Raw genomic sequence first — 144179 nt, forward strand, 5'->3', positions numbered from 1 at the left:
CTGGATCTGCGGGATCGAGGAGGGCTGGCCCACAGCCCAGGATGGCAGGGGAAAGAAGGCAGGCACCTCCAAAGTCTCCAGGCCCCGAGGCAACCCAGCCTGGGGACAGGGGGCCCGAGCCAGATGAGCCGGGAGGGAGACAGGATGAGGCACAGCACACACACCCCGAAAGCACAGTGATGAAACCACACGCGCTTCCTCTTCCATTTTGATTGCCAAAGCAAAAATGAGCCACCCAGGCTCTCTCAGGTGTGAAAAGAGGCTGTTCGAGTTAGAACATTTTGCTCTGAATGAGGAAGGAAAGGGGAACACAAGAAAGAAAGAGAAAAAAACACACCACATTTCCTTTGAAATAAATACATCAACGTCCATTTCTTGTGTCGCTACTCATAAATGTCAGGCAGCATAGCATGTTCAAGAGTATGTTCCCTGGAACCAGATGCCCTGGGTTCGAATCCCAGCGCTGCCGCTCATTAGTGTTGATCCCTGGGCAAATGGCTTAACCACCAGGTGCCTCAGTTTCTATAATACATCTGGGTCGTTATGGAGAGCAAATGAGTTAACATTTGTAGTGTTTAGATACCTGTCGAAAATGAAGTAGATGCTGTGTAAGTTTTTTTTTTTTTTTTTAATTTAAACATCAGATTATGGTTTTCAGAGTGAAAAGAAACGAAATTCCACCCAGCCCCAAACAAATCTGACTGGCACCGAGGGTTCCCAGGGTGAGCAATGAGGTAAAAGCTCAGATTTCATGGTATGTTTCCTCTTAAAACCCATACAACTCGACTCCCCGTTGGGCCTTCCTGAGTCATTATCACAGAGCCACAAATATTTGAGCACTACTGTGTTGGTTGCGGGGGGTGGGGGGAGAAGGGGGGCTAGAGGAGCCCAAGGCCTTGGGTCCCCCCAAGAGGATACAATGCCAGTAGAAGGGTGTCCTGAAAGGAGGGGGCTGAGCTGGAGTACGGGCTCCAGCTTTATCCCCGTTTCTTCTTCCCAAAGCCCGTCCTAGGCAGGTGCCCCTCCCAGAAGTGCCCTGGGAATAAGATGGCAGAGAATGAATACCGTCAGTCCTTAGAGGAGAAGGATGTCTGTGTGTGGTGGGGGAGGAGGGAGTCAGTGGAGGTGGGCTTTGAAATGGGCTTAAGAAGATGGAGTATGAACAGCCTAAGTGCCCCTCAGCAGATGAGTGGATTAAAAAACTGTGGTACATCTACACAATGGAATACTACACAGCTGTAAAAAAAAAAAAAAAATTAAGGAACTCTCACCATTTGCAACAGCATGGATGGGTTCGGAGAGCATTTTGCTAAGTGAAATAAGCCAGTCAGAGAAAGATAAGTATCCCATGATCTCACTCATATGTGGAATCCAATGAACAACATAAACTGATGAACAAAAATAGATCCAGAGACAGAGAAGCATAGAACATACTGTCCAACCTCAGAGGGAAGACAGGGGAGGGTAGGTTGGAAGAGATCAACCAAAAAGCTTGTATGTATATATGCATAACACATGGACGCAGGCAATACAGTGGCGAAGGCCTGGGGCAGAGGTGGGGGGGGGGGGGGCTGGGAGAGGTCAAGGGGGCAAGGGGAACTTATGTAATACCTTCAACAATAAAGATTAAAAAGAAGAAGAAGATGGAGTACAATTTGATTCCAACGGTGGGGGGCAAGAACATATAAGGTTGGGGCAGTAGGGTCATCAGGGCACTTTGGACGATGCTCATTCTTAGGGGGCCTCATTTTCTGCTGCATTTGACCCTGGCCAGGACCTGCCCCCAGTTAGACTACGATGTCTGCCCTGATTCCATTCCCTGATCCCTGGATTTCCTGGCGTTTCCTCAGAGGACCCCCCCACCTCCTCCTGGAGTGGGCACAGAGATGTCCATTGATTCTGCACCCTGCTGTCACCCTTTCCCGTCTTATGACTGACACATTTTGAAAATATTCCCATTGCCTGATTTCATGCATTCGGGTTTTTTCTTGTTTGTTTTTTTTCAGTACAATAAATAGCACTGATGTCAGAAAATGTGATTGCCTATGGGGAAAGAGTGTTCAAAAAAGGGCCTTCCACATCAGCGGTTTAAGTCCTCTTACTGTATCAACAATTTGCTCACATTTTTGCAGCTATCTAGTGGCATTGCTGAGTCTAGAAGCCACAGTTGACTATCCTCACAATCTTCTAGCACTGGTATAGAAACTTTTCCAAGAAGATGGAGACATCTGGCTCAGAACCGAAGAATCTAACCAGAAGCCTTTAGTCTACTCTTGCCATTTACTTACGCATTTCTATTACTGTTCCATGTTCATGGTCGGGTGACTGGATGACCCTAACCTTCAGTGGTGAGCCAGGGCACCCTCAGGGAACTGCACTGTTCGCTGTCCTCAGAGATACCCATTTTATAAGGTGCCAGGCTGCAGCTGGGGCCAGTTAGTTATGTTGGGGAAAGTGTGGGGCTGAGAGGCCAAAGTCATTGTCTGATCCTGGTTCAGGCCAGTTAATTTTACACAAAGATAAATTGCTCCAAGGCCACACATTGCCCCTCTAATGCCAGCTGGTCATTTCATTAATAGTTACTACTGGGAGCAAAACACCATCCATTTCCAGAAAGATTACTCAATCTACTATTGTTCTATTCAGTCCTATCCATTCAACAAACAATTACCTGAACCTTTTACTATGTTTCCTCCCATATAGCTTGCATTTACTTATTTGCCAAATACTTACTAAATGCTAATTGCTTTACATGTATCATCTCATTTAAGTCTTACAACCCTGGGAGCAAGTTATTCTTATTACTCCATTTTATGTGAGGTGACTGAGACAGAGACCAAGCCTAGATACAAACTTGCGCAGTCTGGTGCCAAAGCCTGCCTCTTAGCCACTAAGTTTATGAAGGATATAGAAAGGTACAAACCAAAACTCTTTCCCCTCCACATTTTTTTTTTTTTTAGTATTTATTATTTAGAATCTCTGTTCCATTTTACCCAGAAATCTCATGCCCAAGGATATGTCCTACAGAAAAGCATCCGAAGATAGATGTGGTACGTATAGTGTGTATGTGAATATTTGGAATGTGTACGTTATATGTATATGGACTATAAACACACATACTCACTGAAGCATTGTTTATAATGGTGAACATTGGAAATTACTTTCGTGATCGTTAACAAGGGATTTAACAGGTAAACATTGGTACATTCGTACAATCTTATACTATGCAGCTGTTTAAAAAAAAATAAGCTACATCTCTATATAAAAAAAATACTAAATATTTTAGGTGGAAAGAAAGTATAAAGCTGTCTGTATAGTATGACCCCATTTCTGTAAATAAAAAGTATGCATGCCTATGACATGAAAAGAAAAAAAATCTAGAAAACTGCATTCCAATCTGTTAATCCCAGTTTTCTTAGGACAGAGACAGAGGCGCAATAATGATGGATCTCACTTTCTAGGAGATGGATTTCTGTAATGTTTAATTTTTTTGCAATAAGTATGCATGCATTTGGTTCTGAGGAAAGAATGGATAATGATTTAAAATTTTAATAAAAAAATTAAAATGCTCTATGAGAAAACATACTGCAGCCCTCAAGGAGCGCATCATTTACTAGGGAGGGAATATAACATGTACAGAAATAACCATGGCAAAGCCCAAAACTGATACAGAGAGGAGGGAAGAGGTAAAATTCAATGGGGAATCAGAACCAGCTGGGGTAGAAAGGTGCAGGAGAAAATGTATGAAAGGCATGGTAGAAAGATCTTGAAGGAAAGATAAGATGTAGACACTGGAGAGGGGCTGGTGAGACTTAGATGGATTCCAGATCAAGAGGTTGTCAAAGGCAAAGCAGAGAGGCAGGAATGCATGGGACCCATTCAGGGAAGTGTGGCTGGTCCAATTCAGCTGGAGCACGAAAGGATTGATGAAGGATTTTCCTGGGAAACAAAACCAACAAGAAAGGTGCTGCAGGGTCTTTATTGCTAAGCTAATAAGTTGTGCTTATTACTTTAGGCATCAAGTGCCCCTGAAGGCCTTTGAGCATGGAAGTGACACCATTAGAGGTGAAGAAGCAATTTCAGAGTGATTGCACAGTAACTGGAGTCGAACACCAAGCCGCCAGGGTTTGACGCCTGACTCTGTCACTAATTAGCTGGGTAGCCACGGGCCAGTAACTTCACTTCTTTCTGTGTTCCTATAAAAGGGGAAAGGTGGTGATAACAGATAACCTCTCTCATACTATTGTGGTTGAGATTGAGTAGGTTAATGTTTTTAGGACATGTGGTAAATACTGAGAATCTCTGTTACGTTTTTAAAAAATCAGTCTACCATTGGACTAAAATCTTTGCATCTCATGTTGAAACTTATTACGGAAAGCTAGCATTATGTGATCAATTATTAACTATCCTTTCTTTCCACGTTCACAGGATTGTAGATTATTAATCTCATTTTACAGATGGCACCGTGTAGGTTTTCAGGAGAGGTATAATCTCAGAATCATACAGCCAGTGATGCGTTGAATCCATGAGTTCTGAATCCCAGTCAGTGATCTCTGTTCAACATCAGGGTTGTATCTCTTAGCGCCAATTCCCAGAGCCTTAAAGATGGGAAAAATGGGGAGTGGAAGAAACTTTGGCAATTTCCATCCATAGGATAAGGGAAACAGCAGTACAGGGCAGTAATAAAATAAAATAAACAATATAAAATTTTGGTGGAACACCTGGAAATTTGTGTAATTATTGCTAACTTATGCCCCTCACTTCCAAGATCATATGTTAAAGACTTAACTGGGTCAAAACTGGTTTGGCTTAGTGGATAGAGCGTCAGCCTGCGGACTGAAAGGTCCCAGGTTCAATTCTGGTCAAGGGCATGTACCTTGGTTATGGGCACATCCCCAGTAAGGGGTGTGCAGGAGGCAGCTGATCGGCGTTTCTCTCTCATCGATGTTTCTGACTATCTCTCTCTCTTCCTCTCTGTAAAAAAATCAATAAAAGATATATTTTTTTTAAAAAAAGACTTAACCGCAAATGAGATTGCTTTTGAAGAAGGGGCTTTTAGGAGGCCATTAAGGTTAAAGGAGGTTGAAGGGCGGGGTTCTAATCCAATAGAACTCGTGGCCGGATAAGAAGAACAAAAACCCCTCCTCTCTCTCCACAGGCACCAAGGAGAGGTCATGTGAACACACAGCAGAAAGAGAAGTCTCCCCAGAACCTAACTAGATCCTGGACTTCCAGCCTCCAGACCTGTGAGAACATACATTTCTGTTGTTTAAGCCACACATTCTATCGTATTTTTTTATGCCCCTACACACACAGACATCTATACACATTACATACACATGCCAACATTAGGTCCGAGTAACTACATTTAGAAAACGTTGCTATCCTGCTAAATCTGACACTAGCATAAACCTCAAAACGGAGTGTGCATCCTGTCCCCAGAAATAGCAGGCTGCCTGCTAAATGCACTGTCCCTATCGATCGTGCTGATGGCATTGTTTTTCCGTCAGCCTGAATAAGCGCAGTGCATTGCTCGGATCCCGCATCCCCAGCGATGCCCTGTGATTATGTGGGGAGAACTGGGCCTGCGGATTCCGAGAGAGAGGAGGAATAAATACCTTAGCTTTGAATCCATGACCACATTGTAGCAGTATATTTAACTTTTTATTTTTGCTTCAGCTAGTCACACGATTCCTTTCCTGAGTGCTGAGCCTACATGCGGGCTGCTATTAGCAAATATTTATGGGTGAATATAATCCAAGTTGTTCGCTAGAATAATACTCAGTCCAGTTTCTCAAGAGATTCCTGTGGCAGTCTGTGAAGTGGGTGGACTTTTACATCAGTGGTTCTCAATACGAGCTGATTATTACAAGACAAAGAGAAGCAAAAGGGATATTTGGACAGATAGATGTATGTCTTTCCACTATTTTGTTAACAGGAAGAACATGCACACTGTATGGAGTTCAAGTGGTACAAAGAGTAAGAATCCACTCATGTCTTCCAAACACTGTTTCCTTCCACAGAGGTAATTGATTTGTGTGTATGTGTGTGTTTAATAATAAAAATATTCAATTTGCAAGGATATAACTTAAAATGTAATTGTCTGATTATTAGATTTATAAGTGAGCTTTTTTTATTTCTGAATTTTCCAAGTATTCTTCAATAAACATGTATTATTTTTTTGAAATATTTTATTGATTTTTTACAGAGAGGAAGAGAGAGGGATAGAGAGTTAAAAACATTGATGAGAGAGAAACATCGATCAGCTGCCTCTTGCACACCCCCGCTGGGGATATGTCCGCAACCAAGGTACATGCCCTTGACCGGAATCAAACCTGGGACCTTTCAGTCCCCAGGCCGATGCTCTATCCACTGAGCCAAACCGGTTTTGGCAACATGTATTATTTTATGATCAGAGAGAAAAAATATTAGTTTTATAAGTAAATAGTTTTTAATTTAAAAGTACCTCAGAGATCTCATAGCTGCTTTGTGATTTAAAAAAAAAAATACTTGTCAGTCTGTGGCCACATTTTTTAAAAATTTCGCCAATTTTATAGCCATTCACATGAAAACTCCTGCCACTGGAAAAAAATATATAAAACCTGATTCACAGCTTAAACCCTGGGACCTAGTGAAATTCAGTGTGAGCCACTGGAGACAGGTAATTTACTCAGGAATCTCCTTTCAAATTTCATCATAACTTGTATAATGACTCCACATGTCTATCAAACTATATTAAAATTAAGTATAACACCAGGCTGGAGAATTAAGCCCAGTCCAGCTTACCTCCTTCATTTAGTAATTAAATAACAAGCTAAATGTATCCTTACACTTAATACTTAATGATGCTGTGAATGTCCTAATTGGGTAAGTAGCCAAATGCACCCTCCAGCGACTGATGTCAGATGTCACAGTCCTTGCTTGCTGAAGAGACATACACAGGAACACGACCCTGACCTAGAGGTTGCCCTCTGGCAATTTCAATTTCTGGAACAGAACTCTGAATTTAGAAGCTGAGCAGGAAAGGGCCTCTCAGTAGACCAAGTCCCTGCATTACTAATAAGAAGAGCTTTTCTTAGGCTTGCTGAGGAGTTCTGATTGAATATCTAATTTCCAAAGGTCCAATTATGTGGTTTCCTAGCCCTCCGCAGATTAGAAACATTAGAATGGAAAAGCTATTGGAGATGGGAGAAGGGAGGAGATAGAAGGGGAAATGACTTTCTTCAATTCATTCCTATGCTCCAAAATGGATCAGCGGACAACAACAAAGGAAGGGGAAGAAAAGTTGACTGTATTCTCAGGTCATTTGCGCTCAAGCCAACCTTCATCATTCCTGGTGATGGCACTGGGGTAGAAAACGGTGGCTGACCAGTGGAAAGTTTCATGTGGTTTTGCTGGTAGGAACAGTGATCTCTGAGGGAGTTCACCTCTGAGGTGGTAAAAGGAGACAGGTTTTATTCACACTCTCTTATGCTTTTAAAATGTGATACTGTGTGTGATGCATCTTATGCTTCATAATTTAAATTTTTTAAATTATTTTAAATGACTTTACAAATAAAATCTGTGAGAAGAAACTTGTTTGAATTAAAAATATTGAAGACCTGAAATTATTAAACTCGTAGAAGTAAATGTAGTGAGTAAGCTCCTTGACATTGGTCTTGGCAATTATTATTATTATTATTATTATTATTATTATTACTATTAATTTCTTTTGGATTTGACACCAAGAGCAAAAGCAACAAAAGCAAAAATAAACAAGTGGGACTACATCAAACAAAAAAAAGTTTTTGCACAGAGGAAACATAAAAATGAAAAGTCAGCCTACAGAATGGGAGAAAATAATTGCAAATAATATATCTGATGAGATATATTATATGGAATTCATATAACTCATAACAAAACAAAAAAAAATCTGATTTGAAGAAGACATTTGACTGGCCAACAGGTACATGAAAAGATGCTCAACATCCCTAATCATCAGAGAAGTACAAATGAAAACCACAGTGAAATATTACCTCACTCCTGTCAGAATGACTGTTATAAAAAAGACAAGGGATAACAAGTGTTGTCAAGGAGGCTGAGAAAAGGGAACCCTTGTCCACTGTTCGTGGGAATATAAATTGATGCATTTCCACTATAGAAAACAGTATGGAGGTTCTTCAAAAAACTAAAAATAGAACTAACACATGATCTAGCAATTCCACTTCAGGGTGTATTTCAAAAGGAAATAAATCACTATCTCAAAGAGAATATCTATATCCCTTTGTTCATCACAGCGTTATTCACAATCGCCAAGACATAGCAACAGCCTCTAAGTATCCACTGATGGATGAATACATGAGAAAATCTGATATACAATAACATTAAATATATAGTATTATTCAGGCATGAAAAATAACATAATCCTACCATTTGTGACAACATGGAAGGAATTTGGGAGTGGGTAAATGAGTGAAAGTAATCAAAAGGAACAAATATAAGTTCTGGGAATAAAATGAACAGTATGGTGACTATAGTTAACAATACTGAATTGTAAATTTGAAAATTACTAAGAGAATAGATCTTAAAAGTCCTCATTACAGAAAAGAAAACATTTGTAACTATATGAGGTGATGGACTTATTATTGTGATCATTTTGCAATTCATACATATATCAAATGATTATGTTGTACACCTTAAACCAGTGGTCAGCAAACCACAGCTCGCGAGCCACATGGGGCTCTTTGGCCCCTTGAGTGTGGCTCTTCCACAAAATACCACAGCTTGGGTGAGTCTATTTTGAAGAAATGGCCTTAGAAGAAGTTTAAGTTTAAAAAATTTGGCTCTCAAAAGAAATTTCAATCATTGTACTATTGATATTTGGCTCTGTTGACTAATGAGTTTGCCGACCACTGCCTTAAATGAATACAATATTATGTCAATTATATCACAATAAAAGTTAGAAAAATTCAAAAGACACCAAAAATATTGTACCACAATGAGATATCACTAAATACCTATCAGAATGGCTAAAATAAAAAATAGTGACAATATCATTTGCAGGTGAGGATGAAGAGAAATGGTTCATGGTTCATTGCTGGTGGCTTGGCAGTATCTAAAAACATTAAACATTCAACTATCTTAAGATCCAACAATTATACTTCTGGGCATTTAGCCTTAAATTCACACACACACACACACACACACACACACACACACACACACACTGTCCATGAATGCTTGTAATAGCTTTAATGATAACTAGAGGCCCGTTGCACAAAAGTCATGCACTAGCGGGGGAGGAAGGAAGGTTTCCCTCTGCCCAGCCTACATCATCTCCAATCTGGGATCCCTCTCACAATACAGGACTGCTGGCTCCCAACTGCTCGCCTGCCTGCCTGCCTACCTGCCTGATTTGCTCCTAACTGCTTCTGCCTGCCAGCTTGATCACCCCCTAACCACTCCAGCCTGATCAACGCCTAACTGCTCCCCTGCTGGCCCAATTGCCCCTAACAGCTCTCCCCTGCAGGTCACCCCCAACTGCCCTCCCCTTGCCAGCTTGGTCGCCTCTTACTACCCTTCTCTGCAGGCCTGGTCGCCCCTAACTGTCCTCTGCTTCAGGCCTGGTCACCCCTAACTACCCTTACCTGCAGGCCTGATCCCCAACTGCCCTCCCCTGTAGGCCTGGTTGCCCTCAACTGCCCTAACCTGCAGGCCTTGCCACTCCTAACTGCCATCCCCTGCAGGCCTGGTCATTCCTAACTGCCCTCCCCTGCAAGCCTGATTGCCCCCAACTGCCCTCCTTTGTAGGCTTGGTTCACCCCAACTGTTCTCCCCTGCAGGGCTGGTCCTCCCCAACTGCCCTCCCCTGCTGGCCTGATTGCCCACAATAGCCATCCCCTGCTGTCCATCTTGTGGTGGCCATCTTGTGTCCACATGGGAGCGACCATCTTTGACCACATGGGGGCAGCCATCTTGTATGTTGTCAATTTGCATATTACCCTTTTATTAGATAGGCTAGCCAAAATTGGATACAACCCAGATATCCTTCAACTGATGAACAGTTAAACAAACTGGTATATCCATATCATGGAATGCTACTCAGCAATAAAAAGGAAGAAACTAGAGATACAGGCAACAGCCAGAATGAAATATTTAGAGAATTATGCTAAGTGGAAACAGGACAGCCTCAAAAGGTTTCATACTGTATGATTGGTTCCATTCACATAACATTCTTAAAATGACAAAATTATAGCAACAGAGAGCAGATGAATGATTGCCAAGAGTTAAGAAGGGTGTGGGGTAAGAGGGACGTGTGTGTAGCTATACAAGGGTGGCACAGGGACCCTCCTGCTGATGGAAATGTCGTCTCTTGACTGCAAAAGACTCTCTTTCCTGATTGTGATGTTGTACTATGGTTTACAAGAGGCTACCCTTGGGGGATACTGGGTAAAGGGTACACAGACTCTCTCCAGATTATTTCTTACAACTGCATGGAAATCTACAATGATCTCAAAATAAAAGGTTTAATTAAATAAAAAGGTTAAAGCTAACAAACACTGGCAGAGCTCCGTGCTTATATAGATGTTATCTAGTTTCAGAAATCACCTGTGGTGAGACAGAACCCTCTCAACCCTAGATGAACCCAGGCATCGCCACTCACAAACTCCACACACTGGCAAAGCAGTTCCCACCCTGTGGCTGCATTGAAATTGTGCTTTTAGTTCTGATATGAAGAGCAGTGCTTTATTGCTCTCCTACCTCAACTGCTACAGCCCATATCACATACCGTGTTTCCCCGAAAATAAGACATCCTCCGAAAATAAGACCTACTTACAGGTTTCCTTCTGAGTAAAATATAAGGCATCCCCCGAAAATAAGGCCCCCCTAGGCTAAACATGAGAGATTTGGTCCACTGATTTTGAAAGAAATGGAGTAACAAGAAATTCAACAGGAAATTCAGGAATTGGATTGTTATGATGATGTTCCAGAAGATGATGACATGATCGTCATTGAATAAATGAGTAAATTCTTGATACTGTAGGATTCACAGTTTGTCTGGTTTGTGTTGACAACTACCGTACTACTGTACTGTATACAGGTAATAAATTTCCTTTATTTTAACAATAAATGTGTACCGTATTCTTCTTCATGGAAAAATAAGACATCCCCTGAAAATAAGATCTAGCGCATCTTTGGGAGCAAAAATTAATATAAGACACTGTCTTATTTTCGGGGAAACAGGGTAGTTGTCCCCTTGGCCATTTCCTCTGCCATTCAGGCATAGGGTTGCTTCCATCCATTTTCCTGCCTTCCTTAAAAAGGAAAGTGAGAAACGCCCCCTGAGCCTCAGCTGGTATGCAAGAAACTCGCTTTCCTATGACAGGGTGCACATCAGGCTTGGTTAGATCACTCGAATTAGTTACCATAAAACCCTGTGGTAGCTCCCGGCTAGTCAGAAGGTGACAAGCATTGCAGTAGAAGTCCGTTGGGATATGTCTCATAATTATATGTTACTGGCTACACCATGAGTCAAATCACGGCCACTGAAATGTAACTGCATATTCTTGAAATAGTTCGGCTGTGAGGTCTAGGGGCTGACTTATTTCTAGTTTCTCCAATTTAAGCCCTTGTACCGTGACTCTGTAGCTACCACCCAGTTTAGAGTAGAAGGGCAGCATGGTGAGGGACAAAGAACTTGGGAAGAGGAAGCCTCTGAAATGACGGTAGGATGATGCCTACAATTTTAGCTGTTCAAAGTTGCAAAGGACCTACAAATATAAGTACTGTGTTATGAGCAGAAATGTCAGTAAGAGGATGATATAAACCAGTGGTCTCCAATCTTTTCTTTACCCCACCCCTTAAGAAGTGCTGGGAAAGAAGCTAACCCTTTACACGTTTTTTAGGTTGACCTTTATAACTTTTAATCATAAGTGTGAGTGGTTGAAAAGAATGTATTCTGCAGATTGTTAGCAAGCAGTGTTTTAAAATAACATGGCTATATCACGCTTTTTAAAAGTATCCAATAGGATCTAAGTACCCAGTCATTTGACACCGTCATCCCTTTTTCAAAATAAACAAGCAGTTATTTGTCCGAATATTAAATCATTCCTTTCCCTGAACTATGTTTATATTCCACTTCCCCTAAAAATTGTATCCAAATGTCATATATTTTAATGACATCTTTATTATTTAACCCTTTGCACTCCGCTGTCCCCTCTCAGGGGACATCGGAATTCTACCATATCACTCAGATGTCCCCTCTCAGGGGGGACATTGCAGTTTATTAGTGATTACGGGGAATTGAGTTAATTCAACGCACGTGTCCGCCGCAAAGTAGCGTCAAGTAGCTGGTAGCCAATGTCCAGAATGGTTCGGAGTGCAAAGGGTTAATAATCTCTTGATACCCTATCAGATGTTCTGAAACAAAAATGCATATGTGAATCGATTTTACAATTTAAAAAAACATCTTGTGACCATAAGCCTCCCAGTGCTAAAACAGTCTTTGAAACTAATACATCATTACAATTATTAGTAACAAAATAAACATATATTTTATTGATCATTAAACATAAGTCAGTGAGCTATTGAAAATTATTCTTTTAATGAGATGGAAAAGGATGGATTTTTAAATATAATGTCTTTCTATATATTTACAAATAGATGCAATAGTTTAAATGTCCATCCAGCCGAAACCAGTTTGGCTCAGTGGATAGAGCATCAGCCTGCAGACTGAAAGGTCCCAGGTTCGATTCCAGTCAAGGGCATGTACCTCGGTTGCGGGCATATCCCCAGTAGGGGTTGTGCAAGAGGCAGCTGATCTATGTTTCTCTCTCTTGATGTTTCTGACTCTCTATCCCTCTCTTTTCCTCTCTGTAAAAAGTAAATAAAATATATTTTTAAAATAAATAAATAAATATCCATCCATTAATATTACTCTTTGCAAGAATGAGCACATTTACCATCAATATCATCCTTATTTCTCATTTTTGTGAGGGTAGATGCTAAGAAACCTTGTTCACATTGCTAAGTTGACGGGGCTGTGGGCGTTTTGTTATGACAATGTCCAGGGCTGATGAGAAAGGAGGAAAATTAGGACATATTTCTAGACGTATAGCTTCAGAGGGGAGCCTGGAATGACTTAACTGCCTATGAATTCAAACCCGATGTGAAGATTTCTAGCCAGCTCACCTTTGCCAGGAAACTTTAAGTTTGTTTTTCAGCGGGGCTGACTTTGGCAATGTCATCCTATTCTTTGAACTCCATCGAGCCATAGGTCAATGTCACATAGAGATGGCTCTTCCTTCAACAACTATCCTATGGGAAGGTTGTGCACGGAAGGGGGCAGGTCTCTTATGGGAACTCCCTGTGCTTTCTGCTCAGTTTTGCTGTGAACCCGAAACTAATTGCTCTAAAAGAAATAATGAAGTCTTTTAAAAAAAAACGATCGTACTGATCCATCAGTGGTAACTCACTTAGGCTTTTCTCCAAGTTTTATGGAAAGTCATGAATTGGAAACTACCTCACTGGTGAAATGATATGTATTTGTTTAAAAAGGGCTTTTGCTTTCTCAACGCAAACACAAATATTTCTAATTGTCCCTTGCCTTGGCCCTGGGTGTTTTTTTAAAAGCCAAGGGCAATGCCTTTTTTCCCTTCTTTTACAAGGAAGAGAGGACTCTGTGAAACGCCAGGTGGGAGCAGGAAAGAACTCTCACTCCATCTCAGGCAGGTCCCTACTCCGTAGGTTCCTGTCATTTAAACATCACTGCAGAGCCATAGCCATTTTGGCTCAGTGGATAGCGCATTGGCCTGTGGACCAAAGGGTCTCGGGTTTGATTCTGGTCAAGGGCACATACTTTGGTTGCAGGCTCCTCCCCAGCCTGGCCTGGGCCCTCCTCCTGGAGCAGGAGGCAACCAATCTATGTGTTTCTCTGACATCGATGTTTCTTTCTGTCTTTCTCTCTCTCTAAAAATCAATGGGAAAATATCCTTAGGTGAGAATTAACAAACAAACAAAGCCATATATATCACTGCAGTGAGGTGATTTATTTTTTTATTTTTTTATTTTAATATATTTTATTGATTTTACACAGAGAGGAATTGAGAGGGATAGAGAGTTAGAAACATCAATGAGAGAGAAAGATCGACCAGCTGCCTCCTGCACACCCCCCACTGGGGATGTGCCCGCAACCAAGGTATGTGCCCTTGACCGCAATAGAACCTGGGACCTTTCAGTCCACAGGCCTATGCTCTATCCACTGAGCCAAACCGGTTTCAGCTGTAGTGAGGTGATTTAAAAACAACCTAAATACACAGAATTGTATGTCAGAGTAAATTTATTTGCTGTTTACCTAAAATTCAACTTCACCGGGTGCCCAGTGCCACAGCCTTCATTTTAAGAGATGAGAGGAAAATGAGGCCTGAGAAGGCTGAGGTGCCTGAACAGGGAGCAGAGCCTTTTGCTTCTCCCTCTACCTCCTTCTCAGATGGACTTCCTGCTTTCCCATCTCTCATCCTGGTGTCGTCCGTCCTACCTTTCCCCCTACATTTTCCCCATCCTTCCTACCCAGAAAGCAAAAGTGTGTGCAGAAACAACCATCAGAACATGGGTGGCCAGCATTCATGGAGAAGGTCAGCTGTGGGAGGAAGGCAGGGCAGGTTAGGGTGTGAGAGGAACATGTGGGCACAGCGCTCTGTCCTGTCACCTCAGACTCAGAGGCGGATAGACCGAGAGAGGCAGCAGCTGCTTCTTTCAGGTCAGAACCAAACTGATGTAAAATTTGTGAATTTTCTCTTTCTCAGTCTACCCTGTGAACACATATAATAAATATTATTCAAGCTGAAACCGGTGTTTCTCTCTCATCGATGTTTCTCTCTCATCTATCTCCCTTCCTCTCTGTAAAAAATCAATAAAATAAAAAATATATATATATTATTCAAGGCCAGCTGCGTTCTGGATAATATTCAGTGCTCTCCGGAGCTGCTCCTCAAGAAAGATACTGGCCAAACCTTTTGTGTTTTCTTCCCTCTTCCGGTCGTATGTACTAGCACTGCCCTCACTCGCTCTCCTCCATCTCCCAAGCACCAAAAATAATTTGAATTTCAAGCCTTTTTTTGGCCTTCCTGTGGCCTCCTCTGGGGATTGTTCTGGATCTATCTGGCTCCATCTGTAATTTGGCAAAATCTCTGGCTGCGCCCAACCCCCACCTCCTTTTTTCACTACATGGGGTGTTCGGGCTTCCACCACCTTCCCAAGAACCTTCTCAGCCTAATCCGGAGTTAACAAAGGTGAAAAGCAGCCTCCACTTACCTCGCCCCGGCTGTGAAAGAACAGGCTTCCTGCTTCAAAGGACAAGATGACTGTGACGAGGGGGAAGGCAAGTTCAGTGCTTTCTGGTTCAGGACACCCAAAGCAAGTTCCTGTTTTAGAGACAAAGTTTTAAAAACTGATTATGTTCAGAAAGGGTGTGTGTCTGTGTGTTTCCCTCTCTCTGATTCACCCACGTGATCCCTTGACCTCTCTCTTTGGGGGACAGCTGGTCTACCTTAATAATAATAATAATAATAATAATAATAATAATATAATAATATAATAATATAATAATAATAATAAACCTCAATATCTTCTAAATAAAAGTGCAAAAAGAGAAAACAGAGCAACTAATTAAAGATAGAATCCTAGGACTTAACTACATCAGTTTCCAAATTAAAAGGGTCAATGAGTGCCCAGCACAATGAATGAAAAACAGATCTATATCAAGACACATCACTGTAAAATTTTAGAACTTCAGGGGTACAGAAGAGGTCCCAGAGAGACCTTTTTGTTTTCTTCCAGAGAGAAAAGCAGGTCATACTCAAGAGATGTCAAAGAATCAGAATATTAGCCTTCTGGACATCAATACTGGAATTAAAGGACAAAGAGGGCAAGGCCTTCAAAAAATCTCAAAAAAGAAAAATGTTTTATAACCTACCCTTCTATACCCAACCAAAGTATAAACCAATCACGAAGAAAGAGTAAAGGTGCTCTTCAGGCACAAATTTCTCAAAAAATTCACTTCTCAGATAGGGGAGAAGGCTAGGTGGAAGTGGGCAAAGTGGGGATGGGGTGGGAAATAGAGACAATAGTGTCAACAATAAAAATAAAGTTAAAAAATTCACTTCCCATTCACCCATTCTCAAGAAGCTACTAGAAGATGTGTTCCTCTAAAACAAGGGAGTAGACAAACTAAGAAGGTCCCTGGAAAATGTAGGCTTAATACAGGAGGGACGTGGAGGGGTTTCCCAGGATGAAGATGGAGTTTCAAAATAATAGTTGTATATCCAACCGAGGGAAAAGACAGTCACATCAGAGCTGGAGGACAGAGAACTTCAAGATTGCTGGAACTTGGAGCTCTCCAGAGAAAAAAATAAATGAACTGGGAGATCACTGGATGTGTGTGAATGTTGGGAGAATTTTAGAGTAATTCTTAATTCTTATTAATCAAATTGAGGCTTAATTTTAAAATTAAATGTTTTATACTTCTTAAACTATAATTTTTATAACTTATAAAGTTGGAAGATGAATTAATGACAGATACATAGAAACCAATTAAGCAATAATAAAAATAAAGAGGCAGTTATTATTTCCATGAAAAACAAAATTATGTAGGAAAGAAAAAGGGATCTCGACCTACTACATGACTCTCCTCGGAACAATGTTTACATAAATGCTGATGTAAACATTAAACATTGACTTTGTAAAAAGTGTTTATGCAACTGGAAGGTAGAGGAGGAAGACCGCTAAAATCTCATATTCCATAATAAGGTATGTCTGTGGAAGGGAAAATCAAAAGCTAGCAGCATAAAAAGCATAAAACATAGCTGAGTTTAAAGTGAGAGTCTCTGGGGTGAGGGCAGCAATTAAAGAAATGGGGCTATATTTTTTCTTACAAGCCTTATTGTAGTAACTGCCTTTTAAAACTGTGTGTGCATCCGTTGCTTATTTGAAAATAAACAAAACAGACATTCTGAGTTCTGGTCCTAGTTCGTTCCCTCCCGTGGGAAGGAGCTCCGTTCACTGCGTGTCACATGAGGGCCCAGTTTCCCCTTTCCGGAGACGGAGGCCAATCAGAGCTCAGTAGGTAGTCTTCTCCTGCTCTGAACTCCTGGCACTAGATGTATCTCCCTTTCCCACAATTACAATATTATAATATTTACTCAACAACTAGAATAAACTAGAGGAGACTTGGGGCATCTTTATGGAGCTTGGGGAAGATTTTGTGTGTGTGTGTGTGTGTGTGTGTGTGTGTTTACATTTTTTTTTATATAAGATGATGATAAGATACTAAGGGTGAGGAAGCTGGGTCTCTACCCACCCACCCCCTGTTTGCTTCCTAACATCATGCTCTGCTCTCTGACAGTCCTTGTACCCTAACCCTGGTCAAATATTCTTGGCCTTTCTCCCAAAACTGGCTGAAAACTCTTCTGAGGGTAGGGACCAGAACGAACGTGTGTTTTGGTTGGTTGTTTGGTTTGTTGGTTGGTTGGTTTTGTTTTGTTTTGTTTTGTTGCATTCCCCACCGAGGCTGGTCGTGGCTCGATAACTATCAGCTGAGCCAGCAGCGGAGGCCTGCCCCGCAGTGAGATCCTGCAGTGCATGTGTCCCTGAAGGGGGACATATTTATTTTAAAAGGATAATTAGAACAGGATGACAGTGGGTATTTTTGTCAGAAATAGGCCTGAGGAACTGCTTGAATGGTTCTCTGTACCATCTGTTTCTCTTTTTTGTTAGTTACTCTGTCCAGTTCCTGGAGCCATCCCTGGGCTGGGAATCAGAAAGCACCAAGACGTTAGCTGTACTCTGCCATTCACATACTGGGGCACCTAAACAAACTCAGGCAGGAGCGTTGAGCCTTATTTTCTCCCTTGCCCCCTCCCCCCAGTTCCCCTAAAACAAAAGGATTAGACCAGCTGATTGCTAGAGGCCCTGCTGGTGCTATGATTATAGGAGTCACAACTGTTCACAAACACGTGGACACACTGGCAGGGCTGCTGGGGGCCCCACGCTGCCCTGAGGGAAGAGAGTGGCCTCGATGGTAATGGGGTTGTTACTGTGGAGGAGAAGAGGGATAATAACGAGCAGCAGGTGCTAGAGGGCCAGGCCAGCAACAGATGTGAAAGGGGAAGTAAAATAATGGCCGGGTAAAGGGCAGGTGGAATAATTCATGAAGAAAAGAGCAACTCTGCCCGCCCGTTTCACTTCAGGTGACTCTGGTGAGAAGGTGCCATTCGCCTGCACAGTTTGACAAAGCTGAACAATTCCAGAAAACAGTAGCGATGTTACTTCCACCAGAGTCACTGCTTTTCACTGGGGAGAAGCCAGTGAGCATTTGGTGTGAGGGCTGGGAGGGGTTGAGGTGGGAGGCAGGGGAATCTGGAAAGCAGTTGTATAATTACGGGGTATGGAGGATTGGGTTTGGCATGTAGTCTGCCCAGTACACTGGTACACACCTTGTCTTTGGAGAAGGCTCCCTCCCCCCATCACTACCCTCCTGAGAAGTACTTTCTCTCCCTCCTCTACTCGAGTTCCAGAGGGAAGTAGCCATGTGTTCCCCAAAACTCTACCTTCCTGGTGCAGTCAGTCAGTCCCCAGGGGATACCTGCTCTAATCTGAACCCATCATGGTGTCCCACCCACCTGACTCCGTGGGTTGGTCCAGGGATGAGTCTGTGACCCACGTTTGGCCAATGAGTCACCTTATTTGGGGGATATTTCAAAGTAGAGCTGGGAAGATAAACCCAGATCCTCTTGTGGGTATCACAGTTGGGTGTGAGTCAATCTATGGCTGGTGGAGAAAGTTGCTCTGAGAGAACGAAGCCCTCAGGCAGGAAAAAACCAAAAGCCTATCGAGAAGAATAACCTAGAAGGAAAAAAAGCCAATTGCAGTATTCTTTAGAAAATTGTCATTTATAGTCTCCTTTCTTTGTTAATGATTTTAAACGATCTTATTTGAAATGTACCTGATTCAAACAAACAGGTGGGAGAGAATGATAGAAATAGGCCTGCCCACCCTGACAGAATGTACTCGCCCTGAGCAGAATGTAGACTGAGGCTGTGGTGCTTGGTCTCAAGTGCATGTGCTACAGCGATAAGACTCCTTCCTGCCCAAGTGTCCAAAGCAGCCGGTGGAAGGCCATGCTGAACTTCATCCCACGGTTGGCCTTCTGGGCGACTGAAACCCTTTGTTCTTTTCTCGGAGAGACCAGGCCAGGGCAGGGGTCTACCTGGTGGCCTCTGGCACCAAGGGCATCTGTGTGGGCAGCAATGGGGACACCCACCCCATGAAGCCTCGAGGAAAACCTGCACAGTACTGACTGATATCCCTTCTCTCCATGGGGAGACATGTCCTTAGACAGAACTGATGCTCAACTCTGGTTTCCCCATTCACACCTGTACCCTCTCCTTCCCCAAGTTAACTGATGTCTTTGCTTTGATTTCAACCACCACGTGTGTTGACAACGCCTAAATAGGTGTCTGTGGCTTGGGCCTCTCTCCTTAACTCTAGATTCCCATAGCTAATTGGTTCCTGGTCTCCCACCTCTCTATCACTGACCTCATTGATTGTGCCTCACAAATCTCTCTCCCGCTTTCTCTGTCTCTCTAAAGGATAACCATCCACTCGGTTGCCCAAGCCAGAAACCTAAATGTCACTTACTCCTCCCTCTCTCTCACCACCCACATCCATTTGCTCATCAAGCCAGATCGAGTCTCGCTGCTTCATATCTCTCTATTCCACTCCCTCCTCCTCATTCTCAGCTTTAGTTCAGGCCCTTATCATCTCTTGTTTGATGTATCATTCATTCATTCATTTAGAATCTAGGTACGTGTTGGAAAGAGACAAGGATGCCCTCTTCCCTCATGAAGGATAGTTGAGAGAGCAAAATGACAATAATGAAACAAACAAAAGAATCCCATGTTTACAAATACATTAAAGAGATAGGAGGGACATCGTGTCCCTTTGAAGGAGATGAGATTAAAACTGAGACTTCCTTGTTGAGAAGGGAGAGTCACAGGGAGAGCCAAGGACAAGCACTCTGAGCAAGAAAAACAACAGGTGCAAAGGTCCTGAGGTAGAAAGACTTGCCATGGTTGCAAAGCTGACAAAAGGCCCCATGGCTTTGTGTGTATTCCCCTGATAAGGCAGTGGCACAAGATGGCTTAGAGAAGCAGGAGGGGCCCTTCTGAGCAGGGAAGAGAAGCGTGGGTTCTATTTTAATCTCTCAGAAGATTTTAAGCAGCAGAGTGAAATGTCTTCTTGTGTCTGCCCCTCCAATCCTTCTTCAATATTGCTTCTAGGTTAATCTTTCTATAACAAAAATACGATATGTGCCTTTGTGGCTTTAAAAACTTTTCCATGGCTCCAGTTTGCCCCCAGAACAGCACCCAAACGTCTCAGGTTGGCCTACAAGGCCCTCTGTGACCTTGCCCCACGTTTCTCTTCATTGCTATTTCTCCCTGCGCCTCCTTACCCTCTTTGCTTTGGCCGAGCCAAGTGCCTTCCAGCTCCCCTGATGAATTCTGCTATTTCACTGCTGTGTCCTTGCTCAGGATTTGTCTCTTCTGAGGCCCATGTTCCCTACCCCATCGTCGTCAAAAAGAAATCAGCTCATCCTTAGAGTAAAAAAGATGAAATGTCACCTCATCTGTGTCACCTTGCCTAATGGCTGCTCCCAAGCAGAAGGAACCCCCTGCTTTGTGCCCCGGTGTGTAGGGGATGAACTTCTGCATAAGCCCTTTAACACCTCATGGCACTTCCCAGTTTACATGTGTCTTTCCCTATCCACGCATGACCCTTTCTGGCTCCCATGTATACCCTTTCACTTAGCATAGATCTTGGGATGCTTCGTTGTATAAAGTGAATGAGTTTGCCTCTGTTTTGCGTATTTGGATTGCACATGCTCATTCTGCCAAAGGAACAGGAGCCCGGATGCTTGAAGCTCAGTAAGAATTGTGATGAAAATGTCAGGTAAGCCGAAGCCGGTTTGGCTCAGTGGATAGTGCGTCAGCCTGCGGACTAAAGGTCCCAGGTTCGATTCCGGTCAAGGGCATGTATCTTGGTTGTGGGCACATCCCCAGTAGGAGATGTGCAAGAGGCAGCTGATCGATGATTCTTTCTCATCGATGTTTCTAACTCTCTATCCCTCTTTCTTCCTCTCTGTAAAAAATCAATAAAAATATATTTTAAGAAAATCCTCTTGTTAGGGCTTAAAAAAAAAAAGTCAGGTAAGACTTATAGCAGATCCACCTGTCTTTGAGTTATTAGTGTCCCCACCATTTGCTGCCTCAGCTCGTTGATCCCCGTAGATAAGGATGGAATTGGGGGTGAGTTTGAGCAGATGAAAGTATCCATGGGGCCCTAACTGGTTTGGCTCAGTGGATAGAGCGTGGGCCTTCGGACTCAAGGGTCCCAGGTTCAATTCCAGTCAAGGCCAGGTAACATGGCTGGGAGCACATCCCCAGTAGGGATGTGTAGGAGGCAGCTGATTGATGTTCTCGCTCATCAATGTTTCTAACTCTCTATCCCTCTCCCCTACTCTCTGTAAAAAATCAATAAAAAAAATATATTTTAAAAACGTATCCCTGGGGAGGTGGGGGGTGTTGTTTAGAAACCTATCGACTTGTCAAGCACCTCCCAGCATCTGCACTGTCGCCCCCATCCAGCATCTTGACGGGGAGTGCTCAGGAACAGGTGTAAGGAGATACACCAGCTGGTGGACACAGGACTACTGGAGATGGAACCGTCCCTTTATCATCTCCTGCGAAGTGCTCAGCACTGTGGAGTGGAGGCTGAGATGAATCCAGAAGTAAATAGCTCATTTTCTGTGTGGACTGGGGGCCATCACGGCTATGTCCACACAAGACACTCATGTTTGATGTTTGCCCATTGACACGATGATCTGCAGGACATACGAAGGAGCTAGCCTAGGACTATAAAATCAAGTGACTGGGGTGTTTCAGGCAGCAAATGCTGTAGATTTTCCCTAGTCTCTTCCCCTGGATGTTGAAGGTCAGTGTGTGGCTCCCACCAGCTCGCGTCTGCTTCCGTGGGCTGGGCCGCAGGTGAGGTGAACCTGGGAGAGAATCAGGCAGCGACTCTGCCACGTGCGTTGTTTCCCCGCTGCTGATGCAAAGGGCTTGCCATTGACTGAGAAATGCATGTGGAAGCTACACCCATCCTGCCTTCCCCCGGGCTGTACCTCAGAAAAAGAACAGACTAACGTGACCTGGACTAGCGAGAAGGTGGCAAAGAGGGTCAGGAGGACTGCAGCCACTGATTGCTTTCAGATGGGTTCTCCCGAGAAGAAGTGAGTGGGACACACATGTGCGCCTCGTGAAGAAGACGACAGCAGTGAGTGTTCCTGCTCCCCACACAGCTGGCAGCTGCAGCGGTCCATCCAGGGGCTCCGCCAGCAAGACCTCACGGCCTGGGCCCCTAGCCCGGAGCAGCACGGAGGGGAGGGCCGCTGGCTGCAGCTCCAGGGAGATGTCATGGTTACCAGCTTCCGAAGAAAGATTCGAAAACGTTAAATCCAACTGCAAAGGATGGTGGCGTGTCCTTCCGTAAATCCTAATTGCGGTGCTTCACTGGGCCTCAAGCAGTGAGCACACGGGGCTTCTCCGTGAAGTTCAAGGCTGTGTGTCCCCTCGCCTAATGTTACAAAATTGCAGTTGGCGCTCTTTTTGTTTGTGTGTCTTTCAGCATTCTGTGCATTTATTTCTTGGCTCACCAATCTAATTTGCTGTATAGGACATGACGTGCTCTAAGCAGGGGCCGTGCAGTTCACTGCACGTAATAAACTTGTACTCAACAAAATATATGGACTGACAGGTTGAGTTTTGGCTTTTTAGATCACAGTAAGGCATTTCATATTGATCAAATACCACCTAATACGGAGTCCATAGTCACATCGCTCCGATGGCACACTGCAAGTTTTTTGCAGCTTTTTAGCTAGGGTTTGACCTCTATACCTCTTTAGACAGAGAGTTTCTTATGGTTCCACTTGCTTGCTCAGAATCTTCTTCAGCCCTGCTTTCTGCAGAGGGTGAGCCTGTGTCCTCAAAGACGAAGGAGGAATTTAATCCCATAGCTCTTCTCTGTGGATAGGAACCGGTACAACTGTCAGATCTGTTGTGTGTCCAACGCAATGCCCCGCCTCCAGCACAGGCTCTGGGGGAGGTGCGGGAGGGGCAGGCAGGTGGTGCTGCAAAGCTCTCCTTGGAATATCAGCTGTAAACGCGAACTCACTCCGGAGCAAAGAACCCAACCCGTGGCTCTGAAAGTAAAACAAAGATGTTAACAGCACTGGGTTAGTTAATAACCTGTGTGACCATGTCCCAAGGAGCGAATTTCTGTTTCGATTGGCTGCTTTCCTTGGCCACGTCGCCTTCGGTAACTTAGGCCTTTGCCTCCTGACATCAGCTGGATAGCAGCCTTCAGGTAAATCACCCAAGGTTGCAATGAAAAGGAAGCAAAGATTCAGTCACTGAAGACAGAATTAATAAGCTCACCAGGTCCAAAAAGTATGCACCCCAAATTCAGCTTTTGTGAATTGGCATCTCCCCATCCCCCATCTTCCATATTTAAATATTTTTGTGCGTGTGTGCGAGTGTGCGTGTGCATGCAAGCACGCGCAAGATGACTCATCCAAGCTGCTCTGGAAGTCGTCTCTTCTGCTGCTGACAGTGAAGCTGGTCCGCCCTCTGCCCGCCGCTCTGTCTGGTGCAAACGCAGGGAATCGGCTGTGCAGCACTGCGGCTGCTTTATTGAGGGGCGATTCTCTGAGGCAGCTTGCTCCCACACGGAACTTTTCACCTCCTGATCACATCCCCCACGGCTTCCATGGCTTCCATCAGCAGCAGCGTGTGCGAGCCCTAAAAGAGGGTGAGGCCCCCAGGCTCCTCAGAACCCACGGAACAGGCCCCTCCATGAGTGACCTCCTTGCTCTGCGGTCTGCATGTCCAAGGAGACGAGACACTAACCTATTTCCCAGCCTTATCAGTGCAGGAGCCCTGCTCTCTCTGCCTGCCCCTCTGCCATTCTCCGCCACACAGGTGCCAACATGTTGCCTTTGAGCTTCCAGTAATTCTGATGCTGACGAGTGTGTCAGAAATTCTGAAACTTCTGGTGGCAACAGCTCCCGGATTTCTTTTTACAACATTTAGGGGCCAGATCTGTGTTCTGGGGTTCAGGCTAACCACCCTAAAAGCAACCGTGCTTTTGTGGAAATTGCCCTGGTCCCCATCCTTCTCTATCCTCTATAGATTTTCCACATTCTGAAGGAAGTCAGTCTTTTTTTTCCTTCTTCTTTTTGTCTTTTTTTTTTTTTTTTTAACTGTAGATCATCAAGCCAGCCCTAGCAGGCTCCCAGTGCTCTCTTCCCTCCTCCCTCTTCCTTCTTCCCGCCGCTGGCTCCTGTTCAGTGACTAAAGCTCTCCAGGAGTATTTATGGACCAGGGTATCTATTGTGACCTTGTGATTGCACTAATCCCTTGGCTGGAGGCTGCTCTGCTCGGAGAGTCACAAGGGTGCCTGGGCTGGGAGCGGGGAGGCGGGCGGTGCATCATCCTGGAGTGGAGCGGCTATTTATAGAGCAGGCCTCTTCCTTTCCTTCCTAGGGCTGTCTGCTAATGCAGCAGTGGTCACATCCTCAAACAGACGCAGGGGACGCAGGCCCAGGGCCCCAGAGGTATAAGCTGGGGGTTCTGGGAGTCAAGGCACCCAAGGACTGCTTCCCCCAGCTCATGGGACAAATCCTAAGAGGCCTGACTCCCTAAGGAGGGTTGTCCCCTGAACATTATAACTTCCTCAGAGTCCCAGAGCTGCAGCCAGAGGTTCCTGCCTGGGGACATTCGACTCAAGGGTCTGGATGGAGTGGGGATGGAGAGGAGTGGAGGGTACAAATCAAATTTTGGGGCAACTTTGATGTTTTCTGGCTGAATTTGGGGTCTGGTAGGACTGACCACCTTTGGGGGGAGGGCCTTTGAAAAGCATGCTGGGGAATTGCTGTTAGAGTTAGAGAGAACCAAGATGAAAGGAGACCTGACTTTGTCTTGTAAAGTGGGATTTTCATGACCTGGATTAAGAAAAAAGAGAGAGAGAAACAGGGCTTTGGGGAAGGAGTGAGAATGAAGGCCCTCTGAAGAAGGCTAGAGGCGGGCTCTTGAAGTGACAAGGCCTGCTTAGGAAGTGGCTTGTTTCTCTGATTCTCACAAAGACAACACTTGGGCCCCCAGTAGCCCTGGCCCGAGGCACAAAGGGGGTGGTTCTCAGTCCTGTCCTCTCTGTCCTGGGACCTGCACTCAGCTTCCAGATGCCCGACCACAGCCCAGTCTGTGTTTGGTTTTTCCCATCAAACAGCAACAATTCAAATGCATGTGGCATTTCACATGTGCTTAAATTCTCACTCCATCTTCCAAGCTCTCTGTAAGGTAGCAAAGGCAGGCATCCCCCACTCCTCCTTCAATGTGCATATAATAAAGTAAGTAGATTTTTTTTTCATTTTTCAAGGTATTATATGTGTACATATCTTACCATTGGCCCCCCTCCCATACATGCCCTCCCTCCCTAGAGTTTTGTGTCCATTGGTTATGCTTATATGCATGCATACAAGTCCTTCGGTTGATCTTTTATCTCCCCCAGATCTCCCTCCCCTCCCCAGTGAATAGATTTTTAAATGTTTGGTTGACTGCTTCAATAATCAGCCTCACCCACCTAAGCAACTCTGAAATCAAACACCCACCTCCCTTCCAGTTGGTGGCCTTCATTCCCTGGCCGCCACGATTCCCAGAAATGGTCTCTCTCATCCCATCCCTCTGCACAAGCTTTTCCCTTGGCCTAGTGTGTCCTTTCTGGTCTCCTGTCACCTGCCTCCTCCCCACAGGGTCAGATCACCAAGCAAAGCCTCTTACTGCCCCCCCCCCCCCCCGCTTCCCCCCTGCATAGGCTCTGCCCCCTGGGAACCCCCTCACCACCAGAGCTGTTGTCCTTGTGCTTGACTCTCTGACTCACCCACCAGGCTATGGAGGGACCAGGAACGGGCTTTTGAATTTCTAATACTTGGCAGACAGCCTGGATTGCGGAAGGAGGTTGATGAAGGTTCGTTGAACGAATGGAAATTGCTGAAGACATACTACTGTCTTTAGGTCACGTACTGTCAGCTGTCAGGAATTACTTTGGAGACTTTTTGACACAAAATAATGGATTAAAAAAAACACAAAAAAAACCCATGAGACCAAACAAGGAGGAGGTAGGATTTGCAGGGAAAGATGAGGGGAGGGAATGAAATGAGAAGTGGGTAGAATGACCAGTATTCCCTTCGAGTCACCTGCAGTAACATGAATCCCTCCTTTGCACTTTGCAAGCGACCGAGGTGTGTCCCGAAGCAAACAAGTGAAGCCGCAGAGGGAGGACTTCAGGCGCTGGCCCATGACGGGGGCAGGAAGTCAGAGGCTTTGCAAAAGGGGAAGTAGGAACCTCCTGCAATTACAGCACCTCCCAGCCAGGCCCTTGGCTCACACCCCCCATGTCCCCCCGACTCCCCTTCTCCCACCGGCGTGGCAGCACCTCTCTCGCTGCCCTCTGATCTGAAGGTGACAGGTTGCTTCCTGGTCTGGATTCTGTTGGCACCTGGGACACGAGGCTTCTCGTTCTGCACTTAGCACATAAATCAACTTCGTCTTTCAAGCTCTTATCCTTGCCAGGGTGACTTGCATTCCAAAGGAATGTTTGTAACAAAGGAACTAGCCTGGGGATCAGGAGCCTGGTTCCCCTCTCCCCTCCAGTGGCCAGCGAGCTGCTGCTTGCAGGCGGGCAGCTGTAGTTTCCACTTCCTTCCCTGCTCGGGCCGAGCTTCCCAAGGCTGCCCACTAAGCTTTAATTATGACCCCTTCCAACAAGCTGCAGAGCTGTTTTCCATTCCTAAGATTGCGCCTTCGAAAACTTGGACCGCCTCGCCGAGCCCTCTCGGTGATATGACTCCGTGAACTCCCGTGGCCGAGAACGTATGATAAACAAAAGCAACCCCAGAGGGAGTTGCTCGAGTTCCAAATGTTTGATCTCAAAATCTGGCTGCATTTATCGGCCGAAACCACCCCTGACCGAGCATTTCTGGCTGACCCCTCTGCCCTCCGCACCCACCGCTCCTGGGCCCTCCTACCAGCATCTGCACCAACGCCTCTCCCGGGAAAAGGGCCTGCGTTCTTCCTGGAACCAATTTAAGCCCCAGGAGCCTTCCACAAACCACGCTTCATTGCTGGAGAGGATCCCTCTCCTTTTAACTCATGAGCTCATTCCCTCTGGGAATCCAGTGACATTTCGATTCCGGTGTGTAAGTTGTTTTTTCTTTAGATTAGCTTTTGGGTAAACATTCCTCTGCAAATTATTTTCACTTTTTTTTTTTTTTTAAGGAAACTTCTTTCAAATGACCAGTCAGACTGATTCCTGCTGTGTTCCCTTCGCTACCCCCAGCTTGACTCGACTCTCGCTCACCAACTTCCCCATTTCTCAGCAACTCAGATTCAAACTGATTCTGTCTCGGGTTAAAATATTTCCCCAACTTTCTGGGATTTCCAGTTTGGGGAGGTGATCGTCCCCCGGGCTACAGCCAGTGGTTGGCCCACGAAGGTTAATGCAGCCAGCGGGGGTCACGAAGGGTGAGTGATCATTGCTCCACCCAGGCCCGGTCAGCGGGAGGCCAGAGTTGCCTCAGGCGGGGACTGAGGAGGGGACAAGACAGGCTCATTGTGAGGCGAGGACCAGCGAGGCCAGGCAGGCAAAGTGGGGGGTGGGGGGCAGTTTTCTAACTATGACACCCCCGGGAGCTCCGAGGTCACAAACAGGGAAGCAGGCAAATTACATCTTCTTCTTCTTCAACCAGGAACTCCGTAGCTCTTTGTAATCGGCCCACAAGAATAACTGCGCTAGTGCCTTTTCTTCTAACTTTGCCGGTGAACGCTTGGTCCAATCTGGTACAATCCTCCTTCTAAGCAGATGATCTCTCCGTTTCAAAACATGTCCCTTTATCAGTGTGCATGGGCTGGTCACGACTCTAGGGACGGCCATTCACACAGGCTACAGTATCATCATCCCAGTAACAAGCCACTTTAGAACTCAAGGGCATCTTTAATTTGCTTTTGCAGGTTAAGAAGGGTAAAATGGTTGAATGGAAAGAATACCCAAGTCGGACCTACCGCAGCCATAAAGTTACTATGTGGCTTGGACAGGTCACTATGCTGTCCCATCTCTCATCTGTAAAATAAAGGAGTGAGGACTCCACCATCTTTGTAAGCAGCACAAAGAGATGTTTCTTTGCTCAATAAGCTACCTTATTGGTGGGGAGTTTTTGATTAGCCATTTTCTTCCACCGTTCTTCCACTCCCACATTTTTAGTGGCTCAGCCTGGTTCTGACTTCAGCTCATGGCTACACCATGGATTTTGAAGTCCAGTGAATGCGGACTTACTGTGCCAATTCCCTTCCTTGCTTTTCTGAACTGGAGTCCTTTGTGCACCATTAAAAACAGAGGCACTCCTTTGGGGAATTAACTGTGTGGTCACTTGAGGTCACACAGCAGCTGTGCCCCTTCAGGGTCTCACTTTTGCAAAGAAACAATTTTAAAAAAAGGGGGTGGGGAGGGCAAGAAGGTTGACCAGATAACTTGGGAGGCGTAGGAAACAAAGCATTCCATTCTAAGTTTTGAGCTGTGGGGGTTGAATCACAGCTCCTCCTGGGTTTTGTTCCCTATCGAATCACAACTTGGCCAGCATTTTCTGGCAAAGGTCATCCCCTTTGCTGTGGAGGACAGTGGAGAAACACTTACTTGACCAATCTCAGAGCAGTCCTGCCATACCACATCCCAGGAAAGAGGTGGGAGCAGGGGGCGGGTGGAAATCTCTTTTTCATTGGCTACATCCAGCCAGCTTTTGTCAGGAGCTCCGGTGGTGAGGACACAAGTGTGGAAACACTACTCCTGAACCTTGAAATTGATTTGTAATCTAGCACATGCGCCAAATCAGAAAATGAGAGCAGTGCTTCTCAAACACTGGGGAGTATATTGCAAGCAACTTAGTACTACTGAGAGCACTAAAGTTTGAGAGAGAAGAGAGCACTAAAGTTTGACAGTGATTGTTTTTGAAAACATAATTTTAGTGAATTCAAGGTCATCTTTCAACATGGTGATTTTTTTTTCTCTTAAGTTCTTTACTGGAATCCCTCTGCAGAATGGGATTGATTTGTTTTGGGACATACAGTGAAGACACTTTTAGGTTTTAAAAGATGGGACAGAGCCTGAAAAGACAGATCTAGGGGAGGAATGATTGAATTATTCTGCATAATAGAGAGGATGGAATGCATGTTTTTTTGTTGGTTATTGTTGTTGTTGGGAATGGGCAAATCAAGAAATGGAATGATAGTGTGGTCTGGGCTCTGTGGCTGAAATGAGTTATCCAGGTTCATGTCTATGAAATCTGCCCCGATGCCCCTTGCGATAAAACAATTCGATGTAAGAGAAATGGTGCCTAGCTTCCATCCTCTCTCCAACGCCCAATCTCAGCCAGTGTTGGGCTGAGGTTCTTTAAAAAAAAAAAATAAAAAAAAAAAAATTGCGGTAAAATATACATAACATCAAATTTGTTATTTTACCCCCTTTTCAGTGTATACTTCTGTAGCACTAAGTACATGCACAGTGTCATGCTGGGCTGGAGTAGAAGAGAATGTGGAGGGAAAGGTCACACTAGCACCCCCAGTGTTCTTCCAGCCCATCTCCCTGGCGCCATCTACCTAGGAGGTTCCCGAAACGGCTGCTCCCATCCCGCCCATCCAACTAAGCCCAGGAAGGGAGACTGACCGTGACAATATTTAAGCCCAAGTGCCCATGGCATGGAATCAGCTAGCACAGGTGCACAAGCTCACCCAGCCACTCCATTAACCTCACAATATGAAATCCTGCATTTCGGGAGAATAAAGAATGGCCCCCATATATGTCTTCCAGACAAGTTTACTGTGTATATGAATAGACTAGAGGCCTGGAGCATGAAATTCATGCACAGGTAGAGTCCCTAGGCCTGGCCAGCGATCAGGGCCGATAGGTGGCCTGGGCTTCCCTTCCCTGGCTGCCAGCTGCCAGACGGGGACTTCCTTTGTTCTGCACCGCCCCCTGGTGGCCAGCGCACATCACAGTGAGCAATCGAACTCCTGGACTCCAGGTGGAACTCCTGAGGGGACTCTTTGCATATTAGCTTTTTATATAGATAGATAGGTAGTGCCTATCACATAAGCACTCACAAAGTACTAGCTATTACTAGGCATGTCTAATATTCAGGTGGGAGTTGTTGCATTGCTATGATGGTAACTTGTTCTGCAATAATTCTACACCCCCAGGATTTCTGTATTATTACTTTGGTGAAAATTAAAATGAAGTTCTTCTCGTGTAATATATGTTCAAATGATGTTTGTTGAATTAAGTAGCAAACAGATAAAGGCAAAAGGGAGAGATTTAGGGAGAGAAACGAGCTAAACTGTTTCAGAAAGACTGAATTGGTAGTGATGACAGGATGACAGCCGGCTTGGCCTCGCCCGTCATGTGGGTGGGGTGGCTGTGACTGGACCCAACTGCATCAGCCATGTCCTTGGTCATAATCACTCCTAACTGAAATCTGAAGTGACACTGATGGCCTTACACCCTGTTTGTAAATGGCCTTAAATCATTTTAGAGCAAATGGAATTATAAATAAGTCTGCTTATAAATAATATCTGCTGATCAAAAATGGTGACCAGATCACACTACAAGATACCCTCTCCAGAGAAGATAAACTGTCAGACTATGTGATATTGGTATTGGTCAATTCCATAGACCAAAATCGGGAATGCTGCAGAATTAGGAAAAAGGCAGATCAGCATCCAAAAGCACAGAGAGGCCCAGAATTGGATCCACCTACAGAGCTGAGCTGGGCCCAGCTGGAGTCGGCAGCTGCTGCCTGCCTCCCGGTGTCCACGCCTCCCTCCTCCTCATTCCAATTGTCTCCCAGGCAGAACAAAAGCCTCTGCCTTCCGCCAGAAGAACCCTCCCCTCCCTGAAGGGCACATATCCCAGCTGAACTGTCACAGAAGCTACACACACACACACACACACACACACACACACACACACACACAGGCATGTCTACATTTTTGCTTCGGGCTTCCTAATTTCTTTTCTGTGTGCCTGTGATCTTGATTTCATTTGGGGCTCAGGCCAAGGTGTTTTTGATGGCGGCCTTTCCAACAGGAATTCTGTAACTAGTGGCATTTCTCGGTGCAGGACTATGACCAAGTGAAGTAGGAGAACAGCTCTGGTCAGGGGCAACATATCTGGAATGAGAAGGAAGTCTGAACAGGAGCTGGAAAAGAGCTCACGTTTTCTACGTGAAATGTCCCCATGCCTGAACACATGTAGTTTTAGAAAGAACATGGGGTCTCAGAGTCCAAACTTCTGGTGTTTTGTGGGTAAGGGAAGAGGTTCCCGGTAACATAGTGACTCCCAGAGCTCCTGTGTAGGTGAGTTCTCAAAGACAGTTCTCTTCTAAACTTGACTCAGGCTCTTTGCATAGAAGACACAGGTGAATTATCACATATCAATGTGTAGTTTTTAAAAATATTAAGGCTGAGACAGGTTTGGCTCAGTGGATAGAGTGTCGGCCTGTGGACTGAAGGGTCCGGGTTTGATTCCGGTCAAGGTCGTGTACCTTGGTTGCGGGCACATCCCCAGTGAGGGAGCAGGGGGTGCGGGAGGCAGCTGATTGATGTTTCTCTCTCATTGGTGTTTCTAAATATCATTCCCCCTTCCTCTCTGTAAAAAAAAATAAAAATAAAAATAAAAAAAATAAAAATCAATAAAAATCAATAAAATATATTTTTAAAATAAAATAAATAAAAAAGATTAAGGTGATATCCTTCATTGGAAAAGACATTGCACATGATACTACCACTCAGCTGTACCCACAATAATGCTGGTCCTTAGGGTGGAGGTAAAGAGCTCACAGTCCCTCCCTGTCCCTGTGCACAGATCACACAAGTACCACGATGCTCGGAAGAATAGGGAGATGGCAGGGGAGAGAAGGGGTAAAGGCAGCTTTCTCCCATCAGCACTTTCTCCCATCAGCACCTACCCAGGCTCAATAAACACTCAAAGCCTCTTGGAGCACGGTCACTGTGGGGTAGGATACAGCAAAGGGAAGAAGTAGAGAGCTAGCCACTAAGGAAAAAAGTTGAGAGAATCTTTGCAACTTTCCTGTCAGTTTAAAATGATTCCAAAATCACTTTATTTATTTATTTGTTTGTTTATTTATTTATTTATTTATTTTTGCAGGTATTTAAACCAAGCTCTGGTCAATTTTATTAAGGAAAAATTTCCCATGGTTTACTTTTCACCAGTCTGTTCTGGCATGCTTCTAATGTTATCAGAATCACCTGGGGCAATGATAGCCAGTGTGCATACCCTGTAGTACGTTCCACACGCTGTGCCCAATTCAATATTATTGCCACTGTAGTGATGAACACCAGTCTTGGCCAACATGGCATAGTACGCTATTTCAGATTTCCTCAAGGCTGGGCAGTCGTTGGCCAGGATGACCAGCTTCGCTTTGCTTTGTCGGATCATCTTCAGCGTCTACTTGTACCCCAGCATATACTTGCCACTTTTCATCACCAGCTGGAGCCTAGAGTTGATGGACTCCAACGACTTTTTTGTCCTTTTTGCCGCCACCATCTTCCTGCCTTAAGTGTGGGACGGCCCCCAACCAGATGCAGCCGCCAAGATGGCCGGGAGTGATAAAGCCAAAATCACTTTAAAAAGTTGAGGAGAAGCTAGTGGTTATTTCAACTATTGAAATATTTCAAGTGATCAATTATTTGTCCAAGACCTCTGGAATTCTCTAGTTTCTATTTGTGTGCCATTGTGGGAACCTTCTGGTTTTCTCCTTTCATTTCTTTCCTTAATCCAACCCCTCGGATTCAAACTTCCAGTTTTATCACACTTCTCAAAATATGTGGGCGCCTCCTGACTTCGTCCCTTACTTATGTAACCCTCGTGTGTTAATTGCTCAGGGTTACTCAATGGAAGACCGGTATTGGGGGGTAACAGAAAATCCCCTAAAGCTACAGATAAGATTTAAATAAGAGATCTCGTTTACTGAATATCCAAATGTTTACAATTTAGAATTGAACTTGTGCAACTTGTGCAAGAGAGTTAAGTATAAGAACCTGCCATCAAGGAGAATTCTTGCTTCTAGCAGAGATTTCATTTTTTTCAAACATGAGTCAGGTTAGTTATTAGCTGTGATAGCAACACAGAAACAGGGCATCGAACCTAAGTAGCCCACTCTGCTGCCACAGGGAAAAAAAGGGTTTGGGGGAAGGAATGGAGAATTTTGCTTTCTTATTCTTTTTTTGTTTATCCTCACCCGAGGATATTCTTTCCCCATTGATTTTTAGAGAGAGTGGAAGGGAGAGAAGAGAGAGAAACATCGATTGGTTGCCTCCTACACCTACCCCAACCAGGGCTGGGCATCAAACCTACAACCCAGGTACATGCCTGAGGCCATTTGGTGCACAGGCCAGCGCTCTAACCACTGAGCCACAAGGGCCAGAGCTCTGCTTCCTTTTTTAAAAAAATAGGTTATTTCTTAGAGCAGTTTTAGCTTCACAGGCTTTTAGTCTTTCTATGCTCTCCTTCTGACTTCCTCTTCTCTCTCCCCTTTCAACTGAGCCTTAGGAAGGAATTTTTCCACCCTGCCTTCTGAACGCAGCTTTCTGATCCTGTCCTAAAGTTCTGATTTACTTCAAGTCCCTATGAACTTCGGTGGTTGGCGCTCTAACTCCGCAGCTTACTTTTAAAAGATGGGGGTTGCGATCATAAATTATTTTTTAACCCCATAAAACTCCCTATTGATTTAACAATTCCCCTTCCCCATAACTAAAGTGAGTGGCTTTCAAACTTTCAAAACCTTTTTTTTTCTTCTTCAAATTTCCAGGCTGCCGACATTTCAAACTGCAACCCAATATGTATATAAACATGCAAGTGAAATAGAAGTTTCTCAAAACAGTACTTACCTTCACTATTTATTCTTAAAACAAATCCTCTTCTTTCCTATATTCTTCTGATTCATAGTCTCTAAAATGGGTTTTGACCTGCAGGTTGAAAAACATGGCTCTCAAGACTGTAAGTCTTTGGGAGTGGAGTCCCCCAGTGGCCGTTCACACACATTGGCACTGGGAACTGATGCAGGAAATAAAATCATATTTTAGACATATTATTTTTGCCAAAAATTGGTGATGTTACAAAGATCAACGGAGAAAGAAAACAAATGTGTCTGGAAAAATCAGGACCTTATAAGAGACAAATTACAGTAAGGACCAGCCTTTGGGTGAAACAGAAGGCACATTTATTATTGCACAACGCCCTGAGGTCTGGACCAGTCTGTTTAGTGAAATATCATAATTATGCCTGAATGCACCAAATTAGCTAAGTGTGCTGTCTGTTATTTTTTATGTCTAGAACAAAAATGCCTTTCTGAGCCTACCGTTAAATCACTGTGATTACGAGTTTGCACATCTTAAGAACTCAACACATTTTGTCAATTTAATTTATTTTCAGAAATTCAGATGATACAGGGGGCCATCCTTGCTGGGCATGAACTGAATGAATCTGGGAGCACACTGGTGTGTGCCAGCTTGTATCACAGGAGCATGAACACACACACACACACACACACACACACACACACACACACACATACACACTGGCAAATAAACAAACACCAATACCATCTACTTGGAATTGCTAATTTCACATATTTGTAAAGGCACCTAGAACATAGGAAACTCAAATGTCAATTAGCCTTTGCTTTAAATTGGCTAGATAATTTCTGTTAACTGAGTTATGTCTTCAATCTGTTCTTGCATATGTATTCCCATGGGAACCAAACTTTGAAGGATGTACACATTTTGGCAAAGAAAAAATAGGTCACAGAAACCTTTTGTGGCTGGTACAGGTCTGGGGAATTCCGAAGTTGTCTGGAACACACGGACTTCCATTCCCTACTTAACTAGCTCAATCACCCCAATATGGGGATCCATCTTCAGCTAATCCTCCACTCCACCTCCTACACAATCTCAATTAAAAGAATAAAGTTAGCCCCAACTGGTTTGGCTCAGTGGATAGAACATAGGCCTGCCGACTCAAGGGTCCCAGGTTCGATTCTCGTCAAGGGCATGTACCTTGGTTGTGGGTACATCCCCAGTAGGGGGTGTGCAGGAGGCAGCAGATCAATGTTTCTCTCTCATTGATGTTTCAAACTCTCTATTCCTCTTCCTCTCTGTAAGAAAATCAATAAAATATAAATATTTTTTAAAAGAATAAATTTAGGTAACTCCTGTTTCCAAAGCTTTGTTATGTTTAGATGTCTAATAAAACTAACAAAATCATCCTATATAATAAAAAACTAATATGCTAATCAACCAAACAGTGGAATGACTGGTCACTATATGTGTACTGACCACCAAAGGGCAGATGCTCAACAATTTGAGAGGGTGCAGGCTGGGCTGAGGGACACCCCCAACCCCATGCATGAATTTTGTACACCAGGCCTATACTCCTAATAAAAGAGTAATATGCAAATTGACTGTCACTCCAACACACAAGATGGCTGCCCCTATGTGGTCAAAGATCTTGCCCCCATGTGGACACAAGATGGCCGCCACAAGATGGTCAGCAGGGGAGGGCAAATGGGAAAAACCAAGTCTGCAAGGGAGGACTGTTGGAGGTGATCAAGCTTGCAGGAAAGGGCAGTTGCGGAGGGGCGGGGGGGGGGGGGGGGGTACCCAGGATTGCAGGAGAGAGCAGTTGGGGGGAACCAAGCCTGCAGGGGAGGGCATTTAGGGTCAAAGAGGCTGGCAGGGGAGCAGTTAGGCATTAGTCAGACTGGCAGGGAGTGGTTAGGGGGTGATCAGGCTGGCAGGCAGAAGTGATTAGGGGCAATCAAGAAGTCGGGCAGGCGAACAGTTGGGAGCCAGCAGTCCTAGATTGTGAGGTATGTCCGACTGCCCGTTCAGGCCCTATCCTGCTGGGATGGGGCCTAAATGCGCAGTCGGACATCCCTCAAGGGTTCCCAGATTGGAGAGGGTGCAGGCTGGGCTGAGGGACACCCTCTCCCCCCATGCACGAATTGCGTGCACCAGGCCTCTAGTAATATAGATATAACATTATCTAAATCTGGAGAAATGGATTTAAAAAGCATGAAAAAGACTAAGTGGCTATTAGTTTTGTTGCTCATTTTGACTGAGGGTGATACTGTCCACTTATATACAAACTACAGATTCTTGGCTACATCACCTCTCTCTCTGACCCTTTTCCTCAATTATAGAATGACTAACATTAGTAGATCAAGTTTTGTTCATACTTTGGCCACTGGCCATAGCAGGAAATTACTGTTCATCATGACCTAGTACATACATATTTATATCTGAAACCAATTTTATGGAGCAGAAATTTATCCTTAACTTGTGCAATGCACTTTGATATCTGTCACATTTTCTCTTATTAAAATACTGACGGCCATGCACTAAGATGATCCCATGATTCCCTATTTGTAAAAATGTGAAAAACACTAAGTAGTCTCATATTATCTATATAATAAAAGTCTAAGCTACCATTATGGCGAATGACCAGAATGACCAGTCACTATAATGCACACTGACCACCAGGGGCCAGACGCTGAATGCAGGAGCTGCTTTCTGGTGGTCATTCCCACTGGGGTAGTGCCGCTTAGCCAGAAGCCAGGCTCACAGCTGACAAGTGCAGCAGCAGTAGCGGGAGCCTCTCTTGCCTCCATGACAGCACTAAGGAACAATGCGCCAAGCGGCAAGGAGCAGCAAGCAGGTGGGTGGTAAGGAGCAAGGGTTCCTGAACATCCCCTAAAGCACATGTGTCAAACACAAGGCCCTCGGGCCAAATCCGTCCCGCCAGGCCTTGCAATGTGGCCCGCACCACGCTGTCATCACTGCACTCCGCTGCGTTTCCATCACAATGACAGTTTATGACTGTTCAGTAAACCATTCGGCCCGCGATTCAGGCTGGATTTTAGATTTTGGCCCCTTCTCTGATTGAGTTTGACACCCCTACAAAGGGTCCCGGACTGTGAGAGGGCACAGGCTTGGCTGAGACACATACACACACACACACACACACACACACACACACACACACACACGTATCACACCATTGCGGGCCTCTAGTCTAACAATAAAATTCTGTAAGAGAGCAGAAAGGTAATCCTTCCCCTAACTTCTTAGAAAATGATGCAATTTCTACTGTCTTTAGGATTCAGTAAATGGCAGCGCCACCTCCTCCAGTCACGTTAAGGAGTCCCCTCCTGACGGTTCAAGGAGCACACTAGTGAAAAATGTTTTTTGGAACTTTATAGGCTGTAAGGTCTTACAGTGCAGCCAATGGTCAGCAAGTGACAGTGGATCCCCACCTGGGCTGTAAAATGGAGCCTCTTATCTTTTCCTACAATATAACATATACAATGCCCTGCCCAGTCTCTCAGCCCTTTAAGCAGAGTTGGCCTAGCTCCGTGGTTGGTAAACTGTGGCTCGTGAGCCACATGCAGCTCTTTGGCCCGAGTGTGGCTCTTGCACAAAATATCTGTGCCATTGAAACTTCGTGGCCCATGTGCAAAAGTTGATTTTCGGCTCTCAAAAGAAATTTCAATCATTGCACTGTTGATATTTGGCTCTGTTGACTGAGTTTGCTGACCACTGGCCTAGCTGGTACTGAAAAAGATTTTCCTGGTATTAACCTAGAAGAGACATAACATATCAACTATTTTCTGTGGGCCATTCTGCAATGTTTACACAGCGCTGGCTTCTTGGGATGACTTAGGTTCTTACGACTTGAGAAATGCCAAGGCAGACAAGAAGTCTGGAGGCAAAACCAACAAGCGTCCAATTACTTTGTTTGCACAGATGCAAAAGCGTGGAAATTTATATGGTAAGGCCTGAATTCCAAAGTTTGTTCGTTTTGTTTTTAATTACACACCCAACCGAATGCATAAAAGCCCACAAAATGAGTGCAGTGAAAAAATGTCATCTTTTCTATTTTTAAACTGTAAAATGGAGCTCATAAAAGTGAAGTTGTCATAAATTTTCACTTTGGGACAAAAACCACTATAACCAGGAAAAAAAATGCATATACACACCCAAATATAACAGTGGTAAACAGTTTTTATTCAGGCAATGAAACATGGAAAAAATATATTAGTAATCATTATAATAATTTCATTTGTGTGAGTATAACTTTTACAAATATTTACCTGACATATAAAAGGGAAATTATTGTGCATATAAAATTTATGTAGATGATTACTCCACACAGCACAATCCTGATAGCAGTAGTCAATGCAGCGTCCATTCCTCGAGACGAGGCTCTCACACACTAAATGGCACCCGTGGGGACAGAGTGGAAGCAGATGTGCAATTAACTTTTACTTGTTGGCACATTAGTACACATGGGTATCTACTGGCAAACACACTTGCTAACAGCAACACTGGAAAGTTTACTGCCACCTCTGAGATTTAAAGAAATGCCTGGGTCCTGTCTCATCGGGTAGGAAGGACAGGAGTGAGGCTGTAGGTATGGTGACACCTGCCCTGTATCTGGAAGGGGGAAGGGTGGGTCCGAGTTCAGATTTTCATAGGTCCACTTGGAAATTTTTAATATAGAATATTGGTTAACCATATGACTTGGAAATGTGTTTTGGAGTATATTTCAGACACCACTGAAAGGCAGAGGGGGAGAAAGTGGCATCTTTATAGTTCTAAAGAATCGATACAGGGAAGGTTCAAACCACACCTCAGCTCCACATCTGGCCTCCTCCAAATGAGTTAAGACTGTCGGCATCGCACACAACTTTATATTATAACTATAATCTGTATATATATATATATATATGTATATATACATCTGTATACATATATGTAATAGCTGTAACCATATTATAGTTAATAAAGTCATTCCTTAGGAATCTTGTTTGTCCAAATCTAACTGCATGCTAAGAGGCACAGAAATGGGACTGCATTTGGACAAAGAACTACGAAAAGTGCAATCTTTAATCTCCAGAATGCTAACTAGGCACCAGGGAGAGTCTTCCCTAGAAATGCTGCTGTTTATGTTATCTTCCAGAGGAGATCCTTAGAGAGAAGTCTGATTTCTTTAGCTTTACTATGGGAGACTCTAGGTTTGAGTGATAAATTGCTTTCTAAAAATCACTGGGATCTGGAGGCCAGTCAAACCTTTTTGGACAGAAGTCTCCTCAAAATATTTCTATTAACATCTCTGAAGAAAATGACTTCTTAGACCTTTGGCCTGACATTCTGGGATTCCCAGATAATATTTGTATTTTAATAAGCAAGTAATAATCTGCTATCTTTAAAATTCTTCAGAATATATACATCTTTACTTTAAAATCCTTTGCCTGAATCATTTCATCTTTTAACACCTAGTTTCTCTATTTCTAATAAGAGGATAAAGTGAGAAACCAAGTCCAAGAGCAAGCTCACATGGTCACAAAACCACAATGAAAAGACAGTTTAGAGAGACGACTGCTAATTGTAGTGAAAAACCAAAAGGAAATTCAGAGGGAGCTTTGGGGCTTTTACAGCACTAGAAAGGATGTGCTGGATCACTTCCAAGGAGGGCGCACAAGTTTACTGGTGCCTGCTCGTTAAAAATTCCATGGTGAGCTCCAAACCCCAGCAAGCCCTTGTTTACTTTTATTCAAAGTGAGCGCTTCCCTCTGGCTGCTTCAGACAGACAGCCCGGGAACACTGAGGGCAGTTTACTCCCCCTGTTCACAAATAGTACTAACTCAGGGCCGTCCAACCAAGGTCTAGGTATTAGTGTGCGAGTTGCACAAAACGTGGGACAGGTGGAAAGGGTAACCGGCTGGAAAGAAGATTCAACTTGAACCATCCCTCAAAACCAAACATAAATCTTTCCTTAGATTCCATATCATACTGGAAGGCAGCCAGACCCTCAGATGTGTTTCTACACTTCCTAATTTGGGCTGGGTCTGAAGAGGCTGGAAACCACAAGAGAAAACCGGGCTTCTCAATTTTTCCAGGACAAAAGGTGTGGGCAGGCCTTCAGGAGCTTCTCCCAACATAGTTCCTCTCAGGAGGTCTGACTGTAACAGACCATCTGGCCAACCTAGCAACACACTGCTCAGTCTCCAACTAAAATACTTTAAGATGAACTATCTACACTCTGGCAAAGTAAAAAACTTAAGCAATGTCTCTGGATCCAGAGTCTCAACAAGATCACCGAATACTTCCCAACTACAATCTGGGCCAGCAGCTTGCATTCATGTCTTTCCACTTTTGTAACAGGGTTACTATGGCCTAACAAGGAATCTGGCTCTCTAGGGGCCAACTCTAGGCTGTCTTCTTACTCCAGAGTTCTAAAAGTTTGGAGTTGGTTTGTTTGTTTTGTGTTGTTTATTTTTTAAGAAAAATAAACAAACATACTTTATTCTGTCCAGTATAGTCTCTTGATTTGCCAGCTACATTTTTATTCTCGTTGGAGAATATCCACCTATTACATTAGAAGGAAGAACATGTTTTTCTAACGGTCATGGCTGAGAGGACAGAGGCAAATATTACTTAAACCGAGTCCTCTCGTATTCCTTGTGCAGCAACTTCACTCCAGGGCAGCGGTTCTCAACCTGTGGGTCACAACCCCTTCACAGGGGTCACCTAAGACATCCTGCATATCAGATATTTACATTATGATTCGTAACAGTAGCAAAATTACAGTTATGAAGTAGCAACGAAAATAATTTTATGGTTGGGGGTCACCACAACGTGAAACTGTATTAAATGGTCTTGGCATTAGGAAGGTTGAGAACCACTGCTCTAAGGTCTAGTTTTTAAGGAATCTCTTTTACCAGTGTGCTGGGGAAGGATTGTCGTCACCTGTTTAACACGTAGCTATCTTTTTTTATATACACAAGAAAACTAAAAAGAGGACTAGGATTTACGATGAACACCATCTATAAGCCTTCCATGCTTAAAACAGATCAACAAACATGGACATGTCATCAAAATACAGCAGCAAAAAGGTTTAGCAATGTTTCTGCAAATGCAGTGGCTTTTCTTGGTAGGAGACGGCTAAAGGAGGAAATCAGCGACGCCACCTGGAGACACTGAGCTAAGCTACAGCACAGCAATCACATTTACCCAGGGACTGTTTTCAAAGCCCAAATGATTGTCCCGTCACCTCTCCAACCACACACCACTTCTGTTGTTCTTTTTTGTACAAAGTGGTAAGACCATAGGCTTTAAAATACAGCCTAAGCACCAATTGTGTAAATGCATATTGATAAAATGTGACTCTGGCTTTAAAAGGCATTATTGACCTCCTTGGGGCTAAAGATTGCACGCCTGTGAGCAGTACACTTCTAAAGGGGAATTCGAGTTTTAGGATCTACAGAGGCTCTCCACCTGGCACAATTCATTGTGAAGGTGGATCATGCAATAGTTTTCCAGGAAAAGCACGAAAACTTACAGGTACTGAACACAGTGCATGTGACCATGAAGACCTTCAGGTGGTAAGGTTAAGACGAGTGCTTTAAAACACCTGCAGGGTCTGGTTTTGCCTATCAAATGCTGGGAATTTCCTTTTGGGGATTAACAGCTTCTCAGCTCCTGAGCAAGCCCAGGAAGAGCTTGAGGAAGTGGGTTCTGTGTGCGGGCCTGTTCCCTGCACTCCGCTCCTCCGCTAGTCAAATGGCTTCTGTTTAAAACGCTCCAAATGCGCTGATTTTCAGAGTGGTTCACATGACTTTTACTGCCCGTCTTGTTAAAAATTCTGTCTTACGTTTGAAAGAACTTTTTTTTTTTTTTTTCTCAAAAGAAAATATCTGAAGAACAAGACATTCCCATTTGTGAAAAAACAACTGTTTCTTCCCCTTTACTTGCTGATGGGGTTACAGTCACCTTTTAATTATAAGATCATCTAAACCTTTTACAAGATTTTCTCAGTGGATTTCAAATGATCAAGAGGAAATATTGGTTTTGTAGCAACAAGTGAAGCAGAAAAGAAGTGGCTCTAGGACAGCCTAGCCACACCCAGTTCCTAGACCCAGTTCCGAGGAAACCCCACTCAGCTGTCCCCGCAGGAAGCAGCCACAGTCAGCTTGCAGACTCACCCAGAGGGCTGAGGAGTATCCAACACCCAGCAACAAATGTTATGGTGAAGTCTTCCCTGGACGTGAAACCTGAACTGGGGTCATGAGTCACATGTTCAATCCCCCCAAATCCTGAGGCTGGCATTCTGAGCTAAGACTCTATTCCAAAATAAGTTTTTACATGTATGGAAATAGGCTCTTCTGTAGGTTCTTATTTGACTATACTTAGGGGATAACAGCAGCATAGGTAAATATATGTGAGTGTTTGTATATGTATGTAAATGGGTACTCAGAGCTCCTTCTTGTTTACAAATTAGAAGTAACAAAAGCCAAATTACCTCCTCAAATAAAACCACCAATACTGAAAATTAAATTTAAAAGATGAAATAAATATGTCACACACAAAAAATCAGAGACATGGTGAACAGGAGATGATCCCAAATAAAATCACAAATTTAGCGCACTTGGAAAAGCAAAGTGGACTTCAAAATGAATGAAGACAGGCTGTGGTGGCACCATGTTAGGACGAAGGGGAAGGAGGTGGGGCATTTAAAAGGGGTATGGGGAGTGGGGTTGGACCCAGGGCTGCAGCAGGCCTCTCCCTCCCTCCCGCCAGAATGGTTGTGGGGGATGGGTGGGGGAGATGATGCCGGTAAATCTCAGTGGAAATAATTTGAGAGAATTATTTGAGGGTTCATTTGAAGGCCTGCTTTCCCTACAATATTTAGATTTATCCTTCAATAAAACAGAATTTCTTGAAAGGAATGTGTTTCAAGCACTCCTTTTTTGCAATATATAAATCTTGGTTGCAATTTAATAACAAAAGTGAGCTTTGGAACATTTCAGGCTGGCATGGGATGCAGCTTTTACACAGTGATAAGGAAACAAAGGTACAAAGAGGCCAAGGGACTTCTCTAGCTCATTTATAGCATGCTCTGCTTTCTCCAGAACTGACCTTTGGCATGTGCAATAAAGGCACCAAGCACACATTCATTGTCACGGGAATCCCAGTGGTGCTTCTGCCCTAATATATGAACGGCCCTAAAAATTCCATTTCTGCATCTGACTTGGATTCCTGCTCGCGTGCAAAGTTCCTAACTGCTTATCTGTATGAGACATAGAACTGAAAGAATTAAGTTTAGCTCAGAGTTCTCCAGGGAGCAAAAGGTGGGGGTGCTTCCTCAGCCATAAGTATCTTTCACATGTGTCAAACACAAGGCCCGCGGGCCAAATCCGTCCCACCAGGCCTTGCAATGTGGCCCGCACCGCGCTGTCATCACTGCACTCCGCTGCGTTTCCATCACAATGACAGTTTATGACTGTTCAGTAAACCATTCGGCCCTTGATTTAGGCTGGATTTTAGATTTTGGCCCCTTCTCTGATTGAGTTCGACACCCCTATTAAATGGTAAAGCAGGAAGAGTTCCTAAAAAGCTGCTCTTCGTAATTACTGAGAACATTAGTTTTCAGAACCTATGTGCCTCTGAAGTGAATTACATGTGGCAATGGGAATCGTTGAAGTGTGGGAGAATATGCTGTTCATGGTATGGTTGAAAAGGTATTAATAAGGAAAGTACACAGCTGTAAAAAAAAAATGAATTCATACAGAGAAATCACAAACCCAGCTCAGCAGCCGTCTACTGGACCACAGGCGGCGCTGGGCGGACCCCCGGCCACTTCTTCGGCGTCGGTGCACCGCTCCAAGGCTCTTCCAGGCTGTGCGCCGGCAGCAAAGCAGGACAGGCAGCAGTGGGCATGTGCTTTTTCCAAGTTTTTTTCTCTGCAAAGGGGCAATAATTCCTGGGTAAGGCAAGATACTGTGGTCACGACAGAAGCAGCCAAATGCAGATCCACTGAGCGAACGGGGGAAACTCAGTCAGTCTTTCCCAGCTTGGCAATCAGCTCGTCGCAGATTTTCGTCAGTTCTTCGATTTCTTGGTTCTGAAAGACAAATGATACGACTGTGCAGGTCATCGGTGTACTGAGATACAGGAAATGATAACCAATAGTCCCCAGGCTGGCTCTACTCTAACTCCGTGGCTCTTTCTACATCTTTTCTCCTTGGAAGAAAGGAGAGCACTATACCTTCGCCTCTGGAAAATGCTCATGTGTGAAAGGTTATACTTAAATGGAGTAGGGAGTGAGGTCAGTCACTGGTCCTCTGCAGCTTGTCCATGAAGCCCTTACTTCTCAAATTTTCTTGTTATCCTAGGAATTACCCAGGATACCTGTTAAAAACACAAGCATCTGGGCCTCACTCAATCCATTAGCATCTCCAGGGACCTGGGATTCTTGAGTCCTCATATCCCAGGAACTCTGTCTGATTTTTTTTGTCAGAAGCCGAGGTAAAAACGCTGTCCTAACTTAATGGAGGCCACAGGCACGAATACACAACTGGAGACATAGGAAGGAAAACACTGGAGGCAGACAAAAACCGAAGTCTGAGGATGGCCGAGCAGTGAGCAGTGAGCAGCGAGCAAGAGGGACCATTGTTACCACTATTCACCTACAGCAGCTGCTCCACCACCCACCACGGGCTGGGCCAGTCTTCCTTGTGGGGCTGTTCCCTGCACTGTAGGATGTTTGGCTGCATTTCTGGCCCCTCCCCACTAGATGCCAGTAGCATCTCCTAGTCCTAACAACCAAACATATCTCTAGGTGTTGCCAAACGTGCCCTGCAAGGTAAAATTATAATCAAGGGAAAGACGGCTTTTATATTACATTAAAACAACACCACCACCACACATACACACACACACACACACACACACACAGACACACACACACACAGACACACACACACACAGAGAACTTTTTAAGGGAGCCTAAGACCCAACTAAATAGTGTTTGGTGCCTGAAGTTCAGTTAATGCCACTTCCTCTCTGAGCCCTGCCTGTGGACAGTTCCCACCAATGTGCCTGGGAATTTCCTGGTTTGCCTGTGTGTTTCCCCCATGAACTGGCTCAAGGAACTGGACTGAAGTGTCTGGGCAAAAAGGCGAGGCCTCTTTCCTCCAGATCCACCGTAAGCTGGCCGCTGCGGAGGACAGAAACCTAGGTCCCTGTGGTCACACCCCTCTCCGTACCTTCTGCTGCAGGGCCCTTTCCAGGGACTCCACCTTCATCTGCTCTTTCCGGAGTCCTGCGTGGAGCGCTGCACTCTCAGCCTTCGCTTTTGCTCGAACCTGCGCAATCTCTTCATTGGCTCTGTTGAGGTTTTGTTTGTCGAATAAAGGGACAAAAAAGCACATGGTTAGTCATCAGTCACTGTAAGAGAGTCAGGACAGTAACCACTGACATCTCTGAAACAACCTAAATGAACTGACTTCATGACAAGAGAAAAACAAAAGGAATCGATGACCTAAATAATTCAATTTTAACTGGTAAACAATTTACACACAACTGCTAAGCAAATATGCATGGTGCAAACCAATGGTAGAGTTAATCTCAAAGGCCATGGTGTCCTTCAAAATTCATGTCACTGGAAAATGAATCCACATGAGTTTCTACAACAATCAAATTAGTTTTGTGGGGTTTTTAACCCTGTACAATAGCAGGTAGGATCATCCTTGAGATCATCACAGCTGAAGAGGCAGGATACTAACCATCTCATTTACGACACAGTCCTAAAAGTGACTTTATTATTGTGGGGCAAAAGAAACTTTAAAAAAAAACATAAATGTCAGTTGATAAATAGCCACTTAACTGACAAAAAGATGGTAAAAACTCACTAGTAATCAGAGACATGCAAATTAAGGTGATAAGTCTTAAAATCCGTCAGACCGGGAAAAATTAACAAGAATGATCTTGTCCCGTACTGGCTGAGATGCAAGGAAACAGGCTCACTGTGGGGGTGAAAATTGGCCATCTCTGTGGAGGGCAATGTGATAGTAACCACTACAGGTTAACATGTATACACCGTCTGGGTCAGCAGTGCCCTCCCTGTTAGTAATCTATTCACAGCAACATTCCCACTTGGCACAATGGTGAATTAGATTACACTGTAAGTTCTGACATGAAAAATGGCCATGCTATATTATCAAATGAAAAAGGAAACTTTGTAATATGCTGCCTCCATTATAGTTTTTAATTTAGAAAGTCAAAGCCATTATGGGCAGTATTTGTAAAGGCACAAAGACTATGAGGGTACACAATAAATTTTGACAGCAGAACCTCTGGGAGTGGCAATGGGACAGGGGGAACTTAAAAGGTTTTACAAGTAGGAAGACAGAGAGCAAAATCTATGTATTACTTTTTAGTTAAAAAATAAAGTTGGACAAAACCGGTTTGGCTCAGTGGATAGTGCGTCGGCCTGTGAACTGAAAGGTCCTGGGTTCGATTCCGGTCAAGGGCATGTACCTTGGTTGCGGGCACATCCTCAGTGGGGGGCGTGCAAGAGGCAGTTGATTGATGATTCTCTCTCATCAATGTTTCTAACTCTCTATCCCTCTCTCTTCCTCTCTGTAAAAAAATCAATAAAATATATTAAAAAAAAAAAAAGAACATAGAAAAAAAATATAATAAATAAATAAATAAATAAATAAATAAATAAAGTTGGTGCATCCTTCATACCACTCCTCAGGATAAATCCCAAATGTGTTGGATTTAAGAATTAAAAAATTAAGCCATAAAAGTACTAAAGGGAAAACATAGGAGAAGTTTTTATATTCAGCCCGAGGGAAATCTTTCTTCCTATGACAGGAAATCCTGACGCTGTAAGAAAAATGACTGCTAATTTCACTACCAAAAATACATGTCTGCACATCAAAACCACTACAAGCAGAGCCAAAAGGTAACTGACAAAGCAGGAAAAATTATTTACCACTCATATCACAAAGGGCTGTCATCCTTAACAAATAAGTACTAGAAGCCTGGTGCACAAATTCATGCACAGGGAGGGGTAGGATAGGTCTCCTCAGCCAAGCCTGTACCTTCTCCTATCCAGGACCCCTCAGGGATCGGGCCTAAACCGACAGTTGGACATCCCTCTCATAATCCGGAACTGCTGGCTCCTAACTGCTCACCTGCCTGCCTGCTGGATCGCCCCTACTGTGCCCCTGTCAGCCTGATCACCCTTAACTACCCCACCGCTGGCCTGGTTGCCCCTTACTGCCCCCTACTGCCAGCCTGGTTGCCCCCACTACCCCCCTCCTCCAACCTGGAGGAGTCTCACTGCCCCTTTCCCCCACTGCTGGCCTGGTCGCCCCATACAGCCTGCTGTTCAGTCGTTTGGTTGTCCCTCACTAGCCCCCCTGCCAGCCTGGTCACCCCATGCAGCCTGCTGTTTAGTTGTTACCGTGAGGATGTTCTGACCATTTTGCATATTACCCTTTTATTAGTAAAGATAATGCCTATAGTAACATATATATAAACTGATAATAGAAAAATGGGCAAAGAACAGTCATTCATAGTAAAGTAAATATCTGTATGGACAGCTGCTAAAATATGTTCAATTTCACTCATAAAATAAACATAAATCAAAACTACAATGAATAAAATAAATGTTCTGTTGCTTGCCAAAAAAAACCCACAATAAACAAACCCAGAACAACAAAAAAAACTCAACCAACTTCACTGAAATACCATTTTTCATCTATTGTATTTGCAGAAAACTGAAAATCTGACCTGTTGGCAAAGCTGTAGGGAAAAAGAGACACTCATACATTGTGTAGGAATATAAATTAATAGAAGTCTAAGGAGGGCAAATGGACAGTATCATAAGTTCCTATATTCTTTGGCCCAGCATCCCTTTCCTATCATACAGATAACTCCCATGCTTGCCTAATGATAATCATAAAAGGTTGCTTATTGCAGCCCTGTTGGTAGCAGATTTTAAATAACCTGAAGGTCCAATAGGGAGGGACATTCCAACAGTGGAACATGCCACACGGCTGTCTTAAAAGTAAGGAAGCTCTTCGTGGATTGATACAGGAAGATTTCCAAAATACATTGCTAAAAGAGAAAAGCAAGATATGCTATCATTTGTATAAAAAAGGAGATTCTCACAACATTAAAAAATGGTAATTACTGAGATGGAGGTATTGGCTAACACTATCATGGTGCAATACGTAAGTATATCAAATTGACACACTGTATACCTTAAACTTACACATATATGTCAATTATGTCTCAATAAAGCTGGGGGAGAAAAAAGATGGGGGTAAAAGAGCATCTGGGAGTATAAAATAGTGATGATCCCAGGAAAGGAAAGAGGAGGAAATCCAAGGGAATGGGCATGGAGTATAGGGAGATACTGTATATCTTATTCTTTTTAATATTAGAACATGGGAAGATTCTACCTATTCAAAAAAAGTAAACACACACACACACACACACACACAAACACACACACACATCTAGAGTTGCAAAACAGTGATTTCTTCCTTGCCTCCATCAATCTTCACATCATGAAAAACAAAATTCTTATGTGCAAGCTCTTACTTGTCCAGTTTTTCTTCTGCGTGGATCTTCAAAGCCTGATACCGCTGTTCCTCCTGCTTAACTCTGGCTAAGTAATCCTGAGCACATTTTTTCAAGGCTTCTTCATTCTGTTCTCAAATGACAAGTGAAAAATAAAAGAAACAGATTATTTTCTTTTTTTCTTCTGCTGATACACACCATGTATCAGAGTCCTCATTTTTTTAAAACCAAGAAAACCCGATTAATTCAGATGCCTTTAAATTATACTATATGGTAATCTGAAACAGGCACAAATAAATCTACCGAAAAAAATCTAGATAATTTCTTCATGTATAGGTAAGGGGTATATATTAATTTTCATACAGCAAGGTTCAGTTACACTAGTACTCCTGCTTTAGGAAAGCAGTTATTCAACTCTGAACGTCAATCTGATTGTCATAGATAAATTAGCCAGTCTCATTTTTATTTTAATATGGACAAAAAGAATGTTCACTGCTATAAATGTTATCTCATTGATGGTAAATCAAATCAATACACCTAAATTTGAAACATTACTTTTCTCTAGAATATGCAACCTAAACTTCTCAGGGCTATCTCTAGAATCCTTTTTACTTTTACTAATATTGAATTGGTGCATTATCAAAATGAACATTTCTAGAATTCTCCTAAAGTCCAAGGGTTCCGCAGTTCTTATACTCCATGCCATACTCTAAATGTGTCTGGGGTTTACGGCCTGACCCAGGAGATGAATGACCAAGACATGCCACCCACACAGAAAAGGAGGAAGGGGATCCTCCAGCTTCCCTGGAACAGAAGATCCAGGTCCACAGGGGCCCCAAAACCCAATTTATTGTAAAAGGCTACCCATACTCTGGCATACACATCTGACAATCCACCACCACAGCAAAGAGATTCCAGAAGAAAGGACAAGCTACCTTCTTGAACCCTTCCAGAACACCTTTCAGGTTTTCATATCTCCTGAAGAGATCAGAAAGGGACCTTTCCACAGAGTTAAGGTCAGCCAGGGCCTGCTCCTTCTCCATGGTCAGTTGCTGGAAGCTTTTCTGAGAGGTCATACTTGTCCTTTGCTCATCTTCTGTGAATCACAATCAAAAGCAAAGGCACATTCAATCAACAAGCAGTTAGCAGCTGCCCTCCTGAGCTAATAAGCAGTGTTCTCGCTGGTGGGACCTAGAGTGGACATTACAAAGTCCTCACTTTCAAGCACTTACATTCTGTTGGGGGGAGATGTGGTGACAAGTGATGGGGAATCAGGGCAGGGCAGCGGGGGGGGGGGGGGTCCCTTTTTATAGAGAGTGACCTCACTCAGGAGAGATCTGAACAGATTCCAAGCAGATGAGGTGAACAGCTGTGGCAAAGGCCACGTGCTGGGACGGTGTTAGGTGATGAGGATGGTAGAAAAATACCACCTCAGTGCTTAATTGTAGAAGACCTGACTCCGATTTCAGGATCAGTCCTTACAACACTGTCCAGAAGTTCTAAATCCAGTGCAGGAAGGTCAGCCACTGCCATTCTGGAAAGGCACCATGGGTCTGTACACCTGGCAGTGAGCTCACGGCACCACCTGGGGGTACAAGCAATGTGCCTAGGCTGCCCGTGTTCTAGGTACTGGGGGGGGAGAGGGGCTTTTCACAGAATCCAAGTGTTTGCCAGCCCCCAGCTACAGCTGATGCCCATCACTCATGGATTCCCTATCTGTGAATTTGCCTACTTACTAAAATTTATTTGTAAACCCCAAATCAGAACTTCTGGTGCATTCCTGGTCATTCACAGACATGTGCGGAACAGCTGAGGTTGAGAAAGGTGACGTCTTCTCGCTTTCTACTGTAAACAAGTGCCCTTTCCACAATTACTTAGTGCTTTTGTGTATGTGTGTCTGTGCTTTCTGTTGGTGATTTTGCTATTTTAAAAAAAGCTCCCAAGTGTAGTGCTACAGAGCTGTCTAGAGTTCCTAAGTGCAGGAAGGCTGTGATGTGCCTTCCAGGGAAAATACATGCTCAATGAGCGTTGTTCACACATGAGCTATTAGCACTGTTGGCCTCGAGGTCAATGTTAATGAATCAACACTATATATCAAATAAGATGTCTTTAAACAGAAGCACACATAGGACAAGATTATGTAATTTCAAAACAGTTGTGACCAGAGCTTGCAGGAACCTAACCCTGTACTTCCCTAGAAGCAACAGTTCAGTGTTTGTTAACTCAGTGTTGATGGCAACTTCATAAAACATAACTACTGCGAATAATGAAAATCAACTGTATCTAAGGTATGGACAAAGTGAAGTTTGTAAACTGATTTGAAATTTATCTATGGATCCTATGGCTCATTCCCTAGGGAAAAAAATCTCCTTACCAATCATTTGGGCAATGGTCTTTTCATATTCAGCCACAATTTTCCTTAAAAATAAAAATAAAATTATTATCAGAGGAGAATTTGTAGACAATAAAAGTTGGAGAAATACTTTCCCAATTAAACACATTAACATATAAGGTAGGACAAAAATAGATTTACAACTGTTCATTTGGAAAATAGTACAATTAATATAATCCTATCTAATAAAATAGTATGCAAATTGACCATCACTCCAACACATAAGATGGTCACCACAAGATGGCCTGCAGGGGAGGGTAGTTGGGAGGGACCAGGCCTTCAGGGGAAGGCAATTAGGGGAAACCAGGCTGGCAGGGGAGTGGTTAGGGGGTGATCAGGCTGGTAGGCAGAAGCAGTTAGGGGCAATCAGGCAGGCAGGCAGGTGAGCGGTTGGGAGCCAGCAGTCCTGGATTGTGAGAGGGATCACAGATTGGAGAGGGGTGCAGGCTGGGCTGAGGGCCAACTCCTCCCCATCCCCCCCCCCCCGCAGGCCATCTTGTAGCTGCCATCTTGTGTCCACATGGGGGCAGCCATCTTATATGTTGGAGTGACGGTCAATTTGCATATTACTCTTTTATTAGATAGGATTATATTAATCTATATTTATAAAAAGCTAAGTGACTAACCAACTGTTACATATGACTCGCACTGGCAATTTAAAAATAAACGTTGACTCGGGCATGCCCAATACATAGAAAGCTTTTGCTGCTGCCAATCACATGTATGTTTTGATCTGTCATTGTCAATCATGAATTTGGTTGACACTTCTATTATGGAGAAAGGGCAAATGGTGATATTAAAATATTTCTTCTAATTAATTTTAATATGCACAAATCTGTGCACCAGGCCACTAGAAGCCCGATGCATGAAGATTCGTGCTAGTATGGGCCTTCCTTTCCCTGGCTGCCGGCACTGCCTTTCCACTACGGCCCAGCCCCGGAGCCGCCTCTTTCCGCTCCTGCCCGACCTTCCCACACTGCCCAAAGGCCCTGAGAGACTGGGTGTGGGGCTGAATGCTTGCATCCTGCCCGGGCCCTGTGTATGCAAATTAACCGCCATCTTTGTTGGGTTAATTTACATATCACTCCTGACTGGCTGATGGGCACAATGGAGACATGGTCAATTTACATGTTTGTCAATTATTAGGTAAGATTATTTTCCAATACTGACAGATTTACGTAACCCATTCATCCACTTTGGATCTCTTTTTTTTTACGTTAATACAAGATCTGTTAATGTTCAGAAAGGTTTTTCTTAAGATTTTATGTTTAACAAGCCTTCGTTCTATTTGTAGAAACAACTACCTTCACTTTTTCCTTGCCTCCAGGCAAAGAAATGACGTCCAGGCAATAGATTTAGGTTTGCTTAGACAAATCAGTATTTTACAAATTAAGTTACAGTAGCCCTCCATTACCCATAGCTTCACTTTCCAGTTTCGGTTACCTTCAGTCAACCACAGTCCAAAAATATTAAATGAAAGATTCCAGAAGTAAATAACTCATATGTTTTAAATTTTGCACCGTTCTAGGGTGATGAAGTCACACACCACCTCATTCAGGCCTGTCTGGTATATAAATCATCCTTGTCCAGCATCTCCAAGCTGCATATGCTACTTGCCTGTTAGTCACTTAGCCATTTGAATTATCAGATCAACTATCTCAGTGTCATAGGGCTTGTGTTCAAGTCACCCTTATTTTACTTAGAGAAGCCATAAAGTGTTCCCTTTACCTGAAAAGATGAATAAAGTACAAGATAATGTTTTGAGAGAGACAAACCACATTCAAATAACTTTTATTATATTATACTAGAGGCCCAGTGCATGAAAATTCGTGGGGGGGGAGGGGGGAGAAGGGTCCCTCAGCCCAGCCTGCACCCTCTCACAGTCCTGGAGCCCTCGGGGGATGTCAGACTGACAGCTTAGGTCTGCTCCCCACGGACATTCCTGACCCCCATTCCTCTGCCGCCAGTGGCCTCCCTCTGCAGGAGGTTGGGGACGGCTGGCCCCATACCCTGACTGCCCCTCCATCACTGCCCCTCTCATTGCTGTCCCCTCCCTCTGCCCAATGGCACCTGCCTTAGCTGGCCAGGCACCGACCACGCACAGGCCCCACTGACCTGTCATTCTGCTGTTCAGTCGATTTGCAAATTAGGCGTTTATTATATAGGACTATTAAAACTGTTCTATTTTATTATAGGGTATTACTGTTAATCTCTTGTGTCTAATTTATAGATTAAACTTTACCATAGATATGTATGTACTGGAAAAAGTACATGTAGGTTTCGACACTATCTGCAGCTTCAGGCATCTACTGGGGATCTTGAAACATATCGTTGGTAGGTAAGGGGGGAACTACTATAAGGACATTATGGGGGCGTCTTCCTAAAAGATCTGATCTGTGTTCAGGCTTTCCTGGCCCCGATCCACCATTTTTGATATCTGTCCCCTCTGATTTACTTACAAGTTTTATTTTACTTTCCTAATCCCCAAAGCAGCTCAGTTATTCAAAGATCACCTGTCATGTTAATCTTCCTTTAAGCGAAATGCAACAATGTTGGCCTAAGTGACGGTGCTCTTCCCTGTGATCCCTCAGTAAGAAACGATGGCTCCCCCTCTCCTCACTGGTCGTGCCCATCACTTTGACCCTGCACCCAAGCTTTTAACACATAATAGCTCCTATAAGCTCTCCAAGGACAGGGGCTGTTCCTTCTCCATCATTCCCAGAATGGTGCCTTACACTCAGTAAAAAAAAATGCTCAAAAAAACAGATAGCCCTGGTCAGTGTGGCTCAGTTGGTAGAGCTTTGCTCCATGCACTGAAAGGTTGCTGGTTCAATTCCCAGTCAGGTTGCAGGTTTGTATGGGAGGCAACTGATTGATGTTTCCCTCTCTCCCTCACCCTTCCTCTTTCTCTAAAAAAATTTTCAATAAAAACATCTTTTAAAAATTAAAAAAATAACAATAACACAAGAGACACAAATTAGCATGGACTTATTTAAAATATTTCCTCATCATTCAAGTGCTGACTGTATAAATTATTTATGCTTTTTCCCTCTTCTTTGATGCCATCTCTAGTTAATCCAGAGCTCCTAAATCTTTAGAGAGAGTGAGCAGCAAAAATAAAAAGCTTTCAATTTTAAAATGTCAATCAGTTCTGTTTCCTGTTAACATGCTTTTTATAATCTATTGATTGGTTATGAGATTTGACACTACCATGAATAGATTTTTTAAAGTATTATGTAAAGGGGACATCTGTAATACTTTCAACAATAAAGATAAATTTTTAAAACATATTATGAATTATATTGTCTCCATAACTAAATGTCAGGACATCTTATTACTCTGTATTTCAAAGGGATATTTTTATAAATCTGTTATTTCGAAAGATAAAAATTATGTGAGTTCTCCTTATTTGTAATGTTCTGAACACCCCAAAATAAACTACAGTATTTGACTATAGTATTTGCCTGGTGAGCAATGCTCATGAAATGATATTATTAATCACAAATTAAGATATAAATAGCATAGCCCCAAGTTCTCAATAGCTGATTCTTTGATAAGCAAATATTTTCATCATTTCATTTGTACTAAATCTAACAATGCATAAAGGCATGCAATCCCTCGCCCAAACCTCCAATCTTACCTCATCTCCAAGACTTCTTGTCGGGTTTCTTCGTATTTTTTCTTCCATTCATTTGCTTCAATCTCTTTAGTGATTATCTAGATTACAATAGAAAAAAAGCTTGGTTTTACCGATTCAATCTATTACAGCTTGAATTTAAGACTGAAGACAAACAACAGTTCTACCCAAGACATTCACTATACATTAAGAATGTACACTTCATCATCTATCTAATGCTCATAAGCATTTAGAAAAATAAACTCTTAGCCACATGCTATGCTGGAAACTTAGCCACCAAGGTAAAGGTGAGTAGAACATCTCCTAGGAAAATTCCAATTGGTAACTAAGATCCCTGTAAATTCAACCTACAGCCTCTCGCCTGTAGGCCCAGAACACAGATTGGGACAAGACACCCAGAGCAGAGTGTCATCTGACAGAAAGTCACTTTAACCCAAGGAGACACCAGTGCACCAATCTTAGTTAGGATGAGAAACAAAACTGCCACAGTCAGAGCATTAGAAGTTGGCATGACCAGCATATTCTCTTTCTGCAGAGATTTCTGATTGCCTAATAAAACAGAGTCAGAAAGAGAAAGTCGGAAGTTCAGTGCTTCCAGCCAGTGCATCCATCTTACTACAGGCTGTGCAGAACCCATGGGGATGCCCATGCTACATGGAAAGGAAATTACCTAAATTCACTGCCTGAAACACCATTTGCCTTGCACAGGGCTTGGATGGGCACACCTAGTTCTCCTTTTATTTACTTCTCTGTGCTTCTAATTGGTACGTTTTACTTTGGAGCCTTTAATCAGGATCCTAAAAGCTAGCTCATCTGCTGCAGTGACTAAACACATCTTTCCTTTGATCCATGAGGGGGACACCTCATAGTTTAATTCTAAGGAGGAAGGTGAGTCATTTTTCTTTTACGAGATTCGGGTGGGAGAGAGGGGCTCCTCAATACTGCACCCAAGCTGACAACAGGGTTACTTGACATCTCTCATTACCAACTTAATGCTATTTTTTTAAAATATATATTTTTATTGATTTCAGAGAGAAAGGGAGAGATAGAAACATCAATGATGAGAAAGAATCATTGATTGGCAGCTCCTACACGACCCCTACTGGGAATCAAGCACACAACCTGGGTGTGTGCCCTTGGCTAGAATTGAACCTGAGAACCTTCAGTCCGCAGGCCAATGCTCTATCCACTGAGCCAAAACAGCTAGGGCCTTAATGCCATTTTTTAAAACTTTAAGAGAGATGTATCAGAGGTACTTAACTACTTTCATCACATTATAAAAATAAAATTGCTCCACCTGCTTTAAAATAGGGTGGAGTCACCAAGTAATACACAAGCCAAGTATATAAATATGGCACAGAAATATAACAGGAGAGAGTGGTAACTGATTTCTAATATACTGTATAACAGTGCCATTCATACTTTTCAGATCACCCAAGGCCTAGCAGTGACCTACTTTTGGACAGAGGCTGCTCAAGAAACACGATAAAGGCATTTGAGAGTTGAATTAAAAAATAAATGAATGTATTGATAGAAAACAATAGTATATTAGTGCAAGTCCAGAATTTAAGCAATTTTTATGTAGGAGCATAAGTGCTCTGTAAAATAAAGGCACTGATTTACAAACTCATGTGCAAAAAATTAGCAATTTTTTATATTTAAAATTTCAAGGCTAAAAGATAAAGAGGACACCACAGTGTTAGACCCCAGCATCAGCGGGGAGCTTTACAGGGAGCCCTTTATCTGAGCTGAACAAGAGGCAGGAAACACGAACTTCCAGCAGGGATGACTAAGGCCAGCAGAGATGGAATCGGCCTGCTGCACACGACTTTACAAAGAAATGGAGCGATAAGTGGGTGGAACAAGGAAGCATTTACCTCTTCTCTTATCAGGGTGAGCACGGCTGTCTTATCTGACTCACTGAGGCAGATGCCATCCAGGGGGCTCTCTCCTCCACAGGCCACGGACACGGGGGCCTTCTCCACAGGGGACTCCAACGGTCCCTGGGGACAGGAAGGAGAGAGGTTACATTTAATACGTTTAATCTACAGCTTCTTAATCCTAAGTATCCTTCAGTAATTTCCTCATTACTACATTGATCACAATCTTTAAAAACATGTTTCGAGCAAAAAAAACAAACAAAACAAAACAAAACACACACACACACACACACACACACACACACACACACACACATACACACACACACACAAAGAAACCCAGCAGGGTTTTTGAGAAATCAAGTCTAGTTACAGTGCTATCTGAAGGAAAAAGTTATTCTAATGATTATCAGGGTATCTTGCTTGTCTAACAGAGAACCTAGAGAAGTTTTCTTCTTATCCCCCAAAAGAAAGTGTAATTACCATAGTGGTCAGTCACCAAAGAATTACATGAAAAAACAGAACACTAGCCCTAGCTAGTTTGGCTCAGTGGATAGAGCATTGGCCATCAGACTGAAGGGTCCCAGATTTGATTCCGGCCAAGGGCACATGCCCGGGTTGTGGGCTCGATCCCCAGTGGGGGACATGCAGGAGACAGCCCATCAATGATCCTCTCTCATCATTGATGTTTCTATCTCTTGGTAACTAAGATAGAAACTTGCCAGGATCATTATAGAATCATCCTTTCTCTAAAAAGTACTAAAAAATATACAATTTTGCAGACAGCCTCCCAGACCTCATCCAATACAGAAACTCTGGGCTTAGGCCACAGAAAAGGGAAATGCAAAGCCATAGGCTGGCAGTGCCCATCTTCAGCAGCATTTGGGGGAGGGTGGCCCACTATGCTGACAGAAGTGCAAAACTCCTAAGAAATAGTATCTTGGGACAGACCTATTACTAGAGCCAAGAGTCACTTGTGGCGGGAAGCCTCTAAAATGGCTCCCGTGACCCCACCTCCTGGTACTAATGCTCTCGGCACTCTCTTCCTTGGGGCAGGCTAGACCTAGGACTCACGCCTGTAGGGCACAATATGGTAAAAGTCATGGTAGGTCACTTTGTTTACAAAAAGACTCCAACTTCCATGCAGTGAGAAGCTCCATGGGGAGGTCCATGTGGCAAGGAACTGATGGCTCTGTCAACAGCCAGAGAGCATCTGAGATGTGCCAATGGCCACCTGACGGAGCCTGGAGGTGACCGCGGCACTGGTCTATCCCTTGCCTGCAGCCCCAGGGTTCCTGATCCACAAGTGATGGCATAATAAATGCTCGCTGTGGATAACCCCTGGACACTGATCATTCTGTTAACTTCCTGTGCCATGTCTATCATCAAGAGGCTTTCCCACAGTCTTGCTTCCCATATAATTGTCCACAGGAAGATAATGTATAATACTACGTTAGGCAAACATATTTGGTTCACCTTGTTGTTATATTTCCGATTCTAAATTAATACTTTTTAAAGTGTGTCTTTTGTGAATGTTTATTATTCTAAGCCAGAATCCCCATCTCTAGGAACTAACTTTCTTGTGCCTCCCATGGCCTTTGTGTTATCAAGAATTTGACCATTCTGTTAACTTGATTTTCTTAGTAAGGAAAATATCTATCTATTCTAGAGTTCTTTAAGTTTTTTGTTTTTCATCAGCACAGCTTCAGCTTTCCTGCCACCTGCCATGCAACCAGTCAGCTCCCACAGCCCCTAGGAACACACTCTAGTACAACCTTCACCACAGGTGTGGTTTGTGTCCATTCTGTACCCGTTGCCAGTGCTGTTCAAAATAAATATAATGCAAGCCATATACAACTTAAAAAATCCTCAGCAACCACATTGAAAAAAAAAGAAACAGGTGACATTCAGTTTAATAATATAGTTTAGTTAACCCAAAACATTATCATCTCAACATGTAATCCATATAAAGTTAGAGACATTTTGCCTCCCTTCTTTTTATGCAAGTCATCAAACACTGGTTGTATTTTACACTCACAGGACATCTCCTTCAGACTAGCTACATCAAGTGTCAGTTGCACATGCGCTAGTGTGAGCCCCTTAAGCGAAGAAGCTGTGTTTTATTTATATTTCATCCCCATCACCAAACAATGGCCACAATTTATTTAAAGATTTAACATGAGCCTCAAAACAAATGCTGAAAAAAACCTGAGCTCTCCACTTAACGCCCCCCTCACCCGCAAAGCTTAGGAACTTACAGGCACGGCAGATCCATCTTTCTCCATCTTCTGGCACATCTCTTTGTCTATGCCTAAAACACAGAGTCATTTTTGTAGTTAGCCCAAGAAGCTGGTTCCTTCCCTTCCTAGCGAAAGGCACTGGGAAACCCCCAGCGTAGGCCCAGAATGACATCGACTACACAGGAACGCACTCCAAGTTTCACAGGGGCGAAGGCTTCCTATTGATCACGGTGTTGTCCATGTTAAAAGTCCAACAAATTTACAAGAAAGAGTGTGGAGTTAGTCAGTCATAAATGAAGCCACAAACTTCAGGTGCAAAGAACAGCAAGTCTGCCCCCTTGTGCCCATGCACTAACCACGGGATTATTTCAGGAAGAGGAAACACTGAATGCTGTTGTATTACCAAGTCTTAAACTCCAGCCTACCAGGGTACCCTCAGTCTAATTAGTGTAAACAGTAGCAGATAAAACAGTAAGCTTCAAATTGCAATACCCACAAAACTAAATTCATTTTGTACCTCCTACTCTACTACCAGAGACAACATTTTAAAAAACCTAACACTACACGTTTTCTAATGAAAGGAATATGCTCTCACTGAAGACAATTTTTTTTATTGATATTTAGAGAGAGGAAGGGAGAGAGAGAGGGGGAGGAAGAAAGGAATAAATGGAAGGAAGAAGAGAGAGACCAATTGAGAGTGAAACATCCTATACACCTTGCACTAGAGCCTGCAACCTGGACGTGTGTCCTGACTGGGAATCAAACTGGCAACTCTTCAATGCACGGGATGATGGCCAACCAATTGAGACACACTGGCCAGGACTGAAGACAATTTCAAAATATTTTAAAATTCTATACTACTACAATCTCCCACAAAGCAATAACAAATTATTATTTTAGCATAGTGTCCATCTATAATGAATTATTTTAAAAACACAAATGTGACTATCACTACTCTGCTTAAAAACCTTCAATAGCCCTAGCTGATTTGGCTACTGGATAGAGTGTCAGCCTGCGGACTGAAGGATCTTGGGTTCGATTCCAGTCAAGGGCACATGCCCAGGTTTCAAGCTCAATCCCTAGTAGGGGGAGTGAGGGAGGCAGTTGATCAATGATTTTCTCTCATCATTGATGTTTCTATCTCTCTCTCCTTCATCCTTTCTCTCTGCTATCAATAAAAATGTATTTTAAAAAAATAATGAAAAAACCTTCAATGGCTTCCCTCCACCAAATCCTCATTCCCACTTCATTTTCCCACTTACCCTGTACTCACAGGCTACAGGGCATTTTACCCACATGGCAGGTTCCTTCCCAACCCTGAGAGAGATCCTCATTCTCTGGTGCACATCTATGTCTGTATCTATCAACACCAAGCTCCAAGGTGACTTTTCCCAATAAATGTTCTCTGATTCACCTGACAGCTGTCCACCTTACACTCCTACTGCATGAGCACAGCTTCTGCTTCTCCCTTGATATGGATGATCATTACACACAGTGACATACTACCTACCACTATGAGGACAGCACTGTATCTAACAGAACTCCAGCTCTACAAATTTCTGTTGCAGGAATTTCCTCCAAGTGAGGAAGAATATAATTCAACAAATATCTACTATGCACCTGCCGTCGAGGAATTCGAAGATGAATCACTCATAGTCCTTAGCCTTGAGGAGCTTATCAAAGATACCCTTCTATAATGAATACACAAAACAGGAACAGTAAGAAGAAACGCATTGGGAGCATAAAGGATGGTGGGAGCCAAGTGACATTTTTTTAAATAGGCCCAAAAGGATGGGCAGAATTTCTATAAGAGATGGCAAAGAAAGATATTTCACATAAAAGAAATAAGTGTAGCCTGCCTGAGTAAGGTGGTAAAATGGGAAATGGCAAATGAAGTCTTGGGAAAGAAGTCAGAGCAGAAAGAGGCCTGGGAGGAAATCTGTACTAGTGCCTGCCACGTTTATTTTATAGATGAAAAACTGAGATCTGGGGGCAGGGAGGAGGCTGGAAGAGTAACTCTCACAAAATCCTGACTCCCATCCCATTTCCCTCGTTTGATGAAATCATGATTTCTTAAATTCTAGGTCTAAAAATGCCAAATTAAACTATGTTGCTTTTTAAATAATGTTTAATGTAGTCAGGAACATGGTTCTAAACATTTCACAAGTCAAGTTTAGGATCACAGATACAACCTGGGACCTAGGAGGGTCTCAGCTCTAGAATGTTCTGAGAGTCCAACAGCAAGAAGGTTAGCAAGAAAGTTAGTCTATCTAGGTTCTTGTTTGGACATTAAAAAGGGTTTTATAGGACATTGGTCAATTTCAGTCTACCACATCTGTGAGCAGGACAATTTATAATGGTCAAGTGCAGTGGTCAGCAAACTCATTAGTCAAGAGAGCCGCAGTTTGCCAACCACTGGTCCAGTGTAATGAAAACAAACTTTTGATTAAAAGACCATGGAACCTATTGCTAAAGTCTAAATCCTAGTTCTACCATTTACTAGCCATTTAGTAACCTTGGCCAAGTTACTTAACTTCTATGTCTCACTTTCCTTCTCTGAAAAATGGGGGGGAAATGACACATAACAAAGAGCAGTGAGTTAATACACATAAAGCACTTAGAACAATGCCTGCACATGGTAAGGAATTACACGTTAGTTATTATTATTTCTGTAAGTTGAAAAGGAACACAATAATCACATCATGGTTACAGGCCACTATACTTTGAGATGTGGCCACATTAAAATAAATTATAAAAAACGTCAAGCAGTCCCACGCATTAGTGCCCCCAGCACATCCTGCCACACTAATCCATATGTACCTGGTATTTGATAAGACACCCTTTTTGTGTCTCTTTTCTAGATGAAGAAGCAAAGCTTAGATCAGAATCCAAATTCTCTAATCTCTCTAAGGCATCTCGACTCTAGGCTTTCAGGCATTTCCATGCTATATACATTAGAAAGATGAATATGTACTTCCATACCTGCTTCTGAGGATGAAAGCGCATGATTTATGGTAGACACGGGAACATTGGAACATTCAAAGTACTCCAGGTCTTCCTCTGGCTCACCTTTCACCTCGGCCCCGGCTGATTTCTGACCAGATGAAGTGGATGCCAGTTTCTCCTCATCGGTAGCATGGCCGTCCCTATTAGAAATGTCTGGATTCTGGGAGATCACTGCTCCTTCATCCTGGGAGATGCAACAGAGAAGATGCTACCATTAAGTGGGGAAAAGGACATCTCAGAGCAGCCAGCCACTATTTGATCTGAGTTAACCACAGATCTGAGTACAGATCAAGCAAGAAGCTGGAGTCCTTCAATCATAGAATGTTGCCTTTTTCTAGCACCTAGCAGCTGTTCTGTTTCCAATCTGAGGTTTGACAAATTAACCTTCTCTAGCCAAAATTTATTAGAAAGATGTTTAAGTGTCCCAAGGCAGTGGTTTTCAAATATTTTGCTCATAAACCTCCTAAATTAAACCAAAAAATATCTGCGTACCCCATTGTATTTTCAAGTGCCACCTAAAAACTGTTCAGCATAGTTTTAAATAATTTTGAAGGATATAATATCTAATATAGTTTAAATACTACCTTGCTTAATTCAATGTAGTTATTCTAATGATTTGATATCCTACAATGTATTTAAAATTGGACACAACCTCTTTAAGGAGTCAAAAATGTACATTATTCCTTTTCCTCTCTGAACCTGTACTTCTAAGTCTACTTCACTTCCATCAACTCAGGTCTTCTTATTTGGTTGAAAGTGATGAGCTGGAAAATCATCTGAATTTAAAAAAATAGTATCCGCTCACTGGAGTCAATCACCTCCTTAAAACCTTCATCAATATTTAAATCTCCCCTTTGCTTGGTGCCCCAGAGATTTCACACCCAGTGGTAAGATTTGAAATGGGTGAGAGAGAACCTTAAAATAATGGGAAAAGGGGAATTGTGAAAGGGTTGCCTTGTCCTGAGAGGCCTTTTCAGATCAGTTTAGGACTTTGGTTCTCTTAAAGCCAAATATTCCAGTACCCAGTGGGAAGTCTCAGTTAACTACCATTCCCCCTCCCCCCCCCCCCCCCCCCCCCCCGGGGGAGAGGGGATGCATTCGTAGTTTGGGGACAAATGGTCTAAAAGATGTTCTGGTGATAGACAGACTTACTTGTGAACACCCATCCAAAGCAAGAGATTGCGTTTCATGATTCTTCACCTTGCAGCCACTCCTGAAAGAAAAAACAAATTAACCAGGCTGGTTGGGAATCTCACTGACAACTTCTGAGCTATGAGATGGAGCAGAGAGAGCAGTATGTGCAGATAGAAGCCAAGGCATACAGCACCACATAAGTCATACATCTACAGGTCAGAGATGGGAGCAGCTTTTACATCTCTGAATCTTCTCTTGAGATGCGGGGCAAGCAAAGAACTACAGTCAATCCATTCTCCGAAAAGACCTCCGCATGAGCTTCTACACTTTTTCATTACATACCACAGCCTTTGAGAGAGCAGCCTAAGCAGAGACATTCGGTTCATCTGATCCTCACTCACTGGGGCTTTGGCATTCGTTAGAAAAATTACCACGCTGGACTAGATTCTTTAAAAATTCTTTATTGCACTAAAAACCATAAGAAGTCTAATAAAACAACTCTGGGCATGTGTACTAACAGAGTAGAACTGGGGTTAACAGAAAGTATAAAAAGGAAAATATCTGTGTAAACTATTACCATTCCTATTAAGTAGTAAGATGGAAAAAACGTTATGGCTGGAACCAGGAAAAACTCAAATCAAGTTATTTAAACTAGCGCATAATTTACTATCCAAAGACTAGTTCAAATTCTTTTGTTTGAATGAACTTAAAATTTCCAGTAATGCCACTATGAAAAAAAAAAAAAAGCAACTTTTTTTCCTTGTGTGGGGAAACAAACAAAAAAAGGCAAGCATATATGTTACTAAAATGTGTACAACCACTGCCTGACTCGTAATTTTCTTTCCTACTGCTTGAGTGCCACCCCTTGCCACCCAACTCAAGTCAGTCCACAAGAATCCCAATCATAGTATGATGTCTCCATTTCATCCCCTGCTCCAACCCAGTAGCCTTATCCTATCAAGAAAGTCAATTATTTTCAACATTAAATAGCAGAGCAGTGTCTGAAACCCCTGCCAGATGATCTTCGGGGCCAAGCCAGCATTCAGTATCAAAGCGCCACACAAGGCGTGCCAAGGCAGAGAGCGCAAGCTCACGCACCTAAGGTTGGAAGGCCGACCGCCACTCCTTCAGGTACAGACAATCACAAGGCTAAGCTCACTCATGAAGTGGCAAATGAAATGCAAAAAATAAACAGAAGGTCAAACTCAGAACTGGAAGCCAACATGCTATGGAGAGATGGTCTGGGGAGGAGGGAAGAGGAACTGCCAACAGTCTCAGGGACAGAAAGAAACCACCGTAGGAGTACTTACAACAGAAAACAGAGAAATTTCACTTGTTCAGTAGTCCTGATGCACCAACAAAATTAGAAACAGGAAAGAGACACACAGATGGAGAAAAGAATCATGTAAAGCCTGAGATATTTATCTCTAGTCGGGCTGCAAAGTTCTTTCTATGAGGTGAGATACAAATTTAAAATATTTTTATGAATGTTATCAATGGCGAGTGAATGATTGTCAGGAACCTCATCTCTAATGAGAAAGGGTGATAGAAACATTCAGAAATGCCACATACTCAAGCTTACAGATGAAAAAGTAAACATTTCCCTGCTGAACACATTTACTCTTAAATGTCTAGTCATCTAAGGCAATGTGTGAATAAAAATATAGTTGAAGATGTATCTGCTTATATCTGCTGTAGGTGTTTGTCACTAAGGCACCTGATTTTCCATACTTTATTTGGTCCACAAAAATCCTAACCATAGGATGGTGTCTCCATTTCACAGAAGAATCTGAGACACCAATTACATACATCTTTTAAAAAATAACACAAGTACCCTGCTAACAGAACTTCTAATTCTCCACTAGATTCTACCTCCACATGTATATTTTCAGTCTTCCTTACCAATGAAGGGTTTTGCTAAACAAAATCCCAGTTACACAGAGGTCAAGCAACCTTCTTGGAGGCAAGAGTTTTGATTGCATAGCATTTTTTAAAAATCTGTAAGGTATATTATTAGATCAAGAAGTCCATTCACCAAAAACAGATTAGGAGGACAATGCTACCAGGTGAGGGTGGTAAGACTCAAGGGAGGGTGCTTCTTGCTATGGAAAATAAGGTGTAGATCGATTTCCCTCCCTTTGATCTAGATTTAACCTCATCTAATGTGAATGTAAAGGCTACATGACTTCAACATGTGTCGGAAGGAAGGCTCCCAAATGAAATGACTTATCAACCTTGCTAAGTAGAGACACCCCATATATAGGATACCCCATATCAAGAAGCACCAAGGTAATGACCTGGCCAATGCATACCCCAAGCACTGTAACTAACCTCAGCCACAGAAGAGCATTTTGGGGACACCTGATCAATCATCTTTTTCAGCAACCATTTAACGGCCCCTATACACTGAGTGGCCAGATTATTATGATCTCTGAATGCATACTGAACACATAATAATCTGACCACTCAGTGTATATCCTATATAATAAAAGGCTAATATGTAAATTGTCCCCTCGACCAGGAGTTCGACCAGCAGGCAGGCTGGCCAACTGCCCATGTCCCCTCCCCCTGGGCAGACTGGCCGGACCCCACCCATGCACAAATTCATGCACTGGGCTTCTAAAATAATACACACACACACACACACACACACACACACACACTGAGTGGCAAGATTACTATGCGTTCAGAGGTCATAATAATCTGGCCAGTCAGTGTATAATCAGAGAATAAATCAACAATAATTACTGGCATCTTATTTCCCTAGATATTCTGAAGTTGCTGAAGAACTGATTCCTACATTGCTTGAGCTTCTTGGTCCGGATTGATACTTTCTGCTCTTTAAACCTTTTCCTTTAGTATAATATATCACACCATCCAGCATTTTTTTTTTTTAAAGTAATAGTAATACTAAAAATTGCTTCCCTAATGATCTATGGTGACAATTAAAAACATATTTCTTTTCAACTTCCCTTTTCATACTTCATCCTCTATGTCATTGGTCTCTCTTATATTCAATGTTCAGCAAAATGCCTTTGGGTCACAAAGGGGTGTACTATCACCACTTCGTTTTGTGATAAGGGAACCTTGTAACAAATTTAACCTGAAACTTGACATGTACTGTGGTCTGAGGTAATCACTCTGAAAACTCCAAGGATCTTGCAAAAGTGGCTCCAGACTTCCCAGGGCAAGGGGTAGGGCAGGGGTGGTGTCACAACACACAACAAAAGACTAGTCAGATTTCTGTCATCCTTTAAAATATTCTTGATTCTTATTGGAAATTCACCTCCTTGTTGATGGAACAACCATAAAGACATAAGAATTTTCTCCAACTTTCAATGGTTGGTTTCCAACAAAAACCACAGTTTTCTGTTTTAAGTGAAAAACTTCCATAAGACCCTTTTGGACCATTTTCTACAATACTATTAGGTCTAGTAATAATTAATGTCGTTTTCTAATACTTTTTAAATCGAATTTATTTAAACAATACAACAAAATTTAATCAACAATATAGTTGCCGTTGTTTTCTACTACTTGTGCCCAACGCTCAGGAAGCTTTAATCCCTCTGTTGTAAAATTCTTGTGATTTTGATGCAAAAAATTCGGTCAATGCATTTTTGAGGCATTCTTCATTATTAAATTTTTTTCCAAGAAGAAAGTTTTGCAAAGAACGAAACAAATGGTAATCGGAAGGGGCAATATCAGGAGAATATGCAGGTTGAGGGAGAACTTCCCATTCCAACTGGCGCAGTTTTTCAGCAGTGATTCTTGCAGTATGCGGTCGTGCGTTATCGTGGTGAAGAATTACACCCTTCCGATTAATCAGCGCGGGTTCTTTTTCTCTTAAAGCTTGGGATAACCTTTCCAATTGGGCACTATACACTGCACTTGTAATGGTTTGGTTAGATGGTAAAAGTTCATAATGAAGAATTCCTTTAAAATTCCACCAAACACACAACATCACTTTTTTCGCATGCAAGTCAGGTTTTGGCGTGGGCTGCGGAGCCTCATTTTTGTCCAACCATTGAGGCCGCCTTTTCATATTAACATACAGCACCCATTCTTTATCTCCGGGAACAATTTGCTCTAAAAACGGCAAACGGTTTTGACGAGAGAGGAGCGAACTGCAAATTGTGACTCTTTGATTTCGGTTGTTGTCGGTCAACTCATGAGGAACCCATTTTCCAAACTTTTGGACTTTGCCAAGTGCACGCAATTGATTGGAAATTGTTTTTTGTGAACAATTTAACATTGTCGCAAGCTCTTGTTGGGTAATTTGAGGATTTTGCACCAAAAGAGCTTGAAGAGCTTCTTGATCAAAATTGGACACACGGCCTCGACCACTCTTGTCATCTAACGAAAAATTTCCCTCGCGAAATTTCTCAAACCAACGCTGGCATTTTCTGGCGCTAACTGCATCTTGACCAAGAGCACTACAGATGTTTTTTGAAGCCTCACTTGCTTTTCTTCCTAATTGGAACTCGTAAAGCATGCAGTGCCGAATATGCTCTTCATCCGCCATCTTCTTAGCCCTAGTTTTGCAACAAAAACCAAACCAAACACGAACTTTTTCAAGCAAAACCTGTTAATTGCACTTCACACGTTCTGTAGATACCACGTGTTTAAAGGTTATGTCAATACAAGTCTACGCCAAGCAAGATTTTAAACTAATGTTTAAAAACGACATTAATTATTACTAGACCCGATAGTTCTTGACATTAAACAGGTAATCTGTAGGCTTCGAGTTTTTGTTTTATCCACAGAGAATCTGAACATGAATTCTGTAAGTAAAGCGATTCCTGACAGCCCAGATAAGATTTCTGAAAACCATCAAATCTCTACCTGCCTATCTTGTTAAACAGGACAAAAGTACCAAAAGTAAGGAGGGGGGGGGTTGTCGGGGAAGAGTTCAGCTGAATAAGCTGAGGATTCATAAACCAGGCAGATATCGAGAAAGGAAACCTCTGGTATTTGATTCCACACAAAAGTTTGCTTTAAAACAAACGTACTTTCCTGGCTTAAGTGAAGACTGCAATATGAAGTCGTAAACTTTGTGTCTGCCTACCTGCACCTCAAAGAGAACTCCAGATCCCCAAAACCCACAGCAGCCGGCTGCCAAACTTTCAGAGTGTACACAGAACACAACACCCACACCCCTCATCACTCACGTTATTAAACGGGACTTTGCCTTCTTGGGTGAGTCTAAGGTTTCATTAACATGATTACCAGCAGGAGAACAGTCACCATTTGTTAAAGCTGTAGTTGGTTTAAAGGGATCCGTGGACTCATCAAAGTGGTAGGATCCCTTAGAGGAGAGGGGAGGGGAGTCCTGCGGTGTGGACTGGCCACCCAGGGGACCAAAACTGGGATTCTGCTTAGAAGACGCTTGGCAGAGAGAAGCATCATCTGTGGCTTGGTCCGGGGGTGGTTCTGAACCTTTGGTGCCTCCGGGCTTACTGATGCCATCTTTCTGTGCCTTTGGAGGCAGTTTGTTACCCAGTTTCCTGCCAAGTTTTCTTGGAAGGCCTTTCCTGGACTCTACATTTTCCACATCTTCTGTGAAGTTAAACTCGAGCTTCAGAGGTGAGCTCCTTGGATCCTCCAGCAGCTCCACCCCGGAATCATTGGTGTCACTGCTGGGAGTGCTGCTTGTTTCCCTAGTGTCAGGGGAAGATTTCTGAGTCCTGGCATCTCCTAGCAAAGGACTTGTGTTCCCATCCATTTCATCAGGATGGGTTGCCTGGGGGAGAGGCATGCCCTCCATGGAAGTTTCTGAGAACTCGCCAGCTGTCTTCTTCCTCAGAGAGATTGGTTTGGGCTTTCTGAGCTTGCTTCTGCTGGGCACTGGCTCCGGACAGGAGTTGCCACTCTTCAGGTCAGCTTCTGTGGAAGCCTCCAGTGTAACCCCCATGGTGCTTTCTGTCATCACCTTGTCCTGGGTGGCTTCTGGCGGGCTGGAGGGCAGAGCCTCGCCGGAGATGGCCGTTACACAGCCATATGCTGCTTCTGTTCCAAGAGCTGCCTCCGAGTTATCCGTGGACTTCTTGGTTGCTATTGAAAATGGCCTCACCACTGAAATTTTGCTAATATCATGTTCAGGTCCTTCTTTGAAATCCCTAACTGAGTAAGAATCAATAGCCTGCTGTGAAACCTCGTTTTCTGTGGGTCTAGAATGAGTCTCAGACGAACATTTTGCAACCACTTCTGCTATCAGCTGTACATCAACTTCTTGTGAGTCTGAAACAAAACACAAAAGCCACCTATTAAAGAATGATCTTTTTGGCATTGATAAGTATTCTCTACTTGCTGAATCCACATAGGCAAATAGGCTCTTTCCTCTTTGCTTTTGTTAAGCATCTCTATGGCAGCACAACCACAAAAGGAAGAGCCAGTACTGCACCCAAAAGTGAATTTTCCCATCCCAAGTTGTGTATTATCCAAGTTATACAAATAATAATTATACCAAGCAGAGCTCTGTAGGAAAAGGCTAGTAGATCTTGGTGCACTGAAAAGCATATTGATTGATGTTAAAATTCTATAGGTTAAAATGACTGATCTGGAAGAAACTTTAGATGCTGACAGCTCAGGTGCAGGGGATCTGGCACTGACAGTTCCCAGGCACTGCCTAACAGTTTCAGGTTCTGAATTTCACAAAGCAAGCAGATTTTAATTTTTGCATGTTAAAGATGAGTACTCCCTCTTCCCCAAAATGGAATTTAAATAATTCAACTTCTTCAAAATTAATTCAGCCAGCTCAGAATAACTTCTCTTTAGAGTGAAAACCTAAAAGAACCAAGTAAAAAAAAATGAATTTGAAAGAGCAGACACAGAAATGGCTTTAAAAACAAATAGCCCTTATTTCGCTTAGACTAGTCATAAAAATAATATTGTCAGTTTTTCTTTGGAAGCGCTCTCTGAGATGGATCAGAAATTCTCTCAAAGCACCTGTCAAAAATAAAGATTATTTTTAATTGGGGTCTTAGTAGGAGAATTGCTTTAATTAGGAAGTTGTAATGAAGGTATTTCTTTAAAGCATAAACTAAAATCATACTTTCCTGACTTAAATATCTGAAAAAAAAATGATACAGTAGCAGCAAAAACTGAATAAACTGATTATTATCACTGTATCACATGACTTTAAAGGAACCTCAGATCCAAATCCGAATCCTAATCCTGGATCAAACCTGAGCATCACTGAAAAAGTTTTGGAAAGTACTCACACACCTTTTTACATGACTCTTTTATGACTGAGATTGGCAGTGGCTTCCTCCTGTAGCGTTGGAGGGTAGCATGGGGAAGGAGAACCAACACCCTCATCTGAATTCAGCCCCCCACACTGAGCAGGAGGGAATGGAGCTCCACCAAGAAGACACCACCTCGCCTAGCATGTCTTGGCTAGCTCAAACCAGGAGCCAGATAAGTAAACCTGCCAGTCAGTCCTTTACTCAGCACTGCAGACCCCACCTTGGTCTATATCTTCAGTCACCAGCAAGAAGTACTGATGGGGCAGGAGAAGACTGCTCATTGACTTAAACCTGTTTTGGGAATCACGAGAACACCAACCAAGAAAACTAATCAATCACATAACTCACATAAGATTTTTTTTTATTTATGCTCTTAAACAGTTCATGTCCAACACCAGTTGAACCCACATTCCTAAATGCTGCCATTGAACCTAAACTTCAAGCATCACACCACAGGTAACTTTAAGAAGTAAACACCCTTTCTCAGTAGGCTCCAGTTCCCGAACTTCATCAGTGGAGAGGTCTAGCCATAGCTCTCAGTCTCTGTCTCTAATCTGAAAGCACTGTTGTGTAACTAACCGACTTCTCTTCATCCTTCCATTTTTAATAGATCCTGGATTCCTTAAAACCTTCCTCCAGAGAACTGAAGAGCTCCCTCCTAGAAATGAGTTTGATGAGTCTGACAAGTACCTCTCTGCCTGGTGGCTTAGTGAACACAGAGAAGGATTAGATCAGTAGACCAATTCAAAGCAAACACAGAGGAAATTTAAAAATAGACCACCATTTCCACTTCTGCCACATTTGCTGCTGTTAATGAAACTTCCTTCCCATAGTCAGACTCCCATAAATCTACAAGGTTGTATGAATCATCCAAGGATGCTCTCAAACAGCAGATGTTCATTCAGGATGTAGACTATTCTGTAAAAAGAAATGTTCCCCAAGCCCTTCATAATATTTTTAAGAGAAAAGGCATGAAATGCCAAAAATTTAAAGATTAAAGTAACAGCTATACATTCAGGTTTGCACTCCTGTATAATGAAAATATACTGCGTTAAAATACAAGCTTATGAAAAACCTTAAAAGCCTTAGATTAGAAGAGGGGAAATGCCATTATCACAAAATGTATTTGAAACTCTGAAATGTATTTAGCTGACATATACTGAGAACCAACTAACTAGTTGCTTTCACATGTATATCTCATTTTAGAAGAAAGAAAACAATGTGTGTTACTTCAAATTTGGCATTATTTTCAAGTATGCTTGACTTTTCCCCCTCAGGTTTTAACTTTTTCGTGAAGCATTGTCTGCAAGCTCCTTTTAGATCTATCACTTCCTGTCCTTTAGCTACAGATGGTCCCCTTTATGGGTTTCTAATACTTGGTATGCAAAGTGAGGAAGCTGCCAAAATTTAAACAGGCTTCCTGTATGGCACAGATACACACCCTTGCCTTTTTCTAACTTCAAAATCCACAAATAGTATCTCGCATCCAAGTCTAAGATACAGGTCTGACTCTAAGGCAAAAGTCTTAAAACAAAATCTCAGAACCAATGCATGAAAATGAATGTCTTTTACAATAATTCAAAAAGGTTTTTAGATAAATTTTCAGAGGATCCATGAAGTCTCTGAAACTCAGTGATAAATCATGTGAGAGCATTGTCTGGTGGGGAAAACCCACAGCTTACCATTTAGGAGCCACTGTGTTTAGGGTCCTCAAAAGGACCCCTCTCATTACTGTATAGTTATAACTTCAATCCCTGCCCCCAATCACTGCACTGGGATGTAGAAACCCTTAAACTACTGGAGGAGGGGGAGGGGAGAAATCTCAACATCAAAGTATGAAACTTGTCACCTCTGAGAACACTCAAAAGCAATGTGTTACAAGTGCTGTTTTAGGCAATTTCAATCCTTGAGAGAGAACACTCACTAAAACACAAGTTCAAATAGATTTGTTTAAACAAAATTCAGTCACCTTACTTCATACATGTTGACATTAAGACTGCACTAAAGGGTGGACTAAAGGGACACTAAATATCAAGTGAAAGTTGCAGGGGGATATGGTCTGGTCAGCACACTGGGTGTGGTAGGAAGTGAGTTGGGCAGTCTACCCTGGAAAAGAATCAACCTCCAGAAATAAGCTTCAGAAAATAACTTCCTTTTCTGAAGGGTGGTTCAGGTTTGCTGTGCAGAGTGAAGTCATAAGGTCAGAAGGCAGCCAAAATTTGGCCTAAGTCTGCAGAATGCTATCCACTCTTTATTTCCACAAAGCTCTTCTCCTCTAATAACTACTGGATATTTAAAATACATTGATTTAAAGGGGGAACCAAATTGCTAGCCTGCCCAGTGACCCTGGCCATGGATGGCCCCATTCAAAGGTCAGGCACAGTGAAGCCCTGTTAGACAGGCTCACATACCAGATGTGCAGGAAACACCGGAGTCATCATCACTAGACAATAAGTTCCCTCCCACAAAATCTGGCATAAAGTGAAAAAACAATGTGAAGGAAGAAAAGAGAGGAAGTTGAGCACTGACTACTGTGTAGGCATGGTGACTGAGCATTTTACAAACAAAAACTCATACAGTCAGAATTAGAGAACACACAGGAAGAATTTCAGTTCTTTTCTCTCCCCCTTTCCCCCAAATATATTTTTATTGATTTCAGAGAGGAAGGGAGAGGGAGAGAAAGATAGAAACATCAATGATGAGAGAAAATCATTGATTGGCTGCCTCCTATACACTCCCCACTGGGGATCGAGCCTGCAACCCGTGCATATGCCCTCACTGGGAATTGAACCGGTGACCTCTTGGTTCCTGGGCCAATGCTCAATGGCTGAGATACACCATTGCTGGGCAGAATTTCAGTTCTTAAGGACTTTACAAATTGGAGGGAGTGAGCAACCAGAGCAATCCTCCTCACCACTTCCCATGTAAAGAAATACTCCTGGTGCCTTCCATTAAAGTAAAATTAATAAATTCCATACGACAAAGGGTATACAAATAAGCAATTTTTTTTTAAATGGCCAAAACAAATTTTTTAAATATATTCACTTTAAATTCATACACAATTAATAAACAGGATACCATTTTTAACCTATCAGATTTGTAAAGTTAAAATATCAATGATACTCAGTAACAGCTGCTAAGCAAGAGGGCCAATAGGCACTCTCATACATTCCATGGTAAAGAGCATCATAGGAATCTTTCAGGCAGTACTGTTATGAAATTTATTTTAAATGTGCACATAAAGAGGTCTAAACACATACATGTACAAGGATGAAGATGTTCGCCTAAGTGTGATATTGAAAAATATTCACTTTTTTGTGCTATTATAACATAGGAGACTGATAGATGATTTAAGATGCAACATTACACTGGATAGTATATGGGAGTTAACAATGAAGTAACATACTAATACATAATAGCCCCAAAGTGGAAATAACCCAAATGTTCATCAACTGAACATTTTGGGTGAACAAAATGTGGTATAGCCATAGAGTGGAGAATTAATTGACAATGATCTCAAAGACATGGTGTAGGGAAAAAGCAAAGGAAAGAACAGTATGTTCAAGTATGAATCATTATTCATTTTAAACAAATAAAGACACATAAAACTGATATTCAGAGGCTCAGAATCTTTCATAGTAGGAGAAAAATCTTTTCTACTCAAAACTTAATCCCATTCTACCCATTTCTCTTACCTCAATTTCACCTTAGTGTACCTATTTCCAATCCCAACGTGCTCCACCTCTACTTCTTCCAAGACCATTGGTTAGGCAAAGTCTTCTTAGATATGACAGCAATATTTGAACTTTATCAAAATTAAAAATGTAAAATACTTCAAATGATAATCTCAAAAACGTGAAGATAACTCACAGACTATAAAACATTGACAATTATATATCTAATAAAAGATTTGTATCTAGAATACATAAAGTACTTATAATTCAATATAAAGAGATAAACAACCCAACTAAAAAGTAGGCAAAGAATCTGAATGAACATTTTGCTAAAAAGATATACGAACAGCCAACAAGTACATGAAAAGATGCTCAACATCGTTAGCCATTAGGAAAATTCCAAATCAAAACCACAAAATACCATTCCACACCTAATAATAAGGCTACAATCAGACAGATAGCAACAGATGTTATCAAAGACATGGAGAAATTGAAATCCTTATACACTATTGGTAGGAATGTAAAATGGTACAGTAACTTTATAAGAAGTTTGACAGTTCCTCAAAATATTAGAAATAGTTACCTTACAACCCAGTAATTCCACTACAACTGGTAGGTATAAGCCCAAGAGAAATGAAAACATTTATCCACACAAAAACCTGAACACAAATATTCACAGCAATCCTATCTAATAAAAGGATAATATGTAGATTGACCATAACTCCTACACACAAGATGGCTGCCCCCATGTGGACACAAGATGGTCACTACAAGATGGCCAGCAGGGGAGGGCAATTGGGAGGGACCAGGCCTGCAAGGGAGGACAGTTGGGGGCAAACAGGCTGGCAGGGAGCAGTTAGGCATCAATAAGGCTGGCAGGGGAGTGGTTAGGGGGTGATCAAGCTGTCAGGGAGAAGTGGTTAGGGCCGATCAGACAGGCAGGCAGCGAGCAGTAGGGAGACAGCAGTCCTGGATTATGAGAGGGCAGTCGGGACATCCCTCGAGGGGTCCCAGATTGGAGAGGGTGCAGGCTGGGCTGAGACACACAAACCATGCACCGGGCCTCTAGTACTAAGTATTATTTCAAAGTGGAAATAATCCAAATGTTCATCAACTGAACATTTTGGGTAAACAAAATGTGGTATAGCCATATAGTGGAGAATTAATTGACAATAAAAAGGAATAAAGTACTAATACATACTAAAACATGAATGAGCCTTGAGAGCATTATGATGAGTAAAGAGTTAGTCACAAAAGAGTACATGCTTATATGAAATTCCAGAACAAGCAAATCTATTGAGACACAAAGCAGACTGTCAGTTGCCTAGTACTGGAGGGTAGAATGAGGTGGGGGTGGGGTGATAAATATTTTAAACATTATATTGAGGCAACATTTGCACAATTCTGTTCATTTACTAAAAACCATTTAAATGGGTAAACTATATGGCATGTAAGTAATCTGCATATATAAAAGGCTAATATGCAAAGTGTCCCCTCGGAAGTTCAAACGGGAGACCGGGAGTTTGATCGCTCGCTATGACGTGTGCTGACTATCAGGAGGCAGCAAGGAATGACCGAAGGCTCCAGCTGGCAGCCGGCAGCCAGGGAAGGAAGGCCCTAGCTGGCAGCCATAAGTCTCCCGATCTGCCCTGATCGACAGCCAGGCCTAGGGACCCTGCTTGTGCATGAATTCCGTGCACCGGACCTCTGGTATCTCAATAAAGCTGTTGTGTTGTGTGTGTGTGTGTGTGTGTGTGTGTTTGTTTGTTTGTTTTTTAATAACATGGAGGCTCAGAAGGTAACAGAGCAGGAGAAGTCTTAAAATATCTAGTAAAATGTTCTACCACACCACAGACTTACATTTCAGAAAATGCTTTAAATAGCCTCTTATGTGTGTCACGTGTAGGGATACATACTCGAGAGAGGTGGTAGGTCTCACTTCTATATCAATTTGGGATTTTACATTTTTCTTGAGGAAGCCTACAATGTGTTAGATAAAATCTATTTACAGAAGGAGGTGAAATAAATGACATCACTCCTCTCTCATATAAGAGACATAGGCAAATATATGAACCATCCTAAAGATATGACAATTGTTAAGCTCAAAAAAGGCTTTGTGTTTTTGTTGTTGTTGTTTAGGGGGGTAGGTTTTGTAAATTCTAATTTTTAATATTTGACTTTACACCTTCCTCCCTCACATCTTCCCTTGCTAAACCAACTATTTTCTGTGATAATTATTTATTTGCTGCTAAAACATCTTGGGAAGCCAACAAGCCTGGGAAATAGAAGGCAGCTAGCTCCCTCCAGTCTCTGAGGACGGCGAGGGTCTCACACTGTCTTGTCACTCCAGAGCAAAAACCAAGTGCCCAAAACACAGTTGATGCTCAATCAGTGCCTACTGCCCAGGGAATGCCTAATATATAAAGGACGCCCTTCTCCTATGATTATCTTTTTTAATACACAGAAAAAGTAAATACAAATAGTTATAAAGCCATTCTGCCCTACACCAGCTGTAAAGTACTTAGCGACTCCTTCCCTTTGAAGACAGCTCCTCCTTAAACAGATGCTTGCCCTTGCCCTCCTGACCCCTACTCCCAGGTTTGAATAAAGGGCTTCTGAAGGGAAACAAGTGTGATTCTGACACTATGCCACCCTTTCTGCTCATGGTCTGACCTGAGGAGACTTAATAGGATACACATTAGCTTTTAGGCAGGTTTGAGGTTTTTTTAGTTTCGTGTCTCTGAGTTCCAGTTGAAATATATTGTATATATGTATGTTCTCAGCCACTTAGTTAAAGGCATCAGCCTTAAAATGGAGTTGAAGTGAACACTATATATTTACTAGAGGCCCGGTGCACAAAAATTCGTGCACTTGAGGGGGTCCCTCAGTCTGGCCTGTGCTCTCTTTGCAGTCCAGGAACCTTCTGGGGATGTCCATCTGCTGGCTAAGGCCCACTCCCTGGGGGATCAGGCCTAAGTTGGCAGTCAGACATCCCTCTGCCATCCCAGGAGCCCCCAGGGGATGTCCAACTGCTGAGGAGGTGGGAGAGGCTCCCGCCACACTGCTGCACTCATAGCCATCAGCCAGACTTGTGGCTGAGCAGAGCTCCCCTGTGAGGGTGCACTGACCAACAGGTGGTAGCTCCTGCATTGAGCGTCTGCCCCCTGGAGGTCAGTGCACATCATAGCAACTAGTCGTTCTGTGGTTGGGGTCAATTTACATATTACTTTTTTATTATATAGATTGTCCAGTGACAAGCCAATGGGACAAGAAGGTCTTTTCCAGAAAGGCTGGGTAGAACCTAAGGGTGGGGACTGCAGAGCTCACATTCACCTGACAATCACTGGGGCCTCAAGTTAGGGTGCCAAGTGCGTGAGTCAAGGCAGAAAAAGGCAGAACATCCTCTTAGGTGTGCCAGAATTTTAAGATGTTACCACTTAAAGCAGAAAGACAAAATCAACACAAACACACCCCTGACCCAACCCAGATAATGAGCTAACTGTCCAAACCTCCTCCCCCCCCTCCAAAACAGAATCAGCAGCGTTGGTGGTATAGTGGTGAGCATAGCTGCCTTCCAAAACAGAATCAAATAAAAACATTGCCCAAGAACTAAGGATTGGGGGTGGGGGAGTAACTGCTTTCTGTAAGAGACAGGGAGCCAGGTGCCAAGCTGTTTTCTCAAGACAAGAGATAACCTTCTAACACTAGAGAGAGGCTGGCTCTAAAATACAAGACTCTGGTAAAGAATCATTTGGAAAGCCACTTGGTAAACTGAAAACCCTTGTACTAAGGATGAAGCAAGTACTTCAAATTTCCAAACCAGTACCTCATGCTATTTCATTTAAAAAGAGAACCAACCCCTATCCTCTGAAGGCCAAGATTACAATAAGGTAAGAGGGCAGGGCCTATTATTCAGGAAGTGTCTGCCTATCAGGAAGGCAAAGCCTTCTCCAGAGGAGCCATGTAACAATGTCTTTCCTTCCCACTCAGGAGCTGCCCCTGAGTTTTGCAACCGTCTGGATTTGTTTGAGGTTACGTTTCAAACAGAGTAGAAACCCCAGACCACAGACAGAATCAGAGAGGGCCGTCCCCTTCCCCGTCACAGGACTTCTACAGCAGGAAGAGCAAGGGGGAAAGGGGCACGTGCTACCAGATGGGACTCCTGTGCGGAGATATGAAATTATGTAACTTCCCTCTGTTGCTGCCAAACAACCATAATGTGGATCTCCTCAGAAATAATTACTGGAGAATTCAAAATACCAACTGCCTCTCTCACAAAGTAGCTACCGCCTACACAGAGCTGGGAAGCTGATGCAGGATAAAGAAAGAGGCAGCGAGAGAGGAGCCTCCAGACAGCAACAGCAGCCAGTACACGGGGCACTTGAGACACCTTCTACAACTGGACAGGGACCCTGGCTGAAGGCTAAGTCACTTCCCTGCCTCCTGCTCCTTCACTCTAAAAAAGGGGGCAGCGGGAAAGGGGGGCGGGGGCAGGGGAAGAGAGGGGACAATAAAGAGGCCCCAAACGAGGACAGTAATAAGTTATTATACTAAAATTTGATATAAAAAATTTTTAATAGAAAAGGGCCTTGTGGTAGCCAGCCTCCAAGATGACCCCCAATGAGCCTCATCTCCTGTCATTCACATCCCCTGGACGGACGTAGTAACAAAAGGATATTGTGTAAATAACAGTGTGACATCTGAGGCTGTGTCATAAAAGACATTATAACTTCTATCTTGCTCTAGGGTCACTCATTCTGCGGGCAGTTAGTAGCCAGATTGAAAAATGCGTCCATTTTCTCTTTCTCTCTCACTGATGAGCTAAAGCTAAGCATTAAGGAAGCAAAATGTTTTCAATCCAACAGTGCTGCTTATCCAGTGATACTTTTTTATTTGCTTCTGACTCTAAATTGTGCTGTAAGCTTCTTAATGTCTCATGTCCAAAACTCTTAAAATACATTTTATACTTTTTATTATATATGCCAAGTTAACACATTTGGAAGATGTACCTTCTGCTGATTAAAAAAGAAAAAAACAACAACTATCATTTAAAAGCACACTTAAGAAGATACTTTCTCCCATTCACACTGTCCTGGCAACATTTTAAGAATCTTTATTTTCTGTGATAAGTCCTCTCTTCAGTCAGTAAAGAGAGAGAATTCACACATTCCCTGGAGAGAGAAGCTAAATAATATGTTCCAAGAGCTCTGGATCTATGATCTTAGGAGCTGAATTTAAGACCCCACTCTACCACCAGCAGTAAAGGCGCTGGCCTCAATTGCCTAATCTCCGAAATGGAAAACACATATGTCCTATTTTATAGCATCATTGTTACAAAAATAAAATTAGACACTATTAAAAAAAAAAAAAACTACCTTCTTCCAATACATCCATATATACGGCTGAAACAGAAAGTTAGTGGTCTGCTAGGTGGGAACCTTGCAGTGGGAAAGCTGGAGATCAATCATCGGTTGTTATATTTCTAGCGAAGACAGGTAAGAGGATACCTGGAGAGTGTCTGTATCTGCCAAAGAGAACTGTCAAATTACATTTCTGAATTAATGAACTGCTCCAACTGGTTTCTATTCCCTTGGGTTAAGCCATCATCAATCTAACTCCTGGGGATCCAACTGAGTTTGTGTGAACTCAAAATTAGGCTGACGTACACGCAAAAGTGAAGGTAAGATCTTAAACTTATAAGCAGCAATCCCTTTCTAGGCCCACCTTGAACAATTATTGGACACTTTAGCAACCATCAGTTATCAAATCCTCTTGGTGATGGATGTTTGGGGTGGACAAACCATGATCACTAACTTGAGTTTAGGAGGCTGTGACAAATGCTTACCTCTAGGGTTTCCTATGAACAGTTTTACTAGTCACTTGAGACACTATTCACTATTCTTTAACTGAAATGTTTAAATGGCTTTAGACCACATCTGTTTTTTAGGTGGAGCATTGTAGGGAGCGGCTATAGGGCTAAGCCTCAGATTGACCAGTGGCAGGGTCACAAACAAGTCCCAGCTTGGAGGGCAGAGTGCTCTTAGCATAATTAAGCTTTACCTTATAGCCCCTTCCTAGTTCCTTCCTAGGTAGCTAATGGGCTGTGGGAGGTTCAGCAAGTGCTTCCAAAACAAGGCAAAACTCACAAGAACATTGTAAACATGTTGACCACTACTCTTGTTTTAATCTGACTATAAAATAAAGCCTCAACTTGCAGGCTGGATCTTTTCTGTGTCCTCATCCAGGCACGGGAGATCCCCTGAGCCCCAGCTGTATTCTCTTTGTATATCTTCTTTAATCCTTCATGGCCCCTCCTCCAGCTGTGCTGGCATGCCACAGAGCATTAAGTGGTAGCAGCACTATTTTAGATTTTTTTTCTGTATGCGCTACCACCACCACCACTAGACGCATACAGAAAAGGCCTCCGCCATCAGAAACTATTAGAGTAAGCTATATTGCTTTATTTGATGCTAAGGAAAGCCCAAAACTGTGGCATGCAAGTCTGAAATGAGTTTAATCATTATAATATTTCTAGATGAATTTAATATTCAACTTACTATAAAAGAAAATTACTGCTTTAATAATTACTAAAATCTTTACTTTTGACTTTGCCCTGGCCCCTGAGTTCTTTTATTCAAACACTGTGATTCTGCATTCTCTGAGGTCTTTGCTGAAAGAGTGTTACATTAAAAACACTCAATGGGCAAAAGTTAAAAGTCTATGTTTGTACTTGTTGAAAACACTACCACTTTTCCCCCAAGGCATTCTCCTTTAGGTACAGCACATACAGAAGAAGAGGTGTTCCCCTCATGGCTCATTTATACTGGGATAAATAGAACAACAAATAAATACAGCTCTGATCTCATTTACTAACTAGTGGGAATCTGTAAGTTAAAAGCTAAAAACATTTTATGGGGTGTGGGAGGGGGAAATGGAATCGTGTCATGCTGCTGAGGTTCTCAAGCCTTAAACATCTTACAATAATATAAAACAATAAAACATAAAATTTAAGCTGTGAGTCAATCAAATATAAAATCTATATATATAAAAGGCTAAGCAACCGTCCAACCATCTGCGCCCTTGGGGGATGTCAGTCAGTTTCAGCCCAATTTCCATAGGCCTGGCCAAGGGACTCCACCTGCCAGAGGGACCCCATGCTCACTCTGCAGTTGCCCTTTGAGCTGTGGCGCCACCCCAGGTGCAGTCTGTGGGGAAGGATCATTTAAAGTTGGCTCCAGGGTGTGTCCAGCCTATCTAGCCCAGTCCTGCCCCACCCGACCCTGCTAATTAATTTCCTTCAGTGTGCACGAATTTGTGCACTGGGGCACTAGTAAGAAAAGAAAATAAAAGCATTAGCCTGGGATGTTGTAGAAGGAGCCACGTGGGTTGAACCTTTGAATCAGGTAATGTTAAAAGTCATTATTAGTACCATTATAGTTCTAGAATATTCTAATAAAGCAATCACTGTGGTAGGGGCAGGGAGAGGATGTTATACTAAATCCCTAGGAGAACCATACTTGTATATTCAACTGGAACACTTCAATGTATACCTAATGGGTTATACATCTAACACAACGCCTTAGAATAGAAAAATCTAAGGCTTAGATTTTAACAAGATCTCCTTCTACATCTCACATCTGTAGTCTAACACATTCCAATAAATACATGTAACAAATATACAATACACACTAACAATATACCATATCAACAGTCAAATTACAAATCTCAAACACCCAAAGTTACATTAAAAACACTCAATGGGCAAAAGTTAAAAGTCTATGTTTGTACTTATAGTAAGCGATTCCACAATTCTCTCATTCTTCCCTAATTTCCTTTTGTCATAACTCCTCAGATCTTTTAGTCAACAAAGAATCAAGTAACATTAACAGACCAGTCACATCATTTCCATTTTGCAAAAGAACAAATAGCCAGCCCATAGCAGTCTATCCCTAAAGTCTTACCTGGAGGCTACACTAATGGCACCCAGCACACACAATTCGTTTGTTAATCAATCAGATAGAGCCTTGCTGCTTTTTTTAAAGTCATCTTGCTAAATTAATTAAACTTTGTATTTTTTACCAAAATTGCTGAAAGTGTGGATCCAAGTTGGCAAACTTTTCTGTTAGTAGGTTTTTCTGGCCATTGGATCTCTATTCCAAGTACTCAATCTTGCTATTGTAGTATGAAAGCAGCCACAGACAACATCTAAATGAGTAAATGTGGCTGCATTCCAACAAAACTTTATTTAGAGGCCCTAAAATTTGAATTTCATATCGTTTACACACATCCCAAAATATTTTTTTCAAAATATTTAATGTAAAAACACTTCTTAGCTCTTGAGTAGAATTTAATAGGCAATAGCAAGTGGCAGGCCAGATTTGGTCTTTGATCTATAGTTCGATGATTCCAGATCTAGACTACAAAACTGTGTCAACAAACAACTCCCCATTCCTTATAAGGCCTCCAGCAGTAAATATCTGAGACTGATCCTGTCCTCTTTTCTTCTATTCTGGAGGCCACTGTATATCTTTGAAAAATCTAGCCTCTAAGTAACATATCAAACAGAAGACTTAACTACTGGTACTTGTTTCAAGGCACAGTGTCGGCATGGATTAAGATGCTCTTTCTCAAAGCAGAGTAACTATCTGTAAATAAAGGTGGATGTGGCCCTGGCTGGTTTGGCTCAGTGCATAGAGTGTCGGCCCGCAGACTGAAGGGTTCTGGGTCCAGTTCCAGTCAAGAGCACATACCTTGGTTGCAGGCTCAATCCCTGGCCCTAGTCATGGCACAGGGTGGGAGCAGCCAATCGATGTGTGTCTCTCTCATTGATGTTTCTCTCTCTCTCTGTCTCTCCTCCTCCCTTCCACTATCTCTAAAAATCAATGGAAAAATATCTTCAAGTGAGGATTAACAACAACAACAAAGTAGATGTATCGAGGGGGAGGTCTCAGTAGCAGAGCACAACCAATACAGCTTTGACTGTCTAAAAAAACACTGGACAAAACCAGGCCATAAGCAACACCCCCTCTCATCCCCATCCACCCTTCCCCAAAAAAAGGAGGAACTTAGATTGTATCTTTCAAAAGTCCTTTCCTAGGTGATGTCTCCTCACTGATACATCTCCCAGCAGAGAAAGTGCAGGAAGAGCAGCAGCTTACACACTCTTCATGGGGGAAAGCAAACAAACAGAAAACACAGAACTATCAGCGCAAACATTATAGCCACCACTCTGGTATTTTCAAGAAACCTCTTTGGCTATAGTTTAAGCCAAACCTAGAAAATTAGTCTGAAACCGATTTCTATTTGTGGCTTAAAAAAAAATCAACACAGCCTCATCCACTGTTAATTTCTAAGATGGCATGCAACTCTGTCTTAAGAAGAGTTACTATACAATTTCGATACCATAAGTCTCTAAAAACCTTCTAATAAAGATAATATTAACTTCAAAATAGATATAGATGTTTCCCTGAGTTCAAAGAATTAAATGGAGGTTGGGGTGGGGGCCACAGATATGGTATAGGATATAGCCCACACGTCTGAAGACCATTATATACCAAGAAGCCAGAATCTTTTACATGTTAGTGCCAGCTCCTGACTAATTCATAAATCATTCCTCCAAAAAAATGCAGGCTTATATAATCTATGCCTGGTGTCCCACCATGTCCTAGAACCACAGAAATATTAAACACTAGCTTTGTCAGGAGCCAAATAATCAACAATTTGGGGAGAAGAAATCATTCAGGCCCAGAAATTGACTTCAATTTGAAATGACTCTGCAGGAATTTTGCCCGCTGTTATCTTCCCTGGTCAGACCTGTGCTTTGGTTGTATTGTTACATTTACTGTGTGTGTGAGAAAGTTGTATGCATTTCTAGAATGGCATACAACTCTGTATTGAAGGGTTACTATAGAGTTCCGATACCATAAGTCTCTAAAAACCTTCTAATAAAGATAATATTAACTTCAAAATACATATAGATGTTTCCCTGAGTTCAAAGAATTAAATGGAGGTTAGGGTGGGGGCCATGGGTACACTTACTGTGTGAGACATACAAAAATACTAAATGTAAATTGTTACATTTACTGTGTGTGTGACAGGGCTCTGGATGTTGGGTAGGAGCCCTAGAAGGCAGGATACTACCAAGCCAAAGAGCAATCATCTTATTATGTAAAGACTTTAAATTGAGAGATTTCATAATATGCAGTGGTTGTTTCCCAGACTCTAACCCTCTCCCAAACCCTCATTGCCATCACCAATCATGAACTATTCCACAGAGCTTTCCTGGTCCATGAAGGAAAACTTTTTAGAGATTGTAAGTCACCAAAACTTGTAATAATGAGTTAGTGGCACAAAAAGGACCAAATAATTGTGTCTCTATGGCTCTGAGTGCCATACAGGCCACTATTCAATTAGCAAAGAATCTGTCAGGATGAATCAGACTACCAGCTAATAGAATGGCAGGAAGGGGCTGACCAAGCTGAGGGCAATTCAAAGAGGCTTTCAAAAACCAACTTAACAAGTCTTGTGAGCTTTATTTAAATGTGATGGAAAAGCTACAAAATAGTTCTTTCAAGCTTTCAAATCTCCCTTCTGATCTGCCAATCTTGAGAGAAGAAAAGGGAGTTTCTGAGAACAAGAGGCATCTTCAGGCACTGAGAGTGCTACAAATACAAAGCAAAGCTCGCACATAAATTCTCCAATGCAGGTTTGCCTGCTCCCATGCAGGCTCTGTCTAAAGCCATGGTAAAAGCAGCTGGGGGTGCCCTAGCCAGTTTGGCTCAGTGGAGGGAGTGGCAACCTGTGGACTGAAGGGTCCTGGGTTGGATTCCAGTTAAGGGCACTTGCCTGGGTTGCAGGCTTGATCCCCAGTAGGGGGCATGCAGGAGGCAGCCAATCATTGATTCCCTGTCATCATTGATGTTTCTCTCCCTCTCTCTCTAGCTCTCCCCCTTCCTCTCTGAAATCAATAAAAATATATATTTTTTAAAAAGCAGCTGGGTTCAGTGGAGGGTATTTTCAGTTCTCAGAAAGGGAAATACATAATGAAGCTCACAATTTAAAGCAAAAGCAAATCACAAAAAGCTGTTATTTCACTGATTATCCAGCTCTACCATGTCTACCACAGAGAACTTGACTTCCCTAGGTAATCTGTGAGGAAGTTACCAAACAATAAAATACAATAATGATTGAGATGCAAAAAATCATAATCAGATAAAAAATTAGATAACTGGCTAACTAAAAGCTGGCTCTATCTGCCACTCACTGTTGGGTGACAGTGGCAGACACTGGAATAGAGAAAGATGATAAAAAGGACATCATCCTAGAGTCCCTTCTCCAGATAGCAGCCAGTTAACTTTTTTTTTTTTTTTATGTTTTTATTAACTTCAGAGAGGGAGTGGGAAAGAGATAGAATCATCAATGATGAGAGAGAATCATTGATCAGCTGCCACCTGCACACCCTACACTGGGACTGGGTCTGCAACCTGGGCATGTGTCCTGACCGGGAACTGAATTGTGACCTCCTGGTTCATAGGTTGATGATCAACCACTGAGCCATGCTGGCCAGGCCAGCTAATCTTTTTAAAGGAAGTTAAGCACAGTCCCTCTGTGCTCAAAGCCCTCTGTTGTGAGTTGACCTGGATTCCCTCAAAAAGATGTGTTAAAGCCCTAACTCCCAGTGTTTGCTAACAGTAACTTTGCAGATGTAACCAAGTTAAGATGAGGTCATACTGGATTAGGATGGTCCCTAAACCCAATGACTGGTATCCCTGTAAGTATGCCATGTGAAGACACAGATAAGTAGAGAGAAGAAGGCCATGTAGTGAAGGAGGCAGAGACTATCATAAGCCGAAGAACACTAAGAACTGCTGGCAACCACCAGAAGTGAGAAGAAACAAGGAAGAATTCTTCCCTAGGACTTTTGGAGGGAGCGTGGCACTGCTGACACCTTGATTTCGGACTTCTAGCCTCCAGAACTGTGAGAATACATTCCTGTTAAGCCACCCAGTTTGTGGCCCTTTCTCAAGGCAGCCGTAGGCAGCTAACACAACCTCCACTGGCTTCCTATCTCACTCAAAAAGAAAATCGCAGCACCATTACAATATGATCCGTACCGCCCCTTACCTGGGTGACTTCAGCAACTACTGCTCTCTGCCTCATCACTCCACTCCGGCCACAATGACTCCCCTTCACTGGGCCTCAAACATGAGGCCACACGGCCCTGTCTCAGACCTTTGCAGATGCCATTCCCTCTGCTGGAAGGTTCTCTCCCCAGGAATCTGCAAGGCTGTTCCCTCAATCTTTTTTCAAGGCTCTGCTAAGACTCCTTATCATTAAACCCCCATCTAATTACCCTTCAGCATCTCGTACCCCCTCCCCATATACAGTATATCTCTTTCCCCGAGTCACTTTGTTCTCCATAATACTTAAGACAAGCTAGTGAAATTCACTTAGCTTTTAAAAGGTCCATGGCCCTCTGCAGTGAGAGCAGAACTTTTTCCCTGCTGAATCTCAGTGCACTCTACTGAGCAAATAAATTCTATCAAGGCAGGTGAAATTTTACTCCAAACTGGCTGAGTGACAAAAAAGATTTCTGCTAATTAAGTGGAACAGCAGAAGCCTTTGTAGATGAAGGGCAGGCTCACCACCATTCCTGTGTGAGGAAGAGCAATTTTGAAACAGCCTCTTAAGATTCCTCCTTATCTACAAAATGTCGACTCTCACCTATAATTTTTGTCTCCAGCCACACCCTGTAGAAAGCTACTTAGCCTGGGAAATTGGTGAAGTCAAATCTAAACCTGCGTCCAGCACTGCATTCCTACACACGTTTTTGTTTTGTTAGGGGCCGAGGGGAAGGGCCCAGCAGGTAGGTTTTGATGATGACAATCTCATACTATAAATGCACAAACTACTTGGGAAAGGAAGCCTCTCAGACTACCAGGATCCTAAAAAACAAACATTTCAAATAAACCGGGAGCTTTAAAACTGCTCTTACACAATGATGAGACAATCCAAACCTTTTTTTTTTTTTTTTTTTTTTTTGGCCCTACATCAATACTTTTCCCTCCCTCCTTTACATTTTCAAAACTTTAAAGCAAAAGAGACAGACAGTGAGAGTCTTTCCTCACCTTGGGTTTTGGCCACAGGTCCTGCTGATCCGAGTGCCGAATCACAGCAGTCTTTGAGAGGTGTCTTGACGGGTGTTTCAACTTCAGGCGTCTCAAAATTACCTTCAGAATCCGAGCTGCCAAGGGGGAAAAATGAGGGATTACCACTTTCAACGGTATTTCCGACAGCCTTGACAATCTATCAAAACGGCTATGAAGTCGGGGATTTTTGCCTAACGACACAACCCCCTGGTCCTCGGCACCAATGATTGGCCACGGCCAGATGCTGCGGATTTTTGTCTGGCATCCCGTCTCCCTGAATTCGCCACCATCCTTCAAAGCGTTTCAATCCAGCACCATGTATGTGGATGTCCTCGTTCCCTGACACCCAGGAATAAAAGCTCTTTTCAACGGGCTCCTTTTCTCACAAGAGCCCTTTTCCAGACCCTTCAAAATTAAGATTGCCCCCCTCTCCCCTCCACCCCCTAAAAAAAATTAAGCCAATTCTCGCAGGATGCCTTTTTCTCCGGCAGGCCTCTACCTGTTTTTAACTCCCCCGGTCCGAGGCGGAGGATGCTGTCACCTGCCTTCTGCAATCACACGGGTGACAGCACAGCGGAGACCACCCTTTCTCGCCAGCTGCCAGGGGCATGTCATCACGCGACCTTCTTTCCCAAGAACGTATTTTTTGGGGACACAGGGGGATCCCCGGGTGTGATCAATGACACTGTGAGAGTGTGTGTGCGCGCGCGGGCACGCGCAGGGCCGGGGAGCCGGGAGATGGAAGCTTTTAGAGAAGGTGACTGAGGCAGACCGGGGTGCGGAGAGACCGCAGATTCTGGGTTAGAGGTTCAGAAAGCTCCTATTTGAAAAGGGGGAACGAAAAATACACGGGGAGGATGGCACATCTTGAACTTCCGAACGCACAGCGGGGGGGACCTGGTTGCAGGCAGGGACGCGGCATTGCCACGAAGATGGTCACGCGGGCGGGTGGGCGACCACACACACACACACACACACACACACACACACACACGCACTCAGAGCGAGCAGCGGATGGATGGGCGGATGAATGGATGGGCGGCCGGGTGGACTGATGGCAGCACGTCTGCATCCCAGCGGGGATGCGTGTACTTGCCTGAAACTCAAGGATTTGGTCTCGGCTTGCGAGTCCTCCTCCTCCTCGGGGTCGCCCTCGGGCCCTCCGGCCTCGGCCTCGTCGCCGTCGTCGCCGGCGCCCCCGCCGCGCACCGCGGACCACGTCCACTTCGCCCACTGCACGGGGGACAGGATCTGCCACGGGCTGAACGCCATGAGCGCGGGTCCTCCGGCTCCAACTCCTACGAGGTGGGGAACGGGAGAGCTCCTTTTTCCCCCCCCTTTCAAAATGGAGGTAAAAAACGGTGACAGGCGCCGTTGCCAGCGGAGGAGGCGCGGATGTGGTTAAACGAGCGCCGTCGGGGCCGCGGTTGGAAGCGCTTCCTCTTGACCCGCAGGCAGCGCCGCTTCCTCCCAGTGAGTCCTCCTCCTCCGTCCCCAATGGGGCGGCCGCGGCGCCCCCCTGCGCCCGGCGACTCCCTCCGGGAAGATGCTTGTCCTGGGGCCTCCCCAGGGCCCCGGCCCGCGACGCCCGGCGGCAGCTCGGGGACTCGGGGCGCTCGGAAGCCCAGGTCCCGCTTCCCCGCCGGCGCGCTGCGCATCAGCTGCCGCGGGAGCCGCGCCCCGGGAGCCGCCCCCTCGGACCGTACTACTTGCGCGCGCGCGAGAGGGGTGGCGGCCGCGGCGGCCGCGCTTTGATGTCTGCGGCGCTGCCCCCGAAACCCCCCGCCGCGGCGCCACGATGGTCGCGTCCGCACTGCGGGCAAAGGGGCTTCCCGTCCGAGGCTGGGGGCTGCGGGGCGGAGGACCCAGGCACCCAAAGGGCTCCGTCAGCGTCCCGAACTGGGAAGATCCATTTTTTTTTCTGGGTCCGCGCACGCCGGACCTTCCCCTTTTTTCCTTTTTATTTTTATATTTTCTTTAGGACGTTGCCGATGATGGATCGCACAGAATTTAAGCCCCCTTATAAAAAAAAAAAATATTTTTTTTTTTTGAGGCCGCCTTAGGCTGGCGTTTTCCCTCCCCGATCCTGACAGCGTGGAAGATTTCAGCCCGGTCACCTTCAACCTTAGCACCCCTAGGATTTGGATAATCCGTCAGCAATGCTGCAAGCGTTAGCCAAGGACTGGAAACTTAGATGCTTGGTCCCTCCCCAAACCGCACTCGTGGGCGCTTTGGCGGCCAGGTCTTGGGTGAAGGGTGCTGGATTACCCTGTGAAATGATAGCCTGATTGGTTTCCCATCCTCCTTTTGTGATGCGTCCTTTTCATAACTTCCAAGTCTTTGCTTTCTGACTTCGCTTGCTGCTCCACTGTATGCCAATGGGCTGCCGGGCGAAGGCAGCCTTCAAATTAAAAACCCTCTTCATGTTGGAAGGCAGAACTCTCGGAGGGCTTCTTCAGTGTCCAGTTAGGGATGGCTCCTCTACAGAACACCGAGCTCTTGTACTGTTATAATTTCCCAGGGGTATGGTGCATCCGTGAGGGGGTTGCAGGTCCCCACAGAGAGAGCAGCTCCAGAACTTAGGGACAAATCTTTGTTGATGAATCAGGACTGTTTAAGCAAAAATAATGGGAGGGCTGAGGAGGAGCGCATGGCAGGTTGCCTTACCATAACAGAAGGGCAGGGGTTTGCCGAAGTCTAGATGAAAGGGTTGGGGGTGTCAGGATGGGTATAGAATTTATCCAGCATCTTCTCAGAAGTAAACACAACTGTCATGAGTGTTCTGGAGACTATGAAGAGGTGAAGTAAGCAGGAGTCTTTTTTTTTGTTTTGTTTTGTTTTTTTTTTTTTTTAGGTTTACATGACTATACCACCACACTATCCAACTGTATTTTTAGGTTTATGGTACACCACATAAACCTTTCGATTATAAGGTTCCCCAGGTTCCGGTATTTAACACAAGTGTTTTTGCTGCCTGGAAATAACAGTATCCCATGTAAAAGAGTAACTGGCACGGCCTAGGTCCTGTCCATTCTTCCTCCTGAATAGTTCTCAAATTTTTTCATTACTCAGCAATGTCTCCCAACTGGTTCTACCAGGGGTTTTTCTTACCCCGGGTCACTGCCTGGCTGATCTGTGACTTGTACTCTAGTCTTGCTGCTTCTGCCACTCCACATTCCCAGCATTTTGTTTTCCTAGCCATCATTGGCAGAGAATTGGTTCTGATCCTTTACTATGTCCAAGAATCATCTGGGGCACAAATTCAAAATACCATTAGGACCTGGAAATCTGTATCTTTACCAAGTGTCCTGGGGAATGTCACAGGATACATTTTGGGGAAAATGACTAGTTTGAACCAACTAATTGCTTCCTCCGGAACAATATCCCTTTTGCCTGCAGTTATGCATAGTCCTCCCCCCTTCCTCCACCTTCAGCTCTCTGAGCTTGACTGCCTGAACTTCCGCACCAATTCTGGGAAAGCATGCTGGTTTCTCCATCCTTTTTACCATCTCTCTACCCCAAACATCCAGAAAGACTTACTGTGGCCCTAAGGTCATTTTGAAAGGAGGCACTATAAATACTAGTTATACCAAGACAACAGACATAAACAAGGGCATCTCTGGATGTAAGGTCACCCTACACTTAGCATACTATATATAATATATTTGTTTACTTCTCTGCCCCACTCTGCACCGTAAGCTTTAAGTGGCAGGGACCAACCACATTGGATTTATGATTCATTTTTGTTTCCCCAGGAATTAGGATGGCCACACATTCCGTAAGTGTTTAAGAAATGTGCAGAAAAGGAATATTCTAGTTTACTAATGGACACATGAGTTAGCTAGTGTGAAAAATTCCTAAAATGTGACTCCTCCTGAAGAAATCAGGGTCTTGAACCAGCACAGGGACAACTGATGGCCCCAAGAAGATAAAGCCTGGCCTGTACAGCAGTTTCTTGAAACTTGAGAAGCAAATGCTCAGTGTCTGAAAAAGCACTCCTCTGCAAGCTCCTGCACTCAATGTGGACAGCAATAGAGCAACTGCTCCATAGTTCAAAGTGATTGTACTGCCTAGAAGCACAACTAAGGAGACTAACTGATATGTGGATTTTCTTGTAATGCTGGGCAAGTGGGCAATGTTTGACAACAGGCATTCCAACCAAAGTAAACAATCATTTTGCTGCTTCGTCCTCAACTTCATGGAACGAAATGTCTGCAAATACATGACCATAAGCACAGAAAGGATCCCATCTGTTCTCTTCCTTCCTCTGCCTCCTGCCCTTCACAGAAGCTCTGGATCAACACACCATGAAAATCTAAAAGATAACTCCCTTGAAACACACGACAATGGTAGCCAGGCCAGGCACAGACTTTGAAGCTAATGGATGCTCCGGAAAGATCTGGGAAATGGGTCTTTGAGGTTAAAAATAATAATAATAATAATAATAATAATAATAATAATTATATATATATATATATAATTATTATTATTATTATTATATATATATATATATATATATGTAAGCCAGGTCAAACAAGCACACAACAATCCATTCAGTAGCATAACTACTGTGAGAATGCCCATGGGAACATGGCAGGAGGTGAGGGGCAGAGGTGGGATGGGGCCTAGTTGGGAAGGATCCTGTACACCTACCTGTTAAGGAGTCTGAACTTGATCCTGTAGTGGGGGGAGCAAGCACAAGTACCTACCTTTATAATATAAGGGAGTGACAAGGCCTGGGTGGTAGCTGTGCCACCTGGAAAACACTGCCTTGGCTAAGGGGCAACCCTACCCAGTTCCTGGTACCCAGTGTTGCCACTGAACAATTTTCCAAGAGAAACCAAAATCCTGGGTTTCATAAAAAGTCTCCAATCTTTAAAGTTCTCACTAATTTAAGTCGTCTAAAACTTTGTGGATGCCAACACAGTGCATGACAAACAAAAGCCATCTACCTGTGCACCTGAGTGGCCCTCAGAGCCTGGAAAGACAGAGCGAAGTCATTGGGTTTTGAGCAAGTAACATTTCATTTAGAAACTCATTCTGGCCATCCTCTGGTTTTGTCAGAGGATAGAGCATCAGCCTGAGGACTAAAGGGTCCCAGGTCCAATTCCAGTCAAAGGCATATACCTTGGTTGCGGCCACATCCCCAGTGGGGGATGTGCAGGAGGCAGCTGATGGATGTTTCTCTCTCATCAATGTTTCTGACTCTCTATCCCTCTCCTTTCCTCTCTGTAAAAAATCAATGAAATACTTTTTTTTTTTTTTTTTTTTTTTTAAGAAACTCATTCTGGCAGAAACCTGAGGGCTGTGAAATTACTACTTTCCCTGCTCCCAAACTGCCTCAAGCAGGGGACAGCTTCTCCCCAGAGGGCAAAGGAAGCAAAACTGGAATAAGTGTCCTTATCTTTCTTTCATTCCATTTGTACACTAAGTGTCAGTGCTGTAAGCAAGACAAGCACCACAGGAACACTTTAAAATGGGAGGAAAGGTCTCCTGCTAAGAAAATGGCGTCCCCGACAGCCAGCCTGTGAAATGGGAAGACATCTGTGAGATGATGTGGAGGGAGTGAAGGAGGCAAGGAGGGAGGACAAGGTCAGGATGACACTAAGGAATCACAGAGATAAAAGGGCCACTGAGCTACCAGAAAGGTCAGGCCCACAGACAAACAGGTCAACTTATCTGTATTTTCTAACAACTTAAGAATTTGATGAGCAAAAGACACATTTACTTCGACTGAGATTAAACGTCAGATTGATGAGGTAACCAAAGTCACTGGGCAGCTTTGAAGGTAAGAGAATAATTGAAAAGCACAGATGAGGACATGTACTGGGGGGTAGGGGAGGCATATGTACCACTATTTGAAATACTTCAAACAATAAAAAATGTTTAAAAAGTTAAAAAAATAAAATAGTGCTTTATATCAATAAAGTTTCATTTGACCCCTATAGTCATTCTCTCATGTAGCATCATGTTTTCTCATTCTCAGTTTGCTGACTGAACCAGAAAGGGCGACCACCTGCCAGGAGTCACACAGCTATTTAACACCACAGCTGAATCTAGAACCTTGCCTCCTGCCTTGCAGTACTCTCTGCACTATATCAAACTGCAGGAAAGCAGAATGCCCTGGGGCTAGTGATTCCATTGGTTAGACATTCCTTGAAAATTGTTGTTGCTACTACAGCCTGCTTCCTGCTTATGTGGTACCAGCTGCAAAATCACAGCTAGGATATCCCCCTTCCTCCCTCAGTGGAAAACAGGCATTGTCAATAGGAAGCCTGCTTTCCTTACCGACCTCAGTCTAACTAGGCAAGAGCATGCTGATGTCTGTGCAAGACAACATTGTCAATAACAGCATCTGACCATATTCCTCCCTGTTAACATTACAGTCTTAACCTTGCAAGATCTGATGTTATCCCCTATAGAATATATATTCCACTACCTAAACACACCCAAATCAGGGACATATATTTTATGATGTTTACACTTAACTGGCGTTGTTTTAGAGCCACTTTATGAGGTTCTCTCTATTCCCATCAAATATCATGACAATATGTGTACTGACTTGATAAGAAAATTCATGATAGTTCTCTACCCTGGAGTGTAAGAGTATTAGAGAAATAGTTGTTGAGGACAAACGATATAAATAGAATTAGGTCGGTCTGCCCATTCTACGTGAGGAAAATGACCCTAACATTATTCCTCATTCTCCCCACCAACTACCGCAAATCTGAAGTTGGAAATAAGCAAACCAAAAACTGACACAAAAGATTCACCCTGAGCAGTGAACCATCTTTAAATTTAGAAATACCTTCTATTCCAGTTTGGTTTTTCCTGCCAAACAACATTGCAGTTACAGAGCCAGTCAAACAGGTAAAAATAACTGTTAAGGATTTAGCACATTTTGTTTTCTCTGTTGAGCTTACATTCCTTTTCAGCCCACTAGGCTATGAGAGAAGTAACCCTCCTAGATATGGAAAGTCTCAGATGAGAACCCTCTCTAACTTGCTTATGAATTTCAGTTTCTAACGATGAATATCATTCCAAATTGGAGAGGTCTACTTTACTTCATTTTTCCTGGCTTCTGGGGTGTGGAATCTGAAGCTTGAATTAAAGAGGTTGAAGGAATCCCGGAATTCGAAACAGAATAATATTCCTTATCCTGCAGCCATTTTATTCCCTCTCCTCTACCCTGCCTCCAAAATAAAATAAATCTCCCGAACAGTGTCTCTGGGAGACTAGAGGAACATTGATCACATGGCCCAGATTTTCTGAGATCACCCTGACAGCCAATATTCTACCCACTATCCTAGTAAGAGCATGTCCCATAGTCAATGTGGGAAACACTATCACTAAGATGTTAGAAGGTTACGGATTGGGAGGACACTTGGAAAGGGCAGCAGGGATTCACTGATAGGAAGATGTGAAGAGAAGTGTCCACCAGGAAAAGAATAGAACCACAGAAAGATTCCCAAAATAATTGAGACACCCCCTCTGCCTCAGTCCTCTCTCTGGGGAGTTGGGGGCATTTCATTACTGTAACTGGTGTATTTGTGATGAATAATCTGCCTGTGTTTCTAGGAGATAAAAAAGATGGGAAAGTAGGAAGCAAATTCCATGGCATGATACGCAGCCTTCTGTGACTCCCAGCTTTCATCTGTTTTAGAGTGAAAGGTTAACTGCCATTTTTTGGTTCTGAAACTACATGTGAGGGGAAATGGAAGGAAAATATGTCCTTTTAGTACAAAGTGGGGAGAGGGGAACCTGTTTCCTTTGTGTCTGTTTTAATACTCCAAATATCAAAACATTAGTCATTTACTCACCAATAAGTATCAGCTAAACCAACTAGCTGAATAAATGCACCACACATCACACTGTTCCTAGTTAGTAAAACTAAATATTGTAAAGATGGAGGCAGTACTGCATCATTAATTTGTAGGTCTAATGCAGGTTTCATTCAAAATTCTTAGGGGATTTTTCTTAGGATTTGTCAATATTTAAAAGAGTTAAGAATGGGATTAGGTCTACAAGATATTGGCACATTTATGCAAAAATAGGCATATCCTTGTTTTGTAAAACAGGACAGAAAGCCCAGAAAAAGACCTTGTAAGATATAGGAATTTATCATATGATTTCTTAAAATGTTACAATGTATTTGGGAAGGAAAGATCCTTTCTAATAAAAGAGTAATATGCTAATTGACATCACTCCAACACATAAGATGGCTTTCCCCCTGTGGATACAAGATGGCTGCCACAAGATGGTCTTTAGGAGAGGGCAGTTGTGTGCCATCAGGCCAGCAGGGGAGGGCAGTTAGGGGTTACCAGGCCAGTAGAGGAGGGCAGTTGGGGGAGACCAGGCCTGCAGGGGAGGACAGTTGGGGGGGACCAGGCCAGCAGGGGAGGGCAGTTGGTGAGGACCAGGCCTGCAGGGGAGGGCAGTTGATGGGGACCAGGCCTGCAGGGAAGGGCAGTTGGGTAGGACCAGGCATGCAGGGGAGGGCAGTTGGGGGAAACCAGGCTGCAGGGGAGGGCAGTTAGGGGCAATTGGGCCATCAGGGGAGCAGTTAAATATCGATTAGGCTGGCAGGAGAGTGGTTAGGGGGTGATCAGGCTGGCAGGCAGAAACGGTTAGGGGTAATCAAGCAGGCAGGCAGGTGAGTGGTTGGGAGCCAGCAGTCCTGGATTGTGAGAGAGATGTCCCATATTGGAGAGGGTGCAGGCTGGGCTGAGGGACACCTTGTCCCCTATGCACGAATTGTGTGCACCAGGCCTCTAGTTATTTAATATTAAATAAAATGGTTGAAGAATAATGGGGTGTGTGAATGAAAAGGGGGCTATGTGATAAACCTGACAAGCTCAGGGAGGCCACATGGCAAGCCTGACAAGCTCAGTGATAGAAAGCAATCACATAGGCTGGACTGATCCCAAATTTCTAACTGGGCAGTTATGGCAGGTAGTCAACTCCAAGGCCCAGAGCTTCCTTAGCAAAGGTCAAATCTTTAAGTGAGCCCTGTTTATTGTTCTTATGCATCTAGGATACCATACCTTTGAAAGTTTAGAACAATATTTTTGTTTTGTTGTTGTTAATTCTCACCTGAGGATATTTTTTCCATTGCTTTTCAGAGAGTTGAAGAGAGGGAAGGAGTGAGAGAGAGAGAAAAACATCAGTGTGAGAGAGACTCATTAACTGGTTGCCTCCTGCACGTGCCCCAACCAGGGGCAGGAGCCAACCTGCAACTGAGGTACCTGCCCATGACCAGGAATCAAACCCACACCGTTCTGTGGGCAGGCCAGTGTTCTAACCACTGAGAGCATCACTGGCGAAGGCTAGAATCATTTTCTTTTCCAGATGTCTGAAAAGCACAACTGAAGGCACCAGAACACAAGACCACCAGAGTGGGAAACCATGAAACTCTTTATCTTGCTGCCTGTACACCATCTCCATTGACTGTAAATGTTAATTATCCTCTACCCACCAATGTAAGAAAAAAATAAATGTGTTTCTCCATTTTGCTTTTTATCCAATCGTAGAAATTTCCCCTTTGCTTTCTCCTACCCCTGCTTAATCTGCCACCAATAGATTTCATGTAATCTGCAGAAAAAGAACTGCAGTATTGCTATTCTCTGGAGCATTTTCTCAATCCGTTGAGACCTTGCTTCCGGTCATGTTCTCAAAATGTTGGCTCAAATAAAGTCTTATAAACATTTTCTATAGGTTTGGATGTTCTTACATCAACCATTGGCCATGGGGGAAAAGATCAAGTTAAAATAAATCCTTAGCTCAGAGTTTATACTAAGAAAAATTCCAGATGGATTAGATGGCTAAATAGTAAAAATCAAACCATGGGCAGAAAACAACCTAGAAGCAACAGAATCTGTCAAAGCTCTGTTGGAAGGATAACTGTCCACACTTTGAAGTAATTAATGAAATCACACACAAAATAAAGACTGTAGATTTGGCTACATAAGAAGAATAGGTTTTTAAATGTTTGCCTTCAAATTAAGGGGCAAATCAATAGGCTGTGGAAAATAGCAGCAACCAAAAGCTGAGAAAGTTCTATTCTAAGGAACTCATGAAAACTTGCCCTAGCCAGTTTGGCTCAGTGGATAAAATGTCAGCCTGTAGCCTGAAGGGTACTGGGTTCGATTCCAGTCAAGGGCATGTACCTTGGTTGCAGGCTCGATCCTGACCCAAGCTCTGGTAAGGGTGTGTGCAGGAGGCAACCAATCAATGTGTCTCTTTCATATCGATGTTTCTCTCTCTCTTTCCCTCTCTCTAAAAATCAATGGGAAAGTATCCTTGGGTGAAAATTAAAAAAATACAAAACAACAACAACCAAAAAACTAGTCCCATCATCCATACCCCAACAGAGAAATGAATAATCTTAACTGTTTACTCTGCGTCAGACACTATGCTAAGCGCTTTCCATTTAATCCCCATCCTCTTGCCCCATAGTCTCACAAGGAAGGTGTTATCTTGGACTGGTCAGGTTGGCTACATTTCAGCTTCTGGAGGACGGGCTCCTGATCTGGGTGAACAAAGAAGGATCTCAGAAGATCATAACCTCTTTGAAATTGGATGCACAATTATGTGAGTGTGCATATTCGCATCCATCCCTCCACCTCCTCTTCCCTACTTACAAACTCCACTCCAGGAATAATGCGTTAGGCCGATGAAAGGTTAATTTTCTAATCTGAAAGTGGAACAAGCAGATTTTTTTTTTTTTCTAACGGCCACAAGAAAGTTCTAAATGAAGGAGTTCTTACACAGAGAAGCCAGACCTGCCAGAAATTAATACAAGCAGCAGCTAGCAAGCTGGCGTGACATGCAGTGAGTGGAAAGGAATGTCCAGTGGTCAGCCTGTGAAACTAATATAACTGACCTGCTGCTGTCTAAAATGCCCACCCACTTTATTCAGAGGCATTTGCCTGGAGAGCCCTAAAAATGGGAGCTCTTTTTAAGATAAATCCTCAAGAACCTCATGAGCACAATGCGGGGGCTCCTCTGGAGACGTAGAAGGGGACCTAGGCAAGTGAGGGGTCCTAAATTTTACGCCCCATTAGCTTCAGGGTAAATTCAGCCTTAGCCTGGCCCAGAGGGCAAGAGAGGCCCCCTCTGTCTCAGGAGCAGTGCAGCCGGCTTCAACTTGGTAAATGAGGGAAGGGGTCACACTGACCTCTTCTATCTTTCTAGAGCACACGTGTCAAACACAAGGCCCTCGGGCCAAATCCGTCCCGCCAGGCCTTGCAATGTGGCCCACACCGCGCTGTCATCACTGCACTCCGCTGCGTTTCCATCACAATGACAGTTTATGACTGTTCAGTAAACCATTCGGCCCGCGATTTAGGCTGGATTTTAGATTTTGGCCCCTTCTCTGATTGAGTTCGACACCCCTATTCTAGAGGAAATGAAAAATGTTAACCGCTGGACACTTGATAATATTATCGAAAGATACCTCCTCCATGAATTGTGAAACAGAACTCAGAGTTCTGTTCCTTTGTACCAGTGAATACACACACTCACACTCTAAGATCCAAAAAAGAAACAAATGCTCCTTTAGCCCACTGTGCCTTCGGCACCCTCATCCTTTGAATTTCCACAAGACCACCATGGTAGAGTCTGAATCCCCCCACATCCATGATTTCCTTATTTCTTCCAGGGAAAGAACCTTCTGAGTTTTTTCTGGACACTTGGCCACCCAACTGGAGCCATATTTCCCAACTAGACCCCTTCTCTGTGGCTAGCTGTGGCCTCGTGACTCAGTTCGGACCTGTAGGATGTGAGCCAACGGTACATGCAACTTCGGGGCAATGTCTTCAAAAAGAAAACTACTTATCTCACACGCTCCTTCCCGCATCCCGTAGGCTGGGGGAGAGCCATATTCTGTTGTGCGGATGAGGATGAAGGGGTGCAGAATACGCCACCCCAAAGTGTTCCACTGTGGCTTGTGGATTACTCTGAACTAAAGTCAATCAAGACCAAGGAGACTTAAGGAAAATATTTACCTCTTCCTTAACTACCTCTAGGGCGCCTGTCTCAAAAAGAGAGCTATTATAGAGATACCTGTGTGGCAGGGCAAATGTCTAATTACCAAATATCTGCTCATCTATCTTCCTGTGACTTACCCTCCTTTCCTTTGAAGTCCCAGACCGCACCCCATTCCTTAGGGACAGCACGTAAGCCTCAATTTGCCTGACTACCTTTGAATCCCATATTTTTATGCATATCCCATATAAACAAAGTTAAATTTGTTTTTCTCTTGTTGATCTGTAGTATGTTACTAGACCAGCAAAAGAATCTGGGAGGGAACCAGGGAAAATCTGTCCTGCCCTACAAGGACCACACTTGGGAGATGGTGAAGCAGCAAGACAAATAGACCCAGGCCGGGCTGACCTAGTGGAGCAGAACAGCCTGCTGCCTAAGCACCAACAGGCGACTGTTCAGTGGGAGATAGATAAAAGCCTATCTTCTTTGCACTATTGTACCGTTAGGTCTCTTTGTTGCAGCATTAACTCTATAACTTTTGGGGGAGCGTTTCAGCATCTAAATTCCCTGAGGTAATGATTTAGGAAGAACCTGCCCTAATTTCATTCCACATCATTTGTGAGGATTATATTTGGTTTCCTTCAAAAAGTCATCTTATATCTATCTCAGTGGTGTCCTTTTCCTAAAACCAAAATTCCTCCAACCATGAGACTCAAACTTGCTATGTGGATGAGGCAGTCTAACTGTTATGGTCATAATTGATGAGTCTATTAATATTAATAAATAAAAAAAGGAAGCAAAGAGAAGGTGGACATCATAAGCATAGTCATCTGGCAGCTTCACCAGGAAGCTACAGCATCATGCTCCCCAGGGAACCAGGTGTCCACTCCCTGCAGATAACTGGGGGAAGGGATCAAACACAGTGGGAAATGAGCACATGAGCAGTGAAGTCGGGCAATGTAGGGAAGGTGCTTGCCTGTCAATCTAGCCTGAGGCACAATGGATTGCCTAGAAGGGTGGAGCCACTGCCAGCCTGCAAATTCTTGGAAGGTTAAGACCCCAATACAGAGCTCTCTCTCTCTCCTGCTTGCTCATTCTTGTGCTCTCTTGTTCATGACCTGCACTCACCCATGTGCTAGCCTGCCATGTGGCCTTAAGGAGCCACCTGGTCCATGTCACATGGACCCCACGTGCAATAGACTGCAGCTGGGAACATAAGCCACGCTGGCCAGATGCTGGACTGGACTGGACTTTAATATGGAACAGAAACACCCTGGCTGGTTTGGCTCTGTGGATAGAGAATTGGCCTGCAGACTGAAGGGTCCTGGATTCAATCCTGGTCAAGGGCATATGCCAAGGTTGTGGACTTGATTCCCAATGGAGGGTGTGCATTGGGAGGCAGCCAATTGATGATTCTCTCTCATCATTGATGTTTCTCTCTCTCTCTCTCCCTCTTCCTTACTCTCTAAAATCAATAAAAATACATTTTAAAAAATATATGAAACAGAAACTCTGGGCACTGGTCTTAATCCTGGCCCTACTGGAAACAAGATTGGACTTTTTCCATGGTGGGTTGGGACCTTAGTGGGGAGCTCCATTAATTTTACATCACCAATAAAATTTTCCCACGAAAACCTATCCTCCTGTGGAGGCCTCAGGACATTCTTCTTCTTCTTCTTCTTCTTCTTCTTCTTCTTCTTCTTCTTCTTCTTCTTCTTCTTCTTCATATATATTTTTTATTGATTTTTTACAGAGAGGAAGAGAGAGGAATAGAGAGCTAGAAGCATTGATGAGAAAGAAACATCGACCAGCTGCTTCCTGCACACCTCCCACTAGGGATGTGCCTGCAACCAATGTACATGCCCTGGACCAGAATCAAACCTTTCAGTCCACAGACCGACGCTCTATCCACTGAGCCAAACCAGTTTCGGCCCTCAGGAAATTCTTTTCCTCGAGGCATCCTAAGTACTCCACTTCCACCAATAATATAATTGTTAGAATATGCCACCCCAAAGTGTGCCACTGTGGCATGTGGATTACTCTGAACTAAAGTCAATCAAGACCAAGGATGATGAGCCAGATACAGAAAGTCACCAGGGCACAAAGCCCCAGATGCCTGGAAGGGGCAAAATTGGGAAAACAAAAGCTTTACCCCCAGGGTAATCTATCCTCCCCTAGCATATCACTGGTTAGGCAGTTTAGACTCTCCCCCCCCACCACCACCACCACCTTTTCCCCCTAAAGATAATATCTAGGTCTCAGCTGTATTTCAGGTCCAGGCCCAGAAAAGCAGAAAAACCAGACAAGTAACATCGTGGCTGCCTCAGGACCAGCTGTAGTGACTTAATGACCCCCTGCCCAACACCAACTAATCAGTGCAGACCATGACAGGAGTGGGTGGGGAAGCACACCTGGAGAGCTGATGAATATTCTATTGAGAACCTCCCCCAAGATCTCCCCTAAGATTTTCACCTTCAAGATTGAGATAAATACACTTAGGACAAACGACCCAGGGTACCCTCTCCCTCCAAGAAGTATGCCCACACCATTCCCTCGCCCCTCCTCTTCCCCCACAGGGACCTCTAAGGGACCCCATGAGACTTGCAACCAGGGGGGCAATGGGCAGCTGCAGCTCATCTGGGACTAATCCCCTGAACTTGTCTCCAAGGCCCCCTTTTGTCTCACTTCCCCATGAGCCAAAGCAGCCCAGCCCAGGCGTTGCCCTTCCTTGTTTCACTGTCCTGAGTGTACTTTTGCTGCCTTCATGGACCCAATACCCTTTGGCTCAGTGCTGCGTAGCCCTTCCCTTTGGACAGCACCACCCTCTCTCCCCCTTACCTTGCATGCATTCAACTTTTCTCGACTCACAGTCTGAGGTGGCTATGTAGCCTGCCTGCACATCACTGGCTTTAATCTTTCAATAACTCTCCTGAACACAAGATAAGCCCACATTTCTCCCTACTGAAATGTCTTCAGGTGTAATACTGCCTGTCTGGAAATTAGGCGGTTGCATCTTTAAAGATGATAGGTGTGGGCCAAAAAGCTGAATGGCAACAAAGGGAGCCAACACTTAGGTGCTCACAAAGGCCAAGTCTTTCAGGCAGAATGGATTTGACATTATAGGAAGAATATTAACTTTTTTGGGGGAAAAATAATATGATTTTATAAGTCCAGAAATGCTGTATAGTAAACAAGTGCTTTCCCAATTCAAAGGCTAAAATAATAACTGATCCACATTCTATAAATGAATTCATCATTATTGTCCTTTGGTTTGAATGCTAACTGGTGTTAGTGATCATTTCTAGCACTTACCTACCCACAAAGTATGTTTTTAGAAGTTGTTTTCTTCAGTCCATAGGCCGACGCTCTATCCACTGAGCTAAACCGGTCTCCAGAAGTTGTTTTCTTATTGACTCCTAATTCACCAAGTTATTTTGCTGTATCACAGATTTTCCTTACTGCTCTTTCCAGTACCTCATCATGTAAGACATTGAAGGGGACTACAGTTTTGCTACCCTGAAGCTACTCTTTCGGTTGTTGATTTTAAGCGGTTATTAGGAAATAAAAGATGCAGAAAGAATATTTGGCCGAAACCGGTTTGGCTCAGTGGATAGAGCGTTGGCCTGTGGACTGAAAGGTCCCAGGTTCGATTCCAGTCAAAGGCATGTACTTTGGTTGCGGGCATATCCCTAGTAGGGGGTGTGCAAGAGGCAGCTGATCGATGTTTCTCTCTCATCAATGTTTCTGACTCTCTATCCCTCTCTCTCTTCCTCTCTGTAAAAAATCAATAAAATTATATTTAAAAAGAAAGAAAGAAAGAAAGAAAGGAAGGAAGGAAGGAAGGAAGGAAGGAAGGAAGGAAGGAAGGAAGGAAGGAAGAAAGAAAGAAAGAAAGAAAGAAAGAAAGAAAGAAAGAAAGAAAGAAAGAAAGAAAGAAAGAAAGAAAGAATGTTTGACCCTCCTTGCCTGCCCAAGAGATTCAGGTGGAAAGAACATCTTCAGTCGTTCACCTCAGCCTAATTGGCATTGAGTATGGTGGCTGGGAGAGCTCCAGGAAAGGGGCCTGATAGCTACATCACCCCTTGTGTCCCATTGAAGCAAGAACTTGCCCTACATGTGTGTTCTGCTCTTCCTCAATTACCTCTAAATCGCCTATTTTCACTCTTAACATCTAAAATCCCACTCCCATCCCTTCGCCCAAAATGACATATGTACCAAATTTTGCCTCACTATCTTTGGAGTTTTCATGCTTATGTGATTTCCCCATGTGTGAGTGTTAAAACTGTATTCTCTCCTGTTAATTGGTCTGGTCTCTGTTAACTTGATCATAAGCTCAACTAGAAGAAAGATGGGAGGAAAAGTATTTTTTTAGCCCCACAGTATAGTAATAGAATATGTGTTTTCTGTTTCCTTTGGCCAATGTGAATATTTCTCTCTTTTTTGAGTCCAGCAAAGCTAGAGAGGGGTCCGGTTCCAGAGTAGGGGCTGCTGAGGATTGAGAAAATGAAAGAAAGAGACAAACATAGAGATGGAAGAATAAAGCTGGGCCCAGGTGAAAGGGCAGGGCGGGTGGGGCTAACTCCTGACTCCATTTTGTACTGTGAGGCAGGGCAGAGCTATCCTCCATTTTGTGTAACTGGACCCTAGCCCTCACCCAAACAATCAGGCTCAGCCAAAGCAGTGACATCACCACCTCTATAAAACCCCTTGACCTGTTGAAGCTTGTCCTCTTCCGCCATGCTGTCGATGTAAGTGGGACAGAGCCCATGCTAGCATGGAATTCAGGCTTTCTGCAATTGCATCGGGCTCGGCTCCCTGGTGGTCCTTGGGGATCATGAAATCTGGGCGTAACACAGGTGAGACCACTGTCCTCTGACAGAGACAGGGACAGGGAGTAAACAGCCATTACAGCGTGTTTATTTTATACAACAAAAACCAGGAAGTTTTACTGGAAGTCAAGACAAAGGAGATTCTGTGCATTCTTGGGTGGGCCCGACTATTCATTCCTGTGCTTGGCTGGATTTCAATAACCAAACCCGCCCCCTGGCACCTGGGCTGAAGGTCAAGCTGACCACACTCCTGCCTCTGGCAAAGTGTGTTTCCAGCAAGTGGCTTTGCTGAGGCCACTGGATTCAGCTGACAATCATGAAAGAAATGCCCGTGCGCTCTCTACTGACCAAGGCACAGGTAGTACAGAATAGAACGTATTTGTTTTAACAATAATGTTCTGAACTAATAATGTCACTGACTCCAAACCCCAGATCTCACAGACCAGAGGAATTTGTACTTGGCATGGACCTCGGCCAGAGAGCGCTGGCTCCAGTATCCTGGTTTTCCGATGAGCAGATGAGTTCCTGAGTCATTAAGCATCGCCTGGGGAGTACTCAGCCCCAAAGCCCGCACTAGGACTCCTGACTCTCGAGTGGGGAGCACGAATTCTAGCTTTCTCCCCGACCCTGAAGGAATGTACACTGGGTAAGTGTAACAAAGATATATGGATGCAAGTGGCCACATGCTGACCTGACAAGCACAGGGGAGGCCTGCATGGCAGTCTTGCAAACTCAGAGGCCTAAATTTCAGACATAAAGGATGGTCTGAAATTAAACTTTAAACGCAGTGATAGTGGGCAGTTACATCCTAGGCCGGTATCTTCACTGACAAGGTCAACCTTTACCTTAACTGAGCCTGTCTTTTTTTGCATCTATGACAACATAACCTTGAAATGTCTGCGCAAGTTATAACTTCCCTTTTTCTGGAGCCCTCGGGGCCCAACCAAATGTGGTGAGCTTCCAGGACAGATACCACAAATTCCTTCATTATCATGTTAATTGTGCCAGCACCCACCTAAGTACATGTCTATTTTACTTTTTATCCACTCCCAGGGGTTTGCCCTCTCCCCTCCCCCACCCCTTTGCTTTATCCCACCTCCTTAATTTATCACCAATGAATTTCATGTAACCCACCTATGTCCCTCCTTTGATTGCAATATGTAAATACAGATGTAACCCGCCATTCTCTGGAGCATTATCTCAATTTGTTAAGGTACTGCTTCCCAGCATACGTCGACAGTTCAGCTCAAATAAACTCATAAAAATTCTTTACAGGTTTCAATGTTTTTTTGTTTTTTTTTACGTTAACAGTTGGAATGTCTCAAATAAACTCACAAAAATTCCTCACAAGTTTAAATGTTTCTTACTTAGCAACGCTCCCCACCCAATTGACCTCATTTAAAAAGGCAACAGGAACTATCTGATAAAGCAAAGCATTCTTCTGTATAAAAATAACATGGTGGTTTGTTTTTTAAAATATTTTAGTCCTGGCCTGGCAGCTCAGTTGGTTAAAGTGTCAACCCACTGCACCAGTGTTGCAGGTTCGATCCCTAGTCTGGACACATAACACATACAAAAATCAAACAATAAATGCATAAATAAGTGGAACAAGGAATCTCTCTCTCTCTCTCTCTCTCTCTCTCTCTCACACACACACACACACACACACACACCACACACACACACACACAAATAAATAAATAAAAATTTAAAACTATTTTAAGCCCTAGTTGGTTTGGCTCAGTGGATAGAGCATTGGCCTATGGATTGAAGGACCCTGGGCTCGATCCCCAGTATGAGGCATGCAGAAGGCATGTCGTGGCTCCTGATGCACACATGGGTGGGAAAGTAACTAAGGCCTAACTAAACAGTCGGTTCACTCCACCAGCAACACACACACACACACACACACACACACACATCTCTCCCACCCGAGAACGCTTGGTTCAGCACAGGGCACAGTGCCCAAGCACTGTGTTTCCTGATAATCTCTCTACACTTTTAACCACGACCCCTCCCACTGTCTGTAACAAATCTGGGCCTTCTGGCAGGATCCTGGAGAAGGAGGAGCGTCCTCAGGGAGGGAGACAGATGAATAGCTGCCACAGGAGCCACTGTGGGAGAAGTGGCATCTAGCTAGCTACCCGCAGCGCATCCCGCAGGCTCCCCTGGGGTCAGGCAGAGTCCGCTCAGCGGCACCGGTGGGCAGTATGTGCAGACACGTGCCTCTGCACTGGGATTAGCCAACACGGTGGGCACGTTCATTAGTCACTGGCCTTTGGTTCAATAATCCCTTTATTTTAAATGCTTTGTGAGCCTCAAGTAATGACAGCAGGTAGACACATTCCCCAGGCTGCTGGTGCCAGGAATGGGCACACGGAGACCGTGTGGCCACATTCTCAGCCTCATCCTGCCACTCCCGGTATATCTGTTTGGTACAAAGCTGCCTCCGATGTTCCCAGAACTCGCTCTCCCTCCGCAGCCGCCAAACTGAAATACATTATTTAACTCAAATATTCAGGTGTCAAAATATTGTGCTGGAATCTTTCTTTCCCCCCTTTATATGTTGACTTTGTTTCTTCAGTAAGATATTCAGAATTGCTTTATCTTCAGCAACTTAATTAAATCTGCTCATTGAAAAACATCTCTTGAGTGACTCAGCTTGGGCAAGGGACGCCAAGGGACCAGCACATTCTTCTTGAACTTGACATATGAATCAGACCCGTTAGGGACAGCCTAATGCAAGGGGCTGCTGTGTTTCACACACCCCGAGCCTCCTCCAGCGATGAATGCCGAGGAAAGCTCAGGATGACCAAAAAAGGAAGCGACGTGACAGAGGGAGAGGGAGAAAGGCGTGTGGGAGGGAAACCCACTGCTGGCTGCAAAAGAGAAGCGCAAACCCCCGTCCACACTCCCCTCCAGACTCCTGGGAAGGCAGAGCTGCTGCTCCTGGGGAGACAGCTCCGGGCTGATGAGCAGTGCAGCGTCAGAAAGCCTCCCTGCCTTGTGCAGAGCGCGAGCGATCTGGGAGGTGATGCTGTCAGAGCATTCACACTCTACCCCAGATACACAGTGCAGCCCTGAACGGAGCCCTGGCTCAGCGGGGGCACCATCGCCTCTGACAGCTGTATGTGTGAGACTGCCACGGCTTTGTGAGAGGAAAGTCAGGGCTGGCAGCCCAGGCTCATGCACACACACACACACAGACACCTGTGTACAAACACACACACACCTTCCACACTGTGCACACACACATACCTGTGCACAAGCACACACACACCTCCCACACACCCTGTACAAAAACATACACACATGCCATGCACACCTGTGTATACATACCTCCCACACACACCTGTGCACACACACCTTTCCCACACACACCTGTGTACAAATTCACACACCTCCTATTCACACCTGTGCGAGCACACACACACACACACACCTCCCACACACACCTGTGCACAAACACACACCTGTGTACACACACACCAGTGCAAATACACACACCTGGGCACAAACACACACCTCCCCCAAACACATCTGTGCATACACACACCTCTCCCACACACACCTGTACACAAACACACACCACCCACTACACATCTGTGTGTGTGCACACACACCTGTGTACACACATACAGGCTCATATACAGACCTTCCCCACACATACCTGTGCACATAGACACAGACACACTTCCCCCCCACACAGTCACACACAGATATATATACACACCTCTCAGATTGTCACACATACCTATGCATGCAAATACCTCTCTTCCCACATATACACCTGTGCACATGCACACACATATACAGACTTCCCACACAGTCACACACACACATCTCACACAGTCACACACACAACCCTGAAGTACTTCGATCCCATCACATGGACCTCCTCAGGCCCACTGACGATTCAGACAGGGGAATGGAATCAACCAAACAAGACAGACAATTAGCAGGGGTATGAAAACCACTTTTACTTGAAAGAAAAAGACCGTCAACTGGAAAGGACTGCTGGCACAAGGAGACATTTAAGTGTAGACCTAGGACAACTAAGACTGAGAAAAAGGGATGCTGGAAGAGTCAGTCCCGTAAGTATTGGAGTGTGGGGTTTTGGTGTCTGAAGAGTAGGCCTCAGGGGCTGGAATAACCCACTCTGTCGGGGAAGGCTCTGCATCCTGCTGGATCCCCTTCCTCTCCCTGAATAAACCTTCTGAAAGCACCCATTTGCCAGCAGGGAGTTTCAGCAGCCACCAGAGGGCACCAGAGAGTGCTGTCACATACTCAATCAATAAACCTTTGGAGAGAATTTCTTCGAGATTTATCTTTCGGTAAATACAAAAAGTCACAAGGAGGCCCCTCTGCGTGGCACAAACACCAGTGATTCAGCCAGTGAGCACCCATGAGCAACAGGAAGACGGACGAAGACGTCCAACTAATCAGAAGCCACAAAAAAATATGCGAACCATGCGATGTGGAGGAGTGGAGAGAAGCAACACACCCAAGAGAGGTAGGATCCTAGCCGGCAGAAGGAAACAGGTATCAAAATATTAAATGTCATCCTTCTTCGTTCCCTAATCTAATCTCTTCTACGCATAGTTTATGTCAGTATCAGAGGACTTTCTCACTTTAAGCCCATCCAGCAACAGAGCTGGCTGAAGAAAGTCTTGCTCACCTCAGGCTAATTTCAGCAAAAAGAACAAACAAACCAACAACTAAAAAAACCACCACCAAAAACCACAAAACAAAACAACAAAAACTAAGCAGATGGTTGCTGGCGCCCCCTGGTGGGAGAGCTGGAGAACAGCGCCTTTTACCTGGCAAGAAGCAGGAAGACAACAGATGAGAGAGGCCCACTCCAGACTATACCTGCTATCTCTGTCTCTCTTCTTCCCCGCTAGTGTCAGTTGCCCCTAAAATCCGGGCACACATCTTAGTTCTAATTTTGTCCCCAAGGCAACCTGCCAACTTACATTTGGGGTATCAACTGTAAAGGTGGCCCATGTTCTTCAGAACTTGACTTGTGCACCCAAATGTCATCATCACGGGCCACTGGACATTTATAAGGAGCCATCGCTTCCCGCATGGGGAAGCCAGTGAATTCAAAGGTTTGAAAAGGCAAAGGAAGGAACAGAGGGAGGGACAGAGACAGGCAGACACAATTGGACTCAGAGAAACGCTTAGAAGAAGATGTCTGGCAGGTAAAATGTCAGTCTGCTTCCAATTGAAGCCTTTTCTGGTTTTGTTTTCTCCAACTGCTATATATATTTAGGAACAATTTTTATGTAGCCATAGAAACATAATATTTTGCAGTTGTTAGAAAAGTAAAATTAAAGCAGGATTCGGGCACAGATAATTCAGCAAAGAAACCCAGGAGAGGCCTTCTACCTGCAATACAGTTTATAAGTATTTACCTACAGGATGGGATGGACAATATTTTCTCAAACATTTCGTTTCCTGACACTGTTATCAGCGGGGAGAGCGCCATAAAAACGTACTGTCTAGCAGACAGACAGAAGCCTCCGCTGGTGAATGAGCTGCCTCTGTGGCAGGCCCGTTTTGGAAGTGACGGGTAATTTTGTTTCCTCTGCTTCAGCCAGGTTCCACTACACTGGAATCCCAGCTCTACCATTTAGCAGCTCTGTGGGCCTGGGTTTCTCAACTTTTCCAGGCCTCAGTTTAGTCATCTCCAAAATGGAGAAAATAAGCTACACTTCACTGGGCCCATGAGAGAATTAAATGAGACAATGCATAGGCTGCAGGATACCGGACGGACACTCATAACTTTTATATATATTGTGTATGTGTGTTTCCATACTGGAAAAAGTCTATAAAAGTTTTATTATAGTACTAGAGGCCCACTGCCTGGAAATTCATGCGCTGGAGCGGGGGTCCCTCAGCCCGACCTGGCCCCTCTCATAGTCAAGGAGCCCTCACGGGTGGGAGGCAACCCAGCGATCAGGGTAAGGTGATGCCTCATCACACCTCTGCTGCTGCCACTGCCCGCAGCACAAGCCTCAGCCGGCCCTGGTTACCCGAGTTTCAGGTGGCCCTGGGCAGCTGGGCAGCCTCCATCCGAGGCTTGCCTGTGCCTCAGGCTGGCTCTAGGTGGCTGGGGGGTTGAGGGGACTGAGTGCCGCCATCTTGTGGCTGTGGGCACTGCCATCTTTGAGGGTGGGGCAGTCAATTAGCATATTCCCTTCTTATTGGCTATGGGTGCCACCATCTTTGAGGGCTGGGCAATCAATTAGCACATTCTCTCTTTATTGGCTGCCGGTGCTGCCATCTTTGGGATGGTGTGAGGGTCAATTAACATATTCCCTCTTTATTATATAAGATTAGGGGATCCTGTAGAACCAAGACCATTGGAAAACACAAATAGTTACATTACGATTCATAACAGTAGCAAAATTATAGTTATGAAGTAGCAAAGGAAATAATTTTATGGTTGGGGGTCACCACAACATGAGGAACTGTATTAAAGGGTCGCAGCATTAGAAAGGTTGAGAACCATTGCTCTAAAGTAAAGCCTCTTTGCAAGATTCCTGGGAGCTCAATAATATAACATGCTGTCAGACTTTCATAGGGACATGCAGTATAAGACAGATGTGTGGATTATATTTGAAACAGAACTATTCTGCTTTCAGAAAATAGCTATGGCTCTAAAGCTTTTATGTAATACCTCTAAGCCAAATATAATTTCTTCTGCCTAAAATTGCTATTAATAACATTTGCAGCAGACATAACACGAGACTGGTCAAGGTGAAATTGTACTATGTATAGGCCAAAAAAAAATTATATCCAAAGTATTCTTAAAAGTAAGAATTCTGGGAATAAAGAAATGAGAAAGTAAGGGGTTCTCTCACTCTCCAAGGTTACCAAGTGGCCCTAGGAAGAAGTGGCAGACACAGGGGGAGTAAAGAACAGAGGTTTGTCATTTGCCATTCCTTATATAAATCTACTGGAACTTTATATATTACCATAAAAATAAAGTCTAGACTGGGCACGAAAAGTGTAAGTCTAACAAAGCCTGCAGATGACCTGAGAGTATTTGAAGGCACCATGTTTCCATACAGGAAGCTAAATTGTTGAAAATGAAACCTTTGAATCTAGATCAATGGAAAGTCCATGAGAAAAGCTCAATCATGAATGTCCTTTTTCCCCAAGCTCCATTCACAAGGTCACCTCCACTTACCTGACTGGCAAATGTCCAGTGCCTAATACTATTAAAATTTGTTTTAGATTTTGGACATTTCAAAATGCTTCTCTCTGCTCATGTAAATTCCCACATAAATAATAAATAATGGTCACAGTGCCTGAACATAATAATACAGCCGATTAATATTTGTTGAGTGAATGAGAATGGGAAGAGAAAAACCATCAAAGGTTGAACAGAAGGAAAGCAGATGTAATACCAAATTTTAAAAATGGCATTACAAATCTGTGGGAAAAGAATGGATTGTTTAACACCTCAAACTAGTACTGGAGTAACTGATTAGCTATTTTGAAAAAGAACAAATTAAAGCCTTACCTGACACTAGTGAATCAAGAAATTTCAGATAGAGTAAACAGTTTGTTATATAGAGAATGAAGTCATAAAACAACTAGAAGAAAAAATTATCTCCTTCTGGGATAGGGATGAACTTATGATACTCAAAGGCGGAGCAATAAACCCCAAAGGAAAACATGATAGATTTATTTACATTAAAAAGGAAATGTAATGTGGTATTCTGAAAAAGAAAAGGGATATCAAGTAAAAACTAAGGACATCTGAATAAACTATGGACTTTAGTTGATAATAATATACCTGCGATGGTTTCATCAATTGTAACAAAAGTACTCTTCTAATATAAGATGTTAGTAATAGGAGAAACTGCTTGTGGAATCGATGGGGACTCTGGATATATCTGCTCAACTTTTCTATAAACCTAAAACTGTTCTAAAATTAAAAGTTCACTAAAAGGAAAATCTCCTCCCCCAAAACAAAAGTGGTGGCCAAGGGTTAACCGATTTACATAACACAACAGCTAGGTATATAGGTCTGTGGAATCAGGCTATCTAGATTTAAATCTCAATTGTGTCACTCTAGCTGTGAGACTCTGTACAAGCTATTGAATCTCTCTGGGCCTGTTTCCTCGTGTACAAACTGGGAATTTAACACTGTACCCACCTTTCAGGGTTATTTTGAGAATCATGTAAGTTAATGCATGTAAGAGACTAACTTTTCCTAGCACATAGTAAGTGCTCAATAAATAATAACTGGCTTCATCATAAAGAACTCTCACAGCCTGGCCGGCTGGTGTGGCTTAGTGGTTGAGTGTTGACCTAGGAACCAAAAGATCACAGTTTGATTCCTGGTATGGGCACGTGGAATCATATGCCCAACATGATCCCAGTGTGGGGCGTGCAGGAAGGCAACCTCCCTCATCATTGATGTTCCTTTCTCTTTCTCCCTCTCCCTTCCTCTCTGAAATCAATACGGATACTTCTTTAAAAAAAAGAACTCTCGCAAATAAATATTTTTTTAAATATATTTTATTGATTTTGTACAGAGAGGAAGGGAGAGAGATAGAAAGCTAGAAACATCGATGAGAGTCATCGATCAGCTGCCTCTTGCACACCCCCTACTAGGGATATGCCCGCAACCAAGGTACATGCCCTTGACCGGAATCGAAACCGGGTCCCTTCAGTCCCCAAGCCGACGCTCTATCCATTGAGCCAAACCGGTCTCGGCAAATAAATATTTTTAAAATATATTTTTTATTGATTTTAGAAAGGATGAGAGAGGAGACATAGAAACATCAATGATGAGAGAGGATTATCTATCAGCTGCCTCCTATTCGCCCCCTACTGGGGATTGAGTCTGCAGCCCAAGAATGTGCCCTTGACGGGTTAACAAATTCACCCATCCCGCAGCCCACTCTGGCTACTCACCAAAACAGACATTAGATAATCTTTGCTAGCTGGGGATAACAGCAACTGTGTCCTTTCCCCCACCCCCAAACCCTTTCTCTTCTTGATTTTTAACACATGTACCAGCTGGGAGAAGCTGTGGGGTGGAGGTGTGGTGGAACACAATTGGCCACTGATGCTAAAACAAAGAAGAAACGATGGGGCAAAGCTACACTTGAACCCTCTTGAATTTCAGTCCTTGATAGAGTACCTATCCTAACCTTTTCAGAGTGGGATTCTTCTTCCCGTATTAACTCTCTCACTATTGCAACTCCCCTCACAGTCTAGGAGTTATAATATCTAACACCCACACAACACAACATACACACACAAAGAATTCCCTTGTCATGTAATTCAAATCATTTCCTTTTGGACTGGCTTCCCTGGAGGTGGAGCCAGCCAACATCCCCTAAAATACATTATATATATATATATATATTTCCACATCTCTCAAGTTCCTCCTCCAAGTTAAACACTATAATTTACCCAACTTTTCTTTATATAGCTGGTTTTTCTGGGTCGTGGCCACAAGCTTTCTCTAAATCTCTCTCTTCATGGTACACTGAAAGATTTCACACGGACATTTAAAATTTCCTATGGCCACTGGGAATGTAAACGTTGTTCACGACAATAACAATCGTGCAGAGAGAAGGCAGTGAACAATATTGTGAACTTGAAAGCAAGAGGTTCCAGAAGTATTGTTCCCGAAGTTTCCTTATTTTGAGTCATGTTTTCCTGTGTCTGAAACTTCAAAGCCAGCGCCGCCCTCTTGTTGTCAGGGGCATCTGTCCCACCAGGCAGCACTCGGTTTAGTTGTTGCTGACTTTGAAGTTCACCAGAACGTTGCAGAACCTGCATTTAATCCGCACGATCGGAAGGGTACACAGCAACAACACTGCAGACCTGAGAAACCCGCCCTGACCTTGCACTGACCCGTTCCATGATGCTGTGTTCCAGATGCAAACAAAGAGGGGACCAGAGGCTTAGTAAGAACTGACAGCAGGTGCACACCTTCCTGGGCACACAAGCTCAACAAGTTCTAGATGAATGAGTTATGCACCCTACTCCCCAAGGAACCACAGACGCTGCTCTGTGCTCTCCACAGATGACTTGCTGTGCTTAGGAAACCCGCCCTGGACACACCTGCTGAAAATAATCAACTACGGAATTAGTGATTTCAAACACTTCGTCAAACCGTCTTCTCTCCCAACGCATGTCCATCCTCTGGATCTTTCTGGGAGGTGGGAATTCACGGAGGAGAAAACTGACTCGGAAAACATGATTGCCTTGCTTCTGTAAGACGCCTTGCTGAATCAGGACACAGGTCCGCCTCTTCAGTGGAGACCCTGCCTTACTCAACAACACACATCTCCTCTTCCCGGGACGGTCAGTGCAGGCTCTCAGAATGGCCTGGCGTTGGACATGCCTTCGGAGGCTGTCCTAGACACGGCCTCTGCAAAACCAGGCTGTCCCCGAGCCCTATAATAGGATTGTTTATCTTTATACCAAGAAGGCCGGGAAAGCATCAAAATCTACACGTGCATAGGTCGGCTTCGCAGAGGTGGAGCTGTGAGACCTAAGTTCTCATGAGGTTGTCTAAAACGAAACACATCAGCAGGGCCTTTGGTGGATCCATGTGTGCTCAATGTGTCCGTGACAGGATTGAGCGTGCTTTCCTTAGTGAGGAGAGAAAACCGTTGAGAAAGTGAAGTTGAAGGCACAAGTACAAAGTCAGAAAGCCAATTTCAAAATGAAGCTTTTTTGAGAAATAAAAACAATCAAAAGGCCAATTGACACATATCCTGAAGAACTTAGCATAGTGTCCGCTTTATAGGCACATGTACATGCGATTGTGTCCATAATAACCAGACTTTGCACTAATAATATATACCACTTTTAAAAGTAGCGAAGGCCCTAACCGGTTTGGCTCAGTGGATAGAGTGTCGGCCTGAGGACTCAAGGGTCCCAGGTTTGATTCTGGTCAAGGGCATGTGCTTTGGCTGTGGGCACATATCCAGCAAGAAGCGTACAGGAGGCAGCTGGTCAATGTTTCTCTCTCATCAATATTTCTAACTATCTTTCTCTCTGTAAAAAATTAATAAAATATATATTTTTTGAAAAGTAGCTAAGGTTATTACTGACATTTAAAGATGCAGAAATTTGCCCAAGTGAAGAGTTAAATGATTATTTTCCAAAGCTTCCTAAGTTAGCATGCAATCTAGTTGGAATTTCTACCCAAGCTGGCCTCATTCTCCAGCTTCTGCATTTAATCACCATTATTGTGCAGGCAGCTTTCCCGAGTAAATGAAGTGAAATTTCCCCTAGCTTTTACCAAAGCCAGCTCACTTGTTTCCTTGGATTTGGGGAAAGTAGACCGCTACAATATTTAAAAATATTTGAGCTTCATCTTAAAATCAGACATCCCTACTTGTTTATATTCCACAAAAGAGCTCTGTTTAGAGGTTTATCTGGTTACATTAAGTACCGGATTAAATGATTCTGAAGTGTACATGGGGAACATTCTGAAACATCATTTCTCTTTCAAAAGATAAATGCCAACATTAGTGCTTTCCTTGTGAGAGTTTAATGTAGTTACTCTCTTACTTTAAAAAGGAACAATAGGTTTTGAAAGCGCAACAGCCTGAGTAGGAGAACTTCCTTGAGGTCAGTGTTATCCCACAGCCACATGTCCGGCAGGAAGTCTGCAGCGGGCGTGACATTGACAAAGAATCCCCCACTTTCTTCGACCCTGGAGAGACTTGTGGCTTGTCCACCCGAACGAGGCAGGCCTTGGATAAAAAGCATACTTTTTGCTTTTCATGTATATTACAGGCATGAAATCATATTTCTAGAGAGACTTTCACCAGCTCCATGCCAAGAGGTTTGCAGGGTCGACGTATTAGGCACAGCCCACACACTCTGATGAGTGCACGCAATTGTGCACTTATGTGCTCTTTCTTTAAAAAAAACTTTATTTAAAAAATATGTTTTTATTGTTTTTTTTATAGAGAGAAAGGAAGGAATCTCAATCGGCTGCCTCCTACTTGCCCCTGCGCCCCCTCCCCCCCAACCCCCCGGGTTGGGGTTTGAGTCTAAAACCCTGGCATGTGCCCTGATCGGGAATCGAACTGGCAACCTCTTGGTGCACAGAACGATGCCCAACTAACTGAGTCACACCAGCAGGGCATCGTGTGCTTCTTAATGTATTCACTTGAGTGATAGAGGGCATCCCCGGGCTTTATTCCCAAGCGAAGACCAAGGATGCACTTCTGTGTTGATTTTTTTAGGTAAGCTTTGCTAAATATATGGATTTTTAACATTCGGAATGTACTTAATGCCACTTGTACACTTAACATGCAGAACCTCATTGGAGAGAGAGATCCTCTATCTATTGCCACACCACTGGATAATTAAAACAACTGAGAAATGAATTCCGCACCTCAACAATCCTGCACAGAAAGCACTGTGTTCATTTCCTCAGCACGCTATCCGTGAGTGGTTCCAATATTTACTTTCAAGTTATACAATAAAACTGGCTAAACAGAATACTGTTCAGAGATAAAACTGTATCTTGTTATTCATATGTACATGATATTATGTCATCCTCAGAACAGCCTGTGAAGTGGACATTCAGGAGCAGGGCCATCGGCCCCAAAACTCAACCTCATCTCAGTGTTCTTACTGCTTCTTATGTTTGTTTTTTAAAAAGTTACATCAGCCCTAACCGATTTGGCTCAGTGGATAGAGCATTGGCCTGCAGATTGGAAGGTCCCAGGTTTGATTCCAGTCAAGGGCATTACCTTGGTTGTGGGCACATCCCCAGTAGGGAGTGTGCAGGAGGCAGCTGAATCGATGTTTCCCTCTCATTGATGTTTCTAGCTCTTTATCCCTCTCCCTCTCCCTTCCACTCTGTAAAAAAACAACAAAATATATATGTTTTTAAAAAGTTAAATCAGCCCTGGCCAAGTAGCTCAGTAGGTTAGAATATTGTCCTGAGATGCCAAGATTACAGGTTCGATCCCCAGTCAAGGCACACAAAAGAATTAATCAATGAATGCATAAATAAGTGGAACAACAGAGCAACAAATTTATGTTTCTCTCTCTCTTTGTCTCTCTCCCTTCCTCTTTCTGAAATCAAACAATAAAAATCTTTTTTTAAAGTTAAATCAACTTTGACACTTTCCTCTGATTTGGTCTTAAGCACTGTTAATTCTGATCTCTCCCTTATTCTGCAAGAACTGAAGAAAAAAATGGGGTATGTTCTGCCAGCAGAGATAAAAGTTTGTTTCCTGAGATAGTCCCATGACTCCTGTAGGAGGCAGCAGCCGTCCAGCTCTGGATCTACGCAACCTGGGCCTCCACATTAGCTGTGTGACCGTGGACAGGTCACCCAATCTCTCTGCACTTGTTTCCTCACCAGCACAATGAGGCAACAGTAGAAGCTAACTCCGTGTTTGGGGGGGGGTTAAATAACACAGGATTTAGAACAGGGTTTCCCACATTATGTCTTCAGTCAGTCTCAGCTATTCTTGAACTGCCTGAACTAAGTTTAGGTTAGTGATCATACTAACTCACAAGAGACACCATGCAAACATCAGGAGACACAACTCACACATCGTTTGGACATTCAGGAAGCTACTTCGCCTTGAAAAGATGATCCAAAAGCTCTCAGATGGCCCAGGCTGCCTGTATGTGATGGCTAAGTGTGTATCTCTATCAAACCAAATAGCTTTGGCATTGGCTGAATTAAAATAGGGTGGGTTTCTTGACATTACCTCACCTCCAAGACTCATACACACTCTAAATTTAAAAAAATAAAATAAAATAAAATAAACAAAGATTGCTTGGGTTCTCAAATAAATAGCTGTCAAGAAGCATGGCCATCTTTCTAACCTGCAACTTGCTCCCATCGCTTTCTCTAAAACTGTCCCCTCGCAGCGTGCATCTCAGCACTTGGTGTCCCCGATGGTGGCGGCCCCAGAACAAAAGCCCGATTGCCGCGGGGACAATGCAGCCCTTTCTCTGAGGTCACCGCGGAGCCCTCGGAACAAACAAGCAGAGAGGGCGTTCCTGCGAGCTTGCAAGCACGGCATCGAAACCCCCGGACCCCGGAGGCCGGCCGACGCGAGCTGTGATCTTGGAGAGTCGATTCCCATGCTCCTCTCTCCCCTTCCCTACAAACTCTGGCTCTGACTCCGGGACGTTTCAGAGTTCTTTGGGACACGTGTGTTTCCCTGCTCCCCCGAGTCTGCAAAACCCGGGGTCCTCTTCTCCCATCCGCACAGCGAGAAGAGAAGCAGGACAGCAGCCCCTTGGGCGCTTCAGTCTCCGTTTGGGGGGGTCCTGGCCAGGCGCGCCCCCCAGCAGGGCTCGGGGTGGGGAGTCCCCTAATAACTCCCTTTCGGAATGTGTTATGCTCTGTCTCACCCTTTCCTGCCTCCCCCCTCCCTCCTCTCCGGCCATCTGTCCACCCCAGTGTTTGGGTTTTGGGGTGTTTCTTGGGGGGGGGGGGGGGTGGAGGGTTTTATAAGCCAACCCCCGGGTCCCTGCGCCCCCGCGAGCGAAGCGGGAGCCCCACCTCCCCAGCCCCGGTGAGCGGGGCGCCGGGTCTCCATCCCCGCCGGCACGCACACCCCCGATCGGCGGCCCGGGGAGGCCTCCGGGACTCACGCGGTCTCCCTGGGTCTCAGGGGCCTCTCCCCGGCCGGCTCCCGGCCCCTCGGGGTCAGAGAGTGGGCGCCTCCCATCGCTCCGAGCTCGCGCCTCCGCTGCGCCCTCCGTGTCCCTGAGCGCCGGCCGGACCTCCCGGACCCGGACCCGGACCCGGACCCGGACCCTGGGCGGGGGAAGGCGTGGGGGCGGGCGGAGGCGGGGGCGGGGGCGGGAGGGACGGTGGGTGGGGCCGAGGGCTGGGCGGGAGTGGCCCGGAGCCCCGGTTGGGGTCCCGGCCCGGGGGAAAGCCGGCGAAAGGACGCCCGGAGCCTTGGCCAACTTCCCCACCAAGGGCAGCGCTCAGCCTGCGGCGCCGCCCGGCACCCGCCCCGGTCCCGCCGGGCCGGGCGCCGCACTCACAGCCGGGGAGCCCCCAGGAGAGGACGGGACCCTGGGGCGCGACCCCGGAGCCCCAGGGCTGGGGGACGCCTCTCTCTGCCCGCCCAGCCCTGGCGGGAGGGCGGTGGCGGCGCCGGGGCGGCGGGCAGGCTCCTGGAGCCCCCGCGCGAGGCTGCTCTGCCCAGAAGCACCAGCAGAGGACGGTGTGCACCGAGCGGGAGACGGGCTGCCTTCTGAGCGCCAGGGGTGAGGCCAGGGTTGGGTACTACAGAAAACTGGGTTGATCCTGGTTCTACCCCAGATTAGCTGGGTGAGTTGGGACAAGCATCTTCACCCCCTCCGATTTATTTCTTCATCTGTAAAGAAAGCATGGGAGCACATTTAATGTCCTTTCTGGGTTTGACAACCAATGAATGGGTGTTCTTTCAAACTCGGGGTGAGAGGCGGAGAGGGAGGGGGGATGCCCGCTCTCCCTCCCATTGCACCTAATAACTCCCTTTCGGAATATTTTATGCTCTGTCTCACCCATTCCTGCATCTCACCTCCCTCCTCTCCGGCCATCTGTCCACCCCAGTGTTTGGGTTTTGGGGGTGTTTCTTTGGGGGGGGGGGGATAATAAAGATTGGAATGTCTTTGTTCACTAACATCTACCTATTTACCCTTCCAGATCCAAAGCAAACCTCCTTCTAGAACATTGTCTTAAGTCCTGATATGACATCTTTTTTGTTGTTATTGCTATCTCCTTCGCTGGGATGTAAACCTCGTAAAGATAGGAAATTTATTTTGTTTTCATTGTTCCTATTTGGCGCTCACTTGTTGATAAATGTAGTCATTCTACAAACTTATTATCACCTTCCTTCCTCGTGTCCCGATAACACTTGTTAATTTCTCTAACATAGCATTTACCAATCTTATTTTGTAATTATCTCTTCACTCCTTCATCTTTCCACTGGAATCTGAGTTTTTTAATGGCTTTTATCTCTGTATCCAAGCTCAGTGCCTGTTCCCTGGATGGTATACAATGTTTGCTGAATTAATGAAAGCCTGTGGGTGAGCCCACAGAATGGTGTTCAACATTAACTGTCATTCTTGATGGGAATTGCTAAGAGAATAAAGATGTATGTGGCTACATTTTAATGTCTCCAGAAAACTCAGACTTATATTTACAACACTAGAGGCCCAGTGCACAAAATTCGTACATATTGGTGTGGGGGGAGTCACACTCTCCAATCTGGGACATCCCTCTCACAATCCAGGACTGCTGGCTCCCAACCACTTGTCTGCCTGTCAGCCTGATCGCCTCCTAACCACTCCCCTGATGGCCTGATCAATGCCTAACTGCTCCCCTGCTGGCCTTATTGCCCCTAACTGCCCTCCCCTGCCAGCCTGGTCCCCCTAACTGTCTTCCCTTACAGGCCTGGTCGCCCTCAACTGTCTTTCCCTGCTGGCCTAGTCACCCCTAACTACCCACCCTTGCCAGCCTAGTCACCCCCAATTGCCCTCCTCTGCAGGCCTGGTTGCCTCCAACTACCCTCCTCTGCAGGCCTGAATGCCTCCAACTGCCCTCCCATGCAGGCCTGGATGCCCCCAACTGCCCTCCCCTGCCAGCCATTTTGTGGTTGTCATCTTGTGTCCATATGGGGGCATCCATCTTTGACCATATGGAGGTGGCCATCTTGTGTGTTGGAGTGATGGTCAATTTGCATATCACTCTTTTATTAGATAGGATAGTTCTCCTTTTTTATGTTTAGTGTTGACTTCCTGTTTATATATTATTTTCACTCTGTTATAGCCAGAGAGTTCCTCAAGTTCAGGGTTCTGTCACATTGTAGACATATGCATCAGAGTATTTGGGGGGGTGGGAAAATACACATTAATTCATAAAAATATAATGAGACTGAACTGAGGTCATATAGGAAGGATTTCAAGTAGCTGAAGAAAAGTTAACTCTTGGCAAATACTTTTTTGGGGGTTAAAACTCTTCACCCATTCTACTGGGAATACTTTGGCAATGTGATTGAAGAGCCAATGATATCACAAGCAAGACGCTGTTAAAGCTCCAGAGGACACTTAGCCTCTCCTAGTGAGAAAGGGTCATTCCAAGGGAAATGGGAGGGGAAGTGACTGGGGAAAAGGGGGAGGATGGGAAAATTGTGGACAAGACAGGCTGTGGGAAGAGGTTTATTACTGTGAACACAGAAAGGCTCAGGATGGTTTAAAAGAAAAGGGAAAAAAATGGAACCCACAGCCTGTTGTGGTGCAGAGAAACCAAGATAAAGATGGGAAAAAGGAGTCTGGAGAATAAGGTGAAAGGCTGTCTATACGGGACCCAAATGCATTTCTGCAGAGATGCTTGTGTTGACTGACTTGCTGCCCTGACTAGTACCGTCGGGGCTTTACACATGAAGCCAGTGAAGGAGATGAGATCCCTTGCCCTTCCATCGTGTGAGGACACAGCAGGCATTGGCCTTGAACCAGGAAAATGGCTTCATCAGAATGCAACCAGGCTGGCGCCCTGATGTTGCAAGTCCAGGCTTCAAAACAGAGAGAAATAAATTCTGTTGGGTTTTTAATATATAAGCTATCCAGTTTGTGGCATTTTATTTTAGCAGCGCAAATGGATTGAGATAGGAGGTGAGCCCTTTGGGGGCTCTTTCTTTTCCCTGCTGGCTGGGATGCTGATGGGATAGAGGAATCACTCAGCCATGCTTAATTCTGAGGTTGAAGGAGCCTGAACCCATTACACCCTGGAACCTCTGAGCCTGTCCTGGATTGTTTACCTACAGATTTCCTTATGTAAGAAAAAAAGTGAATAACACATTGGTTAGTGACTAATACTTTGGATTTCTGTGAAACTCAGACAACGCAAACCCTAATCAACATTCTGGCCATTAAACTGGGGAGAAAAAGAGTCCCATTATCTCATAGTCAAACTACATGTACCTGGAAGAACCGTATTACTTAGTGGCTTGCCAGCAATCGCTCCATCCTACTCTACCGATAAAGAGTGCTATTAAATGAGCCCCAATTCTAATACAGCTATACCTCACTTTATTGCACTTTGTTTTGTTGTACTTGCCAGAGATTGCATTTTTTTACAAATTGAAGGCTTGTGGCAACTCTGAGTTGCACAAGTCAATTGGCACAGTTTTTTCAACAGAGCTTTCTCATTTTATGGCTCTGTGTCACATTCTGGTAATGATGGCAATATTTCAAAGTTTTTCGTTATTATTATGTTTGTTGTGGAAATTTGCTATCAGTGGTTGTGGTTGTTTTGGGACACCATGAACCAAGCCCATATACAGTGGCAAACTTAATCGGTAAATACTGTGTGTGTTCTCACTGCCCCAGTGGTCAGTCATTCCTCCATCTCTCTCCCTCTCTTCATGCTTCCCTATTCCCTGAGACACAATGATATTGAAATTAGGCAATTAATAACCCTACCATGGTCTCCCAGTGTTCAACAGAAAGGAAGAGTCAAGCATTTCTCATTTTAAATCAAAAGCTAGAAATGATTAATTTTAGTGAGGAAGGGATGCCCAAAGCTGTGATGGCCAAGCTGTGAAGGCCACGGAAAAATTTTTGGAGAAAATGGAAAGTGCTTCTCCAGCGAACACATGAATGATAAGAAAGTGAAACAGCCTTATTGCTGATATGGAGAACATTTTAGGTCTGGATAGATCAAACCAGTCACAATATTCCGTTAGGCCAAAGCCTAATCCAAGCAAGGCCCTAACTCCCTTCAATTCCATGAAGCCTGGGAGAAGGTGAGACAGCTGCAGAACAGTTTGGAGCTAGCAGAGGTTGTCTTGTAAGGTGTACAGAAAGAATCCATCTCCATCACAAGGTGAAGCAGTAAGAGCTGATATTGAAGCTGCACCAAGTTATCCAGAAGATCTAGCTAAAATAATTCACGGAGGTGGCTACACATTTTCAATGTAGATGAAACAACCTCCTATTGGAAGACGATGCCATCTAGGACCTTCACAGCTAGAGAGGAGAAGCCAATACCTTGTTTCAAAGCTTCAAAGGATAGGTGGACTCTCTTGTTGGCAGCTAATGAAGCTGGTGACTTGAACTTGAAGCCAATGCTTAATTACCATGGTGAAAATGCTGGGGCCGTTAAAAATCGGGCTACACCCACTCTGCCTGTGCTCTATAAATGGAACAACAACGTCTGGATGACAGCACATCTGTTTACAATGGGTTACTGAATCTTTTAAGCCCACTGTTGAGACTTACGTTCAGGAAAAAAAAAAAATTTTTTTTCAAAAATGTTATTGCTCATTGACAATATACCTGGCCACCCAGGATCTCTGATAGAGATGTATAAGATTAATGTGTGTTTTTTTTCCCCTGCCTGCTAACACAATGTTCATGCTGCGGCCCATGGGTTAAGGAGTCATTTTGACTTTCAAAGTCCTATTATTTAAAAAATACATTTTGTAAGGCTCTAGCTGCCATAGACAGTGATTCATTTGATGGATGTTGGCAAAATAAAGTAAAAAACCTTCTGGAAATGAGTCACCATTCTAGATGCCATGAAGAACATTCGTGATTCATGAGAAGAATCACCATTAGCAGGTATTTGGAAGAAGTGGATTCCAAACCCCATGGATGACTGAGCGGCTCAATACCTCAGCAGAGGAAGCACCTGCAGCTGTGGTGGGAAATAACAGGAGAACTAGAATTAGCAGTGGAGCCTGAAGATGTGACTGAGCTGCTGGGTTGTCACAACAAAACTTTAATGGATGAGGAGTTGCTTCTCATGGATAAGCAAAGAATGTAATTTCTTTTTTAAATATATATTTTTTTATTGATTTTAGAGAGGAAGGAAGAGGGAGAGAAGGATAGAAGCATCAATGATGAGAATCATTGATTGGCTGCCTCTTGTACGCCGCCTACTGGGGAATCAAGCCCACAACCCAGGCATGTGCCCTTGGCCGGAATAAAACCTGGGACCTTTCAGTTCGCAGACTGACGCTCTATCCATTGATCCAAACCAGCTAGGGCAATAAAGTGATTTCTTGAGAGGGAATCTATTCCTGGTGAAGATGCTGCGAAGATTGTTGAAATGACAACAGAGGCTTCAGAATGTTATGTAAATCTGTTGATAAAGCAGTGGCAGGGTTTGAGAGGATTGATTCCAATTTTAAAAGAAATTCTAAATAAGTAAAATGAATAAAATGCTATCAAACAGCACCACATGCTATGGAGAAATAGCTTGTGAACGGTAGAGTCCATTGATGCGGCAAACTTCATTGTTCTCTGATTTTAAGACATTTCTGCAGCTACCCCAGCCTTCCACAACCACCACCCTGAGCAGTCAGCCATCATCGAGGCAAGACCCTCCCTACCAGCAAAGAGATTATGACTTGCTCAAGGTTTGGATGATGGTTAACATTGTTTTAGTAATAAAATGTTTTTAAATCAAGGTATGTACATTGTTTTTCAGAGATAACGCTATTGCCCACTTAATAGACTACATACAGTATACCAAAGCAGCGTGACTTGCTTTATTGTGATTCTCACTTTATTGTGGTGGTCTGGAACTGAACCCACATTATATGTGAGTTATGTCTGTAATTCCCGAAGTTTAGCTCTGTCTGAATCTGCCTGTAAAATCTACCCCTCCCCCCCCCATCCTCCCACCCGCCACGTCCCACAGCCATCATTGCTAAGCAAAATTATGCCCTATTCCAAATAAACTTCCTCCATCTCACATCATTGTTTTGGCACTGCCTAACCATAAGGAAAAAAACAAAACTAAGAGACTGAGTCCTAGAACAAAGCTGGGAAAGCTTCAGGTGCCATCGAGTTCCACCTTCTTGTATTTACATAAGTCCGCCAAGGCCAGGATGCTAGAGACGTGCCCAAGGTTACAGAAACCATGCCAAAGCTGGACCCAGGACTCAGATTCCCCGCCCCCACCCCATCCTTTGTTCTTTCCTCGATCCTGATTTCCTTCAGTCGCACGTAAACCAAATACAAAGATTACATGTCTGTTATTTTGATTAGAAATTTTTTAAAAATCACTTTAGAAACCACCTCAGTTATACTCCTTGTCAAAGGGAGAAATGTCCTTTGATGATTGGTCTTTGAATTTATTCTCAGTTTACTCTGAAAAAAGTGAACACGCCCACAACCCAGGTCGGGACCTTTTCTCTGGCCTTGGAACCCTCTGGACTGAAAGAAATTAAGTCAGATGAAAGTCACATGCTTACTTACAGGGTAGGTATTCGGTGCCAGTTCCCAGCCAAATGCCTTTTGCCTAAGGCTAATTCTCAGAAATTCCTCTATAATCCCACCAGCCACTCTGTGTGTGACTGTTCTCTAATATTTTGTGCAGCAAAATGGAATTCTGGCAAAAAAAAAAAAAAAAAAGTCTTTGTTCCCTGTTCCAAGGTGATGCATCTGTCACCTCTAATAAGTTGGCAGTTTCCAGAAGAGAGCTCGTGCTTCTGACCTGTGACCCTCCTCTTCTACTCTGGAAACAGCCGCCAAGTTCACAGTTCCCATCTGTATTCTCAGGGAGTGGAATGCAAGCACTTAAAAAACACACACAAAACCTTCTTTCCTTTTGTATTTCATTTACTCGTCATTTATATTCCTACATAATGGTTCACGGACAGTATGCTCTTTGTCTGCTTTTTACTAATTTCCTTTTAAAGCAGGCTATTTTTTTTTTTTTTCTGTCCTGGTGTTGTTTTCAGAGATAGAACCTGCCTATAATTCAAGCATCCTGGACTCAGTGACCACAAGTGTCATCTTGGAATATTAACTCTTGTTACTTTTTTGGGTCTCATGCAACTTTGGAATAGTGACCTGTAGCAGCCTTTGGATGTTTAAACGTGGATTCCAATCTCCCTGTCTGGTCTTTGGGGTGGAGGGTAAGGAGAGTTCACCCACCAACTCTTTATTTCCACTCTCTGACCCAGCAGGTGCCTACTTTAGCCATTCCAATGAGAAATGACAAAGCAGACAGGAAAACCAGAAAACTGGCAGGAGTCCTGAAGGCCTGGGTTACAGGCAGTGCTTTAATTTGTGAATCTTTGAAATTGAAATCATTATGCCCAGTTCATTGTATAAAAATAGCACGATTATAAAAAAAAAAAATGCTATTGTTCTCTAGCTGGGCAAAACAAACAGTGTCTGTGAAGTCTGAGTGTGCTACAAAGAAAGTAGAAGCAAATATTTAAAGGAAATCTCTAAAGAGAGACAAAGTAAATATACAAATTTCCTCAGGCTTAGAAGTTAAGACTGTCCTAAGAGGTCATGTGAAGACCTGAATTATTTATCTGAGAACATTTGTGAGCCAGACAGAGCTGTCAAGTGGCAGGAATAAAACAGGCTTCTAACCTCAAACAGGTCAAACAAAAGGAAGAGTAAGCCCAGGAAGAAGAGAACAGAACCACTCTTTCTTCAGGAAGTCTGCACGTTTTCCACCTTCCCACAGAGAAAGACCAGAATAGCATCGGAACACTCTGCACCTGCTGGTGAAAATCCCAGGGAAGCCACGGAGAAAATGAAACTTTCATACCTTGCTAGATGTGATATATGCATAGCTCAGTAGAGAGCACTGTTGTTTTGCTTTTTCCATGTTTCAGGAAGGGGTCATATCCAATCAGGACTTGGTTTCTGTGTAGTCTTAGCTTTGAATTTTTCAACTTTCAACTCGCAAACTTCCTGTCTATGCTCAAATCTGTGGTCCACATTGCTATTGATACTATCACCATTTCCTTGAGCATCTAGGATCTACAAAGGTGTGGACAGTGGAAGTGAGAGCTATAGAGCTATAAACTTTTGGTCCCCAGGAGTCACCATGAATAGTCCCGGAAAGAAAGGTGGAGCTCTGACCTACTTATAGACAGGGCAGGGCATAAAATGGTCAGTGCAAGAAGGACAGCAGTGGCTTGAGCAAGATACAATGAACATGAGAAACAAAATACCTGGGTTGCCCAGACCAAATCAGGCCAAAAGACAGTCCTAGGGCCCAAGAGCTGAATGGGGCCAATGGTATCATCTGATTCCAAATCCCAACAGATGCAGGAATCCTTTATTCAGGATTCCTGACCAACGGTCAGCCAACTTCTGTTTGGAACTTTCAAAGGTATTTCTGGTGACACAGAGCTGCCGCACTCAGATCCCTCTCCAAGAGTAGACTTAGTAACCCAGCTTCAAGGAATGTGGTGATCTGACCATCTCCAGCTGTCAGTGCCTTCAGGGTCTGCCTCTGCTTTTGAGCCCAGATCAATCTTCTCTGGCAATCCCCAACCAATGGCTGAGCAAGGTGGTAATTTAAAGGCCTGACCATTTTTGTCCAACATGGGGTTCCTCTAAAGCACATGTGTCAAACACAAGGCCCGCGGGCCAAATCCGTCCCGCCAGGCCTTGCAATGTGGCCCGCACCGCGCTGTCATCACTGCACTCCGCTGCGTTTCCATCACAATGACAGTTTATGACTGTTCAGTAAACCATTTGGCCCGCGATTTAGGCTGGATTTTAGATTTTGGCCCCTTCTCTGATTGAGTTCGACACCCCTACTCTAAACTGTCAATCTTTGCTTTGGAACTCTGCATTGGTCAGGCAGAGACTTAGTCCCACGTGCATCACAGAGTGATGGCTCTCCTGCCCAATCTTGCTTTTGCTCCCTCCCCCCACCCCCTGTGTTATTTCTCCACAAACCTTAATATGTGAAGCACAGTGGTTATTTTTAGGGTGTGAAACTATTCTATATGATACCATAATGGTGGGAACATGACACTACCCATTTGTCCAAACTTGTAGAACTTTACAGCACAAAGAGTGAACCTACTGTGTGAAAATTAAAGGGAAACAATTAACTCCATCCAGGAGATCCCAGGATGGAATGCACACTATGGCAAAACAAGCTAACTGTATTACAAATGAATAAAACAACTTCACTGAAGGGGCTGGAGAGGGAAAAGTGCTGACCTAACTAACTCAGGAAATGAGTGGCATCTGTAAGACTAAAGACAAAAGAAACTGAACATATAAACACTGTAATCTAGCTGATAAAGTCGTTTCCTATGGGAGTACGTGTTAGTAATTCTAATACCACTAGATTAGTATACTGCAATTGAACAATGAAGTAAATGGATGGCAGGTGGTAGGAGCCAGATTTCTCACTGTTGGAGTCGGAACTTATAGATAAGCAAAGGGAGGTCTAGAAAGATCCATGTGGTAATGGATTAGAGTTGGAAACATTAGTATCAATTTATGTTTTGCTTAATGTGGAGTCAGATGGTTGCACATAAAAATAGTTATAAATGTGTGTATGTGCACAGGTTAGCAGACACACATACTGTATATCTTCTTGCTCTATTAACTAAAAGGGACTAGAAGCAACAGCACCTCAATGGCAACAAGCATACTTGGCACCCAGAACTTGGTTTTTAATACTGTTCTCTAATAAAAGAAGCCAAGGTTACTCAGAGAAATGGCTGATTCTAGTACTGCTGCAGGAACCACACAAGATGAGCTCTGATCATCTTACAGTGCTAGATGGTAAAGATAGTGCTAAAAACCAACCAACCAAGAGATCACCAAAACCCACGTTGATGGGAGTATAACGAAGGGACACAGAAGTCAATTAAAAGAGTTACCAATGGCCAAAGTTGGGACAAATTGAGCGATAAAATTAATAAATTAGTACTGGATTACAAACTTAACGTATAAAATAAATATGCAACAAGTCTCTATGAATATAAATAACAATTTAACAACTAAATAAATCATGAGATGAGACAAATATCCCATGAAGAAGAATTCCAAGTAATTTATATAGATACTCCACCCTCAATGAGGCAACGCTTAACTTCCACTCTGTTAGCTTGAACTGTGCAGAGTAACTTCCTTCCAAAAGTGCACATGGAAAAGGAGAAAAGACTTTACAGTGGAGAAATCTGACAAACACTGCTTCAGCCAGGTAGTCAAGCTTAACACCAATAATGCTAAGTCATGTTGATAGTACATACCTGTGACAGGACACAATGAAATGGTGCTTGACTTCTGTGACATTCCCAAGAGCGCACAACCCCAGTGTAATAATGAGAAAAACATAAGACAAATCCCCATTGAGAGACATCATACAAAATACTGGATTAGCAGTCCTCAAAGAGTTCAAGGTCATTAAAAAGAATTCTGAGAAACTGTCATGCCAAGGTAATCTAGAGTCATGGGGAAAAAAAAAAAAAAAAAAAAAAAAAAAAAAGGAAGAAAAGAAAGAAAGAAAAAGTCATGGCTATAGATTTTTCTTTCTCTTATAAACAAAGCCACATGTATCAGTCAGGACCCTGGCAGGTAACAATCTCCAATTTGAGAGTTTCATAAAGGGACTGTTCACAAAGGCCTGAGTGGAGTTTGAGTGACCTCAAGAGATAGCAATTCCCAGGGATGTATAGTGGGGGAGACTCTGCTCCTGCCCTAGGCTGGAAGGGTCAGAGAGACAGGGTCAGAGGGACAGAGCCACGTGGAGAGGGCTGTCTGAGAGGAGCTGGGGTCTTCAGTCAGAGGACACAACCCCCCATGGGAACCCAGCAGGAAAGGAGAAAAGGGAATAAATACCTCTGAATCATTATCTTCCCTCCCTCTGATTTCCAACCGTGGCCTCTTTTGGCAGAACCTAACTGAAAGTCAAATGCAAAGGAGCCATTCAGAGCAACCTCCTGGACACAGAGGAGAGTGGGTTTACAAGCTTAAATGAAAATACCCAGCACCCAGATAGTTTTAATCACTTTCCAAAGAGCACCCACACCACAGACTGGTTTTATGAGAGAAAGGGTCCCCCGGGACCCTGGTTCTGTGACCTTGGGGAAGTCACTACTTCTGTAAGCCTCCTTCTCCTCCTCTGTAAAACGAAGGGTTTAGACTAGACAGTCTCTGAGATCCCTCTCAGCCCCGATGCCCATGATTCTGGAAGCAAACTAAATGCCTCACCAGGCTACAGCTGATACGTGCCTAGAGCCCTGACAGCTGTTTATTTTCTAAAGTATACGCAGGCCTCTTTTTTCCATGACGTATCTCTGCATCTGTGCAAGGCAGTGCCGTGCATGTTGGTTACTGAGCCACTCCGAGAAAAGGAGCAGGCTTTGCTCACTCACACATGCAGACATGACACAGGCCTGCCGGGAGAGGAAACCTGAGACTGAGAAAGCAGCCGAGGTTCTGGACAACCAACTGCAAGAGGCCCGGAGGCAGGCCCAAGAGCAGGCCACTCACCCAGGCCGGGTCAGCAGGCAGTGGGCAGGCCCGCTTGTTCCTGCAGAACCCTGGAGGGGGCCTCCGCAGCTGGCAGCAGCTGCTGCAGCCCTCAGGTTGGCCCGGCAACTCGACTGCCAGGCCTAGAGAAGGGTTGGCTGCGGCAGCCACGCAGATGGTAATAATTAGCCAGCAAGTCAAACTATGGAAAGTTCCGAACATCCAAGAGAGCCTCACGTTGAACAATGAACGTACAAGCCTTCCCCCGCTGCCTTGGGACATTTTGTTCTGTTTTGTGTCTGCCTTTTCAACTACTGTCTGCGTCAGTCTCTTCAAACCTCCTTGTTCTGAAAATAGAGGGCGGGGCTAAGAACAGGAATATTCCTATTACTTAGACCTTGTGATGTAAGAGGTATGGCTCTCTCCATCCACTTCCAAACACAGCACTCTTCAAACACACAGAAACAACTTTTATTGGGGAGGGCTCAACTTATTAGAACCAGCATGTGAGATTAGGCACCCATACCCCAACCAGACAGTCCTGAGTTAAAATCTCAACCTAGCACTCACTACCTGTGTGTTTTCGTGCGTGTTACTTCCTTCTGCACACCTTTCTGTCATCACTTGTAAACGGAAGGTAATAATAGCTCTCACCTGATAGGTGGTCGTGATGATTAAATAAATGAGGTAACGGACAGGACACACTTGACACAAGGCATGGCTCATAGTAAGTGCTCGCTAAATGGCAGTTATTAATTTACTTCTTGCCTCCTTTTACTTCCAGGGAAAGGTCAGCCAGCTCACGCACCCTACTTTCAAAATCATTGCAAATTTAATCCAGACTTAAGCTACACTCACACGTTTGCTCTTTGAAAAAACCACAGGATTCTTCTGTAAATCATGCTTTCCTTATTGTGTGTTTTTTCTTCCTTTAAATCAGCTATATTTAGCTCTTAACCTTTATATCCCAGCTTGAAATCCTAAAGTCATTCTTCCAAAAATACAAGTGATTCAGCGAATGTCATTTAGTCATTGAGAAAAACAAGCATATTTTTTTGAATAACAATAGGTCTAATGGTTGGGACCATAATACTTTCCATAATGGCAAGGATAAATAAATTATATTTTTATTTCATCAAGGATCCAATTTGGCAAGGCCAACCCTAAAGATGTGTTGTTTCAATTCTACCTCTTTAATCCCTGGCAGAACATCTAAGCTCTTTCATGTAGGTCCTAAGTTATCTTCTTGGGACCCTGGGTCCTTCCTGGCTGGGGTCCAAGAACAATCTTTTCATCCCCAGGTCAAATGATTAGGACCCATTTTATAGTCTCAAACACCAGTTACTTCTTATGTCCAGACTGCCATCCAGCTACCTTACCTAAGTTAATCATACAACCTCTTTTACACATAATAACATATTTATTGAGTGCCTACTTTGTGCCAGACACAGTTCTATATGCTTTAAGTGGACTAAGATATCATATTATCTTTGTGAAATAGGCACTGTTCTTTTCATCCCTCTACACAGGATATCATTATTTTGATAATTTTCCCAAGATGACCTAGCTAATACGTGGTAGAGCTGGGATTTGAACCTGGTAGTCTGGCTCCAGAGATGGCTCTTTCTCACTAAACCCCACAACCTCTCAGAGGAGAGGTCAAGTTTACCAGAGATGGACAAGAATCCTGAGTCCGCTTTTTCACAGAACTTCCATAGAACTTTCTGCTCTCGCTCTGTCACTGTTCTTCTCAGCCTATTCTCAGGGGCATCCTTTGCCAAAAATATGACAGAACTATATTCACAACATTCCTCTTACCTCTGTCAAAGAAGGCTACAAAAATATTCAAGACTCGGGGGATATAGCTTCAATCTCACCTTCACCACAACTAACGGGCTGTGTGACCTGGAGCAAGTCGCTTGGCGTCTCTCCCTTTAGCTTCCTCATCAGCAGAGGGGACATCAGGCTGAACGCCGCCTTTGAAGGCTTTTGTGGGGAGGGCATGAGTTCAGCTGTGTAATGTGCTCAGCACAATGGCTCAATCAGGAAGCTGGCATCATTAAGGAACAGCTACACTCGCTATTATGATCATAGGTCACGCAGCCCATAACTATGAGAAGTGAGGAGGGCACATTCAGAAAAAAAAAACAGAGCAAGGCCAGGTTGTAATCTCAGCTCTCTGAGGCCCTGCCCCATGTCGGCCCCTGCACATGAGGATAGGCTGCCTGAGAGGGAAGCTCTCAGCTCCTGAGCCTGAAGGCAGACGGGGAGGCCCAAATGAAAGTCTAGACCAGTGGTCGGCAAATGCATTAGTCAACAGAGCCAAATATCAACAGTAAATCGATTGAAATTTCTTTTTGAGAGCCGAAAACCAACTTCTGTGTATGGGCCACGAAGTTTCAATCACGTGCGATTGGCCTATACGCAGAAGTTGATTTTTTGTGCACGTCCACACGTGGTATTTTGTGGAAGAGCCACACTCAAGGGGCCAAAGAGCCGCATGTGGCTCCCGAGCCGCAGTTTGCCGACCACTGGTCTAGACAGGACAAGCTAGAAATCCCTCTGAAAACCCACTCTGTCCCACAATCAGTCAATTCAGCTGAGACAAAACATCCCTTGTTCCAGGTCAGCAGTTGAAAATTTTTCAAAACTTCCTTTCAAATGGCACCCCGCCAGGTACGTCAGGTAGAGACGTAGCCGCTTTGCCAGAAGTGGGAAGAGGCGGCTCCCGGAGCGCCTACAGGCTCCTGGCTGCACTCCTCCCCCAAGGGGAGCCTGTGTCCCTTCTGAAGAGCAATGTCCTTAGACTGAGGCTTAGGAAACATTTTCCAAGAGACACAAATGTACATAAAACACAAACCCTGTCCTTAGGGAGCTTAGACTCTAGTAAGCTGTCAGCTACAGTCTTGCACTGGCCGGCAACTGAACCCCAACATCCCTCATGAAAGGTACAAACCTAACAAGGCCCCATTGCTACCTTCTGCAGAACGTGAGCCCTTTCAGTTGCCAGGGATTCCTCCACAGTCAAATAGCGCGCTCTCAGACTCGGGGGCAAGGGGGGGAGGGGCGCGTAGGGGAGGAGGGGAGAGGGTGTTGCATTGTTCACCTGCTTCAGAAGAATAATATTTTGCAATGAACTTACCTTTCATAACATCTTGTGAGGCGGGGTTATGACCACCCCATTTCACAGATGAGGAAACTGAGGCTGAGGATATTGAACTTGTCCTGAGTCACCTAGCTAGACAATGCTGGAACCAAGATTCAAAGCCGGTTTCAGAGCATGGTGGCATGGACTCCAGACTAGGGCTACCCCAGTTCAGATCCCTCCTCTGCCACTTGCTAGTTGTGTCTCTTGCCTCCGTTTCCTCATCTGTAAAATGGGGATGATGATGGTGATACCTACCACCCTTGGAATGATGCCTGGCATACAGCAAGTGTTCAGCAAGAGTTAGTGGCTATCTTGGGATCACCAACGAATAGGTTATAACTAGATTGGTTCATTTCATCCTGCCATTTGCTAGGCTGTTAGAGAAGAGTGCATAGCAGCATGTGGCTAAAAAGAAAAACGTGTGGTTCAGAGGAGCCAGTGCCGTGGGAGTGCCCAGAAAGGGCATTTGAAATGTCTCATTTATGACCGCTCCATTCGTGTTCTAGGACTCCTCACCAGAGGCCATGCTGAGTCCTCTGAGCCAGTCCAGTGACAGCACATGTGTCCCATAGCTGGCCTTTCAGCTGGGAGCATGTCCCCAAGGAAGCCGAGGGCCACAGATGGCTGTCTGGGTAGACCAGTTAGCTCTGCCACAGACCTGCCCTGGGGCTCTGCCCATAAACGCACAGCACCGATGCCCAGCGTGGCACCTCTCCATGTCCGGAGGGACAACTCAAGGGGTGTCCCCATCCATGATGGGGGGTGGGAGAGAGGGAAGGAGAGAGCATTGGGCAGTGAGAAGAACACATGGTCCAGGCCCTGGGAAACAGCTGGACCCCAGTTCACCAGGGAGACAATGCCTCCTCCTAGCCTTTCCATGCCGGTCAGTTCTCTCCGAATCCATTCAAAGCTGAGGGTATTTGTAAATGCCCTTGGCATTCCAGAGACTCAAAGGAAAAAAAACAAAAAAAAGTAAAGTAAAAGAGCAGAGAGAAGAAAGGGAAAAGGGAAGGGAATTCCTAGAATTCTGCTATAACACGTTCCACATCAGAACTCAAATAAAACGTGTGCTTCCAGGGACCCGGGAATTAAAGTTAAATTTGCAAAGAGCGTGGCAAAAGGAACGCCTGACCTTATTCTCTGCGCCCATCCACCCACCCAGCACACATACCCATCCGCGAGGACGCCTCGCCCAAGGCTGAAAGGACCAGCGCCCCGTTCAGCTCCATCAATGTCAGTGGGTCTCCAGAAGGTCCCGTCCCTCGGTTCCTACCTCTGCGGCCTTGGTCCCGGGTCGTTTCTCTCTGGTTTTGCACCACCTGCTACAGATCCATCATCTCCCCTCCTCTCCTCGGGCAGCCGAGCCGCTGCTCAGGGAGGGGTTCCGCGGAAGGAAGGGGAGGGCAGGCCTGAATCTCAGAACCAAGCGCTTGGTTTCGGGGAAAAGGATGTTTTGTAATTTTTGGCTTGAATTTCCAGAGGCTGAACAGGAAATGTCCACTGGGATCTCAAGAGAGAACCGGGCCGGCGGGGCCGTGGTGTGCCTGCCGAGGGGGACAGGCTCTCCCCCAGGGCCCGTCTGGAATTTACAATGTAAAGCTCCGTCTGAATCCTGGTGCCTTTTCCTCTGACTCTTCCCTCCAGCCCCAATACTCCCCCCCCTTATTTTTTTTCCTTAATGGAATGTCAGTTTCGTTCCTGACATGCTGGAAAAATTCTCCTCTGCCTAAGCTTGGCTCAGGATCACTCTCTCTTGTGAGAGAATTTCTCCTGTTACACAGTTCAGCTTTTTTTTTTTTTTTTTTTTTTTTAAGAGAGCTATTTGTTTTGCCAACTTTTGTACTAAGGACATTTTTTATGGATTTCCACCCCGCCCCCATGAACCTCTGAATTCAAGAAATATACACACCCACATCCTTCTGGACTGTTTTTCCCCTTCTAATAAAAACAACAACAACAATAACGGGTCAAAGATCGCAGTGAAAATGTCCTAAAACTGTGGGCTCAGACCAACCTTCCGATGGTCCCATTGGGCTCACAGGGCAGTGTGTGTGGTGTGTGGTGTGTGGTAGGAGGGGTTATGATTCTCTTTAAGGTGCTCTCTAAGTTCTAGGTCTTTCTATGATGGTAACACGTTTCAAGTTAGAAACTGCCTCCTTGGCTCCCCAGGAATGGGGCTGGAAGACCTGTGCCTGTGATTCTTGGAGGTGCTGGAGTAGTGGTACATGAAAGTGAGAGGCCATTTGAAGACTCAGTTGTTGGTTGACGCCTGGAGAGGGGCATGTCTGTGAACTGTCAAATGCCACCACAGATTGGGGACCTTGAGGGGACTTGTTGGCTCCTGCAATAAGACTGGGTAGTTCTCACAGGGGTAATTAGAGATTTGTTCATAAACAGGAAATGACAATGTCTCCTCTGCTCTATTTATTTTAAAAAGTGGATAATGAAGAAATTAATAGTGTAAACAAGATTATAAGAAAAACTTTTTTGGTCTATTTGTCATTTTAGAAAGCTTCCAATGTTTTAGAAGTACCCTTAATTTAAAAAAAATTACACTGCTCAAATAATAGACTGAGGCTAGTAATTTTTAGAGTGTTGATTAGATGTACTGCCTACATATTATTTGTTATCCAGTCAGGAAAGTAAGGCTGGCCTAAGTGATGTTTTTCTGTTCTAGCCTGAGTTTTGTACCTGAACTTGAAAGTAATTAAAATGCATTAATATTTTGAGGTTAGAGATTCTGTCATTTTAAACTCCTTTTAGTATGGAGCTAATTCTAATACACAACATTTAACCCACCATTTAAGAGGATTTAACTAGATGCCTATTTTTAAACATATTTAAACATAACAGTAAAATAAACATAGAATTCCCTCACTTGGTTTTGTCCCCAGATAGTTTCAAGAATCACACTCGGAGGTAGGCAGGTTGGGTCTATTTGATACCTAAAAATAGACAACACGTGTTTTTACAACATTGATCGAGCCCCCAATTAAGGGCAAAAATCACAGACTTGAGGAGTGTGCAGCTCACTACAAGCTTGTGGTTATGTCAGGCAGAACTAGGGAGGTGAGCCCTAACTGGTTTGGCTCAGTGGACAGAGCGTCGGCCTATGGGCCAAAAGGTCCCAGGTTCGATTCTGGTCAAGGCCATGTACCTTGGTTGCGGGCACATCCCCAGTAGGGGTGTGCAAGAGGCAGCTGATCGATGTTTCTAGCTCTCCATCCCTCTCCCTTCCTCTCTGGGGGGAAAAAAAAAATCAATAAAATATACTTTAAAAAAAAAGAACTGGGTAGGTGGCACTTCCAGTTCTCATCATCAGAGCACGATTCGCTAGATTAGTCATCTCTGTTTACTTGTTAAACTAGCTGCTTTGGTATTTTGAATGTGGACACAAGCATAATGATCTCATATTGGGCAGCAAAAGACAGAGCTGAAGGTGGGATGAAAACCCAGTCTTTTTAAGGAGAAAGCTAGGCAGTGTCTCACAGAAGGGCAGAGCTTGGATTGGTTAGTGGGTGATGGGCCATAATGAATTGAACTGCCTACAAGACATTGATTGAGTACCTACTGTGCGGGCCAGGTCTGTCAGATGAAAACAATTTTAACACAACAACTCTGCGAGGTATTGTTGCTGTCATTATTCAAAAGTGGAGCTGGGGTTCTGAGAACTCTGCTTTGCAATTTTACCTGTCAGTGTTAAAATTGTTCATGATTTCAGTTTTTGTGTTTTTTTTTAAAGAGCCATTTTATTCATACTGCCTGTCTAGTTTCCCAACTCCCTTCCAAGTTTCACGTTAGAATTGCAAATATCATCCACTCAGTCATTCCAGTTAATAAACAGTTACTGAGCATCCATGTACATAGTCCTGGGACCGGAGATGAATACTTCAATCTCTGTCATGGGGGTGCTTCTAATCCAGTAGGGAGAGGAAATAAACACACCTTTATCATTCAATGCAGCAGCTCCACTCCTAGGTATATACCCAAGAGAACTGAAAACTTATGTCCACACAAAAACCTACACTTAGGGTCAGAGTAGCATCATGCATAACAGCTGCTGTGGAAACAACTCAAATATCTACAACTGATGAAATGTGATATAGCCACACAATAGAATATTACTCATCCATAAAAGGAAATGAAGTATAGGCCCGGCTGGTGTGGCTCAGTGCTTGAGCATCGACCTATAAACCAGGAGGTCATGGTTCGATTCCTAGCCGGGCCATATATCTGGGTTGCAGGCTTGATCCCTGGTGTGTGGCATGCAGGAATTAGCTGATCAATGATTCTCTCTCATCATTGATGTTTCTGTTTCTCTCTCCCTTCCTCTCTAAAATCAATAAAGATATATTAAAAAAAAGAAAAAAAAGAAACGAAGTACAGGTATATGCTACAACATGGATGAACCTTGAACACATTATACTAAGTAAAAGAAACCAGTCCACAAAACACCACATTCTAGATAATAAAAACCTAATATGCAAATTGGCCAAATGGTGGAATGATGCACACTGACTACCAGGAGGCAGATGCTTAGCAGGAGCTCCCGCAGCCTGCAAGTGGGTGCCAGTGCCCTCCCCCGGCCCCCAACCGCTCCACTGGTTGCCCCACAGATTTGCCCTGATTGCCAGCCAGGCCTAGGAACCCTACCCATGCACAAATGTCATGCATCAGGCCTCTAATATTATATAATTTTATTTACATGAAATGTCTACAACGGACAAATCCACAGAGACAAAGTGTAAACTAGTGGTTGCCAGGGGCTGGGGTGATGGTCTGTCAGTAGCAGGAACTTGAGGGTTGATAGTGAAAGCATATGGGTTTTCTTTGGGAGATGATGAAAATGTTCTAAAATTGATTGTGGCAATAGGTGCACAACTTTGTGAATATACTAAAAACCACCGAATTGTATTCTCTAAAAGGTGTATAAATTTTACCTAAATAAAACTATCGCAAAACAAAACAACCTGAAAAAAAGAACTATACCTGTGTATTTTGTAACCCACTCCAACTTCTAAAGTGCCATATTCCATGTAGAGTTTCTTATTTCCTTGACTAATTCATTATGGGGCTTTATTTTTGAGAAATTGAAGACATTGCCTGAGCAAAGAAAAGATGATGTGGAAAATTAAAGGAAACACTTATAGGAACAAATTATTCTGCATGCCACGACTTTTTGACAGTCTTCTGTCTTTAGTGAAACAAATATCCTCAAGCTCTTTCTATTCTGCCCTCTACCAAAATTTATACTCAAAGGACTTTAAAAACGTAATTGCACTGAGATTTAGGAGTCTGGCAATGATTTCTATGTGAATATAATTCATAAACAAATTTTTGAGTGTCTTAAGCTAATGAAACACTTCTCCTCTAATCTTTCATCTCTCAGAAGTGACCAAATTCCCTTTATATTCTAAGTACCCTAAAGGTGCAGGAGCTGAGAGTCTATGGAGGAAGCAAGCAAAGAAACAAATGCAGGAGGCTGTTCCAGGTGCTATAATAGAAAACACAGGTACCACAAGGGCCCAGAGAAGGACAGGAGTGGGGAACAGCTGGTATGGCACGTGGCAGATGTGGTAACAAGGAGGTGCTAAGAATGGTGAAACTGGAGCTTTCACTCTAGAATTTCTGGCAAGTAGAGGTTTTTGTTGTTGTTGTTTTTAAGGATGGATTATGTATGGATAATTTAGAAGCAGCTTCCTGGCTCCCAAAATACGACTCGACAGTTAGGGAAGGGGAAGACAATCCAGCCGCCCTTTTAAAGAATCCATTCTGGGGCAAACTTTAGTTCTCTGTGTGGGTCAGACGTCATTCCGTGTGTACCCAGTAGATGGAGGCATTGCTGTTCCAGAAGGAAAAGTCTCTTTCCAAACTTGGTCTTGCATATCGCTCAAAGCAGCTGAGCACCAGGAAGCTGAGCCATTTACTCCCTTTGGCCCTGGGCAGCAGGCCAGACAGCAGCCCCCGGGTACGCAGTGGAGAGAGCATGGGCTGTGGAATTGGCTGAAACTGTCCGTATCCCGACTCTTTGCCTTTGTGGAGTGACCTTGAGCACCTTACCTTGGTTCTCTGAACCTCGGTTGCCTCATCCAAAATGTGGGGATTTCACAGATCCACAGTGTCATTCATATCCTCCACCAAACTCCCACATTCTGAAAACCAGAAGCGTTTTATAACTTCCTCGGCAGCAAGGTGCTAGGTATCTTCCTACATGGTGTGAATATTCTTAGATTTCATTAAGAAAAGGGTTTGTGTGCTTCCTTGCAAGGTGCTCCCCTACTCACTGGAGTTTGATTGAGTAAAACATATTATGCAGTATTACCTTTTCAAAATCGGGGGGTTGGGTGGGGGGTGGGCAGAGGGCCGGGGGAGAGAATCAGAATCCTGAGGGTTTTGGGGTAAGAGATAATGGACCTGCCATACGGACTGCAAGGGTGTACTAAGGATGAAAGGAGGTGACTTGTTTAAAATATCTGGCTCTCAAGGGACCTTCTCTCCCACCAGAGCCATCTGATTTGGGGCCTGGAATATAAGAGAAAGCTGAGGAGGGGGGAAGAAAAGGCAAAGAATTCCTCTTGTTGCCTTCATGTCATTCATTCATACAACAGAGTTATATTAGGTACCTACTGTTGCAGGTGGTGGGAACAGCACCAGGTGTTAGGCTGGACCTGGGTTCAGTACTTGAGTTCTGGCTAGGGAATAATGCAGAGTCAAGACTCCAACTATACGAGGACATTAGTTCTAAAATCACAGAGGTAGGAGAAGTAATTTGTAGTAGAAATGGGCTGAGGAAACAAGTTATAGAGATAAAGGGAGGGTCCTAGGAGCTTGGGAGTGAGGAAGGTAATGGAAATGCGTCTGGGGTGGGGAGGGAAAAGGGAAAGGCAAGGACATGTTAGGAGGGAGAGCCCACTGGGTCCTCCTTCCTAATGGTTATAAGGGTGGAGATTTTAGGGGAGGTCCCAGGGTAATGCCGGATGCTGGGTGCGATTTAACGCCAGTGGTCTTCATCCGGCATCTAGAAGGGTTCAGCAATCTGGAGAAGGGGCTGTGTGTAGATTAAATAAGAGTCCAGAGACGAAACATAATTTTGAAAGGCATATTGGGGGAGGCAGAGGAGCTTGGCTGAAGAAACCAAGTTCTTGTCTCAGGACCCATTGCTTTTTATTAACACAAATTGTCCTAAGGCAAGGTGGAGATACACACTTCAAAGGGTAGGGTTTCACACAGAAGCATTGTCAGAATGGGGAATAGCCTACGGCTGTTCAGGTATTTGGCCAGTAGGAGGCAATAGCAGGTAGATTGAGATGCCCTGAGCTGTCTGGCCCCAAGCAATCAATTTAATGCATCCTTTTTCAGGTTTGGGTAAATGCCTTTAGTCATTCCCAATAGGCAATAACATAGGTGACTCAGTCCTTGTTGAGTCCCCAAGTTCCATCAACCTTTCAATGAAATTCTTGCAATTATGACATGCTAGAATTGGCTTCTGGCACCAGGGGAAGGTATCAAGAGAATAGTCATCAGTTTTCCAGGTGTGCCCTTTCAGGTCTGTGGCCTTTACTGATTGATTGGTCATTACTCAATGCAACTGGTCCTGAGGTCAGCTGTGGTTGGTTTTGTCTGGTTTTGCTGCTTTTCTGGGCCTGGAGCTGAAATTCAAGGGAGGCCTAGATATTATGTCTAGGGAGGAAAGCTCAGGGGATCCAAACCATAAGAATAGCAATATACTAGGGGAGGAAAGATCACCCTGGGGCGAGGTCCCACCCTACACTTGTCCTTTACTTTCTGCCCTTGTGACCTTCTGTACCTTCCCATTGTCCCGGCTCTGCTCATGGCTGTCTAACTGCCTACCACACTAGTATGTGCCAGATGCTTTGTGATTAATAGGCGTATAGTCTTCTGCTGAGCTTGTGCCCTCCTCACGGGTAAACTCAGGGATTGTCTTGGTTAAACTCCAGGCATTACTCAGGCCACAGCGTCACTGGGTGAGGCAAACGTAAGATCCAGAAGGAGGTGGCTGCGCCAGATGCTGCGGAAAGAGCAAAGAAAGATCCTGTTCCTAGGGCCCGGCCACACTCTGGCTGCCTTTTCCACCCATTCTAAACTTTTCATACCATCTTTGTTTTTTGCTCTCAAGATTTTTTACAGAGAGGAAGAGAGAGGGATAGAGAGTTAGAAACATCAATGAGAGAAAAACATCAATCATATGCCTTCTGCACACCCCCCACCAGGGATGTGCCTGCAACCACAGTACATGCCCTTCACTGGAATCGAACCCGGGACCTTTCAGTCCGCAGGCCAACGCTCTATCATTGTCTTGTCTCTTGCTTCTCACTCCCTCCCCCTCTATGCTCCAGTGATATCAAGTGTTTGCTTCAAACATACCGAATTCTGCCTTCCTTCTTTGCCTTTGCACATGCTCTTCCCTTTTCCTGAAACTGCCTTTACCACTGCTCCCTTCTCTCCTGTTTAGCTCCTGGAAGTTCCTCAGCACAACCCAGGGCTCAGGTGCTCCAGATGCCTTACCTACCCTTCCTTTCCGCCCAGTCCTGAGTCACCCCAAGTGACCCTTTGCACTTTGCCAACAGAGCCCTGAACAGTGCCTCCCTCACTCCCACCCCAACCCCTTCCCACCCACCACACACATACACTGGCAGCACCTTGAGAGCACACCCTATTCTCTTTGTGTCCTTAAAACCACTGGGCTTGCCACTCAACTAACTGTTTGTGGACTGAATGAATGGTGATGAAGATTGATGCTACTGTATTTATTAATTTAGTTAACATATTTTTATTTATCTCAACATCAATGATGAGAGAATCATTGACCAGGTGCCTCCTGCACGCCCCCTACTGGGGATTGAGTCTGCAACCTGAATGTGTACCCTTAGCTGGAATTGAATCTACGACCCTTCAGTCTGTAGGAGAGCCAAACCAACTAGGGCAATGTTACTGTATTTATGAAAGAGCTTTGAGTTCTTGGGAGGTATGATAAAATTCTGTAGATCAGAAAATAACAAATCTTGCACTCACTGCAAGAAGAAATCGGAGATCTGCATGACCCATTGCTTCATCCCTGAGACAGAGACCTTACTTGTGGGAAGCACACTGAGCAGGAAGTCCCAAAGCTTGGGCTCGGGACCCATGCCTCTCACTAGCCAACTGTGTGATCACATCGTTGACTGTCATATAGCAGCTTAGCCTCCTTCTCAGGGTGACAAAGAGTCAAAGCAGCTGTTCCCTAAAGTTCTAATCTTCTGTGGTTTTATTTTGAGTGCATAGAGCTGTCATTGGACACAAGATGACATCTAATTAATTTTCCTTGTTCTAAAAATAGGATGTGTATGGGAATATGCACCCAAGTGTGTACAGAGACAGGATGGTAGATAAGGATGCCAGCAATGTGGTTGGTAGCCAATTGGAAGACTGACACCCAGACACTTCCACCTTTACAGATTGATTCCTCTTCTGTCTTCACAAAGTCTTCTTCTAAAATGCAAATACTCCTGGGTCCCACCTTTTTACCTTAAGATTATAGCATTTTGAGACTGGAAAGGAGTTTAGTAGATAATAACTCAGTTATCTTGTCAAAACCTTGCAGGAATAGAACAATGAATGGGACAGGCTCTGAAGGGCACCTGTGTAGTAAGGCCCAGTGATATCTGCAAGCCGCTGGTGGGAAAATAAGAAGGTAAGTAAAGAAGAACTTTCTCCCCCCTTGCTGGTTTCTCCTCTGACCATTATCAGTAATGTAAGCACTTCTACAAAACCAGACTTTCTGCTCCAAATGCAAGGTGTTCTCCTTTCTCCATTCCACTCTCTAGGCTTTCTTCCACCATAAACCAATTGCTCAAATCAAAGACCTATAAATCATTCTATTTTTTCCCTGCCTCTAACACTCAATCCATCAGTAAATGCTGTCAACCTTTTCCTTTAAATATATTCCCAGTCTGATCACTCCTCAAAACCTCCATTGCTAAAACCCAAGTCAAAACCACTGTCATCTTGCCTTCTGGTTGAGCCCCTCCTCTCTTCTTGTTCCCTAGACATCATTCTCTCCATGGCAGCCAGAACCATCTTCTCCAGCTTAAGGTTCTCCAATGGCTCCCCATTGTTGGTACGGGAAGATCCACACGGCTTGCCCTGTCACAAGGCCCCTGCCCACCTCTTCAACCTCACCTTCCAGGCTGCAGCCACCCTGGCCTTTCTGTCCCTTCACTGTGCCAAGCAAGTATTTTCTATTTCAGGACCTTTGAATGCATGATTGCTTCTCCCTGCAGATCCTCACGCACAGGTCCACCCCTAAATTAGTGGGGCCTACACACATGGAAGCCCACATGCCCCTGAAAACTGTTACATAAAGTATTTTCTATCCTCTTACTGTGACAAATGCCTTCATAATGACAAAATTGAAAAAATTGTGTAAATGTATGGTTTTTTTATGACTGTAAGTTTGTGAAACATAAAGGACAATTGGATTTAATTATTATTGTGCATATTTGGGTGTTCGTGGTTGGTGATACTTAAATGAATAACAGAGACAGACATTATTCATAACATGTTTATTTCACAAAAAATTATTTTTGGTTTTCACTTAAATGACATCAGGAAATTAATCATTTTCAAAAAAGTGTGTTCCCTTGAGATGAATGATATAAAATATTTTTTAAATGTTATTGTCTTCAAGTGTACCAAATTTAAATATATTATCATTAAAAACATAGCTGAGCCCTGGCTAGTGTGGCTCAGTTGGTTAGGTGTCATTCCATGCACCAAGAGATTGCTGGTTTCATTCCAGGTCAGAATAAATGCCCTGGTATTGGCTTGATCCTTGGCTCTCACATAGATGTCTCTTTCTCTCCCTCTCTCCCCATTCTCTCTCACTCTCTCTCCTTCTCCCTTTTTCTCTCTCTAAAAGTCAATTAAATTTTTTTTTAAATAACTGAAAATATATATAAGAAACAAAAAGCTAAAATGTTT

At 43.9% G+C, this 144179-nt stretch overlaps 2 protein-coding genes and 1 pseudogene across 14 annotated transcripts in view; all 3 read right to left on the reverse strand.

Moving 5' to 3' along the window:
• Positions 1-15421, reverse strand: part of PLEKHA2 (pleckstrin homology domain containing A2) — a 74517-nt gene extending 59096 nt beyond the window's left edge. The window contains exon 1 of the mRNA XM_036456246.2: positions 15292-15421. The gene's annotated coding sequence lies outside the window, so the exon portion shown is untranslated. The remainder of the gene's footprint in view (positions 1-15291) is intronic.
• A 16940-nt stretch (positions 15422-32361) lies between these two features.
• Positions 32362-32811, reverse strand: LOC118729019 (annotated as a pseudogene).
• Positions 32812-43638: 10827 nt separating this feature from the next.
• On the reverse strand, positions 43639-118576 carry TACC1 (transforming acidic coiled-coil containing protein 1). 13 transcript variants are annotated; one of them, XM_036455191.2, is made up of 14 exons: positions 88108-88684; positions 86991-87106; positions 68114-69182; positions 64256-64291; positions 62964-63024; positions 61875-61995; positions 58824-58876; positions 56563-56688; positions 54689-54765; positions 51031-51074; positions 49592-49752; positions 48678-48784; positions 45323-45443; positions 43639-44178 (listed from the first exon to the last, which is right to left on the reverse strand). In XM_036455191.2, exons 1-14 carry the CDS (start codon positions 88281-88283, stop codon positions 44110-44112), a joined length of 2337 nt encoding a protein of 778 aa, XP_036311084.1. In that variant the 5' UTR covers positions 88284-88684; the 3' UTR covers positions 43639-44109. The 13 variants fall into 13 exon arrangements, 10 of the variants coding, with proteins under 10 accessions (XP_036311084.1, XP_036311082.1, XP_036311088.1 ...); XM_036455189.2 differs by having other exon boundaries at positions 61788-61995; XM_036455195.2 differs by lacking the exons at positions 64256-64291; positions 88108-88684 and adding an exon at positions 118451-118576.
• Positions 118577-144179: the final 25603 nt, after the last annotated feature.

The sequence above is a fragment of the Pipistrellus kuhlii genome, unplaced genomic scaffold, assembly GCF_014108245.1.
Source record: "Pipistrellus kuhlii isolate mPipKuh1 unplaced genomic scaffold, mPipKuh1.p scaffold_m20_p_3, whole genome shotgun sequence".
Classification (NCBI taxonomy): Eukaryota; Metazoa; Chordata; class Mammalia; order Chiroptera; family Vespertilionidae; genus Pipistrellus; species Pipistrellus kuhlii.

Excerpts from the sequence above, each read along its gene's own strand:
- TACC1 (XM_036455189.2), bottom strand. The coding sequence starts at position 88,283 with ATGGCGTTCAGCCCGTGGCAGATCCTGTCCCCCGTGCAGTGGGCGAAG. Across the intron at positions 48,785-49,591 it reads TTCTGGAAGGGTTCAAGAAG|AATGAAGAAGCCTTGAAAAA; the intron begins GTAGCTTGTCCT and ends ATTTGAGAACAG. Across the intron at positions 44,179-45,322 it reads AAAGGGCCCTGCAGCAGAAG|AACCAAGAAATCGAAGAACT; the intron begins GTACGGAGAGGG and ends TTTGTCTTTCAG.